General features: G+C 44.5%; 2 protein-coding genes across 3 annotated transcripts; one reads left to right on the top strand and one right to left on the bottom strand.

Moving 5' to 3' along the window:
* The first annotated feature begins 30,330 nt into the window (after positions 1-30,330).
* On the top strand, positions 30,331-33,868 carry LOC115907396 (trefoil factor 2-like). Its single transcript, XM_030955319.1, has 4 exons — positions 30,331-30,412; positions 31,325-31,471; positions 32,816-32,965; positions 33,864-33,868. The coding sequence occupies exons 1-4, from the start codon at positions 30,331-30,333 to the stop codon at positions 33,866-33,868; spliced, it is 384 nt and encodes a 127-aa protein (XP_030811179.1).
* An 8,956-nt stretch (positions 33,869-42,824) lies between these two features.
* On the bottom strand, positions 42,825-102,836 carry ABCG1 (ATP binding cassette subfamily G member 1). Of its 2 annotated transcripts, none has more exons than XM_030950328.1 (15): positions 102,744-102,836; positions 99,575-99,818; positions 65,732-65,849; positions 64,855-64,987; positions 63,399-63,449; positions 61,240-61,385; positions 60,379-60,502; positions 58,915-59,029; positions 57,632-57,780; positions 57,375-57,476; positions 56,101-56,269; positions 55,221-55,321; positions 53,566-53,724; positions 51,179-51,297; positions 42,825-49,842 (listed from the first exon to the last, which is right to left on the bottom strand). In XM_030950328.1, the coding sequence occupies exons 1-15, from the start codon at positions 102,783-102,785 to the stop codon at positions 49,614-49,616; spliced, it is 2,001 nt and encodes a 666-aa protein (XP_030806188.1). In that variant the 5' UTR covers positions 102,786-102,836; the 3' UTR covers positions 42,825-49,613. The 2 variants fall into 2 exon arrangements, with proteins under 2 accessions (XP_030806188.1, XP_030806199.1); XM_030950339.1 differs by lacking the exon at positions 102,744-102,836 and adding an exon at positions 102,171-102,361.
* Positions 102,837-122,757: the final 19,921 nt, after the last annotated feature.

The raw sequence follows: 122,757 nt of genomic DNA, 5'->3' as shown, positions 1-122,757 counted from the left end.
ATGGACTGCCAGCCTCCACCTTGATATCACAGGACACTGCTCTTCACCCTGACTGAAGAAACTACCGTGCAATGGAAACAGCACTTCCCAAGCCTGCATGTTGTTAAAAAGAAGAGGGAATCGTTATTGCAAAGCTGACACCAAAACTGGAATTAATTTCAATGGACAGAAGCATGACAGAACTACAACAAAGTATGTTGAACCCTTGTGCAGTTGAGACATTTTCAGAAGAGTTTTAATGTTTATTGCTTGTTATAATGACATTTTCACAGCCCAACATGGCTGATATTTTAGAATTATCAGCAGCCTGGAGACGAGGGTGCTGCTCTTGGAGCTGACAGAGTTGTTATTTCATATTTCTGAAAGGACCCCTGAAAATTCCTTTTGAACTCTTCTGTTTCTATAAAAAGGCTGTATGATATGCATCCATTGTGGTCTGCTTTTGTATAAAAGAGGAACCCAGTGTAAAATGTGGAAAGCTACTGAAATCTTCCCAACCAGAAGCCACACTGACCCCCAGATCAATGACAATCACTTATGGGTAGACCCAGCCCAGTAATCCTGCAAATCTTCCCTCATTCTTCCTTCTGATTTCTGCTAGACCCCTTGCAGTGCTGTCTTAATAATACACAGGCAGGATGTAGAATCACAGAATCATGGAATGGTTTGGTTTTTAAGGGACCTTACATCATCCAGCTCCAACCCCCTTGCCACATAAGAATCTCTCCCTACAGTTGGATTTTCCTCCCCCTCCATATGGCATTAACATTCATGCCAGAGGCTTTAAAATAAATATAATCACAATGCTGACATATTTCTTAATGTTAAGCTAAGTGAATATACCTGGGGGTTTAGGACATTTGCTGTGGGAGGTGTTTTGTATGGACATGGGCATTGTGTTCTATTCAGAGGTGTGGGACTGATGACCTGGTTATCAATATTACAGCTGAAATGAACTGGTGCACACAGAGTAACTTTTCAAAGAGTTTTTAAGGCAGGTTACCAAACTTTTCCTTTTCCTTGGGATTTCTTCTCTTCATTCACCAAAAACCATTTTCAACACTACATGTGCAGGTCCAGAGGGCTGCCAAAGCAGGTGGGGCTGAAGGCAGCTCTGGTTTAAGCAATCCTGATTAGGGATTTCATGGTAAACACCTTGGGAGTGTTTAAGACCTTTCTATTAGGGGAGTGTCTATTTGCTACCTTATTAAAGAGGCTGATGAAACAGGCTCTGCTTTGGGAACTCTGGTGTGACACTGGGTTAAATTACAACCACAGTATCCCTTAGGAATACCTGCCTGTGGGCACAGCCTTGCAGCAACATGCCTCAGACTGCAGGAAGTAAATCCAATGTTCTCCACATGCTGGACTTTGTGAGACATGTCCAACACGTGAAGAAAAATTCCTTTGCCATTCATCACCTGTTCCTGTCACTGTGGCAGTTTAGCCAGGAAACTAAGACAAATCTGGGAAGTTTGGATGAAGCACGTGTGATTTTTATTCAATATGAACTTTTCCCAGACATTCTGGGAAATATCACATGGATGAACTCTCCTTTGGCCAATCCAAATTTTTTTTTTCCCACTTGTGATGCAAAAATAAGAAGGAAATTTCTGTAAAGAGTCAGAGATAAGCGTAAAAATGAGAGCCTAAGTTTGGTGTCTGAGGAAGCCAAAGTGCCTTCTGAGGGGTGATGATGTATTTTTTGGGGTTCCTTGTGGCAGGAGGAAAGATGAATCTGACTCTATGTTTTTAGAAGGATATTATTATATTATATTATATTATATTATATTATATTATATTATATTATATTATATTATATTATATTATATTATATTATATTATATTATATTATATTATATTATATTATATTATATTATATTATATTATATTACTAAAACTATACTAAAGAATAGAGAAAGGGTACAAACAGAAGTTTTAATAAGATACTAATGTCAAACCTGTGACCTGATGTCACTCTATACTAATGTCAAACCTGTGCTGAGGCCAGAGCCTCAACACAGCTGGCTGTGATTGGTCATTAAGTCAAAACAATTCACATGAAACCAATCAAACAATAATCAGTAAGTAAACAATGTCTAAACTACATTCTAAAGCAGCAAAACACAGGAGAAGCAATCAGATAATTGTTGTTTTCATTTTTCTCTGAGGCTTCTCAGCTTCCCAAGAGAAGAAATCCTGGCAAAAGGATTTTTCCAAAAATATGACAGTGGCAGGGTGACATGCATTTAACTTGCATTTGAGATGCTTTTAACACATCTTGCACTGGCTACATCCCAGCACAGAGGTGGGGATCTGCCCAGCTCTGCTCTTAGGGCAACATTCAATTAAGGCTGTAAATGCAAATTTAAGAACTTCACATTAAGCTAAAAAAAAAAAAAAATTAGATCTGGCTCTTCACTTCTAGAATGCCTCCAATACCCAAACAAAGCAGGTTGAGAGCTTTCCCTCTAAATGCTGCACTGTGCATCGTGCTGGTGCAGTTCCCAGCCTGCCTGGATCCCTGAAAGCTGCACACACTCCAGCATCTCTGGGAGTGCAGCACTGGTTTAAGACCTGCAGGCCAAATTTCTTCCCTCCAACAAAAAGCCCTGTGAGAAGCAGTATCAGAGTTGTGAGCACCAAGAGCCCCAGATTACATAAAGCACAGTAAGAAAGGAGCTTACCTGGTGTGTTTGACTTTGGGGAAGGTACAAGGAAGTGTTTCTTATCTGGCCTGCAAGAGCACATTTGATCATTGCCTCTAATCTCTCTTTTGATGTGTTTAACACCAGCAGAGGCTTCCAAGTTTGTTTTGTTGCTTTTGTCACACTGTTTTCTTGCTGGTGGAGCTCCAACCCCAGCAGAGGACAGCAGGTTGTGGCCCCAGCATTGACACCAGGTGTATGAGTAAGTTTTTGAGTAGTTTGCATCATTTTGGCAAGGGAGAGGTAAAAAAGGCAACCAATCTTGTGGGTTGTCAAAATACAACCAGACCAGTATTTCCTGATCAAAAGAAAACTGACTCCATCACCAATTCATTTCCCTGAAGAGAGCTTTGATAGTCTGAGCAATGCAATTGTAAAAAGCAATGAGCAAGAGGAAAAAAGATTCTTGATTTCCCCACCTCCTAATGCTGGAGTGTATTTACTCAAGGTAGATGCAGGCACAGGGCTGGCAGCTGAGACAGGAGCCTGGCCTTGCCTCAGGCACCCACATCAGAGCTCTGCTCTGGGGCTGCCAACCTTAAATTGGTCCCCCTGGAGCTTTCAGGTGAGACAGGGAAGGCAGGGAGGGGGGAAAAAATTACAAGGGAAGAGAAAAGAATAAGAATGCCTTGAAGCACCACAGTATGAAGCACTTAGAGGAAATAATTTGCCCTTAAAAGCACCAGTAAATCATAATTCCTTCCTACAGGTTTCCTACTGTTTGAAGGATATTTTGCATAGGGGGTCAAGTGGAAAGGGAGTTTTAGATCCTTTTCGTACTACTCCATGTGTCATTTATTTGGTCACCTTTCCTCCAAGCAGCATTATCTCTGTCAGAAACAAATTTGAAATGCTCATAATCATGTGAAGCCCACAGCAGATGGCAGCATACAGCAAAACTTTGCCTCCATCCTCTGTTAAAAAAATAAATAAATAAACGCTGACCAGTTCATGCCCAGCCACCAGCACTGGAGAATGCAAATGCAGTCACAGCACTTGTCACATTTTTGGCTGTTTGAGGGGAGGTTACTGAGGAGATGGAGCTCCCCCAGCAGAGGAGGGGACCCTCAGGCACCTGGGAGTGTGGTCAGAGCATCCTCAGCCCTCCTCTGCTGGGTTCTGGCCTCAGATCCCCAAACTGTGTGAGTGCTGTGTGCTCGTGCTGCTGGCTTCTCATGCTGCGGGATGCCCTGGAAATCACAGCCTCAGGATTCCTCATGCTGGGATATATTGTTATTTTCAAAATATTAAAACAGTTCCAGTGGAATAGCAGTAAGATGTCACTGCAGAGCTGGCTCTGATCCAGAGAGATCTGTTGAGCAGTTTATTATCCACTTTTCCAAGCACCTGTCTATTCCCATTGGAGGCTGAATTTATAATTGGACATTACCAGTGAAAAAGAACCTTCTCCTTAGAAATTATTCTGTCACTCACCAATGACAGAAAGAAAATCGTTTCTTTAGAGGTTTAGCAACCTTCCCTTTTATTAGCACTTTTACTAGGACTGGGATAGGATCACAACTTACAGGCCTCAGAGTAAAACTAAGACCATCACATAAAAATATTTCTGCACAGGCTCCTGGTGCTAGACACTTACAGCCATGTACAGGTAATTTTAAGAAGCTCGTAGGGAAGTAGAAGTTAAACTTTAGAAACAAAATAATTCATTGCACCATGGCTGCAATAAAGAGGGAAGAGAAAGGTGACCCCTATTCAAGATTTCCTTCACCTCCTCCTGTCACATTCATACTTTCTGAAAAATCCTCCTTGCCCAGGATTCTTCTCCTGGGAAGCTGAGAAGCCTCAGAAAAAAAAAAAAAGAAAAACAATAAATTATCTCATTTGCTTCTCCTGTGTTTTGCTGCTTTGGAATATGGTCTGGAGATTGTTTGATTGGTTTCATGTAAATTGTTTTAACTTAATGACCAATCATGGTCCAGCTCTGTCAAGGCTCTGGAGAGAGTCACAGTTTTTAATTAGTATCTTGTTAAGCCTTCTGTCTGTATCCTTTCTGTATTCTTTAGTATAGTTTAGTATAACAGTCTTTAATATAATATAATATAATATAATATCATAAAATAATAAATTAGCCTTCTAAGAACATGGAGTCAGATTCATTCCTTCCTGCCATGGGGGACCCCAGAAAATTCGACCTCCTCCTCTCCTGCTTCTCCCTGCAGAAGGAGGAAAGGATGCCCATAGTGGCTGGAGCCTCTGTGTCCCTGTGTGGCTCTGCATCCCCACATCACCCACACCACCATAATCCCTGATTTTTATAACTCCTCCTCTGCAATACCCCAGATCCTCTCCACCTCTCAGAGACCTTCTTGCCTCACAAGCCCTTTGCTTTCTCCTCAGGTCTGTGTCCCTAAATGCCAACCTTCCCTCTGCTGGCTGTCCCTCCTGTCCCCTGCCCATGGGCAGGAGGCAGGGCAGCACCAGACCCCCAGCCCAGCAGCTGGTGCCAAGGCAAATCTGCCACATCCCTGCTTTTCCCTCAGTGGGAACTGTCACAAATGGGCACAAAACTTATCAGATGTTGGCATCACCATTTCAGGAGTTTCTCCTGCAGTTTCTGTCTCAAATTCTGTCCAACAGGTTCAGGAGTGTTGAGGTTTGACTCCAGTCCCATGCAGCTGCATCAGGATGAGGAGAATCAGAAGGAAAAGGTGAAAATGTGGGTTGAGATAAGAACAGCTTAATAACTGAAAATAATAATATTAATAAAAGCAACAACAGCACTGGAAAGGAGAGAGGGAGAGAAATAAAACCCAAGAGAACCAAGTGATGCTCAGTGCTCACCACCCACTGACCAACGCCCAGCCCAGCCCCAGCCCCTCACAGGCAGCTGCCCCCAGTTTCTGCATTGAGGATGAGGTTCCACAGTATGGAATATCCCTTTGGCTTCTTCACATCACCTGTCCTGTCCCTCGTGGCTCCTTGTGCAGCTCCTCACTGGCAGAGCATGGGAGACTGAGAAGTCCTTGTTTTAAAGTGATCACTAATTAGCAACAGCCAAAACATCCGTGTGTTATCGACATTATTCCCCTGCTAAATCCAAAACACAGCACTCTACCAGCTACTGAGGAGAAAATTAACTCTGTCCCAGCCAAATTAACTCTGTCCCAGCCAAAAGCAGGGCATGGAGTGACTGGGGGACTGGGCAGCCCAGAGGGAGGAGGGCAGATGTGTTCCCACTTGCAAGAAACAGGCAGAACCCCAAGGTATAAGAAAACTTCAAGCCTTTATTCCCTTCTTAAGGCAATGTCACTGTCATATTTTCTGGAAAAATCCCTTCACCAAGATTTCTTCTCCTGGGAAGCTGAGAAGCCTCAGAGAGAAATGAAAACAACAATTATCTAATTGCTTCTCCTGTGTTTGCTGCTTTAGGATGTGGTCTAGAGATTGTTTACTAACTGGTCATTGTTTGACTGGTTTCATGTGAATTGTTTTTACTTAATAACCAATCACCATCAGCTGTGTCAGACTCTGAGGAGTCAGTCACGAGTTTTTCATTATTCTTCCTTATAACCTTCTGTCTGTATCTTTTCTCTATTCTTTAGTATAGTTTTAATATAAATACATAAAATAATAAATTAGCCTTCTAAGAACATAAAGTCAAACTCATGTCTTCACCTCGTCTTGGGGACCCTACAAATACCACGAGGCAGCACCCTCTCCTCCCGAGCTCCTCGCCCCTCTGGGGTGGAGCCTCTCGTCACCGTGCCCGTCACTGTCCCAGGCAGCCCTTGAGCATCCCTGCGCTTGTCCTGCTGTCCCTGCACAGGTGTCACTCACAGCAGATCCTGTCCCCTGCTCCAGTGACATCTGGGCACCAAGCCCTGCTCCTTCCCAAGGGAACCTCAGCCCCACTGGCCACCTCACCCTTCACTCTTGAACTGAGCCTCCTGGGGCGGTGTTTGTAGAGAAAGGAGAGAAGCGGAGAAAGGAATGAAGCGTCAAACTGCAGATAGGATTGAAAATAAACAAAAGCCAGCAACCAAGAAGGGAAAAAATGCCTTGGAAAAGTTAAAGAGCTTTATGTTTGTGGTTTATATCCAGGACCTTCTGCTCCATCTTTCACAGTCCAGGAGCTGCCAAAAGGCTGTGTTTGGTGGAGATTGGGCTCCACAGAGAAGCTCAAGGCCAGGTCAGTGGCTGCAGAGGCAGAGCACACCTCACTGCCTCGGGGGCTGTGGGCACTCAGAGCTGCTCCCCTCCCTGCCAGCAGCAGATGGAGCAAACTGGGACCACCCCAGTTTGTGTGTTAACAAGTGCCAGGCCTGCCCTCTGGCAGCCCTGCCTGCTGTGCAGTGCCAGATGTGCTGCACCTCTGGATCAGCCCTTCCCAGCTTTCTCAGCTAAGGGCCACAGTCATTTGAAACAAAGTCAGCACCATCTTGGACCATGCAGCCAAATGATTTTTTATTGACAAGTAGAGATGCTTCTTTATTTCTGTGACTTCCCTTTTCCTGTTCACCCATGTATATGCATGGACATGTGTTCATATTTATAAAGCTTTCTTTTCCTTTTTCCCTTTTTCCTTTCCTTTCTCCTTTCCTTTCTCCTTTCCTTTCCTTTTCCTTTCCTTTCCCTTTCCTTTCCTTTCCTTTCCTTTCCTTTCCTTTCCTTTCCTTTCCTTTCCTTTCCTTTCCTTTCCTTTTCCTTTCCTTTCCTTTCCTTTCCTTTCCTTTTCCTTTCCTTTCCTTTCCTTTCCTTTCCTTTCCTTTCCTTTCCTTTCCTTTCCTTTCCTTTCCTTTCCTTTCCTTTCCTTTCCTTTCCTCTCCTCTCCTCTCCTCCCCCTCTCCCTCTCCCTCTCCCTCTCCCTCTCCCTCTCCCTCTCCCTCTCCCTCTCCCTCTCCCTCTCCCTCTCCCTCTCCCTCTCCTTGAAATTTCCTTTCCTTTCCTTGAAATTTCCTTTCCTTGAAATTTCCTTTCCTTTCCTCAAAATTTCCTTTCCTTGAAATTTCCTTTCCTTTCCTTTTCATTTTTGGCAGCTGCTGTGCTGGCCAGCAACAGCTGTGGTCACTGATAGATTTGGACTGGAAATTCAGAAATACTGCTTCAGGTGATTAATTAGTCCCCTTCCCATTGCAAATGCTGATTCTGGGACCTGAAAATCCTGGTCCCTGCCTTGTAGAGGGATTTTCTGGGGAGGAGGGTGATGGCTGCTGTTCCTGACAGCCCTCTGAGTGCTGCCAGCATCCCTTTGTGAGACACCAGGAGTGTCACTGGGACACCTGCCCTCACAGGGACCTGCATGACAGGGGGATTTGTCACTAATGAGAATCACACAAATACCACACACAGCTCAAGTGTGAGCCCTGCAGCAGAGCAGGGATGGAGCCAGAGCCATCCCAGGGACAGGGGAGCAACTGGGGAGAGCTCCCAGCCCACAGGGCATCCTTCCCCCCAGAAAGGGCTCCTGCAGTCCTGCAAGGGCTGCCCTTTCCCAAAGGCTGCCTCTCCCAAAGTCTCCCTGTTCCCAAACACTCCCTGTTTCCAAAATCTGCCTTTTCCCAAAGGCTCCCTGTTCCCAAAAGCTGCCTGTTCCCAAAAGCTGCCTTTTCCCAAAGGCTGCCTGTTCCCAAATGCCTTTTCCCAAAGGCTCCCTTTTCCCAAAATCTGCCTCTTCCCAAAGGCTCCCTGTTCCCAAAAGCTGCCTGTTCCCAAAGTCTGCCTGTTCCCAAAAGCTGCCTGTTCCCAAAATCTCCTTCTTCCCAAAAGCTGCCTTGTTCCCAAAATCTCCATCTTCCCAAAGGCTGCCCTTTCCCAAAAGCTCCCCGTTCCCAAAAGCTGCCTGTTCCCAAAAATCCTTTCCCGCTCCTGTTCCCCAAAGCTGCCTGTTCCCAAAATGCATTTTGCCACTTTTTCCCAAAAGCTCCTGTTCCAAGGGCCTGTTCCCAAAATCTCCTTCTTCCCAAAGGCTCCCCGTTCCCAAAAGCTGCCTGTTCCCAAAGGCTGCCCGTTCCCAAAATCTGCATGTTCCCAAAAGCTGCCTTTTCCCAAAGTTGCCTGTTCCCAAGGGCTGCCCGTTCCCAAAATCTGCCCGTTCCCAAAAGCTGCCCTTTCCCAAAAGCTGCCTATTCCCAAAAGCTGCCCTTTCCCAAAAGCTGCCTATTCCCAAAATCTGCCCGTTCCCAAAAGCTGCCCTTTCCCAAAAGCTGCCTATTCCCAAAAGCTGCCCTTTCCCAAAATCTCCCTTTTCCCCAGGGCTCCCTGTTCCCCAGGGCTGCCTGCCCCCAGCTGGTGCCTGCCTGGGGTGACCCCTCCAGCCCGAAGCTTGGCAGGCAGCAGTGTCACCTTTTGTACCCCACTGACGTCACCAGCCCTGCAATGTTGACCGAGCCCTAATCAGTCCCTATGGACAGCAATTACTGCAATGAGTGTGGCATTTAATGAGCTCTCTTCAGGTCCTGTGGAAGTTCCCAGGAAGCAACAGAAACCACAGGTACACACAGGAATGGGGCTTCTCCCAGGCTTTTTGGCCAATGATGGTTTTGCAGCAGAACTGCAGCTCCACCAGACCCATAATCCCAATTTCCCCAGTGCTGCAACCTCTGCAGATTATCCAGTGGAAGGACTGCACCACTGCTCTGCCTTTTACCTGAAAGCACAGGTACCAAATCCACCAAACACTGGTAAAAGAAAGGAGGAATAATAACAAGCCCCTCTGCAAATCCTGTCTCGTTTGGGGCTGCACATATTTGGCTCACAAAGAAAAAACCAATTTCTTCCTTTTTTCCCCCCATCACTTGCAGCTCCTGTTCATTTTGTCCCCTGGATCCCCATCACTTGCATAATTTAAGAAGCAAATAGAAAATATTGCTGCACACACATATAAAAGCATTGATCTGGTGATTCACTGTATTGGGTAACACTTAGCAGCTGGCAGAACACACACCCAGTGATAAATGAGAGCCAGGCTGGTGAAAATGCCCAGCTTGATGGTTGAACTTCTCTTTGCCCAGGATCAGCCACTAGCCTGCTTTAAATGTGCTAAAAACATGTTAATAAAAGTGACTAAAAAATTAAAACAATAAAAAGCCCTACTATTAAAATCAGTGTGTTTGAGTAAACACCGCCAGTGTAAAATAAAAGCCTTAAAAGGGATTTTTTCCTTTGGATACACATCCTGCCTAAAGCCTGCAGATGGACATTATCCTGAACCTCTGAAAACTCAGGAGTTTCTCTATCAGCATCCAGGAACTGCAAAATCCAGCATGTGAAATTAGCCTGGACTTCTGCATAACACTTCAAAGGGAGCTTGTTTCACTATCAAGAAATATTAAACATTAAGTGAATATTATGCTTTTGCTGTAAAGTTGTGTGCAGAGGTGAAATGTAGCTCAGTACAGGATCATGGTGAACATGATGGACCCAGCAAATGAAGACAATTTGAGCATTATTCCTCAGAAAAGGAGAGGAGGTAAAGGCTGGGACACCAATGATTTGTGTTTCTCTGAGCTGTGGTGGCACAGTCACACAGAGATCTGCTGTCCCAGCAGTGCTGCTTGTTGAGCAGATCAAAAAATCACATTTTTCTGAATCAGATCAGGAATTATTGGAGCTTCTTTCTTTCTTGAGTTGGTGAAAGCTGATTTAAACCATTCAGCAGCTCAAAGGGAGCAGCCCCATCCTACCAGCTGAGAATTAGGGAGTAAAGCTGTGTTGAGGCTTTCAAATTCTGTATGGGTGCCTCTCACTCTGTTGTGTACGTGCCACCAGGAAAAATAAAGTGGCATTGAGAACATACCCCAAGGACTGTGCTACAAAAGATCAAATCAATTTTCAATCTCCAAGATAAATGAACTCAAAAAACAAGCCAATATTCAGAAGGGAAAAGAGATTTCCTAAAGGTTTAGTTAATCTGCTAACAGTGTAAGGTTTATTTAAATAAGTTTCTGTGGCATCATCCTGTATAATCCCTGCTGTACACAGCTCAGAAGTGTTTCTTGTGGCCAAACCTTTAACTTTAAGGTTTCTTGTGGAGAAACCTTTAAGGCTGTGGTGGTGTTCACAGGGGTCCCAGGATGAGGGAAGAGACGAGGATCTGACTCCATGTTTCAGAAGGCTGATTTATTATTTTATGATATATATTACATTAAAAGTAAATGCTATATTAAAACTACACTAAAAGAGTAGAAGAAAAGATTTCATCAGAAAGCTTGAAAGGAAAGAAAGCATAGAATAATAACAATAAAATCTTGTGACTGACCAGACAGTCCGAGACAGCTGACTGTGATTGGCCATTAATTAGAAACAACCACATGAGACCAATCACAGATCCACCTGTTGCATTCCACAGCAGCAGACAATCATTGTTTACATTTTGTTCCTGAGGCCTCTCAGCTTCTCAGGAGAAAAAAATCCTAAGGAAAGGATTTTTCATAAAATGTGTCTGTGACAAAGGTTTCTTATGGAGGTGCCTTTAGCTGCCCTGGAAATGGAGCAGCAGGAGAGGCACAGGGACAGGCAGAGTCTCTCAGGCATTGTTTGGGCAATACTCTGTGAAACAGGATAAAAGGGTTTGTGCTGGGGGTGTTTGTGCAGGGTGGGACAGGCTGTGATGCCTCAGAGCTCCTGGCTGGACCTCTGGCCCCTGGGGCATCCTTGGCAAAGGTGGCTGGAGCAGAGCATTGCCAGGGGATGGAGGGAGAAGGGATGGTTTGCCTCAGAGAAGGACAAAAACAGCCGCTAAACCCATCATCAGTGCCACACTGGTGCTGAGGGGCTTTTCTTAGGCTTTTTGCTTGTCACATGGAACCTCCTTTGTCCCATGAACCACCCTTTGTCCCATGGACCATCCTCTATCCCATGGACCATCCCTGGCTGTTGGGAAGGATGAAAGTTTGACAAGAAAGTCTCACAGATATGGATGCTTGACAGAAAGATTTTTGAATGTAGAGTCTGATGAAGGAATAGAGATGGAAGCAAGTTTTGATATAGAAGAAAAGAATTGCTGAGCCAGTCTTACTGGATAACCAAGGAGGCAAAGGGTGTGAGTTAGAAGGGGTTTTATGACTTAGAACAAAGGATAAACCCACCCCAAACAAGATGATTTTACCAAGCAGAAAGCACAGGCAAACAAGTCAGCAAAGTTGCAAGAAAAAAAAAAGGTCTCAGAATTTTCCCCTGCAAGAAAACTGAAAACCAACTTCTAGCTTAAACTGTAATGTACTGACTTTTAGTGATTGGAAAACAGTAACATGAATATGGTAATTACAGTAGTTATGATAGACTATAGGTAAAAGTTAAGGTATAGATTGGTTCTACTGTATGAAGATGCTCAATAAAGCAAAGTACAGAATGCATTGTAACCAAAACCAAAGGGTCTCCAGGGCTGCCTGCAGCTGGAGCTGACAGCTGTAGGCACAGCTCTGTCACCCACCACCCTGGACTGCTGTAACCTCTTGGATGGAATAAACTGCATTTTGGAGAGCTGCCTGGAGTCCTGCACCCCTCATTTCAGCTCCTATACCTGGCACTGCCCACAGTCCCCTGGCATCACTCTCATCCCACCTGAGCCCACCCCCTGTGCTGGCACCTTTGCTCAGCTGATGTTTCCAGCTCCCAGCACTGCCTGTTCCCACAGGGAAGGGCAGTGGCATCTCATCAGGTGCTGCTCAGGGGCACCCCAGCCTGCACAGCAGAGTTTTGGCTGCGAGCACAGAGAGGGACTGGTATGAACAGAAAAAAACCTACCACAATAAGGTGTGAAGATTGATATATTCTACTTTTGACAGAAGGCCAGGACCATAACCTGTGGTGGTGTTCACAGGGGTCCCAGGATGAGGGAAGAGATGAGAATGTTGACTCCATGTTTCAGAAGGATGACTTATTATTTTATGATATATATTATATAAAAAGAAAATTATATATTATAACTATACTAAAAGAATAGAGAAAGGATTTCATCAGAAGGCTAGCAAGGAATAGAAAGGAATGGAATGTGACCGTGTTCGCAGGAGTCTTAGGTTGAGGGAAGAGACGAGGATCTGACTCCATGTTTCAGAAGGCTGATTTATTATTTTATGATATATATTACATTAAAACTATACTAGAAGAATAGAAGAAAGGATTTCATCAGAAGGCTAGCTAAGAATAGAAGAAGAAAGAATGATAACAAAGGTTTGTGTCTTGGACAGAGAGCCCAAGCCAGCTGACTGTGATTGGCCATTAATTAGAAACAACCACATGAGACCAATCCCAGATGCACCTGTTGCATTCCACAGCAGCAGATAATCATTGTTTACATTTAATTTCTGAGGCCTCTCAGCTTCTCAGGAGAAAAGATCCTAGCAAAAGGATTTTTCATAAAATATATCCATGACAATGACCCAGTTCACCGAGCAGCCCTTTGCTCAGAGGTTTGACCTGTGTGGTTCCATTCATAGTGACAGTGCAGCCCTGAGCCCGTGGCTGCTTTGGATCCAGGTTTGGCCACCCATCAGTGCAAGGGCAGGTGTGGCCCTGACAGGAGCAGAGGGACCAAGGAGAAGCTGGCAGCAGGACCCTGTGACATGGCAGGGGGCTGGAACCAGATGATCTTTAAGGTTCTTTCCAAGACAAACCAGTCTATGAATCTGTGATGTGAAGCCTTCAGGGAACAGCTATGGTGTGGTGTCCCTTCTTCCAGGGCTCTGGCATGGGAGGAGGCACTTGGGAATACTGGGGAGGCAAATGCCAGTGTGTGCCAACAGCAAAGACCTCCTGAGCATGGCTGGGGAGCAAGAACAAGGGCTAGGAGGAGCTCAGGGTAATCCTGGAAGGAAAACAACTCTATCTCCAGGTGATTAGGTACACAAATTAACCAGAAAAAAAAATCAATCCCTTTCTCCTGCAGCAAGCTCAGGCATGGATGTGCTCAGATGCTGGTGGAGGGAGGGAGGGAGGGGAAGGGGGAAACTTGACCTCTCAGAACCCCTGGATTATGGGAATCTTTTAAACCAGCAGCCTTGGCCCAGCTGTGCACAGGAACCAGGGCAGGGCAGAGAGGCTGGGCATGGATGGGGACGCTCACACTGGGGTGTTGTGCACATTCCCCAGGTCCTGTGGGTGCTGCCCAGCTCCCAGGAGTGCTGCAGATGCCATGGGCTATTGCAGCTGGCACCAAAGGTGCAGGCAACAAAACTGAGCCCTGAGGGACGGCACTCAGGGACTTGGGCATACCCAAGCATGCTCAGTTTGTCAGGAAAAAATAAAAATCTCTATGTCTGGTAATTAATTCCTTCATATTCCTGTCCCAGTGTTGCTGAAGAAGAGGAAAGCTGGAGGAAAAATGGAGTTTGCAATTACCAGCCCTTCCCATGCAGCCCTCAGGACTGGCTGCTCCAGGTCAGGGAAGGCCCCAGAGCAGGGACAGGCAGGGTCCAGCCATGGCTGGTGCAGGTTCTGCCCTCCTGGGCCCACTCAAAGCTGAATCCTGCTCCTTTAGCCCTGGGCACTTGTGGTTTCAGGGAAAGTGGGGCAAAAAGTGCTGGGCTGTGGCTTCATCCCTCCCCATCTCCTGCAGGGGTCTCACACTTCAGATGGGTTTTACTCCCATGACTTCAGCTCTGAATGATCAATCACACCCCACAGCACGTGGAGGAGAATTTTGTGGACTCCATGATCTCAGAGGTCTTTTCCAACCTAAGTAATTTGTGATTTCAAAACCTGTGAACCTTTTTCTGCTGTGTAGTGCATGGCTAGAAGGAGACCTGTGATGATTTGAGTGATTAAGCAAACTCCTAACAGGGATCCGAAGTTTCATCATGTTGAGATGTTTGAGGGTGTGGGAAGGTCAATTAGGGCGTTGTTGATGATTTTTAGGATTTGGTGGTTTTTACGAAGATTGAGGGCCATTGGTTGTTTCTATATGTGGATATGAGGATGATGAGAATGGATAGGGCGAATGAGCTTAAGTAGGCTTTAATTTGTCCGGAGTGGAGGAGGGTGGCAGTTTTGGTTGCTGTTAGCTGTAAGTGTGCTAGTCCTTCTGGTCCTATTATTTTATATCAGGAGAGATCGATTAGATGGGAGGCAATGTTTTGTCCTCCGTTGAGGAAGTTGGTTGTGCTTAGACGGTGGGTTAGGGGGTTAAAGTATCCTAGGGATGTAGAGAAGTTTGAGAGGGGGGTTTGTTTTGTGAGGATAAGTGTTTGGGCTATTTTTGAGATTTCTAGTGCTAGAGCGATTCCTAGGGCGGTTACGATTAGGGCAGTTATTTTGATGGAGAGAGGTATGGTTATGGGGGGTGTTTTTGTAGGGGTGATGAATGAGGTGATGAGGAATCCTGCTAGGATGCTTCCTAGTGCGAGTCGAGTAATGGGGGATGTTACTGCGGGGTTGTTTTCGTTTATTGGGGTTAGGGGTGGGATTCGGACGAAGCCGGCCTGTACTAGTACGGTTATGCGAATTGTGTATACTGCGGTGAATGATGTGGCTAGGAGGGTTAGGAGTAGTGCTCAGGTATTTAGGTAGGAGGTGTTTAGGCTTTCGATGATTTGGTCTTTTGAGTAGAATCCGGCTAGGAATGGTGTTCCCATTAGGGCAAGGTTGCCAATAGTGAGGCATGTTTTGCTAGCTTTTAGATTTGTTATGGAGGACTGGAGAGGAAAGACACCATCTGCGTTTAGCTGGATGGCAAGGGGGTGAAGCAGAGAACCTGCTGAAATCTGCTTTCATCCTGAGGGATGGCTGACTCTCTCCTGTGAGGAAAATGAGGTAGGAACAAAAGGCTGGCTCCCAAAACCAGGGAAAGAGGCTGATCCAGCAATTCCTGCAGGAACAAACACTGACCCAGCACGAATGGAGGGGCTCAGGACAGCCCTGCTCCCTCCTGGGGTGTGTAGGGAGATGGAAAAGGGTCTGACCACCCCAGTCTGGGGTTGTTGTAGCATTTTCCTGGAACCAGACTGAAATCCACCAGCCCAAGCAGGAGCATTAGGATGGGGCTGGGCTGTTTTCCCTGGGGACCATGAGCAGTCACACCAAGCCATCAGTGACCCACACTGAGCTTCAGGGGACTTTTACTGAGAAGGATAACCTGCACTGCAGGAACCCTGAAGCTGTTAAAGCAAATATTCGCTATGGCATGAGCAGTTTTTAAATTTTAAAATGTCTAGAAATGTAAAAGGGTGCTAAGAGAAAATTATTTCCTTCTCCTAAATCTCACCCTCCTTTGAGCTGTGGCATGAGAGAGGGATGAGTTCAGGACAGGAATGGCCCAAACTTCAGTAAAGGACAGGATTTGAGGCACATCTGCTTTGTAGGGGTCTCTATGCACAAGGCCTATTGGATTTAACCAACTAAAAAGAGGAAGAAAGAGAGGAAGAGATTATTTAAGGGTTCGTTTTCTCTCTATCAGTCCCACAGACAGATGACTCACATTTTTATACCCTAGAGGAACATAAAGATGACAGATGGAGCGCACAAAGCCCTTTGTCCCCATCCTGTCCCCATTCACCCCCTTGGCTGCCACCATGGCACAGGAATTGGTCTCTCCAAGGACACAAGCAAACTTGTTTTCTTTCTTTCTATTAAAAGGTGAAATGAATGAGGTCAGGAAAGTCCCAGAAAGTCCTGTTGGCACTAGGATGACCCACCTAATGGGAAGGGGAGCCAAATGTTCATGCCAGGCTGACCCCTGACCCTGGTGACATCTAAAGCAAATTAATTTCACCTTCCCATATCCAGACAGGCTCGTTCAAAAAGGGAGAAAGCCTCGTTGCCAAGGTTGCCATTTAAAAACCTTCTCGGCTGTCCTCTCACCTGAAATCTGTTTGGGAGCAATTTTCCAGGGGCATTTCAGCTGAGGGTGTCTCATCCTTTCACACCCTCTGCAGGTCTGTGCTTTCCAAGGCCAGCAATGGGCATCACCTGCTTTGAACATTGCAAATCTCCGAGAGCATTGCAACACCAAGAAATTCACCAAATTAGGCCTTGCAGTAGTGATTATTTTGTTACATCATGCACCTACAATGGCCAAGTTGAGCTCCAGCACGGGAAGAAAACCTCTGACTAAAAATTCCTGACCAGTGTGTTCACTGCCATAACTGGTAGGGAACGTTCTAATCAAAGTTTGTCTAAAACTACCCTTAGGAATAGCAAACAAAGCATTTACTAAATAACAGTTACCCTGAACAGATCCCAGCACAAACAGCAGGGCTTGCAGAGGTGGCAACAGATAATTGAAATCATTGGCAGCACTTTTTTTCTTACTGCTAATGCAATTTTATTAAGTAAAAATATCTGAGGCAGGGATTTACCTCCAGTCCAGGCTAGAGGAGAGAATGAGAGGAAAATCCCCAATCCTGAAACCATCAGAGACTGAGAGCAGCAGGCTGGGGCTCCCAACTTCCAAGGCTTCACTCTGGCTCACACAATTCCCCTCTCAGCTTCTCCCCTTCTTAATGCAAACAATTAAATGGGCATTAGGTGAAAGCTGCCCCATGAGGAGGACATTGAGCAGGCAGGGAAGGGTTCCTCAGAAATCAGTCCCCTATTCTTACAGGGGCCTCATGTTCTGCACATTTCCAAACCTCTCCTTTGTTATCGAGGAGGTGAATTAAGAGGTTTTGAACCACTCCAAACAAAGTCCAGCCAGGCTGGGACTAAAACCCAGAAAGAGCATTTGTACAACACAGGAAGAGGGGGTTCCAACAAGCAGAACTCACAGTTCAGCTTTATTCAATTAAACCCCACTGGCCTCAGTGGGTGCTGCCAGTGCAAAGCCCTTCACAGGATGGGTCAGGCTCATCTGGTCCCTCCTCCCTGCCCAAGCAGGCATCCCAGAGCACAGAATTGTGTCCAGATGGCTCTGGAATATCTCCAGTGAGAGACCCTTGGCTGCAATGTGCTGTGTGCCTGTGCTCTGCCCTGGTGCCAGCTCAGAATTTAACACAGTGGCTCTCCAAAGCTGCAGGAGGGGGACATTTGCCACCAGTTCAGCATTTTCAGTGGGGCAGGGCTGGTGAAAGAGCTGGGCTGCTTTCCTTTGTTTACCTGCCTGGCATGAGCATGCCTGTAATGCTGGGCCAGAGCCTGTTCCAGCTTTGGGCAAACTTTGGGAGAAAAGCAGTGTTTGTTCTGTGGCTGCTGAACTGGGAAATGCTGTGAACTGAATCCACCAGGTTTCCATGCAGCTCATCAATAGCAAAGCCTGCTCCCAGCACATCTGTTTTTCCTCACAGATGCTGCTGCTGCCCTTCCAGAAGCCTCAGTGGCTTTTCCCAGAGCCACTGGATGTCACCAGCACGTTTTAGGGCAGACACCAGCACGTCCCCAGCTGTGAGAGATGAGTAATGCAATGATTGACTCTCACAATTACCAGACAAATATCAGGTATATAGGTTAAGAAAAGTGGTTTTTTCACCCCCTGTGTTGTTATCAAGGGACAGCTGGGGTTGGGATATTTGGGAGGGTTGGCTTGTCACTATGGTGACACCTGACGTCCAATCAGGATTTGAGGAAGCAAACTCCACCACTGGACAGTGAAGAAGGAATCAAAGGACAGAATTTTGGGAGGGGTTAAAGGGTTAAAAGGCAAAACCTCCTTTGTGTGGGTGAGCACATGGAAAATCCTTTGCTCCCAGCACCATAACATTTTCTCTATTCAGTCTTCTGTTGTAATTTTGATAAGGTTGAATAAACCTTTTTAAATTAAATTAAAGTGAGTAGCTATTTCTCACACCAGCCCTGTCCCTTCCCCAGCCTCCCTGCACACCACCACAGCTGTCTGACACCATGCCCAGCCTGCTGCCCAGCTATTTTTGCTCTCCCAGTTCCTTTTCCTCTCCCTTCTGACTTGCAGCCCTTCCTCATCAGCTCGCACAGAACTATCAGTAGCATCTCTGTCTGACACAGGCAGTTCCACTGCTACAAATTCTCCACAGCCCATTGAATAGAGACCTTTGAATTAGGTTTTAAGAATTTTCTCATTAGTGAAGAGACATTGAGAATTCAGGTCTCACTTATGAAAAGCAAAATATGTTAGAGAGGGAAGCTGCTTGGTTTACTGCAGTGTTAGCATTTCCCTCCTGTATTTATGGGCATGGATTAATTGCTGTTTTGCTGCTGTGGACAGAAATATGTTTGAATTCATATTGAATACGTTTAATTTCATTTTATTGTGCTACAAATGACAGGTTTTACCCAGTGATCCAACATGAGAGCCCTCTTGGACTACTGCTTTGTCTGCTTAACATATAGAGAAAATGTGAACAAAATCTCTGATCATCAACATTTGATTGCTCTGCTGTTTGCACCAAACTAGCTTTGTGTTCTCACTAACAAAGAGGTTTTCTGGCTTGCACTTTGCCCTGAAGATCTGAGATAGGACTTCACATGAGAGTGGGGAAGGTTGAGGCAGTGCCAGATCCTTGGCAAGTTGTTGGGAAGGATGAAAGTTTGACAAGAAAGTCTCACAGATATGGATGCTTAGCAGAAAGATTTTTTGAATGTAGAATCTGATGAAGGAATAGAAATGGAAGCAAGTTTTGATATAGAGGAAAAGAATCGCTGAGCCAGTCTTACTGGATAACCAAGGAGGCAAAGGGTGTGAGTTAGAAGGGGTTTTATGACTTAGAGTAAAGGATAAACCCACCCCAAACAAGAAGATGTTTTTACCAAGCAGAAAGAGAGCACAGGCAAACAAGTCAGCAAATGTGGCAAGTAGAAAAAAGGTCTCAGAATTTTCCACTGCAAGAAAACTGAAAAACAACTCCTAGCTTAAACTGTAATGTACTGACTTTTAGTGATTGGAAAACAGTAACATGAATATGGTAATTCCAGTAGCTATGATAGGCTATAGATAAAAGTTAAGGTATAGATTGGTTCTACTGTATGAAGATGCTCAGCAAAGTACAGAATGCATTGTAACCAAAACCAAAGGGTCTCCAGGGCTGCCTGCAGCTGGAGCTGACAGCTGTAGGCACAACTCTGTCACCCACCACCCTGGGCTGCTGTAACTCTTGGATGGAATAAACTGCATTTTGGAGAGTGCCTGGAGTCCTGCATCCTTCATTTCAGCTCTTACAGCAAGTGTGGAAGGGCAAAGCTGTGCTGCCTTGGGCCCTGGACACACTTTTGGCCACAGCAAGAGGGGCAGTGTCCCCCTCATGTGTTCTCCCCTTCACGTGCCCTCCCAGCTGCTGGCTGCTCCAGAGTCAGGGAATTCATGAACCAGCTGTGATGTTTTTGGTGTCTCTAAAAGCCCAGATGGATTTTCCCTCCCAGGAACTGTTGCAAATGGCTTTTTGTTGAGGTGACAAAGACCTCTCTTGTTTGCCCTATCCCAAAACACCTGCAGGTGGGGAAGGGCTGTCACAGCTCTGTTCTGCCAACGCAATCCTTGCAGGCGTCAATTTCTGCTTCAATCCACTCATCCTGACAAAATTTTGTGTTGGAGAGATCCCAGCCAGCTCTAGCAGATGAATTTTGATCCTGCTGGGTGCATTTGATCCAGCCCTTGCTCCTCAGCTGCGGATGAGAGTGGCCGCAGCACTTTTCCTTTCCTGGGGTTACTCCAGGTAAGCAGGACGCAGCAAGGGCAGCCTCAGGTGCCCTTTCCTGTGCTGGGGCATCCTTCATCCCAGCTGGAAACCTCCAGAGTGCTCCTCTAGGCTGAGCTCTGGCTGCTGCAATGCTCTCACCTGCTGTAACTTTCTGTGAAAAAACCACAGTAAAATAAGACGTTCTTGTTAAGATTTTCCTGTCTTGAGAGAATTTTTTTTCTTTTTATGATTCTTGCCAGAATTTTACAGTTCATTTTGTATGCCCAGTCTCTTTAAAATCTTTAAAGTGAGGATTTCAAAGGAATTTCATAGCTAGCCTTTCTTTTTTCTGTTGAAATTTCTACTTCTTTTCTTTCTACTTTCTACTTTTCTCTATCATTATTTGTTAAATCCTTTGAAGAATTGCACTGAATAGAGACCCAGTTTTCCCCTAAAGTAGCTCTCCCACTAATCATCATATATCAGCTCTTGCTAACACTGGAGCTTAATATTTCTCCCTCTATTTTTAGCCACATTTAATTGATGCAGAAAAACACTTCCTAGCCAATATTTCCTCCCTTCACAGTCATCAATGAAAAGAGCAGTAAGTGAAACTTGCTAAAAACAGCAATAATCTCCACTCCACTCTGCCAGCTCTGTAGGTAATTTTTGCTATCAGCTCAGTTGAGCCAGCCCAGGTCACTTCCTGACCCCAATTCTTTCACAGACCCTGTCACACTGCACATCCCTCTCAGCCTTTCCAGTCCTCACCATCAGCAGTTCAAGCAATATCTTTTTGCTGCCCACTTTTGAAACCACTAGGGCAAAACTTCTCTGAAATGACCTTTTCCCTCCCACACAGGGTCTTGGCTCACTTATTATTTCCTAAGTCTCCTGCTTCTCCTATTTCAGGCATTTCTCATTTGTATTTATCTCTTTGGCTATTTGTGTCAGAAATAACCTTGCAGCCCTTTGCCTGCATTGCCTGGTTTTCAAAGTTTTGATCATTGTTCCCGTAGTAGCAAATGAGAGCCATGGATTTTTTTTTTTTTTTTTTTAATATCTCATGTGTCCCAAATAATATTCAGTCCTTGACATGTGAGGTGAAACCCAGAGCTCTCAATCTGCTCTAAGAAACTGCCAGAAAATGAAAGGGGTAACATTTCCTTTAAGCTTGCAGGGTGAATGGCTGCTGACCCCTGCCTGCTCCTGTTTACACTGCCTATTGCTCTGACATTAATGAATGAATTATGCTAAAGTGATGTGTGAAAAATGCCAATCACTTGTTTTTAAAAATTTTAGAAGTTTAATAATAATAAAATGGTTATAAAAATAGCAATAAATTTGAGTAATAATAATTTAGACAATTTGGATTAGGACAATATGAGACAATAAAAACAAAGAGTTACAGACAGTCCGGGTACCACTTTCTGGGCAAAATAAGCCCAAAGAAAGACACCCGTTAACAGAGGATTAACCCTTAAAAGCAATAACCTGTTGCATATTCATACACCTTATACATGATGCATAAATTCCATTCAAACATAGGATTCTGTCTGGGCAGTGTCAGCTTCTTCCACTGAATCCTGACGGCATCTCCAGGGCTGAGTGAGACAGAAAGAAGTTCCTTTCTTCTGATAATGGAGCAATAAATTCTTTTTCTCTGAAAGATCCAGGTGTCCTGTGGCTGCTATCTCGGTGCGAGTCCTTTCTTTAAAAAAAGTATCTTACATAGCATAATTTCTATTTTAACAATTTTTATAACCTAAAACTATATTTAACACACTACTTAAGAGAATTAATACAGCATCACTTTCTAACCCAACACGTATAATATTCATTTTAATATTTGTGAAAAGCCAATCATAAAGCACATGCATTTTTCACACATGCAATATGGGCAACGTGTATCAGCTGTTTGATGCCATTGCCCTCAGAACACCAGAGTTTGGGGCTGCTGGGTGATCTCAGTGACCCCCTGTCCCTGTCCCTGTGTGCAGTGACAGGGGTTGGCTCAGCCCCTTGCAGGTGCTGCTCTTTCCCTGCACTGCAAGAATGAATCCCTCCCTCCATCCCTCCCACCGGTCACTGTGGAAATGAACAGACCCAAAAACCCTCTCCACATCACAAGTGGTGCTGAATTTGGGTCCTTCTTCTGGGAATCACAGGCAATCCACAGGCATGGGTTTGCTTCAGGTTTTGGTGAGTTTCTGAATGATCTGTGAAGTTTCACCCGTCAGCATTTCCCATTCTCCAAGCCAGGACATTTTACCAGATTCAGTATTAAACCCAAACTAGATTATCTTACCTTTGAGCTTGAAACTTTCACTAGATGGTTTGAAAAGATGTCCCTGAGAAATGGTGAAAATCAAAAGAGGCAATGATAAAATCATGGGATTGGCCAAACTAGTTAATCCCTCCCTAGCCCAGTTTCCTGAGCCAGTTACAGGTGCTCACAGGAAAACTTCAACAAGGAGCAAAGATAATCCAGTCATACAACACATTATTCTCATTTCCCAATCCTGCTCCATTTTATTAAATGCTTTCTGGTTGTTTTATTCTGAGAAATGATGAGTAGTTTTTGCTCAAGTCCAGCCAGCCACAGGCAATGATACTTTCCCAAAAATACCCTTCCAACCCCCAAGGATTTGCAGCTTAGACATTTCCTGAGGTAGATTGTGATGGTGTTCACAGGGTCTTAGGATGAGGGAAGAGACGAGGATCTGACTTCATATTTCAGAAGGTTTGATTTATTATCTTATGATATATATTACATTAAAACTATACTAAAAGAATAGCAGAAAGGATTTCATCAGAAGTCTAGCTAAGAATAGAAAAAGGAAGAATGATAACAAAGGTTTGTGTATCGGACAGAGAGTCCGAGCCAGCTGGACTGTGATTGGCCATTAATTAGAAACAACCACACGAGACCAATCCCAGATGCACCTGTTGCATCCCACAGCAGCAGATAATCAATGTTTACATTTTGTTCCTGAGGCCTCTCAGCTTCTCAGGAGGAAAAACCCAAAGGAAAGGATTTTTCATAAAAGATGTCTGTGACAATAGATGTGCAGTTTGGGGATTTAACAGCCCCAAACAATATTTGTTCAATGAATTCACCCAGGTGCTTTTCAGACTTGTGGGAATTTTTAGCATCCACAGCTGAATTGCATCATATCCCTGTGCTAGGTGATGACCCATCTTCCTTCATGTGCTTCTAACTTACCACTGAGACTTTTATATTTGATGGGACCATGAGCTGAGCCTCCTGTGACCTGTGTGGATCTGGAGAGACCTGGTGTACACAAATATTCCTGATGGGGATGCTGTCCCACACTGCTGTCCCCTTTTACAGGAACCTTTTACAGGCTGGAGATTAAGAGCACAGCATGAAAAACTAGACAGAGAGTGGGTTTATAAAATGGAAAAACTTTGTAAATCTGTGATTCTCAGTTCCTTGCCTGAGGATTGTTAATCTGTCATTTGCTTTTGTCACGGTTGCTAAGCACTGAGCTGCTGTTTTCTCCAAACTCTCTGTTATCCTCCATCCTCTGTGCTCCTGCCATCCTCACCCTGCACCCACAGGAACCTGAGGGATCACAGCCAGCTCAGGGTCCTTTGCTGGAGCTGAAAAGGTGGGATTGCTCCTTTCCCAGGTGTGCACCACTCCACATTTCCAGATGTGATGCATCACATGCCATCTGTTACAGATGGATAATGAGATGATTGGCTCTTGCAATTAAGGGATAACTATTGTGTGAATATTAATAAAAGCTTTAGTGATGTATGGTTATGTTATTGTGGTTTAGATGCCCTCTGTTCTCCCCACAGTTCCCTTTCCCCCTGTATTGTTGCCATCACACAGCCTGGGCTGTCCAGCACAGGTACAAAGGAGCTGCACAGGTGTCCCTTGCATGGGGCAGCTGGGAATGGAAAAGCTTGGGGGTGCTTAGGGGGTGAGGCAGGGCAACACCTGAGCTCCAATCCAGTGACAAGAAAGCAGTTTGCACTGATAAATGGCAAAGAAGAGCTGACTGACAGACTTTGGGAGGGGCCAGGGCTGGCTGATGCAGCCCCCAGGGGTATAACAGACTGAGCATCCAGCCTGAAGATGAACTGGCCATGTGGTGTGCATGAGGGGCAGTTCCCAGTGCTGTGAATTTTTCCTTATATAGTCCTTTTGTTGTATTTTTGTCAAGGTTTAATAAACCTTTTTAAATTTTCAAAGTGAGCAGTTGTTTCACACACATCCAACCCTGCAGTTATTCCATTCTGCACAATCCATCAGAGCAGCTGCCCCATATTTTCACTGCCACTGAAATTCTGTGTCACCAACAGATTTTACCCTCTCACCTCCTCTTTCAGGTGGTTTTGAGCCTGTTAGGCTGCAAAGGTCCCAGTGTAACTCTCTGCAGGAGCCCCCTCATGACCTCTCCCTGCAGTGAAAACCATCCTGTCCTCTGCTTGTTTTAATCCAGGAGAAAATTTCCCCATCTGGCCTGGGATGATTTAGTTTCTAAGATCCCCTACTCTTTTCAAAATATTTTTCCATAGCTCACTGCTCTCATGAGCCAGAGGGTTTTTCTCAGCATCTCTTCTAATTACACTTTCTCCTTATTAACCCAGGGCAGCCAGAATGTCACAGAGGGACTGGGACAGAACCAGAATTGTGTTTGCTCCTTTGTACTCCTTCCCTAATAACTGCTGAAAGCAATTTGCCTTTTTTTTCACTTTGAATATTCAGCTGGCACAGTGATGGGGAGCTGTGTGAGTGGCAGCAGCTAATTTGCAGCCCATCTTGGTGATTATATCTTAGGTTACTCTTCCTCTGTGCACTTTACTTTTCATTTCTTCTACCATTTATCACCCAGTCGATCTTGTAAAATATTTCCACCACTGTTCAGCTAGCTGCACTTTTAAAAAAATATGAAAAATAATTCTGAATCATCAGCATATTCATCATTTCATTATTCACCAAGCTTTCCTGATCATTTATGAGTATGTTGAGCAAAAATCCTCTCCTCTCCCCTGTGATTGCTGACCTTTGTCTCCTCTCTGAAGTTATTTGTTTACCTCTTTCTGAATTTACTTCCCTGCAGTATTTTTTTTCCTATTCTCTTTATTTTACTTAGAAAAAATTGGGTCTTTTTTCTTCTAGTATCTTCCTTTACTCTCTCATTTAATTATGCTGGGTCTATATGTGTGCCTGAGGACATCATTCTCATGTTTTTTGTTCAATGGTAAATATTTACTGAGTTTTTCAGATTGTGTCTTTCAATAGCACCCTGCTGTTTACCAGCATCTCACACATTTTACTCTTCCTTTAAGCCCAATTTAATAAGTCTTCTTGATTTATTTTTCCCTTTTTCGATGGCAGCAGGTCAGGATTTGGGCTCCCGCATTGCTTGTGGCATGGTAAACTGGAATGCCTCACAACCATTATCATAACAAGACCTTTCAGTGGCCACATTTTGAACCAGATCTGCATTTCTCAGGGGTTTCTTGCTTTCATTACAAATCTCATGGGGTCTAGAAAAGAAACAAATACATATTTCCATGCTCTGCTGGCTCCAGCCAGTGTGTCCTCTTCTCCACAGGCTGGTCCCCACCTCATTTCAGGAATGATAAGGATTTTCTGGGGTTACTTTGGTGCTCACAGAAAATGATGGCAATGCTGAGATCATGGACTGCTTGGAGATCCCAGAAGCATTAAGGAAAATTACTGGCTCAGATCAGTATTTCTGACCTGGCACTGGGCTTTGCAGTCCCAACCAGACCTTTTTGTAGTGTATTGGATGCTGGAATTCAGGCTTTTAGATCTGACTCAGCTCTGAGTTACACACTCGGTTCACTTCAGTAATTAAATCTTCCTTTTCACCTTGGGCAGGGATGTTTGCCACAGAAATGTGACAAAAGTCCTCTTCCAGCACCCTCTGTGGTTTGCAGGAATGACATATTCCTTGAAAAAATTCCCCTGAAGGAGTTTGAACTCACAAAGTCCAAGCTGATTTTGCCAACTGTGTGAATAAATCTTTGGCAGGGATCTTTATCAAAGCCAGGGGTCTCAGGGGTTATTTTGAACTCTCCATTTTCAAAATGAACATGTAGGGTTTTCTCTGCTTGTTTTTTGACCCCTCAGTGTTATCTGATATAGATATTGTCCTGGTTTGAGGAATTTCACGTGCCAACTCAATATTTTCTGTGCCTCACACAGCTGGAAGGAGCAAATTGCAGACACCCCTCTCCTTTGCCACAGATCTTTTTCTCTGTTATGATGATTGATTTTAGAGAGCACTAAAAACTTGGGATTTACTTCGTGGGCTCATAAGCAGTGATGTTGGCCCAGTGACAGATTTCTTCATGTCAGCATCCAAACTAAGAGTTACCACAAAAGGAAATTCCCTTCAGGGCAAAACACTCCCTTCAGGATGAAAATCAAAGTTGTCCTGTTTGCTTGTTATTTTAAGTGAAAGAGATAGGAAAAAAAACCACCCTTATCCTTCAAAAATTCTGGATTAGGAGATTAAAGGGTTGCAGGCTGCCTCCAATCCACAGCAAGACCCAGCTGTGGTTTCTCCTTGCTGGGAAGGAAATGAGAGCACCCCAGTGCAGCTGGAAGGGACCAGGGGAGGATGATGAGGGAGGATCTCGTGTTTGGTGTTGCTGGAATGGCTTTCATGGTATTAAAGAGTCTTTTTTCTCAGCTCTGTGACTGAACAAGAAGTCGAGATTCTTCAGCTTTGGTTTTTAATGTTGTTCATTTTTTCACCTAATACATTTATTTTTGACTTTCTGAGATCTGTCCAGCAGGTTGGGTTGAGGCACACTGACTGCCCTTGGGGTGGTGTTAGCTTTTTATACTAGAAAATATGTGTATTTTATTTACAATAATTTTTTACTTATTATTATTCATTTTTATTTTTAATTTTTTTATTTTAAATATTTTTATTATTAAAATTTTTGTTTATTATTACTTATAAGTAATACTTATTACTTATGTTAGGCAGTTTCTCTCTGCTTTAAACTAATCTAAAAGTGCCACCATCACAGCAGAAGATGGAGGACAAGAGGAAGAAGAAAGACAGGACAAGCTTAGATTCTTTTAATTTTGCTTCTTGAACCCCTGTTCAAAAACTCCAAAATTCTACATTTTTACTTTGTGATAAATTCACTAACATTCTATTCAAACTTTTGTGGTTTGTAACTCTTCACACAAAGTTGGTAATTGTTTCTATGGGTTAAAATCAAAGGCACAGGTGTCTTTGACTTTGTGCTAAGGTCTTTGAGCTTCCTGCCAGGGTCTCGAGTCCTCCAGGGCAGCCAGAGGAATGTTTTGGGTTTTGGCAGGAGGACAACGGAGCCTGGAGAGGAGGAAGGAGCCTGGAGAGGAGGAAGGAGCCCTCCAAACCCCTCCTGGCACCTGCAGAGCCCGAGCTCCATCACAGAGTTACCGAAAGCTTTAGGCAGGCGCCGGCCTCTCAGAAGGAAACACATTTACAGGGAAACCCCAGATAATTTTCAAGGCTTTGCTATATAAACATATTAAAGATCTTTAAGTAATCCCCTGGCAGAAAGCAGGCAGCCCATTCCCTGTGCTGTGTTTGCTCTGAGATGCCAATCAAACGCTCTTTCCGCAGCGAGAGCTCGGGGCCAGATTTGCCTTTGTGCCCGCAGCTGGGATCGGGCCCAAGGGCTGACAGCCAGCAGATAAGGGCTTAATTAATGTCCAGAAAGGAGCAGGAGCAACAAACTTATCTGCAGTTTCAGCTGACTCACACGATGGGCTGATAATCTACTGAGAATGCCATGGTCCTCCTCAGCATCGCTGCTTTCCTCCTGCAGCCACCCTCAGTGCCCATCTCCCAGGCTCTGGAAAAGCTCCCCATGATTTCTCTGCTCAAGGCATCATGGTGGACTTCTGCACATCAGGGGAAAACTGGATTTTAAAGTTTTCACTCCGTTTTCTCCGAGTGATGGAGGTGAAAATGTGATCCGAGCTGCTGAGTGATGGAGCTGCAGCAGCTCCAGCTGCCTCTTCTGCCCCTTCTGCTCCATCTCCTTCTTCTGCCCCTTCTGCTCCATCTCCTTCTTCTGCCCCTTCTGCTCCATCTCCCTCTTCTGCCCCTTTTGCTCCATCTCCTTCTTCTGCCCCTTCTGCTCCATCTCCCTCTTCTGCCCCTTCTGCTCCATCTCCTTCTTCTGCCCCTTCTGCTCCATCTCCTTCTTCTGTCCCTTCTGCTCTATCTCCCTCTTCTGCCTTCTGCTCATCTCCTCTTTGCCCCTTCTGCTCCATCTCCTTCTTCTGCCCCTTCTGCTCCATCTCCCTCTTCTGCCCCTTCTGCTCCATCTCCTTCTTCTGTCCCTTCTGCTCCATCTCCCTCTTCTGCCCCTTCTGCTCCATCTCCCTCTTCTGCCCCTTCTGCTCCATCTCCTTCTTCTGCTCCTTCTGCTCCATCTCCCTCTTCTGCCTGCAGCCTGAGCTCTTGTGACATGGAGGATACTAAAATATCTAATTTACAATTACTACAAAATATCTAATTTATCAATTCTGGCTGTCAATGAGAAATGCCTCCCATGTCTTAAATAGGGATGGATAAATAAAGTTCATAAAATATTGAATAAATTCACCTTTAGGAAAAAGAACCCTATTGTTTTTTTCCCTTGTAGGACAAAATGCCTCCCACTTTGTTGGAAATACTTCTCAACAAATAAACTTCCTCCAAAACACAGCCATAAGAAGCTGAAAGTTCTCACTTTGAGCTTTGTAATGGAAAGATGCACAAAACGAATTCATATATAATATTCAAAAGCAAGAAGACACAATTCTGTCAAAGATGCAAAAATTGCATTGAATCTCTTTATTTTGGTGATGAACAGGAAGGGTCACCTGGTGGTTTTCCCATAGGAAAAGTGATGCTGCCCTGCCTGCTCTGCAGGTGCCTCCTGTGGAAGATGGTTCCACCATCCCACTGCTTCTCCTCCCTCCCTGGCCCTGCTCTGATGGTTTTTAAGAGCTGACAAGTAGCTAGAAGTTAAGAAATGTTACAGTAAATGGTAGGAAATTGTCCAAAAGGAAGATAAAAGCCTTCAGCAGTCCAAGTCCCAAGGCCTGCTGTGCCAAAACAACCCGAAGGCTGCCTGGGAGGCCACCTTTGAAACCAGGAGAAAAGCAATCAGGAAATTATTAGGTCAAACATGGTGCTTCAGAAGTTTGGTTTTGGCAAAACCCATGCAGGTGGTGTTGGATGGGTTGGGAAGTGCTGCTCTGCTCTGGGGATCAGGCAGAGGGGCTGGGGACAGCCCCTGAGGTGGCACCTCTGGAGCAGGACCTTGCACAGGGCAGCAGCTCCAAAATGAAGCTGGGACACTCAGGACTGATCCCTGGGTGGGCACAGCATCTGTGGGGCAGGTTGAGATCATGCATTTCTTCTCTTCTGTCCCTTGTTGTTGAACCTCTTGGGCTTTTGGGGTTTAGTTTTTTCCCCTGCTCTTACCTTCTTTTCCTGAATCCCCTTGTGTGGAAACCAACAGTGCCCTTACGTGCTCAGTATTTCTCAGCCACACCTTCCATTTTCTGTGTTTATGTATTTTTCAGGTGCACAATGCTCTCCTGAAGCTTGGAAGTATCACAGCTCCAGCCCCCTCCCTCACTTGATTCAGAGTAAGCATAACCAAAACCTTAAGGGCAGGGGAAAAATCAAGGCAGAAAAAGATACACTGAGTAGAAAATATCTGTACATGTTTTTCAGTAGTGACTGGAAAATAAAGCTGCCTAGAAGTCTAAAATGCTCTTAAGGCAGTGAAATCAGAGCACAATGAAGTTTGGCACTCAGAGCCAGAGCCTCTGGCACCCAGAGGCACCCAGCAGCATCCCATGATTATGGGAACACATAATAGATCTGGATCTATAGGTACGTAATAGGTATATGATCAACAGCTCATGGGAGCCCAGAAATTTATCTCTGGGATATCACAATATGCATGGCAACACTTCCTAAGCAAACAGAAGAAAACCCAACCTTCTGGGTGAAGCTTCAGAGGGAACAATGTTATCAGAGCTCGCTGGGCAAACACGGGGAGCGCATAAAACCGCGGCTCCCAGGGAAGGCAGCACCTCTCCTCCACTCTCTCCTCCTGCAAGAGCCATGGATCTCAAGGTGGTCTGTGCCCTCTCCATCACCCTCATCATAGCCCTCAGCACCCTGGCAGAGGGAAGTGCACCTCCAAGTAAGTACCTGCGTGTGCCGCTGCCCTCCAGGAACATGTGGGACCCTCATCCCACCGAGGGCAGCCAGAGCCTGCCAGCTGTGGCAGCCCAGGCAGAAAATGGCTTTCTGTGCTCCTGCTCATCCCCAAAGTGGAGCCTGCTTTTTAGTTTTTATGGATAGCAAAGAAAGACTGCAGCTGGACTCTTGTGTCGTTGGAATAACCAGGAGCCCGCTGCAAAGGCAGAGGGGGTCACTAGGACAGGACCAGGGCTGGAACAGCACCCAGCTTTGCCAAAATTTTCTTCTGATGTTTGGTTTGTGCTGCTTTGCCACGTGAATACAGTTTTGAAGGAGTCTATCTGCCTCCTCATTAAAGGCAAGTCATGCAGACAGCTCCAGAAGTGGAAAGCAAGTCACTCAATGACAGCTGGAGGACAGCTCCAGGATTTCTGGGTTGTGGCTGACTGTGCAAATGACTTAAAATGTTAAAAGCATTGCTGCAGCTATTTGCGCATCATCCTATATTTTATAATATTGCAAAGATTTTGTACCTTTACATCTACTGAATATCCACTGGACCTTTAAGTCTTTTCCTCTTCACATGAGATGGGCAAAGCAGCAAAGATTTAATAGCCTAATATTTGAAGCTTTTGGGATTTCCCATTTGGTGTGGTTGATTTGAAGCCCACAAACCCCACTTGCTTGGCTGCAAGTGAGAGCACAGACTCAAAATGTGATGTACAGCCCTGACCAAAGTTGGTAGTGGTGTAAAAGCAACTTTTAAAGCACTCAGGTTGTGGTCTTAGCAGGGGACCAAAAAGATGGAAAGCATCTAGGGAAAGAGCATTGCTCCCATGAGCATTTGATGAACACCCCTCCATGGCAAGCATGCAAACTGACACCTCTAACTTGCTCCTTCTGTCCTGAACAGCAAGATGCCAGTGTAAAGTGGTTCCCAGGGAGAGGACAAACTGTGGCTACCCAGGGATCTCAGCAGCAGAGTGCAAGAAAATTGGGTGCTGCTTCAACGCCTCAGTCCCCAGCGTGCCCTGGTGCTACAACCCCAAACCAAAGAAAGGTAACATCTCTGCCAGAAACACTGATTTACCTCGTGTTTGATTATCCAGAAATGTGTACAGCCAGGGAGCAGTTCTGCTTTTCTCCTTAGGCAAGAAAAGTGGGCACAAACCTCTGTTAGGGGACCAGTGGCAGCAAAATGCAAAGTCGAGCCTTGCTTACCTGTCAGACTCCTGCCTCATCCTCTTCACACAATTTATTTCCTCTTCCTTCACATTTCTAGTTATGAAACAGCCTGTGCTGATCAATTAGAGACATTTCAGTGCCATTTGTGGTCTTGTCCACGGGTAGAGCAAAGTATACTCAGCACTTATTTGAGTGGGTTTGCTGTGTGGTTACACCTGTCAGCATCCTGCTTCTCTTTTTTACCATTATTTTCTCAGAGAGGATAACAGCTGCTCTCCTAGTCTTTCTAGGATTAGCTGGATATTTTACATAACTGTGTTAAGTAATGGAGTGTAATTAGCAGTGTTAATTAACTCAGTGTAAGCTACATTTGCTGGGCTGACAGCACAACTCCTTCTTAGGAGAACTTCAGGGCAGTCTCAGCAGCATGAAAGGAAATGAGGATGCAAAGGCAATGTTATCCAACAGAAGAACCTGATATAAAATTGAGTTAGTCAACAGGGATCAGAATTACAGTAGGAAAAAATAGTTTGGCTTTTGAGCACTGCTTGAAATTCTTGTAAACCTTGAAAAACAAGCATCAGCAACTTAGGGTGGCATTCTCATAGGATTGCTTTTCTGAGCAGAACTGCTCCATGAGAGGAAAACTGAAGTATTCAAGCTGGGTGGTATAATCTCTTTACTTGGGATTTTAGTTTTAAGTGCCTGGAAGAGCTGTGGTTTCCTCCTAAAACACTTATTTCCTTTCTGTGTCTGAAGCTGGCATGCAGAGAGGGCTGGGTGGTCCTTTCCCTGTGTCAGCCAGGCTGCTCTGGGGTTACCATGGGCTCAGGTCATGGGCATACCTGCTCTGAGGCCAGTGTGTGTGTTACCACTGCAGGAGACACGGGACTTTTCACCCCTTTGCTGCATTGAGGATGGGCTGCTGCCAGACGCTTCCAGGGGTGAATTTTGCCTCCTCTTATCCCTGGGGCACAGCAGCAACTAATCACCCTTTGGAGTTTAATCTGCTTAGGAGGCTGGGTGAGGATTTGGGTGAACCTGGTGGTTGAAATTCTATCAGAGAAGGTCATCGTGGCCATCCCATCTGCCCAGTGCCCTCACTTTTGTGTCCTGCCTTTTATTCTGAATTATGGCACCAGGCAGACAGAGCACGGAGTAACACATTCTCCTTCCTTCCTTTGGTTTTTTTTGTTTTTTTTTTTTTTGCTTTACACAGTGAAGAAAGTGTGTCCCAACGACCCCTACACCAGGATAAACTGTGGCTACCCTGGCATCAAGCCCAGGGAGTGCATAAGGAAGGGCTGCTGCTTCAGGGCACACCCCGCCGGTGTCCCCTGGTGCTTCTACCACCGCGTCGTGGAGGAAGGTAATGTCCCGCTGGAGATGCCCCCTGTGTCCCTCTGGGTGCTCCTGGCAGTGTCCCTGCCCTGCCCAGGCCTGCTGTGCTGTGCCAGCCAGAGAATCCTAAGGTGTGAGCACAAAAAGGTGGCTAAACCCAAAAAAACATCTCATACAGAGAGCGGCAGTGTCCCTGCTCTGCCCAGGTTTGGTGTGCTGTGCCAGCCAGAGAATCCTAAGGTTTGAGCACAAAAAGGTGGCTAAACCCCAAAAAACCAGCTTTTTGTACAGAGAGTGGGGTGCTGCTGATGCCTCTGAGCCAGGGGTTTGTGGGCAATGTGAGCTTAAGACCCCAGCTAACACCAGAATAGAGGTGCAGCCACCCAGCTCACACCCACCTTACCATGAGAGATAAAAGGCTTTGCTTTGGAAATCTGGAGTGAAACTTACAGAAATTTCAGATCTCCAGCTAACTTTGTTTTAGTTGGGATTGACCTTTCAGCATATTTAATAACCAATAGCCTCAGCCACATTGGGTTCTGTACAACATACAAGTCACCATAATTTGGTTTTACTGGTCTGGATCGTAATTGGCAAACACATCTACATATGGGGGTCGGTTGAGATGGCTAGAAAATTGCCTTTTGGATGTCCTACATTGAGGCAAAACTCTTCCTAGCATCTTGTGTGATTTATGGAGAAAACATGTCCCTTAATCTGCTTCTCCTCTTTACCTCCCCAGCTTGTTAAAGGAGAAACTTCCATCGAGAACTTTGCGACTTTGGATCTACTCCAACGGAACGACAGGCGGAGGTCCCAGCTCAGACTTTGTATTTTGCAGCAGCCATGATTTCTAGGCTGGTTTTTTATCTGGGATTGACTCCTTTCTGATGAAAAGTTACTGGTAGCTTTTATTCTCTCTGTAGGCTAGCACTGCACAGGTTTTCACTGTAATAAAACAAGTACAACACAACTTGTGAGGGTTGTTGTTTTTTTGCTGTCTTTATTTAAAAGCTGTGTATTTCTCCGTTTCCCAGGAAATTTGGCATGTCAGCAACCTGCTGATGAGGGAGCAGGCACCAGTGCTTCCAAAAGGAACACAGCACTCAGCTTTTTGTGTTAGTTACTCTTCACACTTGCAAGCGACCGCTTGAATTTGTCAACTGGCATCACACGGTCACCCGTCCTTCTGAATGCTGGAAATATTCAGAGTTTGCCTTTATATAGATTTAGCTGTGGGTTTGGGCTTTTATTTCCCCTTGAGATATAGGGAAGGGTGCCTTTGAGAGCTGGTCTGACTCAAACACCTCCTGCTCTCTCATCTCCCTGTCCCTGGTGCTCACCACAAGCAGGTCCCATGGGTCACACTCAGGAAATGTCACTGCAGCAATAAAAGCAGCACAGAGGCTGCGTTAAAAAAAATTTTAAAAATAAAAAAAATAAAAAATAAAGAATAGAAAATAAAATAAAATAATTAAAAATTAAAAAATTAAAAATTAACAAAAATTTAAGAAATAAAAAATAAAAATAAAATAAAATAAAATATAAAATAAATCAAAGTAAAATGAAATCAAGTAAAATGAAATAAAATAAAATGAAATAAAATAAAATAAAAAATCAAAAATAAAACATTAAAAAATAAAAAATAAAGAATAAAAAATAAAATAAAATAAAATAAAATAATTAAAAATTAAAAAATTAAAAATAAAAATATAAAAATAAAAAATTAAAATAAAAAATAAAATAAAATTAAAAATTAAAGATTAAAAAATTAAGAATTAAAAATCAATAAAAAATAAAATAAATAAAATAAAAAATAAAATAAAAATATTTAGTAAAATAAAATAAAATAAAATAAAATAAAAATAAAATAAAATAAAATAAAATAAAATAAAATAAAATAAAATAAAATAAAATAAAATAATAAAAACTAAAAGCACCCAGGCCTGGCCTAAACCTGAAGTGGAGCTGCTGTGTCTCACCAGACACAGGAGAAGCTCCTGGTGTTGAGTGGGGCTGCTTTCTCCTGGGAGTGTTTAATGCTCAGCACAGCAGCTCGAGTGCTTCCCTGCTTCAGCTGAGTGAGAGCTCAATAAAGAGCCTCTGAGAGCTGTGCTGGGAGCAAAGTGGGGACCCTGAGTGTGCTGCAGCAGCAAACTCTGCTCAGGGCTCAGCAGGGGAGAGCAGCTGTACAGGGCTGTGCTGCAAGGAGGGAGAAAATGATGGAGACACAGAATCACAGAGCCATTGAATGGTTTATTTGGAGGGACCATAAAAGGTCCTCTAATCCAACCCCCCTGCAGTGAGCAAGGACATCTTCAACTGGATCACATTTCTCCTAGCCCCATCCAATCTGTCCTTGAACTTTTCCAGGGATTTTTCATTTCTCTGAGCAGCCTGTTGCAGCCTTTCACCACCCCCACTGCACAAATCTTTTTCTTTTCCATGCCTCCTTGAAGGTTTGATTTACCCCTGCACACTTTAGTGGTGAGTAACTTTATCCAGGCAGGTAAAAAATTTGTCATTCATAAACCATGCCTAACAGACTCAATAATATGATTTGAATATGGTCCATGTTCATGTTGTCCATATTACCCAATATTACCCACTGTAATGTGAGCCATGAACTGAGCAGCGTGCTGAAGGTCTTTGGAGGTGTTTCAAAGAATCACAGAAAATGCTGAGCTGGGAGGGACCCACAGAAATCAAGTCCAGCTCCTGGCCCTGCACAGCCCCAAGAATCCCTGTGCCTGAGAGTGTTCAAACATTCCTTGAGCTCTGCCAGGATGCTGCTGTGGTCAGAACCTGGGGAGCCAGCTCAGTGCCCAGCCATCCTCTGGGGGAAGAATTTTTTCCTATATCCAACCTAAACCTCCTCTGACACAGCTTCAGGCCATTGCCTTGGGTCCTGTCAGGGTCCGCACAGAGCACAGATCAGTGCCTGCCCCTCACAAGAAGCTGTGACTGCAGTGAGGTCTCCCCTCAGTCTCTTCTTCAGGCTGAACAGACCAACTGCCCCCAGCACCATCCCTGGGCATGATGGCACCTGCAGAAACAGAATCACAGAATCACAGATTTTCTAGGTTGGAAGAGACCTTTAAGATCATCGAGTCCAACCCATCTTCTAACACCTCCACTAGATCATGGCACCAAGTGCCAGATCGAGTCTTTTTTTAAAACCATGAACCAGAATTCCCCAGAGCTGAGCCAGCGCTGGGGTGGGGTTATAAATCAGAGTTAGCTGCTCACAGCACCAATAATCATTACCTAAGGATGTGCCATCATCACTAAATCCAAAGGGATGATGTCAATTCTGGGAATTTACATTCGGGAATGTGATAGATGAGTAATGCCATGATTGACTCTCACAATTAGTGGACAAATATCATGTATATAGGCTAATAAAAGTTTTATAGATTTATAGTTATGCTGTACCCCCTCACGTGGGTATCAAGGGACGGCTGGAGTTGGGACATCTGGGAGGGCTGGCTTGTCACCATGGAGCATCTGACCTCCAATCAGGATTTGAAGAGGAGATCTCCACCACTGGACAGCAAAGGGGTGGATGGACAGAACTTTGGGAGAGGTTAAGGAGTTAAAAAAGGGAATAAACCTCCATTGTGAGGGGGCTGAGCACATGGCGGGGAAAATCTTTTGCTCCCGGCGCAGTAACCTTTTTCTTTATTTAGTCTTCTGTTGTATTTTTGATAAGGTTTAATAGAACTTCCTAGAGTCCATTATTACTCTGCAGGCTTTTTTCCCTCATCTGAGCCTTCTTCTGAAACATTTGAAAGCTGCCACTGCTGGTGTATGAATATGAGCTGCCCAACTCCCATCCTGGATGATCCCTGTCCCAGCACATTCACCTGGTACACAATGGGACTACAAATGTGTCCTCAGCACTAGAAAAGTGAGTAGCTATTTCTCACAGGAAGAGCTCGAGGTCTCTCTAGGTAGACTGTTATCAACACCCACACAAATGAACCTGGAAAACACTGCCTAGAATTCTAAAAAAAAGGAGCATTTTTGGTGAGAAAATAAAGCTGGCAGAAACAGAGTGGAAGCTGCAGCCGCTGAGGGTTTGAAGATGAGAGGCAGAGCCAAGGCAGAGCGAGGTGAGATCCCAAAGCAGGAGCGAGCACCAAAGAGGAGTGTGCAGGACCTGCAGAGATGTGGCTACAAAAGGAGGGACCTTCCTCTCCTGAGGGCTTCCCTCACCTGAGTCAGTGTCCATGGGCCTCAATTACAGCCTCAGGGAGAAAAAGCCTTGAATGAAAAGTCACCCTTTGTACCTGCAGCTGTGCACAGCCACATTGCCAGGCAGGGAGTGCTGAATAAGTGTGAAAAATGTGTATTTTATGATTGGCTTTTTGCAAATATTCAAATGAATATTATGTGTGTTATGTTAGGAAGTTATGCTGTATTAATTTTATTAAGTAGAGTGTTAAATATAGTTTTAGGTTATAACATAGTGTTAAGATAGAAACTATGCTATGTAAGATACTTTTTTTAAAGAAAGGACTTGCACCAAGATAGCAGCCACAGGACACCTGAATCTTTCAGAGAAAGAGAATTTATTGCCCCATTATCAGAAGAAATTAACTTCTTCCTGTCTCGAACAGCCCTGAAGATGCCATCAGAATTCAGAGGAAGAAGTTGACACTGACCAGACAGAATCCTTTGTTTGAATGGAATTTATGCATCATGTATGAGGTGTATGAATATGCAACAGACTGTTGCTTTTAAGGGTTAATCCTCTGTTACCGTGTGTCCTTTTTCAGGCTTATGCTGCCCAGAAAAAAGTACCCAGACTGTCCATAACTCTTTGTTTCTATTGTCTCATATTGTCCTAATCCCAATTGTCCAAATTATTATTACTCTAATTAGATTACTATTTTTATAGCCAATTTATTACTATTAAACTTTTAAACTTTTAAAAACAAGTGATTGGCGCTTTTCACTATAAGTAAACAAAATTCTGAATATTTTTCTGAAGGGGCAAAAAGTAGGTCAGCGTTGTGATTTTCGTCAGCAAAGGTGCTGCAGGAACCCATTTGTGTCAATTTGTGGCACAGAGGCTTTGTGCTGATGGGGCCATTATGCAGTGAATGACGTTGAAAATCCCAAATACCCAATAGTCCCAAACTGCAGCCATGGCAGCTGAGTGCCACCGCAGCTCCAGCTTCTAATAAAGGCTGAACAGAGCATGTTTGACGTGAAAAACGCCAATCACTTGTTTTTAAAATTTTAAAAGTTTAATAGTAATCAAATGGTTATAAAAATAGTAATACAAATAATAATTTAGACAATTTGGATTAGGACAATATGAGACAATAAAAAACAAAGAGTTACAGATGTCCAGGTACCTTTTTCTGGGCAGCACAAGCCCGAAAAAGGACACCCGTTAACAGAGGATTAACCCTTAAAAACAATAGCCTGTTGCATGTTCATACACCTCATACATGATGCATAAATTCCATTCAAATACAGGATTCTGTCTGGTCATCATCAGCTTCTTCCTCTGAATCCTGACAGCACCTTTGAGGCGGGAAGAAGTTCATTTCTTCTGATAATGGAGCAATAAATTCTTTTTCTCTGAAAGATTCAGGTGTCCTGTGGCTGCTATCTCAGTGCGAGTCCTTTCTTTAAAGAAAAGTATCCTACATAGCATAGTTTCTATTTTAACATTTTTTATAACCTAAAACCATATTTAACACAGTACTTAAGAGAATTAATACAGCATTACTTTCTAACACAACGCATATAATATTCATCCCAATATTTACAAAAAAGCCAATCACAAAATAAATGCATCTTTCACATTTGTCATTGCAGATTGATTGCAATGGTGCTGCAGTGAGTGGAGGTGTTCTGCTGGCTTTTAAAGCAATTGTCACCAGGGGAAATGTCTGGGAAATTGTTCATTTTGAGGTAATCAGGAAAAGCTGTGCTTGGCTGTCAGGGAGATCTAACAGGGGAGAAAACTAGGACAGACAAGGAGCTCAGAGCAGGTGAGTGCCAGCAACAAAGAACAAACCTGTAGCCATGTGAACAGGGGATTTAACTGCAAGCACCTCAAAAAAATTTGGTTTTTTTAATGTACCACTTCCTTCAGATGCTATTCCCAAATGACTCCAGGGCATGGATCCTGCTACAGTGTCACACAGCTCCTCTGGCAAAGAAAAAAGATTTCAGACAAGGTGCTAAACTGAAGTGAAAAAGGATATGGGAACTGAAATCTTCCTCTGTTGATCGCAGCTAAGTCACACACGGTGCTGCCCCAGCTCTCTGTGTGAGTCACTGGCTTTGTTAAAGAGTGAAAACTCAACCACGATGCCATTAAACAGCTTGGAGAACAGAAAATAAAACACAAGAACCAGGCCTGGCTCCCTGTGTTAAACCCACACAGAATGATGATCTCCAGACCCAGATTCAGTTTCCAAGGTTGCCCTCACTGCCAGACTGAGCCCAAAAATGAAAATTCACTGCTCTGGGGTGATGGCTGCTAAACCTTCCTTAGGAAAAAAGTCCAGGTGAGAGTTTCAGAAGCTCTCAGGTGATTTTTCCAAGCAGCTCTCTGCCAGAAACAACAGCCCTCTCTGGGCAGGATAGTCCATTGTTACTCTGCAGGCTTTTTTCCCTCATCTGAGCCTTCTTCTGAAGCATTTCAGAGCTGCCAGCGCTGGTGTATGAACATGAGCTGCCCAACTCCCATCCGTGGATGATTCCTGTCCCAGCACATTCACCTGGTACACCATGGGCCTAAAAATGTGTCCTCAGTACTAGGAAAAACCAGCCAGACAAACAGACTTTGCTGTAAAATATTTGTGATACAGCACAGAATGCATTCAGGCTCCAGAAGCAGCTGGGCTGTAGAAGAGGATGCTCCTTTTTTCCAGTGTTTGCCATCCTTGGGTGCTCCTTCCCCTGCCAGTGAATGGTGAAATTTTCCCATTTTCCACTTCATAAAACTTCATTTCATGAAATTTCCATGTGCCAGAGGTGGGCAGGGTAAGAAAACAAAGTGCTTTTCTGCTGGAGAGCAGAGTTTCTGTTCACCTAGCTGGGATAACTCCTTGTGTTTGTGATCTCCCTTTGCACACCCAGAAATCCCCCTCAAAAAAACCCACCAGACAAAGACAAGCCCTTGTAGGGTCCTTGTAAGGTCCTCAGGCTTCCTCCAACATGTGCTCCTGTCTCAGAGAATAACAGGAGGTTGTTTTGGTAAACAGCAGTTTTGAGGGGTTCAGCACTGGAACACCACAATTGAAATGAGAATCTGGAAGACTTGAATGGAAATATCTCACTGCAGCTGAGTCAAATATCTGAATTGCAGAAAGATGTTTCTGCAGTAGCTGTTGCAGAAATTCTTGGAAATTCCCAGGGGTCTGACTTGCCACCAGTGCGGACTGACACTCCAGTCTGTGGTGTTTTCAGAAAGCTTCATGAGAAGTACATTTGGTAAGTAAAATCCAGCTCCTTCCTGCCACAAAATGAGATTTTCCCTTGCTTCTTTACCTTTTTTGAGACTTGGCATCAAGCCCCATCCGAGGAATGCTGCACCAAGACTCAGAATATGAGTTTCAATGAGCAGAAGGAGCAAAATCAAAAGGTTTACTTTCACTTTTGTTTCTTCTCTAAGTACTTTGGGGTTACTGTCTGATTTTTACACAGCAGAAAGTCAAAAAGCACCTGCAAGACTCTTGATGAAGCCATAAAAATCTGCTTGATATTTGATTCTACAGATGCCATGGGGATAAGAAAAAAGGTCCTAGGAATAGGGGGAACTCTATTCTGTCTGTCCAGCAGAGCTAAACAGGCAGTGGGACAAGAAAATGACCCTGCTAGAAAGATTTGGGGGAAACAATGCAAACTCTGAGGGGTGTTTGAGCTGTCAGAAGCTGACAATGGATTGGCTTCATGTCTTGGTAATGTTTTCTGTCTGTGGAAGAGGGAGCATTGACTTTTTTTCTCAGCCTTCCCATGTGTGTGCAGGCACAGGCTTGGGCAGGAATGTCAGGAATCCAGAAAAGCCATCGCACAGAGTTAATTTAACAGTGCATAATAAAACTCACAGGTCTTGAAAAAAAGTCTACAAGGCACAGAAAAAAAAAAAAAAAAGAAAAAAGACACAGAACCAAACGAGGCTATGAAATTTAAAATGCATTGAACAACAGAAATGGATGTAATTAGTGTCAGTTTGACTAATCCAGCCCTTGACAGCTTTTCTGCCCCTAAATGAAGCTGGCAAGCCCTTCCTGAAGGTGTCCCATGGGCAGATGTCAGTGCTGGTGCCTGACAGCACCTGCTCCCTGCTCACCTGGGCAGGTCCCTGCTCCCTGCCCTGCTCCATCTCTCACTCCACTCCCCTCCTTGGCTTCCCAAGCCCTCCAGCCTGCATCCCAAAGCAGGATTTCAATGGGCAGCTGTTGGAAAATAAAGTTCCCTTTGGTTTCAAGCACTCTTTATTTTATGTGTCCATTTGGAGAGCACAGTGGATGGGAATTGCATGTGAGGTGTATTAATTTTTGCAGTGCTGCTAATGAGAAGTTTATGATTGGGTTGTTTAATAGCATTAACTGCCATATGAAATGCTAAAAGTAATTTATGTTGCCACTCAGGCTATGAAGGACTCCTACTCCCCCTCTTCCCTTCCTAATCTGTGGACAAAAATTGGCACTGGGAGGCATCAAGTTTTTGGGAACATAATTCCTTCCATTTAATATTATTTCCAGGGCTATAATATATAAAACAAAGTATGATCTCTGTCATAATGAGAAAACTGTGCTAAAAATGTAATCCTATTAGGGCAATCCATGCTTTAAGCATCACTGTTCATGTCATTTTTGGGTGGGTACTTGTAAAAGGGCAGAATTCTTTGAGCTGTGGTGAGCAAGGCAGGTCATTTGGTTGCTGGGGTGGTCTGGATGGGTGGCACAAAGACAGTGATGTTGTCTAGGCCTGGCGTCAAGTCCAACACACAAACACCATGAAACAGCCTTGAAATGCATGAAAAACCAGCCAGGCAAAGTGAGTGTTTGCCAAAGCACAGGACACCAACCCTGAACCCTCCCACTGGCCCTGGCACTGCTCCTGGGGTCAGCATTTCTGCCCAAGGGTTTCCTGCCAGTGCAGCAGAAACAGTGATGTCACTTCTTGGCCAATGTCACTTCATGGCCAATGTGGTCCTGGGAGAAACACAAGAAATGAAAATACTGCCTTTCTAAACCAGCTGAAGACCTTCCTGGTGCCAAAAATGCCCTGAGAGCTGCAGAACATCCCACAGGTGCTGTGGCAGGATGAGGGAGAGCAGTGTTTGCTAGAATGGGAAATGGACAGGTGGGACTGGAAGGATAAAACAGAGGTTTTGTTCATCTGGGAAGATGGGAGGAAGAAATCCACCCATTCCAGAGTGCCAAGCAGAAGGCAAACAGGGAATGATCCTTTCCTGCTTCTTGCAATGAAGCAGCACAGGGAACATCTGCCTCTTGCAGGTAGCAAGGGCAAGATGAACAGATAAGGCTGTGGAAGAAAAAGTCGTCAAAATTGGATGAAAATACAAAGGTAATTAATAATCCACTGGTTCAGGAAGTCCTTCAGTTGTGCAGGGTTTCTCAGAGAAGCACCCCCTGATTTGGGGGTGTCAAAAGCCTTGTTTGGGTTGGAAGGGACCTTAAATATGATCTAATTCCAACCCCCAGTGTGACTGCAGTTCATGGATTTTTACTGGATATTTCTGTAACCCACCTGTATTGGGGGTTAGCTGAAACCACCACAATTGGAACCAGGTAATTCCATGGCTGCCAGGATCAAGGAGCAGGCAGTGAAAATGTACCACTGCCAACACATCTCCCCTCAGAGTGAGAACAGGAACAAAGGCATCTGTCTGAAAATAATAACACTTTATTTGATTTTTTTCTCTCTCTGTGTGTGTGTGTTACATTATCATAAATGTTCTCTAGTCTCAGAAAACAAAGCCCTAAGTCTGGAAAATAATGCACATACAAATCTCTTCTTACAGGTATTAAGTATACAGAAATATACAAAGATTTCTCTATTACTGTAATATATCATCAGAATGCCCCACATCCCACATTTTTACTCAGGTCCACTGTACCAGGAAGCATCAACTACAAAGGTAACAAGCAACCTGAAAAAGACATGGTTTGTATAATATAATTACAATATATGTATTTATATATATCTACAACAGTGCAAATATATCACAGCGTGCAGGCAGCAATAGTCTCTAGAGAAGCAGAATAAAATTGATTCATAGTAATGCAAATGCATTACAGAAACAAGAGACAACAATGACATATTAGATATTCAGAATATGCACACTTTAGCACGCTGATTTAAAGTCATACCTTGCATTGACTCTTGCTTTGAAAAACAAAAGAACCAAATGTTAAATAATTCAGTAACAGGTTCAAGGGCAGAATCTCACAATAAGGTCAACTGACTCAGAAAAGGTATTTGATAAATCTTTACTGACACAGGTGAAGGCTTGGCCCCACTGCAGGACTTGTTATCTTCTTCTTTTAAGATAAATCAGTGTAATCGTCTCAAATTTAATTTTCTTTTGCCATAAATTAAGAGATTTTCTTTCGATATTTTTTAAAAATAGTGTTCAGTAACTAATTCACATTTGGAAAGGTTGGTATAATTATCACTGAGGCCAGGAAAGTTTCTTTCTGGAAGTAACAGAAAGAGTTTGCATAATGATTACCTTAAATGGGCCACTAAAATAAGCTACAACAGGGTCAGAAAAAGAGACATCACAGATGCCACTGAAGTAGAAAACCCCGTCAACCTTTAAAAGTAGAAGCTTCCATGTTGCCTTGCAATCTGCTGAAAAAGACATTTTTGGATATTTTTTTTTTGAGTAAAGCACACCCAGAGATCCAGCACATTGGGGTTTTGGTGGCTCAGAGAAGCCTCAAAGTCATCCCTCCACCTTGACCCATCCTGCACTCTCCCCAGGCAGCTCATTCTCACACCCCACTGGACAGCAGCCATGAACAGCCAGAAAAAAAGGGACACAAGCCATGGACAGGCATGGGCTGAGCTGCATGGGAGCCCCCAAGGGGGAAGATAAAAAAGAACCAGCAAAAGCTGGATGTGTCCTGAAGGCACAACCAGTGCAGAGAACGCAGGCTGAGCCATGGCTGCATTTTGTGCCACAGGAGACACATCCTGGATGGTCACCCTTTGTTTCACAGGTCTCAACAGAAATCTAAATCTCTTAAAGAAAGGTTCTACAGCTGACAGCTGCACAAAATGATCATTCTTCGTAAGATTTCGAAATAACAAAAAGACTGCAGCTAAATTTTGTGCCCTGCAGTACAATTACTCCTTCAGAAACTCTATGTGAAATATGTACAGAAACAGAAATAAAGCATTCAACAGAATTAAAATGAAACTTGCCATGTTTGCAGGCTCGAACCTGAAACTTTTAGACATGTAGCATGAAGAGTGCTGTGTGGGCTGACAGAAATCACTCAGTGGGATACCCCACACCAACCCCTCTGTGCATTATGGGAACAGGAATTTGAGAGGAGGGCAGCAGGAGTCCATCCCTGAAAATGCCACTGCCCCTGTTGACAAATGGCAGAGCTCCTGATGAGCTCCAGTGGCACTCAGCAGTTGATGAATGCACTCCCCAGTGCTGTGTGGCACTGCAGTGATCAGCCTGTCACAAGCTGTCACAGAGGACATGACACAGGTGTCATTTTCTGCCTACTTCCAGTTCCCAACAGCTTTTCACACGATCATACATTGCAAATGGATGTGCACACAGAAATTCCTGAGCAGTTGCACCCTACGGGGCTGTTCTGGGAGGAACTAAAGGAAATCCAAGGGAGGATGGATACACTCCTTAGTGCTGTATTCACAGAAATATTTTTTATTGTCTTCTGCAGCAGTAGCCAGATTAAGTTCTAGTTGGGCTTTGGCCCTTCTAATTTCTCTTTGAATAACCTCACAGTGTCCCTGTAGCCCTGCTGGGCTGCCTGCCCTTTCTTCCAAAGGTCATACACCCTGTTTTGTTCCCTGAGTTCCAGCCAGAGCTCTCTGCTCAGCCAGGCCAGTCCTTCTGCCCCTCTGGATGTCCTTTGGCACATGGGGATGGATGGCCTGCTCCTGCTGTGCCTTTGGGATTTCCTTCTTAAGAATCTCTGTGTCTTCCTGGACCTCTCTGACCTTCAGGGACTCAAGGGACTCTGCCAGCCCAGCTCTCAAGCACAGTCTGCCCTGCAGAAGTTCTGCTGCCACCCCTCCATCTCCCCAAGAACCAGAACCTCTCACTTCAAAACCTCTCCCCAAGAACCAGAACCTTTCACTTCAAAACCTCTCCCCAAGAACCAGAACCTCTCACTTCATGTTCACTGTGCCCAAGAGGATCTCCAACAACCCCATCACCCACCAGCCCTTCTCTGCTCCCAAACAGGACCAGTGGGGCATCACCAGGGCCTGGTTCCCTCACCAGCTGGGTCAGGAATTACCTCCCACACACTCCAGGAATCTCCTGGGTTTTTCCCTCTCTGCTGTGCTGTGTTTCCAGCAGACATTTGGCAAGTTAAAGTCTCCCACAGGAAAAGGGGCATTGGTCACAAGAGCTCCCATGGAACATTTCACCTGCCTCTCCATCCTGGCTGGCTGGTCTGTAACAGATTCCCACCAGGATATCTGCTTTGCTGGCCTTCCCCAGTGCTTAGAACCCCAAAATCCACCCAGCACTGTGTAAATAGGTCACCTCTGTGAGGACCACTGGGGTGGCACAGGTCAGGATGTACCACACTTCCTCACAGAAACAAGTGTTTAATAAAACATTCCCTTCTGCTGAGAACACAGAGTTTGACACAGAAGTGTGGACAGAACTGCCAATCACCTGAGACATCCAGTTCCTGGACTCAGGTTCATTATCTCCCACTTACATAACCAGCTCTCCCTGTTACATGCGCACATATTCCTCTCTTTTAATTAAAATAGGTACTTTGTGCTCCAAATTCTGAGAGCTGAAGGATTTCAGCACCAGTGCCCTTCCACTCCCTTTGACCAGACAAAGTTTTGCATTTTCTACATCCAGTTCTTTCAGGGTGGCCTCTGATTTTGACCTGTAACAATGGAACCTTCTCAATTTCTTTAGAGTAGAATCTGCTTTCCAAATCTTTTATTTAATTGTAAATAATAATGCTTCAAGTTATTTTTGAAAACCTTCAGGGTTTTTCAGATCATATGCAAGTTTCCATGAAGAAAAACAACAAAAGAAGCGTGGAGGACCTTAAGTCTTCACTAATGCACACAGTAACCAAAGCAACATCTTAAAACAAGTCAAGATAGAATAAGGAGGCCAACAGGACACTAAAATTTCCCTGCAATCCCAACAAAAATCATACATTCAGTTTTCAAGTGAAACCTTTAGCCTCTTACACAACTTTTAGCCAGGCTGTGGCTGGTTCAAATGGTAATAGTGGCATTGATTTCAGAGAGTTTATGGCTCTTTATATATGGCTATAAAACTGAGGATTTGAAAATTGAGCATTTGAAGCCTTCAGAATCTTGCTGGCCTTGTTATTCCTCCAAGTGAAGCCTCCAGAGCTTCACAAAGTGCTGCTCAACACAAGAGCACCTGCTCAGCCCATTAACCTGGGGGTGTGTTTTGTACCAGCCTGTCAGAATTTATCTCCACATGAAGAGAAAAAAAGCCAACCTGAGACTACATTAAAAATCTTTGCAGTAGACGAAGATATAATTGGGATGGATTTTAAATGCTTCTGTCCCAAAGCAGTGACAAAAGAGAGATCATTAGTTAATTTGTGAGCTAGGGAGAGAAAATTCATTATCTCATCTATGTGCATCACTGAGTCTCCAGAGAATTACTTCTTTACTGGGATACTACAGCCTGAAAGCATTCCTAAGAATAGTAACTTCCAGCTAAATACTGCCAGCAGAAGGCTGGAAAAAGCATATCTAACAAAAAAAGGAGTGACAAAAATATTCCCAGAGCAGGATTTTTTTTTCAGGAACACCCGTGAAGGACCAGATTTTTGGCTGCCATAACACAACACAAATTCACAGTACAGGAGGACATGCTGGAGGCTAAAAACATAAAATGAGACAGCTTAAAACCAGAGGAACAGGCACAGACAACAAGACAGCATCCAAGGAATTCATACAGCTAAACTGGTCTAGATGGGAGAGAACATCATCCTGCAAGATGCCAATGTGGGAATGGCAGCAAAGTCACCCCATCTGGAGCACTGCAGGGATTGCCAGGGGGTATTTGGTAAATGGAGGTGGTAAACACAAAAAACACCAACCCTGACGGTACTCAGTGCCAGGGATGTCACACTCTTTGACCTCAGCCTGGACCAGAAGTCTGCAACCCAAGAGGAATTTGGCAAATGTAGTCCTTTATCTGCTTGCAAAAAGTGTTTGAACTGCCTGTAATAGTCACAAATATGTTGAGAGTCTTGAAATAACCAAGGCACGTTTTGCTAGAGGGATTTCAGCTTGTGCCTTGTTTAAAAACTGCCCACAGCTATGAGTATTATTCAGAATAGCTCAAATTCTTTATTTCTCAAATCTGACAGCCATATAGGTTTGTACCTGCTCGTGATTATGCCTGGAAAAGCTGCAGAGCTGTACAAAAGCTTTTTGAGAAAGAACAGCAGCAAAAATTATGCAAAGAGGCCGTGCAAGGAATTTGGTTTTTCTTCTACAGTAAAGATTGATTTTGCTTTCACAGGTAAACCTTATTTTCAGGGAAAGTTCAGTAGCTTTCCTAAAACATGTGACTTGATTTAAAGCCTTCCAGACCCCAGGCTTAGTTCAGATGTCCTGAGTTTAACAAATACATGCAGTCTGTGTCTGTATTGGTAAATCAAACAGAGCCTGGGCATGGGCCAGGAAAGCTGGGAAACAATTTTCTTCCCTGCTAAATGGCAGAGCTGCAGCCCAGCAGAGCCAGAGCTTTTGCAGACAGTGTTTGGGCTGTGTAAAACTCAGTGCAGGGGCCATTCCTGTTAGCCCCAGCTGTTTGAGGACTAACAGAGCTGGGCCTGGCACTATTTATTCCACTAGGACAGACACAGCCACAGAGTCTTGGAAAAGTTTGTGGATTTTCGAATGCTGAGGGCCAGAAGATGCATCTTATCTACCCTGCTGCCGTGAGCTGCTGGGCTCCTCGAGGGTTTGCTGACATTGAGCTGCCTCCAGCCTGCAAGAGTTCAGCATCCTGATGGGAATAATGCATTTACAGAACATTCAGGCCTCACTCAGGGGTCTGGGACACCCAGATAAATTCACAGTCATGGCAGAAAACCCTGAAATCTGCACCAAAGCTCACCAAGGTGTCCAATGTGAGGATGGTGGGTTCATTTTGGGTGGAAAATCCAAACCCATGAAAATTCACATCAGCTTGGAACCAGAATTCCCCCTGCCAAATTTACAGAGGTGAGATACCCAAAAAAACAGTTCCATTGGTGTTCACAGCAATTGATTCTCATGTTGTGCATGGAGACCTAGGGATGAGAACAAAACTGCCTGGCACAATGAGAGCTGCAGCGTTTCAAGGTCATTTGTGTGGTTTTGGAAAGGTCCCACACAGAGGGTGTTGCAGATGCAATGAACACCTCTGGATGAGGCAGTCACAGGTGTTTTAACACAGCAGCCCAAGCTTTGATCCGTGGACAGCTCTTGCACTCCTTTAACAACCACTTTAGGGACAGATCCCGCTTGCACAATTTAATTAAAATAAGCCTTGGAGTGCTTTGATTTTTTTCAGTGGCAGGAGGTAGATCAAACAGATAATGAACAGAGCTAGTATCCCAAAATATCACAAATACTAAGGATTTAAAGACACTGCAAAAGAATATTTTTTTCAACCATTCAGTGACAGCTTGACCATGTCTAACTGCATGTGCTATCCAGTGCTGCTTCCAAATGGGACCACAGGTTCAGTGCAGATTCAGAATCTGCCTTTTCCTCCTATCATTACAGTTTTCAGATATGAGACCAGCTCGACAAGTAAAGCACCAGAATTCTAAAGTCAGACAGAAACAAAAATAATTACTTGAATCACTTTAGGTTTCTTTTAAAAAAGTATCCATATTAAAAAGATATCTTTACCTTATTAATACATTTACAGACTTTTAGCCAGAAGGGGGTAATTCTGTGGAAAAGAATTGCAAAATAATACATAGAAAACTGCAAAGATGAAATTTAAAAAGATGAGAGAATCCTATTTTCTTTGCATTCCTCATTTTGCATCTCACTACCTTGTCAACTAGAGATGACATTACACTACTCTGGCCACCAAGATCCTGGTGACCTTATCCCAAAATTGGTTTCATAAGGAAATCTCCTGCAGCCAGGTATCTTGTGACAGTTACACTGCCTCTGTATTGATATCCTGTGGTGTAAAATTCCCTTCTATAGATCTTCTTCCTAGTTAAAGCTAGAAAGTATAATGAAAACATGACCCAACCCAACTGGACTGATTGGCTTAACACTGGATGTCCACTATCCCATTGTGGCTCTCCATGGGCTCGGTCAGGACAGCATCTGGCTGTCCCCAGCCTGGGGACCAGCCTGCCACAGTGAGACAATGTCAAGTGCCCTCTATTTGATGTCTAAAGTTCTCCTACTGCCTTGGTTCAGCTGCTTCTCCTTTACCTCTCCGCTCGGATTTTGTATCTGAGGACAAAATAGGCAATCAGGCGCAGAGAGAAGAAGAAAATCCCAAGAACAATGAAGTCCAGGTAAAGTTTGGCATTTTCTACATCCAGTTCTTTCAGGATGGCCTCTGATTTTTGGAAGTGGCAGGTGTCATCTTTGTCACAGTGCAGATCTTCTCGATCCAGTCCGTAGATGGAGAGGATGACGCCTTCGAACCCATATCTGGAGAGAGGAAGGAGGGATTACAAGGAAAATCCTGGTGATCTGGTTGGGAGTGCAACACAATCCCTGTGAGAGCTCAGCTGAAACACTGAGGGGTTCAATATTGCTCTGACACATCTGTCTTGGGGCAAGTTCTATCCCTGCTGCAATCAGGCACATCACGCGTCACGGGCATTTTATGTAAGAGGCAACAAGGGCAGGAGTTTTGCCTTTAATGCTTCCAGTTAGTGCATAGAGCAATTTCTCCAAAAGAAAAATGTTAAATCAGAAAGCAGCTGCATAATTTCAGCTCATATTTAGAATTTCTCCATTTAAAAGTGACATCATTATTTTGCCTTTTTTTTATTTTTTAACAAGCAACAGGGATACAATTATGGCTTGAAGTCAGAAAAATGTTAAAACCAGCATCAATCTTCTCCTTCCCTCTGTACATTTATAGTTTCACTGGTAATGTTCCCAGTATTTGCTTTTGCAAGGAGATAAACCATCATGGATCTCATGCCTATGAAAGCTCCCTCTGGCTTCAGGAGACCCCACCTGAGCCAGGCAATGATTTAAGGCCTCACTTTGAATTCTAAGTGGTAATTCAGGGGGAGCAGTCTTATTATCTTTGATAGGAATCTGTGTAAGACCTCACTTAGCAACAAAGAGGATTTTTTTTGCCTGGGATTTCTCAGTAATAGTGCAGCTTGGGCAGGGTGGGGAAATGGGGAATGGGAAAATTCCCCTCTCCTCATTTCAGCTAAAAACATTTCAGTCTCTAGTCTAAACTACCCCTCCAGAGGTTTCCTGGTGGGAATTGCCCCATCCTAAGACAGCTCAGTCAGACCCAGGCACAGGCACTATAAGGTGCCTATGGATCTTAAAGCAGCAGTTTAAATTAGAGGTGACACAAATCCTGTGCCTCTTGTGGCAGTGCTACTGCAAAACTTAAAGCCAGGCCTTTATCCAACAAACCTATCTGGGATACAGCAGTGAATTATGCATTTTCTTCCCAAATGAGGTGCTGGCATCAATTTCTCAGTTGGTGATGTCCCTGTTATTTCATACATCCACTGTTGCAAAGTCCAGGAAGATTTTCATGCTGTGCAATCCCACTGAATTCAAATGGACTGACATGGAATTGTGGCCAGCAACCTGTTCCTATTTATTTCACAACATCAACAACTTAAAATGCAGAGAGATAATGTGGTTTACATCACATGTATGAGTGTGTTTATACTCTAAGAGATCATGCTGTGAACAGTCCCTTTGGCACCCAAAATAACCAACCAAGCAAGCCAAGGCAAACAAGCAGCATGTCCAGATGGGAGGGTGAAGGCCTCCCCAGCAGTACCTGACATAGGAAATGTAGGACATCCACTGGAGGTATGTTGGGATGGTATCAAAGCTGACAAAAAACCCAGAGAACAGCAGGACAGGGATGGCAGTAACTGGGCCCACAAAAGTTGCCACCTGTGAAGAGAAGGAACAGTGTCTCTTGTCAGAAAAAGAGAGAAGAACTAAAAATTAACTTGCTCTTCTGTGACTCCTAGGAATAATTCTACTGCCCCAAATTATCACAATTTGAAATACTAAAAATTGATGATTTTTTTTCTCTTGTGAAGGGAAGAGCAGAAGCACAGGGATCATGCAGTAAGGCTATGCTGGTCCCCACAGGGTGGCACAGAGAGGGAATCAAGTGCTCTACTGCAGAAATCTTGACAGCCTCGATGCATATTGAGGTCAGAATCATCTGTTCTGCTGTGGAATGGTCACCCCAGCACATCTCCTGCCAGGAGTTACATGGCCAGCTTCCAGCCATGCCAACAGCTGCCACTCTCCCTTCCTTTCTAAAATTTGGGGTTTGGGCAAGCCTTTTCCTACCTTTCTTTCTACAGCTTTTCTGGATGTGCAAGGAAGAACCTCCTCCTGAGCTACTGTGGAAAGTTTCCAGTTTGTGGGGATGCAGAAACACATCAGTCCTGCAGTTCCTAGGACCTACCCAGCCTGGGATGGACAGCAAGTGAGAATCCACCCAAGCAGGGGCAGGAACAGCCCCTTCAGGTGGGGCAGGACCCTCAGAGCCTCCCATCCAGGGCATGTCTGTGCTCTGGGCTGAGGGGGAGCAGCAAGAACTCTGCTACAGCAAGAAACTTTCTGCCTGTCACCTCAACAAACATCTTGGGGACACAGCAGCTGCGACAGGGAGCAGAGTTAGGGCACAGCAGAGCTCCTGAGAGACCACAAAACACCATCAGTACTGTCTTGGGTTATAAGGTGTGGCTGGGGCTGTGTGTTCTATCCCCATCTGTCAGAGCTGGGGCAGCTCTCTGCTGTTCATGGGGCAGTTTTTTCTTTATCTCTCCCACAGCCAACCCTCCCTCCAGGAGATCTCTGCTGTCCATGGCCACTGAGTGTCCCTGCAGGGCTGATCCAATTCCAGCATCCCATGGGGAGATGCTGCGCCCAGGGGAGGAGCCAAGCATTCCTACCTGGATCCAATCTGAGCCTGGCACAGCACAGCAGCCTTTGCCCCCTGCATTGCCAGAGGAGCAGCTTTCTGCTGCCCTGCATTGCCAGAGGGAGCCCAGGCCCATCTGCAGCAGCCCTGGAGCTGCAGAGGAAAACTCCCCCTTGTGCAGGATCCCTGCTGCAGCAGCAGCACAGCTGGCACTGCAGGAGGGCTGAGCCCCCATGGGATGGGGCTGTGCCACCCCTGACACACAGGGGGCAGGGCATGGTCTCACTCTGGCAGTATTTTTTTTGTTTGTACTGTTGCATTTGTATTTTTAAATTTTCCTAGTAAAGAACTGTTATTCCTACTCCCATATTTTTGCCTGAGAGCCTCTTAATTTCAAAATTATAATAATTCAGAGGGAGAGGGTTTGCATTCTCCATTTCAAGGCAGGCAGGAGGGCTGCAGCCACCATGGAATGGCACTGCTGCCACCACCCTGACACACAGGGTGTCAGATCCTGTTCTGACTCTGTCAGCATTTTCGGGTTTTTGGGGGTCTTTTTTGGGTTTTTTTTTTGTTGTTTTGTTTTGTTTTGTTTTTTTATTATTGCATTTGTATTTTTATTTTTTCCCTAATAAAGAACTGTTATTCCTACTGCCATATCTTTGCCCAAGAGCCCCTTAATTTCAAAATTATAATAATTCAGAGGGAGGGGGTTTGCATTCTCCATTTCAAGGGAGGCAGGAGGGCTGCAGCCACCATGGAATGGGACTGCTGCCACCACCCTGACACACAGGGTGTCAGGGCCTATTCTCACTCTGTCAGTGTTGGGTTTTTTTTTTTGTTTGTACTACTGCATTTGTATTTTTCTTTTTACCCTAATAAAGAACTGTTATTCCTACTGCCATATCTTTGCCCAAGAGCCCCTTAATTTCAAAATTATAATAATTTGGAGGGGAGGGAGTTTACGTTCTCCATTTCAAGGGAGGCAGGAGAGCTTCAGCCACCATGGAATGGCACTGGCTGCCACTACCCTGACCCATAGGATGTCAGCTCCTGTTCTGACTCTGTCAGTGTTGGGGGTATTTTTGTTTGTACTATTGCATTTGTATATTTCTTTTTACCCTAATAAAGACCTGTTATTCCTATTCCCATATTTTTGCGTGAGAGCCCCTTAATTCCAAAATCATAATAATTCGTAGGGATGAGGTTTACATTCTCCATTTCAAGGGAGGCTCCTGCCTTCCTCAGCAGACACCTGCCTTTCCAAACCAGGACAATACCTGTAGGGACGTGGAGGCTGCCCCTATGAGCAGGCCCAGGGACTGAGCCACCAGGGATGTCATGGTGCCCAGGGCGGCGAAGAGGACGAAGCGCAGCGCGTCCGAGGGCTGGGAGGTCATCCAGTACACGATGCTGCAGTAGGCCACGGGGAACATGATCTGCAAGGACAAGCACGGGCAGTGAGCCCCTGACAGCCAGACACTCACTGCCACTCTGAGTGGCGCAAAAACATGGTGGGGGGGGTCACAGACATCTTTTATGGAAAATCCTTTCCTTGGGATTTTTTCCTCCTGAGAAGCTGAGAGGCCTCAGGAACAAAATGTAAACAATGGTTATCTGCTGCTGTGGAATGCAACAGGTGCATCTGTGATTGGTCTCATGTTGGTTGTTTCTAATTAATGGCCAATCACAGTCCAGCTGGCTCAGGCCCTCTGTCCGAGACACAAGCCTTTGTTATCATTCTTTCTTTTTCTATTCTTGGCTAAGCCTTCTGATGAAATCCTTTCTTCTATTCTTTTAGTATAGTTTTAATAAAATATATATTATAAAACAATAAATCAGCCTTCTGAAATATGGAGTCAGATTCTCATCTCTTCCCTCATCCTGGGACCCCTGTGAACACGGTCACAGGGGGGTTCCCATTAATCCACAGCTCTCAGCCTTTCCATGACATGACAGGTGGAGGATACCTGTCTTTCTGACGGGCATTTAAAAAAAGGATTCCACTCCCAACCCTTCACCCTCCTGTGTCACGGACATATTTTATGAAAAATCCTTTTGCTAGGATTTTTTCTCCTGAGAAGCCTCAGAGGAAAAGAAAAACAATAACTATCTGGTGCTGTGGAATGCAACAGGTGCATCTTTGACTGGTCTCAAGTGGTTGTTTCTAATTAATGGCCAATCACAGTCCAGCTGTCTCAGACTCTCTGGTCAGTCATAAGATTTTATTATCATTCCATTCCTTTCTATTCCTTTCCAGCCTTCTGATGAAATCCTTTCTTCTATTTTTAGCAGAGTTTTAATATATCATTTTCTTTAATATAATACATATCATAAAATAATAAATCAGCCTTCTGAAACATGGAGTCAAGATTCTCATCTCTTCCCTTGTCCTGAGTCCCCTGCAAACACCACCACACTGCCTGGAATGAGGCTTGGAGTGACTCAGGGCTGCCCCCATCACTCTGCACAGCTCCTGAAAGGTGCCTGTGCTCACCTGGGGCTGGGCTCTTTCTCCAGCAGCACTGACACAACCAGAGCACACAGCCTCCAGCTGCACCAAGGGAAATACAGGTTGGATAGCAGGGAAAAGGTTTTTCCAGCAAGGGTGAGAAAGTTCTGGAATGGCTGCCCGGGGAGGTGGTGCAGTCCCCATCCCTGGGTGTGTTTAACAAAGCCTGGATGTGGCACTGGGGGCCAGGGTTCAGTTGAGCTGTTGGGGCTGGGTTGGACTTGATGGTCTTGAAATTCTCTTCCAACCCAGTGATTCTGGGAATTCTGTGAATTCTGATTCATCCCTGAAGCTTCACCAGACACATCTGCACACTTTCCCCACTATTGCAATGGATAAAATACCAGTACCAATCTTCTGGCAAGAGGGTTTGTCATTCATGAACTGAAATGGTTCTGTTTTATTGAAGAGTAGAGCATGTACCTGGAAAGGAACATCAGCCATGGTCTTGGCCAGGTAATAGGCTTTCAGGCTGTACCAGTAGTTCAGATGCTCTCTGAGGAATACTCCCATCTCAAGGGGAACTGCAGAGAACACAGATGATTCTGTCAGATTGGCAGGGGGCAATGCTGCTTCACATAAAAACAACACAAATGTTGTTGTTAAACACATAAAAACAAGATTTATCCATGTCTGATCCTGCACTGCTGCAGTGCCAGGGTGGGACTGGAACTCTCAGGTTTTTGACAGAGCAGCAAAAGTTTCAGTGATTTGTAATGAGATATAAAATGTCAGCCCCTAGAGCTGCTCACTGTTGGGACTATGGACCAGTCTACTCAGATGATGTGAACCCCCCTTAAAGAGGATTTTTCAATTAAAAGTGGTGTCAAAACATAAAGAACCTGGTTATTCTTTGTGGTCCAACAGGCAATCCAGAGTAACAGCACTCCCAGAGCAAGTATGAAACAGTCCATTCTGCAGGAGTTTGCTTCTGACACCACATGAATGAGCTGATTTTATGCAGGAATCATAACTTGGAAGCCCCAGAGAAATTATTCCATCCTCCCTAAGTCCAACCACGAGCTCAGGGCATGGCTGAGCTGCTCTGGGATAAGGAGAAATTCCAGTCCAGGGCTGTGACACTGAACTGTGCTGGGAAACACTGGGCAAACTGGGCAGGGAGCAGTGCCACTGGCCAAACCTGTTCCTGCTTGCACAGTAGTGCTTCTCTGGGTATAAAATTCACCCCCCCACCTGTCTTAGAGGCAGAATCCCAAGTCAGACGCTGTCTCACACCAACCCAGGAACATTCCAGCATTCCAGCCCCCCCTCCCCGTGCTGTGACACGGCACCCAGCACTCACAGGTGAGGACAGTGGGCATGAGAGCGGCGAACATGAGGAACAGCATGGAGAAAAAGAGGAACCCCGAGTTGCTGAGGACTTTCTTGGCCTCATTTCCAATGCCCAAGTAGAGCAATCCGATGAGCAGCCCAATGCCAATGTGTGAGGTGATCCTCAGGTGGGTCAGGACCTGTGGTAAGCAAAGAGTGGCACTTATCAGGAAGCCTGGGCTCAAAAGCAGTGACAGTGGGGCTGAAATTGGATAGACTGCAGGAAAGGAGCACTTATGTCCAGAAAATCTTATATGGAAACCATGGAGTGGTTTGGGTTGGAAGGTTAAAGATCACCAAGTTCCAATGCCCTGCCATGAGAAATGTTCATTTCCTTCTGGGTGACAAAAATTATGAGCTTCCCATGAAAATTTCTTCCAGGTAATAGAGGCAGAAACTGCAAATGCTGCAAGCTGAAATCTCCCTGTCTGACAATATCATGGAGCCACTGGCTCCTATTCATCAGGGGAAAGAGACTTTCTGACTAAAAGATGAATTTCCCCAGAGCAGAAGAGAAGCAGAAAAGGCATTTCAGGCTTGTGTAGACCCAAGTAACTTCATCAGGAATAAATTAGCTTTCTGTGCCTTCTCTGCAACACAGTATTCCCAAAAGCAGCTTGGAAGAGCAAAAGAAATAATAACATTGGGAACAACTGCAAGCCTTTAGAGTCAAGCAGGAAAAAAATATATTAAAAACAACACTGTCCTTCAATCTATGCATCAGCAAATCAGTTACAGTTTCTCCTGATTTTAATTCATTAACTTAATTAATCCCTGTTGACAAATGCACTTATAAAAATCAGGAAGGGAGAACAAGTTATGGCAAAGAAGCAGAAACTTTTTATCTACAGATTTTCTATTTCCAAAAAGGAAGATTTTAAGTGGTAACATTACAGCACACTGAAGTTATTATCTCTGCCATCCTGAATTTTCTGGAAAACCTAATTTTGTGACACAGCACTACAACTTCCCACTCACTTTTCAGTAGGATTGATAACTGTATAAGGGACCTGCCAGCACAAAGGGGATTTGAACTTTGGGTTTTTAGGCCAGGTGCTTCTGAGTGCTGTGTAGAAAGCTGTCATTGACAATGAAGATGATAAACAGCAAGACTGAGAGATCAGCCTCTTCCCTTTGGAATTCTGTGATAATTCATGGATGGGCTGCTGGACAGGACCTTTGAGGAGCCTCACACCCAGCTGGACAGACTTTTTGGCCACAAAAGTTACTATCACTTATTCTTACCGAGTCCCTCATGATGGTGAGGAAAGTCCTTTTGAAGAGGATGCAGAACTGGGTGAGGCAGCTGGCAGAGAAGCTGTGGCAGCCTTCTGTGGAGGAGGAGTCCTGCAGGAACAACACACAGAGAACAAACCCCTTCCTCTGCAGCCTTGCTTTTCATTCACAAAAGCCCACTCACATCAGCTGAGCGTGCCCAGAGACTCCTCCACCGAGGGGGGATTTAAATTCCCTCCCTCCCCCTGCAGAGATGCACCAAATACCTCCTCAGAGGGCCGGTGCCACAGGAAGGGGTTCAGCTCGTGCTCCCCGGGCACGTCTCTCTTGTAGTCGGAGTCACAAATCCTCTCCCTGACAGCCCGGACCAGGCGGCTGCTCTGGTCCCCGTACTCGCCCGAGGCCACTTCCATCACTGCAAAACACAATTTGGAGTTTCCGCTTTGCTGTCGCACACATCTTCTCATGAAAAATCCTTTCCTTGGGATTTTTCCTCCTGAGAAGCTGAGAGGCCTCAGGAACAAAATGTAAACAATGATTATCTGCTGTTGTGGAATGCAACAGGTGCATCTGTGATTGGCCCATGTTGGTTGTTACTAATTAATGGCCAATCACAGCCCAGCTGGTTCGGACTCACTGTCCAAGACACAAACTTTGTTATCATTCTTTCCTTGCAATTCTTAGCTAGCCTTCTGATGAAATGCTTTCTTCTATTCTTTTAGTATCATTTAATGTAATATATATCATAAAATAATAAATCAGCCTTCTGAAACATGGAGTCAGATCCTCGTCTCTTCCCTCACCCAAGAACCCCTGTGAACACTGTCACACTTTGCAAAGGTTGAAATTACTGCTTTACAAAGGTTGAAATTACAGCTGACCTGGTACAAGCCTTGTTGTTAAATCCCCTTGATGCACTGACAAGACCAGATTTTTAATTTTTAATATTTTTTTTTTTAGTACAGGCTTTAAAATACCTAAAATGCCACGTGCAAATTTATATCTGTACACAAACAACATTTAAGTTTTTGAATTTATCTTTCCATAAATCTTCAGAGAGATCTCTTCATCCTGGAAGTTAAATGAAGCAGTTCAGAGGAAAGGCAGTGGATACAGAAAATAGACAAAAATCTATTTTTGTGGCACTTTCCATTTTTTTTTAAGATACAACACTGAAAAAACCCTCAATGCTCTAAACTGTACTACTGCTCAAGATAAAACAAGCAGAACGCCGAAGCCACTTTAAAAAGTTACCAATATTAGTTACTATGAAACACTAAAGAATACACTTTATTTTTCATTTCCTGAACCTGGACTGCTAAGAGAGGAATAGTCACTAAATTATACCACTAGGTGGCATTCAAATTACTTTGGAAAAAAAAAATCTGATTACTTTTATTTTGAATTTTGGTTCATATACGGAAAAGCACATAGGTATATATGCACAGAAGTATAAATCACACCATGGTTCCCCTTACCCTGAAGGTGATAAAATTATAAAATGATAACATACAAAAGAAATGAAATAAACTATTCAAGCTGTCCTTACCAAAATCTGCTGGGTTGTGGTAGGTTGGACAATTCAGCCCCAAATCTCTCAAGTAAGGGACAAGGTTTGTCACCTTCCCACGGTAAATGCACTGACCTTGACTTAGAACATAGAGCTGGGAAACAAGAAGAAAAGAAGAGAAAAAAAATAGAAGAAAAAGAAATAAGAAAAAAATGTGAAATAGTCTCAACGGAGAATAACCAAGTTCTTTAGGTTTTGACACCGCTTTTAACTGAAAAATCCTCTTTAACAGAGGTTGAGATCATCTGAGTAGACTGGTTCATAGTCTCAACAGCGAAAAGAAAAAAAGAAAAAAAAAGAAAAGAAGTAAGAAAAAATGTGAGATAGCATCAAAATATTTGAACCTGTTGCCTGATAACATCTCCTTGTCCTTGTGGGAAGAACACCTTGGGAAGATCTGTCACCACTGGAAATTAACTTTGCATGGAATCACAACTAATGGAAAATTTAAAGCCTGGAGCTGGAATTCTGCACACATTGCCTGCAGGACTTCAAACACATTAACACAGAAACACACTCACTGCAGCCTTTGGCACAGGCTGAAAATAGGCAAGGAGCTGGAGAGCCAAGCCATCTAATTTCCACACATTGTGGATATTTTGGGCAGGGATGGAAGGAGAGCTGGGACAGCACAGCAACAGCAAACAGCTCCATCACTCTCACTTTTAGCCACGATTTGGACTTTAAATAAACTCCCTGCCAGACTGGCAATCTGCAAGAGTTTGTTCACCTGTGGTGGTGGAGGTTTTCTCTCAGCTCTCACAGGACTAATCTAAATCCTCTGACAAGACTAAAATACATTTTTTTATCTAATCTAAACACACATGGTCCACATGCCATTGTTGGCTTGGAGAAAAGTTCTCCAACTGACTTAATTTCAATTAATTTTCAATACTAAATTCAGTTGTTATTATTGTTTCATGTGAATTAACTCTGCTCAATCTACACCTGTGTATCTGGGATGCACAGATATATTGCAGACATTGACTCTGCAGCTCTCCTGCTTTTATATTGCTCTAATTTACTTCAGTGACAGCTCAGTGCAAGGAGCAGCTCTGGCTGAAGGCATCATAATCACCAGGGCAATAATGTTGATTTCACAAACCTAACAGCAACATTCTTCACAAACATTACACATAAATAAAGGAAGAAGGCAGAGAAGAAGGGAAAAAAATAATAAAAAAGTATATTTTGCTGTTATTTATTTAATTTCTTTATATGATTTGAAGCCATCAACTAGAATTATTCATGTTTTTTGATTAAAGAGGTGGTTATGCCTTTTTGATGGTTTTTTGGTTTTTTGATGGTTTTTGATGGTTTTTGGTGGTTTTTGATGGTTTTTTGATTAAAAGGTTATTATTAAAGATTAAAACCTTTCAAGGTGATGCCATGAAAGCATAAGCACCCTGAACCACACATGCAGAGAAAGTCTGAGAGCAATACCTGGTCAAAGAGCTCAAACAGCTTTGCACTGGGCTGGTGAATCGTGCAGATGATGGATCTGCCACCCTGGGCCAAAGCCTTCATCAGAGAGACCACCTGAAAACACGATGCACTGTCCAAGCCACTGGAAAAAAAAACCCAAACAAGTTTGTTATCCACAGGCACCACTCAAAACCAGCACATGCATTTGCTACGAGGTATCCCATTATTATCCTTTTACAAATCTTCTCTGCAGCAGTTTCAGTTTATCATATGCCAACCTTATGCTTGTGCTTCTCCATCAGGCTTTTAATTAAGTTGGAAGCATGCCTGAGAATGAAAAAGAGTATTCTCAAAGCTGTCTTAAGGGACTTCTGCATTTTAGAGCTGCAGATTTAAATGCTCCCAGCTTTAATGAACAGATACATATTCATAGCTTTGCCAGCCTCCTCCCAGGCTGATCACATTCATTACCAAAAGTCACATTTTAAAATGTTTATATTCAAGCAGTCTTTGCTGGAAAAATAAAATCCATGCCACAATATTTTCCTCTCTTTTCCTTCCTTTCTTTCCAGTTTGTGAACGCTTTAAATGTTACTTACAGCCCTACAGACCAGCAGTTTGTGTCTGCTTTAAATATTATTTACAAACCTACAACCCAGCAGTTTGTGTCTGCTTTGAATTTTACTCACAGCCCCACAGCCCAGCAGTGACCCAAGGCACCAAGAACCCAAAGCAAATTATTTCTTGGCCTAATTCAGTGCTTGCAGACAACACAAAATGAGCCTTTCCCAGGGATTTAGAGGGGAATAGCTTTTCTGTAGCTCTCTTCTACTATGCAAAACCATCTTTGCCTGTGTTTGATTTTTGGCCTTGAAGTACCTGGTGGGTTCATCAAAGAACATGACAGGGGGGTTGTTCACCAGCTCCAGAGCAATGGCCAGGCGTTTCCTCTGGCCCCCAGAGAGACTCCCAGTCCTCGTGTTGGCACAGGTCAGCAAACCAAGGGCTGTCAGAATTTCCTTCACCTGGAGGGAGCAGAACATTCCAGGCTGTTGGAACATGAAAAACCTCCAGCCCCTTCACTGATTTGCATGGAGGTTGCAGACCAGCTCACAACTTTGTTTCATCACCCACATAAAGCCTTTTCTCAAATAATGTGTTTATTAGTCATTTATTAGACTCAGTGTTAACAGTTTTTTCTGCCATTTACTGTTTTGACCCAAATTCTGCTTGTTTGTCCTGCATGACCTCACTCAGTGAAGAGGTGAAAAAGGAGTGGAAATCAGATCTTCTGTGGCTGTGTATTTATGGGTATGGCACTGACATCAAAAGGGCTTTGCAGCATGTGAGGGGTCCTTGCACAGTGAAACCAAGAAGATTCTTTCAACAGAACTCTGGGGCTGCCTCTACAAGGGATCTATGACAAAAACCAGTGGTTTCTGTAGAGCAGTGACCTGCTTTATCTCATCTCTTGTCCACAGTATCCTCTTTCAAGTGCAGCCATTGATTTCGGATGTTTTCATTCCACTCAGGGTCAATGCAGTTGTTACAGGGACTCTCAGATGTTTGGGATTCCCTCAAGGCACAGCCTCAGGAAGGGCACAGCTCATCTCAGGACTTTTAGAGCAAAAGGAGCACAATCCCAGGCTCTGGGATTTTTTCTCTTTCAGTGACTGTAGATCTGGGCTGGTAGCCCTATGTAAGGGAAATATCTCTTTGGCTTCAATAAAAGGATGGACACAAAAATGAGTGAATCCATGAGCTACATTGCTCATTCAATTAACAAACTCCACCACTTCAGAGGTAGAAAGCAGACATTTAATACTTCACTGAAGTTTAGGAAACAGACCCCACCAATTTTCAAAGCATCAACTGTTTGGATGGAGAGAGTTTTCCAGAAATAATGCCTGACTTGGTGAAAACTGGTGAGACCAGCCAGGGCCTGACCCTTTGCTTGTCCTGATTTTGATTTCCAGGAGTTCTCTCTCCCAGAAAGGGGGAGTAAAAAAATAACAAAACCCACTAAGCCTTGTTTCTCAGAGGAAAAAGCCCAGCTACCTCATTCCCTTTATGTCTGGGAAGGGTAAACAGGACTCAGGCAGCACAAGCAAGGGCAGCTAGGAACATAAACTGTGGTTCACCTGAGGATTTTCATCATCCCTGCTTTAAACAGGAGTCTGCAATCCTGCTGGCACAAGTGTATAAATTCATAACATTAATCTGTGATAAATGTTTACACTCCAATTTGCAACAATAAAATGAATTATCTTCTCCTGCACAGGCCAGTAACACCAACTAGAAAATTCTTCTAACATGTGTTGAATAAACACAGCCCAGATTTTAACTCAAAGAGCTGCTTGTAATTACAGTGACAGTGTGAACAAGTGAATTAACTTGCTTGGCCTAACTTCACTAAAGTGTAAATGAACTAAGGCTTAACAATTAAGTTAACAGGTGTTTCTATAGAAATTTGCTTTCCAATAAGAAAACAACCTGTGTTTCTTTTCTTCACAACAAGCTGATTCCTGTAAGTTTCCCTTTCTGATTTTCAAGGATTCTTTTGAGTCTGAAGAAATGCCCAATTGCTCCAATTTGGAAATAAACACAGAGAAAGGACAGTCACAAAACCAGCTGATCTACCCAGGGAGTTGCCATAGGTTTCATATTTCAGGAGAAGTTGTGCTTTTCCCCATGGATGGGTTAGAGGAGCACAGGTCCTCATGCAGGTCCAGCTGGGTGATTTATCTCACCCCACATGAGATGCACACTGGAGAACCCAAGGTGCATTAACAGGAATCCTGCAGAGCCTGGGGATTTGTTTCAGTAAACCTTTTACAATTTTCCAGTCTTGTACAGAAAGCAGCTTTCATGGAGACTGCAGTGAACATTCCCTCCCCATGACACATGTCAGCCTAGGGAATATGAATTATTCTGTCGCTGCAGGTCCAGTGCAGTTCAGTGTTAGATAAAAATGTCTGCTTCACAGAGCTCACTTCTTGGCATCCCCCAAATTCCAGTCTGATGGGCACTGTACATACCATTTCTCTCCTCCCTTCATCTTTCTCTTGAAGTTTCAGATGAGCAGACACCTGGAATGCAAAACAGTGGAATTTGATTTTTGAGCTGGCCTGAAGCACAACCACCACTTAGAGGAGATGTCTCAGGCACAGCACTCCAAGGTACCACTTAAACAACTCCTTTCAACCCAGTCAGAAAATCTGAACTGGAACTACAATGTTCCAGTCACAAGCATCACATTTTTCTGTGCAGTGAATAACTGAGTTTAATTTGACTCAGGCAAAGCACCTGAGAGAAAGTGTATTTAAAAAGAGGCCATTCTGCAAGTCAAAGAGCTTTACAGGAAGATGGGAAAGTGTCATATTTTGCACATCCAAAAACTTCCCAGATAATCCTAGAAACAGAGTTTATTTGTGCTTCATTCTCACTGTAAGGATAACTGAACTCTGCCATTCTCCAGCATGCAAACAAGTGAGCAGAGAAATAAATAATCTTATGAAAGGTGTCATCTGCTGTCCTGAAAGGCAGCTCCACAAAACATCATGATTAACCTTTATTAAAAGCAATTAAACTGTTAGGTAATTATTTTTTGTCAGAGACTTGATTGATTAATTTTAGACAGCAACTATAATCTGGGCCAAATTCTGCAGAAGTGGTCCCGTGGGATTCTGATGAAAACACTCAAGTAAACAAAAGAGACAAAAAACTTCTCCACAGAAAAGAGCCTTGCAGAAAATCAGCCATATAAAACCTGGAGTGATTTCTTCTGGCCTTAAAATTTGTGAATTGAGCTGGCACAGTGTGAGCAACCTGAGCCTTGTTTTGATAATAACTTCTGAGAAAAACTGGCTCCTTTCTCAAGCTGAGCTACAGACACTTCCAGACTAACTGGTCAAGTTGGCAATTCATAAACTTGCTGACGTGATGCAAAACAATGAGAAGAATTAACATTGCCTGTGCATCTTGGACTTACTCTGTTCCTGTTCTCTTCCCCATGAAAGAGATTTTATAAAATGAAAGAGATTTTATAAAATGCCTTTATTTTAAAAAAGGCACAAAAGAGTAGAAGTAGCAGAGAGATCACACTGAAGTGTAAATACCAATTTTCAGTCAGAACATGAAAGATGGGGAGAAAGAGAGAGAGATGAGGTTACTCATCCAGCACCCAAGCAAACAGATGGTCCCTACAAAGGCTCCTTCGTGAAGAACTTCAGGTTCTATTCTCTACATCTAAGGAGCAGACACTTAGACCTCCTTCCAAATCACAATGCTGGGCACAAACTGGAAATTATAAAGCCAAAGAAGGATGAGCCTGACACGGAATTCAAGGCATCACCAAATGCCAAGAACTCTCCCTGCGCGCGACCGACAGGGACGACATCTTGTGGCATTGCCAGGGGCAGGACCAAGGGCACAACACCAACCATTCTCCATTTTCTGCTGCTCAGATAAGTTAGAGCAAGGAACAAAGCTCACCATCATAGCTTCCTGGACAGTGAGGTGAGGAAGGAGCATGTCATCCTGCATGATGTAGCAGGAGACCTTGCGGAAGGAGCGCAGGTCGCGGGGCTGCCCGTTGATGAGGATTTCTCCTTTCATCCCCGTCTCTCTGAAACCAAACAACAACAGCCAGAGGTGAATCTCACCATCACTTGTGCTGCCAAATGACTGAGCACCTGGAAGTCTTAGGTAGTTGCTGCCCCTGTGAAATAAATTTGGTTGACTGGATAAAAACCAAATTATTTCCTGATTACGCTTTCTTTCATATAAAGCTTCATGCTATGATGCTGAAAATTTTACTCAAAATGTGTGCTGTTCTATATAAATCTGAAAATATATCAAGAAATCAAAGGTGGGGGTTTCTTTTAGATTTCTCTATCCTGTTCCTTATGCCCCAAATGACAAGACAGAGACACCTTGTATGGCCATACAAGAGGGGATTTAGAAAAATGAAGCACAGTCACTGCATTTTGGGGAAGAAGACATCAACATTATGAAGTGGTAACTAAAAAGAGTCGATTTTTCAAGTGTTTATGTGATTTTAAAAAACATCACAAACATAAGACACTGAGTCAGATTTGTTACGCAGCCAAAAAAGCAGATTTTCTTTATATGTGTGTTTTTTGGGTTTTTAAATTGCTTTTTATTTTTGGAACAGACCTGTTAAGAGATAAATCCCAAGTGACCAAAACAGGACACAGAGGAAAAAAGATAAGCAAAAAGGATCTAATTCAAAATCTTTGAAGTGCCTCTTTTTGACAAACTCTAGGCCAAAATTTCTTCTTCTGTTGTCTCCAAGGAGCCCTCAGGCTCAGTGATTTTATCCTAACTTGGGATTTTCATTGGTACTGACCTGTATCCTGCCAGAATATTCATAAGCGTTGACTTCCCAGCTCCTGAAGGTCCCATAATTGCAACGAGTTCTCCACTGCTGAACTTCCCTGAAATTCCTTTCAAAAGGGTCTTATAACCTGGAAAAAGGAAAGAAAAGTTCACTGAACCCTTAATCACATCCGGGGAGCAATGAAAGTTCATTTCCATTGAATATTGATGACAAGCAGGCATTAACAGCCACCTCCTGAGAGGCTGATGCCAACATCAGCACGCTGCAATAGCCAAAATAACTATCAAAATAACTATCAAAGTAACTATCAAAATCCAAATTGTGAGCAGGAGCAGCAGTTCCTGCCATGACACAAATGGGATTACAGGGTCTCACACTCTTGCCTCACTGCAGGATGGTTTTTAAACAGGGCTATGAAACTTTGCTGCCATTCTCTAAGTGGCAGCAATATAAAATACTAAACTGCTATAACACTATAAATACTCTGAGTCCTCTCAGAGGATTTTACCAGGATGCTGTTAAAATATCCAACACTCCAAGTTAACAGTCTTGGAGCAGGCTGCCCTCCAATCACTGCAGTTTCAGTGCCAAAATTCTGCCCTCTCACCAAAACAGCAACTTCTTAGGGAGAGCAACAGCCAAGATCTCAAAGACCTTTTTCCATAAAAGAAATGGAAAAAAATGTCCTGTATGATAAGAACTCAGCAAAAGGAGATACACAAACTTCCTCAATCTCTTGCCACAAGAACTCTCTTACCAGAGGAACTCCAAAGGCTTTTCTAGACAGGGAGACTGACCACAGGAACTGTAAAAACAATTTCTAGGGAAAATTTCTAGTTAAGAACATGCAGGGTGTTCTTCTCATTTAGATTAATCCATTCCAAAACTTCATGCCACCACAATTACATCCTCAGGCAAGGATGTTCTAGAGTGACAACACCACCTCCTTCAAACATTTCAACTTATTTCTGATTTAATTATCTTTGCCAGTAAACCTTTATTAGAAGTCTTTACTCCATGTTTATTCTAAGCATAAGCAAACTGTGCTCCAAGGAGAATTCCAGATTCGGACCAACTGTATCCACCTTGCCCTGAAGGATTTCCATGTAAAGGCATAAAAACTGTGTAAGAAAGGTGGGGAGAGCCCTGACCAGCATTTAAATTTTTCAGGCTCTCTTTCCCTTTTGTCTTTTTTTTTCTTTGCTCGCTTATTTATTTTAATTGCCAGTGCATCTAGCTAAATCTTTTAATAATAAAAAAATGCTAAGTAAGGTGTCAAAAGCCAGTCTCACATGTTGGCAATGTTTATGTGGTTCAATTAAAACTGAAACAGAAGGGTGGAAAATCCATTTAAATGCAGAGTCAGGGTTTGGCAATCCATTTTGCCACCCTGGTGGACAAAAAGGCAGGATGTAAATGCCACATGTAAACTACCCCAGAGCTCTGATGATCAGCACTGTAAAAAACCCCAAATTGTCTGCAAACTCCTAGAAGAAAAGAATTGTGGGTTATCTTCTGATTTCTCCTTCTTCCTAACTTCATTTTTTTGTTTTCATCTCCACTTATTCTCTTTCAATTTTCTTCTTGTCACCATTCTTGATTCACACTCCTCCTGTGCCACAAGAGAGCAAATTTTACACCAAAAACAATGTCATGCTGCTGTGGGGTCTCCCAAATCCACAGCAAATCCTCTTCCCCAGCCCACCCCAGCCCAGGGGCAATGCAGTAGCCACAAAACCTCTCTAGAAATATCTGATCCTTCAATTTTCATGGCAAATGTCCTAGAAAATGTAACTGACCAAATGGATCAAAACAACCATTTTCTTGAGTGCCTTTTTTTTTTTAAACAGGCCAGTAATTTTTCACTATAAATCTTGCCCTGGACCTAGAGGAAACAACTTGTTTGGAAGGCACCAGGGTCACAGGTACGAAAATAGCAGAGTATCCACACAGACTGGTTTATGGCACCAGTCCTGAAAAGGAAAGCAAGGACAATCTATCAAAAGCAACAGCAGCTCTGAGGAGAGAAATCCATGGCACTCCACAAGGTCAAGCAGCTTGTCCTTCACACCAAGGTCCTCATTTCCACAGCAGCATCTGAAGGCAAAGGAACAATCAGGCCTTTCAGGCATGGCAATATTTAATAAACTGGATCTGCAGGAACAAAGTCCTTCATTCTCCCTCTTCTGTGTAGTGAGAACCTGCTCCCTCCCAACTCTGTTAAACCTGTAAGAGACTTAAATATTAGAATGTGCCACCAATTATTTGCATTATGCACCAGGCAGTAAATATTGCACAAGCTCGTGAGGGAGGATTAAAAAATGTACACTGCCATCAACGAGGGGCATGCAAGCTAAAATACAAGCTCAGCAGCTGCAAACATGTGGAAACATAGATATCACTGCCTAAAACCGAAACCTTTCCTCTCCCTACATACGACTGTGAGATTTAACATTACACACATTAAAGTCACTTTTCCAGAGTTTCACAAGTGATGATTGGTTTATCTTTAACTGCAGTACCTTCCCCCTCATGACCTTCACGTGTTCCTGCCCCTCTGATACAGTTTTCCATTTTAAGTATCCTGCACACGATGTTAAATCAGAGCAGGACTCATCACAGAGACACAGAATCAGCTTGGAAAAGACCTCCAAGGTCATCAAGTCCAAGCTTTGACTGATCATCACCCTGTCAATTAGGACAGAGGGCCACATCCAGTCATTCCCTGGATACCTCCTCCCTGAGCAACCCCTTCCCATGCCTGACCACCCTTTTCCATGGAGAAATCCCTCCTGAAATTCTCAGCAAGTCATTTGCAATACAGTAGAAAAATATGCTTTAAGCAGAAATAGAAGAAAAGCCCCAAAACTATGAATATTAGATTAGGACCCTAATCACTGGCATTTTAAGTTGCTACAACCCCAAACTCGTCTCCTCCTTTGGCTGGAAGGGCATAATAAGCTTTTCCATTCCAAAGGTTAATTTAGCAAACCCACAAAAAGATTTGACACTGTGGCAGCAGTGTGGTGCCCCAGTATAATCCTTTATGAGGAATTAAAGTCCCCTGAACAACCACAGTCTCCCCTTTCAGCATATTGAGGCTAATCTTCAACTGAATCAGTTGACCTAAAACTTCTATACGGGGCCACATGTGCTTCACGAGAAACAGATTATGCATGTGGAGGGGATTGTGTTCTCACTGTGAGGGCCTGTTCCAGTGTATCCATCTGCCATACATCAGGAATTTCTCACTGCCTTCAACCCCAGCAGCCCTGTCACCCTGTTCTTCTGAAGTTCTTCCAAGCCTTCTGATGTTTACATTTTTGTGATGGAGTTTCTCACGCACTTTTCATGTCAATAATGATTGTTTTGAGTTCCTTTCTGGAGGAGGAGAGAATTGATGGACTGTTGGTTTGACCAGTGTGGTTGGAGAGGCGGCAATTTCATCCTCCAAGCCACGGTCACTTTTGGAATTCTATAAATATTGAGGTCCAGAAATAAATGTGGCTTTTTGGCCTTGGACATCTCAGCGTGTGAGTGTCGTTCATTTTGTGTTGTACTGAGACACAGCCCACTCATTTTCCTCAGTCCCTGGACCAAGGAGCTTGGATATGGCAGAGTTTGGATATGGCAGAGCTTGGATATGACAGAGTTTGGATATGGCAAGTTGAATAGCAATTTATTTAATGATATGACAAGTTTGGATATAGCAGTTTGATATGGCAGATGGATATAGCAAGTTGATAAGAGTTGATATAGCAGAGTTATATGGAGAATTTGGATATGGCAGAGCTTGGATATGACAGAGTTTGGATATGGCAAAGTTTGGATATAGCAGAATTTGGATTTGGCAGAGCTTGGATATGACAGAGTTTGGATATGGCAGAATTTGGATATAGCAGAGCTTGGATATGACAGAGTCTGGATATGGCAGAGCTTGGATATAGCAGAATTTGGATTTCGCAGAGCTTGGATATGACAGAGTTTGGATATGGCAGAGCTTGGATATAGCAGAGTTTGGATATAGCAGAGCAAGGATATGGCAGAGCTTGGATATAGCAGAGCTTGGATATGGCAGAGTTTGGATATGGCAGAGCTTGGATATGGCAGAGCTTGGATATGTTGGATATGGTAGAGTTTGGATATGGCAGAGCTTGGATATGGCAGAGCTTCAATATGGCAGAGTTTGGATATGGCAGAGCTTGGATATGGCAGAGCTTGGATATGGCAGAGCTTGGATTTAGCAGAGCTTCAATATGGCAGAGTTTGGATATGGCAGAGCTTGGATTTAGCAGAGCTTCAATATGGCAGAGTTTGGATATGGCAGAGTTTGGATATGGCAGAGTTTGGATATGGCAGAGCTGGGATATGGCAGAATTTGGATATGACAGAGATGGGATATGGCAGAATTTGGATATGGCAGAGCTGGGATATGGCAGAATTTGGATATGACAGAGTTTGGATATGGCACAGTTTGGATATGGCAGAGTTTGGATATGGCAGAGCCTGGATATGGCAGAGACTGGATAGAGTAGAGTTTGGATATGGCAGAGTTCAATGGGAGCTCAAAGCCAGCTCACTCCAGGGTGGGTGCACACCTTGGGCTGTTCAGTTCCAGCTCTCTCTCTGTGAAAAGTGCATATTACATGGCTCTACACAGATATTTACTATATGTATTAGTAAATTATGTATTAGTAGTGCTGTATTAACATTTTAATAGTATGGTAAATGTAGTTTTGTAGGTAAAAGGTAACTTTTGTAGTTAAAATAGGAACTATGTAAGTGGGATATTTTTTTAAGAAATGAGGTACTTGCACCAGGTAGTAGCCACAGGACACCAAAATCTTTCAGAGGAAAAGAATTTATTTTTCTCTTATCAGAAGAAATGAACTTCTTCCCGCCTCTCTCAGCCCTGAAGATGCCATCAGGATCAAGAGGAAGAAGCTGACACTGACCAGACAGAATCCTGTGTTTGAATGGAATTTATGCATCATGGATGAGGTGTATGAATATGCAATAGGCTATTGCTTTAAAGGGTTAATCCTCTGTTAACATGGGTCCTTTTTCAGGTTTATTTTGCCCAGAAAATGTACCCAGATTGCCTGTAACTCTTTGTTTTTTATTGTCTCCTATTGTCCTAAATCCCAATTGTCCAAATTTTTATTACTCTAATTGTATTACTACTTTTATAATCATTTGATTACTATTAAGCTTTTAAAATTTTAAAAACCAGTGATTGGCGTTTTTCACACTCCCTCTGGACTCAACTTACACCAAGAGCAAATGTAGAATTGTGACTTTCTCCTTTTTCACTTTTCCTAAAATTGTTTCAATTTCCAATGGAAATCATCCTGGATCTTTCAGTTTTCCTGTGTCCCCTCCTGAAGTTACTGTGACAGAACCTCACAGACTTCTAGTGAGGTTTACAGGATGATTACCAATATATATTTAAAAATATATATTTAGGGGCTGATACATGTGGGAATTTTAATATCAGTTTTCAAGAACTACTTAAAATACGGATTTGACATTAACATGCCATCACGAACCAGAGCAACCCCTCAGCAAATTTCTCAGCCCAACCCCCTAAAAATAGACCAGAGCAGAAACAAATCAAAACTGAAACAGAAAATTCTAGCGACACAAAACTTTCTTGGTCTTAATTTCACCTCGCATTACATTCTGGAGTTCAAATGCTTCTCCAGAGGAGCAGAATGTGTTTTGTTTTCCCATGTCAGGATTTCCCATGACATCAGACGTGAGGCACTGTGATATTTGAGCAGATTCTCAGCTGAACCACCTGCCTGGCCTGAGCAGACCTCACTTCCAGGGGTGGGATTCCCTCCCTGCCTGGCAGCAGCACAGAGCCCACAAAAATCCCTTTTTCAATGAATGCACAGAGGTGACCTCCTGTCTCTGATCAAGACACTTAAGGAGCTCTCCCTGCTCAAGTCAACAAATTTTTTTTACTACTGGGACCAGCGAGGGAGAAACGGTGATAGTTTTATCTTCCTCATGGATTTTACAGAGATTTATGTGGAGATCTGGTTTTGCCATTCCCACAGAAATTATGATTAATCTAGAAAGAAGCCATCCCCTCCTCATCCTCAGGGCAGGAATAATGCTTCAGGATGTGTCTCTGAGTCAGCACCAATTAAAACATAACCAAAACCCACTCCTACCTCACAGTGAATTTCCTCAGGTAAACACCACCTCTGGGTTTTTGACCGAAATGCTTCATTCATTTGCATTTCATTGTCACCAATCCTCATTTGTCACTCAGGGAAATGTCACACAGACTCGTGGAAGTTTCTAGGTGCTGTAACCTATTTCTGCCTCCATCAGTGGGCACCCAGATCCCATCTCAGGTCCCGGGTGAGCACAGCAGGCTTTCCCTGCCTGCTGCAATTAGAGCAGGATTTGCCCTCCCAGTGTATTTGAACTGCTTCTCTTTCATCACAAGCTCTTCTGGGGGCAGGAAATCACTGCTGGAGCCCTGCAAGAGCCACTGGCCTGAAACTGCTCAAATGTTTCTCAGAGCACTGACTGAAGCAAAAGGGAACAGGGGAAATTTCAACTCAAGCAGCGCGAGTTTGGCAAAGCCACAAACAACTGGAAATTGAGCCACAAAGAAATCAGCATTTGGCACTTAAAAATCAACACCAGAAATATCATAACCTGCTCTTTCCACATTCCCTGACAGGCAGAAATGAAGCATTCCTTTATTAAAAATGAAATAATTGTACAAGGACTATATTTCTGCATCTTTTTGTGGTACATTTTTTTAGATAGGATGTATTCCTGCTGAGAAATATCCAGCTGGAAAGACGTCTCTGGCAACTACTGTATTAGTTACCTACCTTCCTTTAATGCTTTCAACAAGAAACATGCTTTTTAAACAGCAGTTTAAATTTCAATCCACAAATTTGTTCTCCTACTGTACCATCAGCCAAATTGTTTCTTAAATCGTGACAAGAAACCACAGCAATTTCTTGGCGCTGTATATTGACCCATTAAAGAATCCCCATTGTATTTTTCTATTCTAAAGTTTGTCAGCTCAGCCCTCACCTCCTCTTACATCAATTAAAAAAATCCCCAAACTTATGCAGAAGTCCAGGGAATTCTCCAGCACCAAACTGAAACAAGGGGACCAAGCTGCCACATCTTTCCCCTTGAGGCAGGAGCAAGGAATGCTCCCATTAAGGAAAAAAACTCCTGGAAAATTCATGAGTTTGCTGCTGCCCCTGAGATCCACCAGAGTCCCACCTCGATGGCCAAAGGCCTTTCCCTGGATTGTGAACTGGACAGGAACTGCACAAGTAAGGGAGAAGCAGGATCACTTGGTGCCATGTCACACTGAAGGTGGAGTTGGTGACTTATGGCTGACAAAAGGACTTGCAGAAGTCCACCCCGACTCTGGAAACATCCTCAGGTGATCTGGCAGAATTTCATCGGTAGACTCTTCAGATTCCTATCAGAAAAGTGAACAGCTGGGAAATACTGGCAGAAAATCAATGGAGAAGCACAAGATGAGAAACACACACAGAGATAACAGCTCAAGGCCAGATTTACATTTGGAGGTGTAATGAAACATTAGTTAGGAAACATTTTTTCTTATCATTTTTACATCATCCTTTTCCAGGTGTGAATATGGCAGAAAGAAATTCCCTTGCCTGCTCCTTTTCCATTTATTACTCACTTTCTGCATCTCAGCCCTTTCCTCACTCCTGAGAAGCCACCCTCAGAAAACATCTTTGTGTTTACTAGAAGGGACCACACCAATCTGCTTCATCCAGTGATTTTCCACCTAAACCAACATTAGATCAAAGGCAGGGTGTTTCCCTAAGCTGGAATATAGTTTGCCATATATTTCTAATTCTGTTTTAACCAGCCAGGGCACTGTGTTCTCCACCCACTGCTTGAGTACAGAGCATTTTCCTCTCCCTGCTATCAACAGGGTTTGTGGATGCTTCAGTTTGTAAATTCTCACTTGAAAGGGATTATCCGTATCAGTTGATGATTATTTAAATAATTTGGATTTTAAAAACCCTCTTGATGTGGATTATTTAAATGGAGGTTCCTTTCCCAAGCTCCACACTGAGTTCAAACAAGCTTAAGTTAAAGTGAATTACAGGTAGAGATACTTGGGGAGAAAAAAAGCATCTTTTAATTCCCAGAAAATCTGGGGGACAGAAACAGCTTTCCTGACAAACAGAGTGAAAAAATATATTGCTTTAATAACAGGCACCTTCCTAATTTTACACTGGTTTGAACTGTGCCTCTACAAAGCCTGGAGGGGCAAACTCACACTAGAAATAATAAACATGTCTAAGCCTACCAACTAAAACCTATCTGTGAACCCATATGTCACTGGTTCATCATTTCTGCCATCCATGGTGTATCAAAAGTGAGCAAACCTTTTCCACCAATCATTTTCTCACTCTAAAACTTTAGAATCAACACATCCACACATTTCTGCTCTGTTCACACAGTCTCTCAGGGACATGGAACAATAGGATTCTCCATTGTCTAAGCCCTGAGCCCTGCTTTAGGACAATTAAGGGAATTTGCAATTGTAATGCATTCTTGTACCTTGCCTCAGAGAAACGACCTTCGTTATGTAAATGTCTATAAAACAGCAAGCCAGGCTCCAAAACATCAGGACAGAAAGGGCAGAGAAGCCAAGGGAGTGCTTGAAGTAACCAAATCAAGTTCCTCTGCCTCACAGCTCGTTCCAGCTCAGAAATGAGGAATTTATTCCTCCCAACCTAAACGAATAAGTCTTTCAAGCTTTAAAAAAAGAAAAGAAATCCCCCTGTGGGCAGCAAAGCTCTTTCTTTGTAGTGGACTAAACTGCATTTCTTAATATAGCCCACGGCCAGGCCTTGTCAAACATATTGCTCTTGATCCACAGCCGATTTCCCACTTAGTGGTCATGAGGTGGATTAGCCCTAACTCAGATGCAGGGCTAAGCCCCTGTCACAGCAAGGCTTGGGGTGCTCAACCTACCTAATTTGACACATCAAAATGTTTGATGCTTAACCCAAATTCATTTCTGGGGCCCATAAATTATCAGTGGATAGGAACCAGCGCAGCAAACTGGTGATTAATTCTACTTATTTTGCATTCCTGCTCTGGGAAGGGATAAATAACCCTGTTGAAATGCCACTCTCTTCCCTACAGTGAGAGTTCAGGACAATTAGCTTAGGTGAGCCTCTTGATGCTGTGAGAAATCCCATCCACTGCCAAGAAAATGGTGGCTGACTTTAGCATCTTTTTTGTGGGTTGAAGTGCCAGTTTGATTGTGGTCCCTCATTTCTTTGCACCATCACAGCAATTGCACACTCCCAAACTTCAGGCTGGACTGGAGCTCCACACCTTCAGATGCTCATCAAGAAGAGCAGCCTGGCCATGTCCAGGATGCACAAAGGTATCAGATGCAGTTTTCACTTTGATAACTGGGGACAGTTCACACATTTTTTTCTTCTTTATCCCCTAGCTCCAGCACACAGCCCTGTGCTGGCAGCACTGGGTTTAAACTTCACCAGAACATCTCAGAGCCTGAAAAGCCCAAACAGGCTTTGGAAGGTGTTAATCAAAAGCTAAACGTTTGAGGACAAACTTAAAAGCAGTTTTTGGGTTTGTGTGAATGTCTAACATTAGACACTACTTCCTCTGCGCTGAACAGTAACTTCCTTCTGTGGCAAGTCAGAAAAACACACCATAAATTGGAGCCTAAAGAGTGGTTGTGAGCCCCCAAGCCAAGATTTATGACATAAAATCCCCAGTAACTGTGGGTCATGTTGTATAATAGAAGAGAATGATGAGAAGAAGGCCAATCAGGCAAGAAACCAAGTTCCAGCAGAGGGAGAATCTTAAACCAAGCTGTAGATTAGAAAGAATCTGCAAAGTCCTTTAATTTCATTGTTCTCTCAGATCCATGGACTAGATATTAAACTTATGCAAGACACTGGATGTGACAGTTCACATTGTGCAGTCAAACAAAAAAAGCCCTGACTAAGTAAAGATTCCACTCCTTTGAAACTCTGAAATAGGAGTTATGAGCACCATGCTCCTTCTCTGTTATCCTGGCTGCTCATCACATTATTTTAGTATCTGAATGCTGCCCTTCCTCAGGATAACTCCTTAGTTAGGACTCTCTGTTGGGCTTGCAAGCCCCCTAATTTTGAGTTTGAAGGTTTAATACCTTCAACCCCTCTCCCCTTATTTGGAGAGCCCACACCTCCAAGGGACAAAAAACCAGAGGTGGATACAGAATTCTGGTTTTCTTGACAAACGTTCCAGCAACAGAAGAGAGGAACAAAGTGTCACCAACATTGTGGCAAACCTCCTTGCCCCTGTTACTACTGGTTACACCTCCCCACTGCGCTGGGAGATGGATGGGTTTGTGCCAACCCCCTTTAATTCCACGTTTTTTATGGTTAACACCAGAGCAGAAGCATCTAAGCAACTTGTGTTCCTTTGCATTCACCTTTTTTACCTCTTTTTTATTTGATTTTGCAGCCTTGTAGTGAGGTTTGCAGGATGATTACCGTTACATGTGAGTCCAGGGGTCTTATTCTTATTCTTATTCTTATTCTTATTCTTATTCTTATTCTTATTCTTATTCTTATTCTTATTCTTTTATTCTTATTCTTATTTTCTTATTCTTATTTTCATTTTTATTCTCATTCTCATTCTCATTCTCATTCTCATTCTCATTCTCATTCTCATTCTCATTCTTATTCTTATTCTTATTTTCATTTTTATTCTCATTCTCATTCTTATTCTCATTCTTATTCTTTTATTCTTATTCATATACTGCTATTATTTTTATTATTGCTACTATTGCTGTTATTTTTATTATTACCATGCCACATCCATGTTAAGATCCAGTTCTTGGTGTTTTTTTTCCTGGGGAATGTTTCTGCCTGAGAGAGTTAAAGCTGCTCCTCTTCCCTCCACAGGCACATGGAGCCATATGCCTGCAGCCAGGGATAGAGAATGACAATTAAATAGGTCAATGAACGAGAGTAACCTTCAAACATGAATGCAAATAAATCTCTACTTGCAGCACGACCTGATGGCTCCAGAAGCAGTTATTTACATGTTGAAGCATTTTGGAGATCTGGGGCATAGCTTGTACTTTGCCTGTACAGAAAATAGCTACCCTAATTTATCTTCAACCCTTAGGAAATATGAAAGGAGGGGAAAAAAAAAAAGTATGAATGACGCACAGCTTCATCTTTCCTCTGAATCTAGTAGAGTTGTCTTTTCCAAGCAATACCCACAGCCTAATCTTTGTCTGATAATTGCTTTTTGCTGCCTTTTTTTTTTTTTTTTTTTCTTTTTAATTGCCTTTGTTTCTATTACTTCAGCACACAGGAAAGGTCTTTCCTGACAAAAGCAAAGCCAAGCCAGTTTGAAATGAAAGGCTGACACATTCCCTGGGATGACAAACTGGAGTCACGAGCCTGATGCACTGTGAGATGAAAGCTGTTTATGTGTGACAATCAGGCAGAAAGCAGTTTCTCATAATTGCAGTACCTTCATACATCAAGGTACAAACAGTGTTATTCACAGTCTTACAAACAAATAAAACCAGAATCCTTCACAGCAGCCCCTTCTTTTTGGGAAAAAAAATAAAGCAAGAAGGAGGGAAGGGGAAAAAGCAAAACTTTGGCTCTTTCCTCCTGTCCAGCTGTGTAAGGGTTAGAGGGGAGCCCTGGGGCTTTCTAGGGTTACAGCAGAAGCAGCTGAAGTTGTTTAGCATCTCTTTCCTCCACACTCAGCCTCATGGCAATATCTGGTCCAAAGAGCTTGGTGCACGAAGGAAAGCCTTCTGTGACCTGCATCACACACTCCAGGCCAAACTGGAATGTGATGACATGTCGCCTGTAAACTACAGAGGGAAAAAACTCTTTTCTCAGACTATTAGAAACAGTTTTGCCTAAAACGTATATCTGCCACGGTTCACACACTCACAAGACAACACTTTGTCCCCAGCTTTCAGACATGAGGAGAGTCATTTCTTGGATTCTGAAGAGTGTTTTCATTCCTAGTCACTGCAATTTAAAAGCTGCCAGAGAGTCTGATATCAAGAAAAAATATCCCAGATCATTAGTCAGCTCTGGAAACTCAAAATGTTACATTTGACTCCAAACAAATTCCATTTTCTCCCATCAGTCTAGCTCAGCTGCACTAGTGATGACAGGAGCCTTCTCTGAAGTACAGGTGATCCGAGCCTCTGAACACCCCCTGCACATCCCTGCCCTGCCTCTCCCACCCTCCCAAACCAATTCTGCAAACTGCAAACTGCAAATGCATTTCCATCCCCTCACATTCCCACTGCTCCTGCCCCATCCTCTCCCACGAGAAGGTGAGGAGCACTCAGAGCCAGCAGGACCCTTTCAAACACACTCAGGGCAAGCATCAGAGCTGTTCTAAAAAGTAAATGTTAAGCTCATGCACCAAGTCTTTAACCCTACTGTGAAAAATGCGTATTTTATAATTGGCTTTTCGCAAATATTAAAATGAATATTACACGTGTTATGTTAGAAGGTTATGCTGTATTAATTCTCTTTAAATTAACAAGAAATTAAATATAGTTAAATAAATACATTAATAATTTATTAAATTATGAAATAAATTAAATCTAGTTAAATAAAATTAAATATAGGTAACTGTTAAATATAGTTTTGGGTTATAACAAAATGTTAAAATAGAAATTATGCTATGTAGGATACTTTTTTAAAGAAAGGACTCCCAGTGAGATAGCAGCCACAGGACACCTAAATCTTTCAGAGAAAGAGAATTTATTGCCCCATTATCAGAAGAAATGAACTTCTTCCTGCCTTGCTCAGCCCTGAAGATGCCATCAGAATTCAGAGGAAGAAGCTGACACTGACCAGACAGAATCCTGTGTTTGAATGGAATTTATGCATCAATGGAATTTTTGCATCATGGATGAGGTGTATGAATATGCAACAGGCTGTTGCTTTAAAGGGTTAATCCTCTGTTACCGTGGGTCCTTTTCCAGGTTTATTTTGCCCAGAAAAAGGTACCCAGACTGCCCTGTAACTCTTTGTTTTTTATTGTCTCCTATTGTCCTAAATCCTAATTGTCCAAATTTTTATTACTCTACTTACATTACTATTTTTATAACCATTTGATTACTATTAAACTTTTAACATTTTAAAACCAAGTGATTGGCGTTCTTCACACACCCAGGAGCAGAGACGTGGACAGGAACTCCTGATGGGCCTCCAAGCCTGGACCAGCTCTGTCAGAGGGAGCAGGGGTCGTGTTTGGGAGAGCAGCCCCGATGGCAGCAGGACATCCCTGCTCCCTGCCATGGGGACAGCTGCAGCACCTGTCCTGGGAGGCTTTTCCTTCCAGAAATACACTCAGTGCTTCTCATCTCTTCTCCTCCAAACACTCCAGACTTTAATGAGACAGAAACATGGGGTAATGTATTTATTTTATTCCCACACTCATCTGGTAAAAGATACAACCTATGATTCCGAATGTAAAAACAAAAGAAAACCTGAAGTGTGTGCAGAAATAAACCTGGATTAATTCCACTTCTCACATTTTACTTAGAACAACTGTGGTTTTACCTCCCTCTTCTAGAATATTTACGCTAATGAAGTCGCCCAAATTAAAATACTTTTTTGTTGTCAACAAAAATATAAATTTATATATATATATATATAAATATAATAACCTTTAAACACCTCAGAATTAATTATCATCTTCTGTGGCATGTCAGTGCTGAATATGTTACAAACAAAAGCCACTGCATGGGGCATTGCTGGTTCTGGAGTGGAAATGAGGTAGAATGAGCACCTTTCAGCACTCTGATTTCTGCTTTTTTTCTGCATTTGGAGAAGTTGGCAGCCTCATAGGGACATACATCCATTGCACTACCATAAACTCCTGAATTTCCATCTGTTTTTAAAAGCTCCAGCTGACCTACATTTTATGTTATGGATTAGTTGAAGCTTATAGAGTAGCATGAGCAAAGCAGGAGTCTTGCTGCTAACCACATATTATAAGCAATTAAATGTTTCATCAATAATATGTCCCATGGAAAAATCAAGAGTTTTTAGGAGAAAAATTCTTCACACACAAACCAGAAAAAAAAATTATATATGTGCTTTAATTGGAGTATAAATACCATCCATTCGATTAATTTTGATTTCACAGACTAAAAAAAAAATGAAATGTACACATTAAAATGATTTGAAGTTAAAAAAAAAAGGATGAGCTTTGACTCATATTTTCAGGAGTGTCCTGGTTTAATAAGGGAGTCCATACACTAAAGTGAGTCCATACTAGTCCACATACTAAAATAAGGCATCAGAGTCATTCAGCATTTTGGGAAGTCTTTTTGGAATTATCTACAGAATTATTACTGAAACAAGGTGGGAAGCAGTAACTCATATCACAAAGCCATGACTTCCACTCAAGGTTTTCCACCTTATTCTGAGGCAGAGAGAAAACTCAGCTCTGAGTTTTGGAGGTGGATTTTTTTTCGCTTGGTTATGTTCTTGGCAAACCAGCAAGAAGTCATTCCAGAGGGCAATGGAACTCAATGAGGTGAGGATGATCCAAGCCCAAATCCTTGAGTTGGATCAGAACTTCAGTTTGGGTCTCACAGATTTTCAAGTGCCCTGGTCACCACTCAGCTGGGCTTTCCCTCTTCCTAGCTATAAAAATCCTCCACCTAACAAATCTCCTGCATGAAAATGTAGCCAGAGGAAAATTCAGTGAACAAACAACAAGTTTCTACTCTGCTGCACTGTCATTTTCCAACAAAGAGAGGATATTGAGAATTTCCAGAGGGATTTTCATTACAGGCTCATCAGGAAGCCCTCTGTGTTAACAGCCTTTTTCCCCTTGTATTTTTTACTCTGCACTGGTTCATTTCCCAGTAACAACTGTAACTTCTTTTGACATTTTCTGTCCTTCTTTACAATTAGGTTATTCAGCTCTTCAGTGAAGAGGCAAAGGGTAAGCCATAGGCTGATTAAGGCTGACTGACTCAACAGGTCCAATTAGACAGGAGAAATTTGGTAGTAAAAGCAGCTGCTTCCTCCACAAACTGGAAGTCCATCAAAAGAAATGGGTTTTTTTAATGGCCTGAAGACTCATGTGTATCATTAGTAAGAGAGACACACTTTAAAAAGTGCTGGTCTTCTCAAACCCTTTTAATTAGATGTCTCTGTAACCCATATTCCAGTGCACATCTTTTCTCCCAAAGTCAAGGCAACATGCTTCCATTCTTTCCTGACCACCAACTAAACTGACAGGGACATTTCAGAAAAGTGTTGGTTGGATGCATTACCAGAAAATTCAGACATTTCAGAAAAGTGTTGGTTGGATGCATTACCAGAAAATTCAGCTTCTCACTTGAGGTTTCTTTATTCCCTTATTATAACTTTGTATCACTGGCCCACCTGTACTTTACTCCTTCTGTAAGTTGTTTATCTCTGCTACCTATTAACACATCAGCACACACAGGAAATAAACAGGAGACAAAGATTCCAGGGTGTTTACACAGTCTTCCCCACAAATACTGTCATTTTAAATGAAATAATGAAGAGACACAGCCAGAAGAATATCCATGTCACCTCAAAACTTGCTTTGATCCTAAAAATCACAGGCACTCCTCACTCAGCCCCTGCCAAACACCACTGGCATCAATACAGTGGCGCAGAGTTGTGCTGGTTCAGAAGCTGCCACAGGCTCAGGGATCAAAAGCAGGGACTCATGACAACCTAGAGAAAAGGCAATATTGCACCACTCAAAGGAGTGGAAGATGGAAACCTTCCATGTAGTAACACTGATCTATCAGGAACTCAGAATATCAGTGTGGGGTTAACTTTAACCACCTGCAAAGACCTGTGATGTAAACATTAAAAGTGAGCTGTTCTGCTGGGTCTGGCTGGGACAGAGAGAATTTCCTGCAGAAATTCAGCCCCCAAGGAGCAGTTCTGGAGCAGAACTGGTCACAGGCTGAGTTTTGGCTATTGCTAAGCAAGGCTTGCACCAACTCAAGGCTTTCTTTTCTTAGAGTGGCCTGGGGTGTGCCAGAAGCTGGGAGGGGACACAGACAGCTTGGATTCACTAAATAAATTGCCCTGATCTTCACAATTTTCAGCTTTTGCTCTCCCCTGTTCTGGGGGCATGGAGGGGTTGAGAGGATGCTCAGCCACAGGCCAGGGCCACCCCACCACAGCTATTTCCCCTAGGAAATGTGGAGGTTCACTTGTCCGGCATCTTTTGTATGAAATTCGTAGTGCCTTACAGTCTGCTGACCATCAATGAAATTTTTTGCCAATAAAAGGAGCCCAGGTTGCTGTATAATTTGTCCACGTGCTCTTACACAGCAGTAACCTGCATGCATTCAAAGGAGTGGCACCTCTGCTGTGAGGAAAGGTCTGGAGAACTGGGTTTATTCAGCCTGGAAAGGAGAAGCTTTTGGCCACCTAATCATGTCCTTCCAGTGCCTGAAGGGAGCCAACAAGAAAGATGGAGAGGGTCTAAATAGATAAAAGGGATGGAGTGACAGGACAAGGGGGAAATTGGCTTCAAGTTAAGATAGAGTAGATGGAGATTAGATATTAGACAGAAATTCTTCTCTGTGAGGGTGGGCAGGCCCTGGCACAGGGTGCCCAGAGCAGCTGTGGCTGCCCCTGGATCCCTGGCAGTGCCCAAGGCCAGGTTGGACACTGGGGCTTGGAGCAGCCTGGGACAGTGGAAGGTGTCCCTGCCATGGCAGGGGGATGGGATAAGATGATCTCTCATCTCCCTTCCAACCCAAACCATTCTGGGATTCCAGGAATTTGTTCCCTGTTTCTCACTGCTGTGAGAAATCTGAGGAAAAATTTGCTGTACTGCCTATAGATACAACAGCTCATGCAATGCATAGTTTTTTTTAAATACCTTAAAAATAAATAACACGTTAAAAAATTTTCCAATCTCATTGTCACATGAATTACACACAGTGGTAAAGCAATTGTGGTCTGCCAGGCTACAGACAATTCTCAGGGCAGCATGTTCAGTGCCATATGGGCAATGCACAAGTCCAGAGTTCTGAAGCAATTTTTTCCTAAGTGTATGTGACAGAACAAAGCACAGTAATAACAGCTGTAGCCTGCGTGCAAATGGAAAAATAAGCACCTCTAATATTGTTGGTTTTCATTTCAGCGCTGGCTAAATGCTTTTGATCACTGTGGGCAAGTGATGAATGCACCACCTGTGTCTTTTTTTGTCCCTGTGCCAACAGGTGAGATTACCTTATTCTGACAGGGGCTGCAGCAATCTGGGCAATGGCACAAGTACAGAACATTGCTCTCTTACCAGATCACAACATTTTCAAAACATTGCCATGTTTTTAGATCCCTGTGTGTATGTGTTAAAACTGAGTCACTGCTCCACTTCCAGTGAAGACCTGAGTGGAACCCAACACTCTGCTTTTAAGCTCTGCTATCTGCCCCAACAGATGAGCTTCTACCTCTGTACTTGTGATATCTGTAACAGTTCTTGTGCATTTCCAGCTGGTATTACTGCTAGCAGAGCAGCCTACACATGCCCTGGTCCCACATTCGTAGTCTACTGACATCAAATATTAAGCTCAAGATCTTGGAGCAGGGACAGGATCTTACCTACTCAATTCCTGTCTCCCACATTCTCCATTTATTTGTTGATGATAAATTGTCCTTATAAGCTGAAGGGTCTGCTGCAGTTCCCACAGCACTGCTCTTCAGTCCCTCATATGTCACCATGATATTTTCTGAAAAATCCCCTTTGCCCAGGATTTTCTCCTGGGAAGCTGAGAAGCCTCAGGGAGGAATGAAAACAACAATTATCTGATTGCTGCTCCTGTGTTTGCTGCTTTGGAATGTGTCTGGACATTGTTTACCAACAGGTGCATGTTTGATTGGTTCCATGTGAATTGTTTTTAATTAATGACCAATCACCATCAGCTGTGTTGGACTCGGAAGAGTCAGTCATGGTTTTTTTATTATTCATTCTTGTTAAGCTTTCTGTCTGTATCCTTCTCTTTCTTTAGTATAGTTTTAGTATAGCATAATATAATTAATATAATATAATATAATGTAATGTAATGTAATGTAATATAATGTAATATTATGTAATATTATGTAATATAATATAATATAATATAATATAATATAATATAATATAATATAATATAATATAATATAATATAATATAATATAATATAATATAATATAATATAATATAATATAATATAATATAATATAATATAATAATCAGCCTTCTGAGAACATGGAGTCAAATTCTCATCTCTCACCTCGTCCTGGGGACCTCAAAAACACCACACTCATATGTCAGTAAGGCAAAGGTTACACAGAGTGGTTTATTCAAAACAGAATAAAAATTAAAAATTGGCTTTGCCCACAAAAATCCCATCATCTGTTCTGTTAAAATAATGCTTGGGGAAACAGCCCAAGGCATGCTCTGGTGGAGGGGTGTTTGCTGAATTAAACCAGAAAGTACTGTCAGAAGTGATGCAGAATCAAGGGCAGAGAACAGGGCATGAGTCCCAAAGTACATAAACCCCAAAAATGGGACCTGGTCTGGTGGAAATGGCATGGATGGCTCCAAACCAGACCTTGTCCCCATGAATTCCAGCAGAGCTGTTCTGTTTCTGTCCCAGCAGAGCAGGGACAGCAGAGGCTGGGCTCACCCTGGAGATCACCCCTGATGGTGCAGGGGGGCAGAAGTGTCTGGACGCAATGCACATGAGGAGAACATGCAACTGCCTTTGGGGAGGTTTACAGCTGTCACTTTTTCCATCTTGCAGAGCTGCAAAGAAAATGGTGTAGGAGGATGGCTCAGGATTGCTCTTCTCAAAGGCTCCCTCCTGAAATGGGTGCCTACGCTCTAATACTGACTAAGCTGCTGGGCTTTGCTCCTGATCTCATTAGATAATGATACTGCAATACAAAAGGAGAGGTTAATCTTGACTATATCCCCAATCTCCTTTCCTTGTGTACAGCTGTAAACACCCTGGGAGCATTTGGAGCCACCTCCGTGGTTTTAGGGTCAGCACTTGCACAGAAGGGCTCCTACTGTGGCTGGGGGCAGGGACAGGTGGGACCGTGTTCTGAATGGGCAAGTCACACCAATCCCGGGGTGTGGGAGGGCCAGTGTGGCCAGCAAAAATGCCATTACAGCTCTTGTCACCCCCATCCCTCTCTGCTCAGTGCAGCGATGCAGTGACCACAGAGCGCTCCCGCTCACAGCTCTGAGATGTGCCAGGGGTACACAGCGTGGATCCTCCCCAGGCTGACCACAACCAGATAATTCCCTCCCCAGCCCATTTCTCACATCAGAGGTGCTCAGGGAAGGCAGAAGCAGCCACAGGGAATGTGGACACCCACCATGTGCACAGAGCTCTTCCTGGGAAGAACCTATAGCTTCCAGCTGTGCATCTGCAGTGCTGTTATTGGCCTTCCTGGTGCAGCTAAGGAATGTTTCTAGTCCCCAGAAGAATCAGCCAGAAGAACATCTCCACCATTTCCCTGTTCTCTGCACCACTCTCTTGGTGGCTCTTGCAAATCAAAACACATTATTCTACTTAAAACCTCAGTATTTACCTTCTGAAATACAAGATACACAACTCCCCCCAGTTTTCACCAGCAAACCACTGTTGAAACAAACACAAGTAGCAGCCATTTATCTGGCACATAAACATCCTCTCCTTTACACCCAGCAGGAAAGCAAGCTCCAGAGATGCTCAGCTAATGAGGAAATTCAGACAATGATGTTGTTTGCAGCTATAAGCAGGCAAAATAACCCAAACAGGTCTGAATTGGACCCACCACTGCTACACATGAGAGCTCCAACCAGCTCCTACAACTTCTAAAGGAAACAAGAACAAGGCACCAACAATCTGATTACCAGAGAAATGACTGGGAGCAGAAAATTACCCAACTTATGTAATGTAATACGTCCCTATTGAAAAGCATCTGCAAAATGCTGCCATTTCTTCATGCCATTCTTTTCACCACTTAGATAAAACAGCTTCCATTTTACATTCATTTTTCCTGCTATTTTAGCCTGTTATGCTGTTAATCCAGTAGCAACAGACCCGAACCACTTCTAAGCAACTGCTACTCTCTTGCTTTTCATTAAAAAAAAAAAAAGAAAAAAAATCAGGTTGCTGCTGCTTTTCCATAATTACATCATCTTGTCACTACAAAGGAGGAGGAGGAATATACACCTCGATTAAAATGTTATCTTCAAAGTGTTTGTTGCAGGGATATGCAGCCAGTTTTAGTACATAAATAAATATACCTGAGTGTATGTGCATACATATATTTAAATATGAGAACAGAAAACTTATAAATATCTATATATAGCCTATATATACACAGATATATATCTATATATATGGCCTGTGTATATATATACTCACTCATATTTACAGGTATCTATACAGGTAAATTAAATGTACATATGTTGAACATGTTTATATCTAGAAGGACAATGCACATACAATATACTTGTGATATATTACTTTTAGTGCTCTGAAAGGAGGTCCTCTGATGCTTTCAGACACATCTGTATGGGATGGTTTCTGCTGACACATTCCCCCACTATATAAACATGCCTTGAATGTTGGTGACATTCAACACTGACATTTAAAATGAATTTCATTGGCTCCTGTAATCTTTAGAATGTAGTTTCAGCAGTGAAACATACAAATAAGTGAAAAAGTTCCTTCTGGGTATTAGGCCATATCCTTCCTTCATCAAACTTTATCAATTTCTGTTAATTTGGTCCAAAATGTTCTACCACAAGACAACAGCCCTGGCAGAATGCTGATACCTGTTCCTTGGCTAAACTCTGTCCAATGTGTCATTGCAGTGATTCCAACATCCCTTTGAGCCTGTACTTTTAGAGCAGCACAGTTTGAGCATCCAAGAAGAATTGTAGGTTGGCTTTGAAGTTATTTTTATTTACTGTAAAACGTGTGCCACCCTTTGTCCCAATTCACTTTGCTGGAGGAGCTTACTTTTACTGCCTGTCAATAAGAATCAAAAGATGAGTGCTAAAATGTCACAGCCATGCCCTATATGGCAAGGCCTGCTTTATTTTTATTTGTTTGCTTGATTTTATAATGCAAAAAGGATGCATGGGATTCAGGAGACTGATGCACATATTTTTGCTTGGAGACTAAAGAGTAAATCTATTAAGTATTATCATGTAGATTCAGAAATTTCATCTTTCTTTTGGTGTCCCCAGATGTCAGACCACTGCAAAAGGCACAATCATCCTCCATGAACACCAAGTCTGACAGCGACCCCAGGGTTCAGGGACTGGTGAACACTTCAGGTTATTAATTTCTCCTTCAGGTTTAATGCATTTCTCCTTCAGGTTATGCATTTCTCCTTCAGGTTTACATCATCGTTCTCCCAGGCAAGAATTCCAGTATCAAATCCTCCTTCAGGGCTGTCTGTCAAGCTCCTCTGACTGTTTGTGATATAGCAGCTCACACATATTGTCATAACTCAGCCTGTAAGACAGCAGGAGCTGATTTATTATAATCACAAGTGCAGCAGCTCCATTCCCTATTTGCAGTCCCTCACAACTTTCCTGAAACTTTCACAGGAGAGGGTAAAAATGTGCCTAAAGTGAGTTCCACTTCAGTGATGATTTACACCGCAGGGAAACTTTCCATGGGCTTAAACAAACGACTGGCCAGCCATATTATTTCATTTATTTTTAAATTCAAAGCTCAGAAAAATTACATCAGCCAAGAAGGCCTAACAATGGTGTTTGCTCAGTTATGTGATAAAAGGCCAAGCAGAGTGAGCACAGAGACTGAGTTGAGGCTCAGAGGACCCAACCCATTAAATTGGGCACTCTGAAGATGCTAAAGTGGAAAGGACAGGGCTGCTGCTCCTGGAGGAAAATCCACCAAGATGTGTCCCCAGGGACATTGTCTCAGTGGAATGCCGAACTTTACCATGGCATGCAGGGGGAACAGGAGTTTGGGGTGGTGTAAAACCAGCCATGGGGTGGCCATGGGAATTACAGAGGGACAAGCATCCATCACAGCACACTCAGGGGACCTGCCAAAGGCAGGGAAAGGGATGGATCAAGGGCTGAGGAGGAACAGGCCTGAGAAAGCAGGTGGAAATGGGGATCAAAGGGGCCAGAGCCATGTCAGGAGGCAGCTACCCCTGTCTGGCAGAGCTCCTCATCCCTGCAGTCCAGCCTGCACTCCTGCTAAACACTGCTCCCACATCTCTCTGTGGGAACGTGTCACCACATTTCTCTCCACAGAGAAAAGCAAGGCACAACTCTTCCCAAGAATATTTCTGAGATTCACATTCTCTGAACCTCAGAGAAAGGAAAAACAATCCTGATCCCATTTACTGCTCCTGTGTTGTTCACAAGTGGAATGCATCATGGAAGATTGTTTACCTGAAGGGAGCTGATAATTGGATTCTGGTGTGAGTGTTTTGATTCACTGACCAATTGAATCCAGGTGTGTGTGGGGCTGAGCGTCATGAGATTCTGTGCAGTTGGGTGCTTGGCAGATTCAGTTTAGATGTAATGTAATATAGTGTAATATTATATAGAATAATATGGTATAATAAAGTAATTAATTAGTCTTCTGATAAGATGGAGTCAGATGCATCATTCCTCCCCTTCATGAGGGGCAAAAATCTCTATGGTAGGAATGCCCTCACCTCTGTGAGCTCATGAGCAGGGCACACCACCATGGACCCAGTGGTCAGCTGCAGAAATTTTTCCACATCAGTTGCTGGAGCAAGAGGTTGCAAATCTGAGGGGTTATTGGAGGTCCAGGTGCCAACAGCTGAAGGAGACCAAAGTCTGAGGGACTGATGGGATGGACAGCATGTCCAAAACCCACTGATGGGATGGACAGCATGTCCAAAACCCACTGGTGGTGAGATCTTCTGTGTGTGTTTGTGTGTGCAACCCACAGCCAGCCAGAGAGGAGGGATGCCACTGAGGCACTGGGGCTGCTCAGCTTTGCCCAGGTGTCATCTGAGTTTAGGAGGGTGCTGGAGAAGCCCTCTGTCCTCCTGCTGGTCCATCCAGCTGCCTGGGTGCCCTGCCTCACCACCAGCTGGACTTGCAATTCCAGAACTGCTGCCACACACCAGGGCAGGAGGAATCTCCTCGTGTCTCAAAGCCCCACCAGCTCCAGCTGCTCCTAACAGTCTCATTTGCATTACTGTCTAATTACTGTCATTATCATTGGACACTCCTTGTGAAGAACTCAGCAGTTCTGGTTACAAATCAGACTGACCCAACTCCCTTTCCAAAAGCTCTCCCATCAGTCATCTCTGTATTTATCTACTGTCAGTTTGTTCCTCCGGGGAAAATTCTTCTTCAAGAAATTCTGCAAGACTCAGGGTCAAAATGAAAACCCATGGGAGTAACTTTTCACTGCCAGCTGTGCACAGATGTGCCCCCCTGCACTGTCCTTGGCTTTCTGGCTCACATTTCTCTGATGGCAGCATCAGAGCTTCACCTCTGCAAGTGGAGAAGGAAATGGAATTCCATCCCAGACAGCCACCCACAGGCTTCAGCTTTATGAGCCTCAAAGAGCATTTTAGACATCAGCCCCTGATATTCATATGCAATAAGCTGGCTGCAGTTTGTGGCTTTTTGACCCAGAAAAAGAAAATGCTCTTCCTCTAATAGCAAATATTTAGCTCCAATCCCCTTTCTTTTAATTGGGTACTCATTTACCCATTCCAGCCCTGCCATGCTGGTGTTATTAGAGTGCTTAATTTTCAAAGCACTTGAGGTAATAACTGCATCATGACTAAAAAAAAAATTATACTGGCCAGGCTTTGCTGGTGTAGCCCCATCCACTTGACTGCTTCAAAAGCACAAAGCAGATGCAACAGGGCAGAATTTATCTCCATTGCTTAACAAGAGTATTAAAAGCTTCAGTTCGTGGTGGTTTTTTTTCCTTTAAATTTCATATTAACCAGGTGCATGGCTTCATTTGAAACTTCTTTCTTCTGTCTAGCATAAAAGCCTACCCTCTAAAGCTCAGCAGGAGACAGAGCACAGGTCCATTCTCATTTACCCAGGAACCTGACCACTGCATATTCAATCTCCTCCTCTCTTTTGTAGCAGATGCTCTGCAATTATAAACAACATTTGTCATTACTCTAAACATGTGAAGCCGGAAGAAATATGATTCTTACACAAAAGATGCAGGCTGTACATACTAGATGAGAGGCAGATGGTAAATTAGCTTGTAAAGCCAAGGTCTCTGCCATTTATTTTTATTTGGAACAGATACATAACCAAAAAAACCCTGAACAAACAAGCGGTTATCTCTATGGCTATTATGTAATTCCATGTAGCTCTGCCTGGTAAGAATCTGGATGGATTTATCCCTGTACCTTCTGAAGAAAATTAAGTCTGCAGAGTGCATCTGTTCCCCCCACAAATCAGCAGAGCCTAAATGAGCTGTAAATGGGAACAGAAGCCCAGCAGTGACAAGAAGGTCCAATGAGGACCTGCAGGGTGACTCGAGCCACATTGCAGCACATGTCTCCACCACACCATTTCCATCTCCTAGAACTTTGCTTTGTCCTCCTTCCAGAGACACTTACACAGGACCAGTCCTGCTGTATTTTATGCCACCCCTCACATTCAGATCAAATATTCTCTCTGAAATCTTCTCTTCTAAGCGACAGAGTGTCCACAGGCCAAATTAAACTCAAACATCTGCACCAAAGCACAGAATTCACAAGGGAGCTGCTTTCAAAATAATCATTAATGGGATATTTCAGCAGGCCTCCTTGCAGTTACTTGTAGGGAGTTACTGAGCTTCAGAGAGTTACTGAAAACAACCAGAACTGTTTGGCCTCCTCTGCCTGTGCTGTCACCCTTCTCCATCATACCTGGGGATGAGCAACTTAAAGAATTGGTTGCAAAGGGCAGTAATTCTTCCATACATGGTGTATTATGCATTCCTCTGGTGAAGTTGGTGAAAAAGTGAGTACATTTGGACAATCTGGGGACCCTCAGTTTTTCCATTTCCTAATAGACTTTGATATCAAGAAGAAGATGTCTGTTAAAGACCTGGGCTTAATAAGGAACACTCTGCCAGTCCCAGGCACTAGAGCTCTGCTTGTAAATTATTTTCACAGTAGAAAACTAAAATTTCCACATGGTAAGAGCTTGTGGATTTGTTGTCCTTCTGTACCAGTGGTGCTAACCAAAAATTGCTGGGTCCATAGCTGGCACAGTGGGCAGGCAATCTGAACCACCACCACCTCAGCTTCTTACTGTCCCAAGGCTTTTGATAAGAGATAAAAGGCCTTGTGCAGATGTTTCCGATACAAGATTTGGCAATATTCATTGCATGTGATTTCCTTTAGAAGGAAAAAAAAGGGGCATTTTGTCATCTGACATGGATGACACGTTTCAACAAGGTATTTTATTAAAGCTCTTAAATAAATTAATCCCACGAGAAGGTAGATGGTCAGTTCTCTCAGATGCCTGTAGCAAGGAAGGGACTCTGAGCACAATAAGCCAAACTCCCAATTTATTTTTGACAAAAACTCAGCCTTATGTAAGATACACTTCCTTCTGCACCTCTCCAGATGCAAGTCACAGAGGCTGTGGGGCTAAAGCATCACTGGCTGATTTAGGTTTTGCCTCAAGGGCTTTCATTTTGAGAATGAACACCCACCTTTCAGTTTGCAATGCTTTAATTATAAATCCAAATCAGCTCATTCCCACGTGCTAACCATTTAAATTTTGCTGGGGATCTCCTTGCATGTTGTTTCTTGTAAGTCTTGACTTGTTATTTTAATAAGAAGACCAAACACTGCTTTCTAATAGAAGACAAAGTTTAAAGGGTGCAGATGTGAATGATAAAGCAGCTGAGTTGAGTGAGGGCCTGCCACATTCTCACTAGTGTCATGTTCTGACTGGCCCCACAGTTTGCCTACAAGAAAAATGCTAGAGAAAAGTGTGAGAAGCAAATAATAATAATAATTTCTCAGAAGATACAGAGCTGAACTCTGAGATATTAAATCCCTATAGAACAAAAATCTGCCCTAAAGAGCTGGTAAGCTCAGACCCCAAGGACTTCCAGAAGGCACTTTCCAAAATGACATGAAAGTGCACAACAAAAAATGAACTTTAACAGCACTGTTACTCAAGCTAGCTTCTGCTTTTGTCTGCTTTTGTGATTTCTCTTTCCTTTCAGTGAGATTGTGGAAAAACCTGGTCAACCATGTGATGTCTGAAGTCTCCAATTGCAAAATGCCTCTTGCTTCATCTTTCCTCAGCCTTCAGATGGATCTGCAGACTACAGAAACCAAAGTCTACTTTGAAATGTGACAAAAGTACACCCAGATGCTGGTGCATGTTGCCTCTACCTCCTCAACACCTGGAGCAGGGCATGGCCACCTATGGGCAGAGGATAAATCAAATCATCAAACCCCAGTCAGCATAGAGCAAGTTGTAGTGGAAGGGTGTCAGGGTGAGCTACAGCCAGCCCCCAACACTTTTTCTGAGAGATGGAAACAGCCAAGACCAGAGCTCAGACTCCCAACAGCTCACTGTGACCACCTCCTGGCATATGAATTCCAGAATGCTTTAGCTGGTAACTCTTTAAAAACCTCCTTCTTCAGCCACAAGTTTTCACAGCAGCAGTTAATAAAGTTTATTGTATCAAAACATTAGCTAAAATGAAAAATAGTGAGGTCATTGGAATGTTTAGGTTTAACAAACAATACAGTGGAGAGAAAGAAAATGTTGTGCTTTAAGACTCAGTGACCAAAATGCACTGAGTCAAACTCAAGGCACATTTCTATAAAAGCTCCAGGTCAAAAAAACCTCCAAGCAAACAAAAAAAAACCCAAACCCCAACAAAAACAAACCCACAATAACAATGGATTCTGCTTGAAGGAGGAAAACAAGTAATGCTGAAGTAAGGGCATACTCAGCTGGGAAACAGTAGAAGGCTCAGACAAAGGGCCTGACCAAGATTTGTTCCCAATAACCTCTATTTTACAGAACACATGCAAGAAGACACTGGGAAGAGTTATTTATCACTTAATAAAACACTGTGAACTATTCCAGCAACAGCAACTACTCAATGTATTTTTACCATCTTGACACAGCTTAAGTGTTAAAAGAAAAACGACACAGATTTTATCAAGGTTAAAACATGTGCTTAGAAACCCTCTGCTAAATCATGCCTAATTTGAATTAATTTTGCCAACACTTCAAGCCACTGAAAAGGAATCTACACAATATTTGCTTGAAAACAGTCTTTTACCAGTATTGCAGTTGGATTCAGCTGGCCTAACTTGTTTATTCTTCCTAACATATGGATCTTAATTTGCACAAGAGATGAAAACACTCTCTCAGACAAAGCAGGCAAAAAATGGTAGAGAACAATACAACCCATCTGGCAGAGAGAGATGAGGGGGGAAAAAAGAGGGGAAAAAAAGAAGGAAAGGAAATTTCAAGGAGAGGAGAGAAGGAAGGAAGGAAGGAAGGAAGGAAGGAAGGAAGGAAGGAAGGAAGGAAGGAAGGAAGGAAGGAAGGAAGGAAGGAAGGAAGGAAGGAAGGAAGGAAGGAAGGAAGGAAGGAAGGAAGGAAGGAAGGAAGGAAGGAAGGAAGGAAGGAAGGAAGGAAGGAAGGAAGGAAGGAAGGAAGGAAGGAAGGAAGGAAGGAAGGAAGGAAGGAAGGAAGGAAGGAAGGAAGGAAGGAAGGAAGGAAGGGAGGGAGGAAGGGAGGAAGGAAGGAAGGAAGGAAGGAAGGGAGGAAGGAAGGAAGGAAGGAAGGAAGGAAGGAAGGAAGGAAGGAAGGAAGGAAGGAAGGAAGGAAGGAAAACAAAGAGAAAGAAAGAGAAAGGGAGGAGGAAAGAGAGAAAGAGAGAAAGAGAGAAAGAGAGAAAGAAAGAAGGAAAGAGGAAAAAAAGAAAGGAAAAGAAAGGGAGAAAGAAAGGGAGGAAGGAGGAAGGAGGGAAAGAGAGAGAAAGGGAGAAAGAGAGAAAGAGAGAAAGAGAGATCAAGAAAAAAGAGAAAAATCTCTCTCGGAAAGTGGGTTTTTGCTCGTTCCCGTTCTGCATCTCTCCCTCCCTCCTTCCCATCTTAGCAACAGCGGCGGAGCAGCCGGCAGCGCAGCCGGGTTACTGCAGTGCATTGCCCGGCAGTAACCGCGCCGGGCGGGCATGCGGCACCTCCACCGCACTGCACCTGCCCCAGCCACGCCGGCCGGCTTTTCCCGACTCCCCCAGCACGGATTAGCACTTCATTTAGGCCAAATCCTCCCCTGCCGGCCCCCCCGCCTCTCCTGCGTTTCGTTTGGGTATCTCCGGAGGGGATGGGAGAGGGGGGTGTGGGAGATCTTTGCAGTGAAGTCATAGAGAGGATGCTGCAAAAAAATTAAATAAATAAAGAGGCCGGCTAAATAAAAATAAAGGGGTTTGTCCGAGTGTGTGTACCAGAGCTAATTCCTAAGACAGCACCGAAGCAAATCGGCAAAGCCCAGGCTGTTTAAATCTCTGCTGATGGTTTGACAGCGATGAAGTTTCCATCTTATGCAGAGAACGGCATTAACATCACACGCGGCGCTCGGAGCCGGCAGGCAGGGATCGCGCTGTTCTGATGACACTGTCTCGGGCTGTGACGGCCACTTCTGGCCTTCCATGAATGCCAAACAACCTGCCAAGGGCTCCGTGTTCCCCCTCGGACACCTCGGAGCCGTCCGAGTGCTTCATTCCCCTCCTGCCGCCCAAAGCTGCGCAACAGCAACCCTGACAGCAAGGACGGCACCAGCACCGCTCTGCTTTGCTTCCACGGGGTTGGAGCCATCAGAACAAACCCAAAATAACAAGAAATGGGGCGTTTTCTGCTAAGCACAAATTTCTGCAGCGAAAATCCCTGGTTTGCATTGTGCCCGGCCGGAGCCCGTTCTCTCAGAGGTTACTCCAGACCAAATCCTAGCAGAGCTCGAACGCAGCACAAGTGACTCATTACAGCCCTAAAAATAACAACGGAGAAATTTCCAACTAAAACGTTTGCCTAATTAACCATGAATACTGAGAAGTGTGAGAGGGGAGGGAGGGAAAAAAAAAAAAAAAAAAAAAAAAGCAATCCTTGAGTTGTTGTGGTGTTTTGCAAGCAAATTTATTACTATTTTCTTGCTGGATGCACTCAATTAAATAGGCAGAATATTTCCATCTCCGTCCTATATTATAGCAAATCCACCTAGAAGCAATAGAACAGATGTCCTTTCATGGCTATATAGAATGTATATATCTTTTCCAAGTAATGCTGAATGACTTTGACCCAGACAGAAAGCTCCAAAGTACTTTTCATGCCCCCTTTGTATAGGGGACTATACATAATTCATCCCCAAACCACAATTCAGATTATTTCATGGTGCTTTTAACAAAAATGACAGAAACCCGAGGCACTGACTTTTCTAGCAAATCCTCTTGCAAACAGTTTTCAGGAGTCCTAGTATGAAAACCTACATGTCTGTAATTTTTCTATGAACTGGTAAAACCAATCTCTGTGTTCCTGTGATTTACATTTCAAACTGCAGTTTAAACATACAGCTCAGAAGCCAAGACCCACTTCTATCTCTTCCTCAGCCCTTAGATAAATGGCTTTGTGACAAGACAGTGAAACTTTGGCCGTGTTTTGTTCCAAAGCTCTGCAGATCTTGCTTTTCACATTTAAGGATCCACACTGGATCTAACACAGGGCTCTTTCTTTTCCCCTCCAAGCCAGCTGGGTCCCTCATCCTAAAAGAAAGAAGTATCCTGACTAAGCAGCCCATTATTTCTACCAAATGTGCTGAAGTTCCCTTTTCCTGGCTTTGCCAGCCCATCTTAACCTCACAGCAGTTCCTCCAGGAGCCCCAGGGCTTTCTGAAATCATGAACCTCACTGACCCACAGGAAACCCCCAGGACAACCTTGAACATAGTCTGGATTCAAAGACTGAGACACATTTTCAGTTCTGGAAGATCTTTAATCCCACAAGTCACTCAAAAATCCTTTCCCTTCAAACCTGAAGGAATAGTTGTTTCTACCTGTTGACCAATTCCCTAGAAGCTTTATGGGGAAAATGCCAAAGGTCTCAACTGAGACCTTCTGAAACTTTTACCTCTTTAACTTCTCCCAAATTCCCATATTGGCAACAGCTCCTACTGAATGGATGGGTCAGATAGAGCAGCTTTAATCAAGGACTCACCTACCATATTCCTTCCCTGTTAATCCCACTGACCTCAGGGGAAATTACAGCAGGAATTAATCAGCTCCAGAGTCACACCAATCTCTGCCATGAATCTGATAAAACCTCAGAAGGAGTGCAGCATTTATCATATAAACCAAAATGCCCCTCCTTATATTTAAAGAGAAAATGATATTTAATAGTTTAATTAAGCAGTTTAAGGCTGAGAAAAAAATAAATTAAAAATTCCAATTTGAAGTCTACTATGGCTTATTTAGCTTCTTTGTTGTTGACAACCCATGCAAATTCACCTTTCTTTGGGCTTTTAATGAAAAGTAAAAGACATGACATACCATGAGTTGCATTGTCTGAACAATCAAGCTGAGTACAGAACACAATGGCAGCACTACTAATTATTCCTCCTTCTGCTCATTTAGAGCCTAACCTTAACATTACTTTGCAATGCCATTTTTACTGAAGGGAATTGCTCTTCAGCTGAATTCCTGTCCAACATGCTGGCACAAATTGTCTTTGCAAGGAAACTTGCACTTCTGCCTTTGTGATCCAACACTCCTGAAAGGTTTTAACTAATTCATTACAGTCATAGAGAATGATGTAGAAATAGTAGATTTTCTTTTTCAAGCTCCATTTAAGAATAGAAACACCATTAATTAAAAGACATTTTTGAAACAGCATTTCTTATCTCTTCTTACCACAACCAGCACCCAAGAACAATGTGAACTGAGAGAAATCTTCTTTTTTTTTCCCAGCATGTTTTCTGCTACTCTTCTCATAAAAAGTGAATTCAAATATTTCAAATTACAGCAATGAGTGAGACTTTTAGCACAGGGAATCCACAAGGAGTGCTAAACTTCAGCACAATGTTTGGAGGTACAATATTGCCCTTCCCCTGGGCACTGCAAAGTCCCAGTTTCCCACTGGAACAGAACCAGTATGAGGTATTCAGAATAGTTTTATATATAATCCACCAGGTTTGAACAGAGATATCCCAAATTACACACAAAAAATCTACTACTTGCAGAACCACTAAAACAATTCAGAGAATTTGAACTGTTTGGTTCCTACCTTCACTGGGGACTATTTAGGCAATTTGGTTTTCTATTTCTCTAATGGAAAATCTTTTCTCTTAAAACCAATATATTGAGCCAGTCCCTGGAGGAGGGAATGTGTCTGGGAGGAAAGTTTGGTTCTAGAAGGTTTCTATAATCTGACCAGCAAGTGACTGAAACACTGGAGGGAGACCTTTGGAGGTCACCTGGCCCAGATTTCTATCAAAGCAAGACAACCACCAGCTCCAGATCAGATCAGCAGCTCAGCCACACGTCCCCACGTGTTCCCCACATGTCCCTGGGTGACACATCCCAGTGCTACAGCTGGGAACAGGAATTTATTTCCTGGTGTCCACCCTGAACCACCCAAACTGCAATGTGTGGCCATGAGCTCTTGTTATTTATCATCTAGCACTATTGGCAGGAGCAGCCCAGACTCCCCAGCTGCTCTTTGTAGGTCCCCTGAACCATTGTTTTACCCCTTTGACAGACCCTTTCCAGCTTCAATCTCTGTTGATATGAAGAACCCAAACTGATAGAACACTCCAGCTGTGCTCTCAGTGATGAGGAAGGAGAAGGGTATGGGCTTGTCTCCAGCTGGGAACGGCCTCAGCCACACAATGTGATTCACCCTCCTGGCTGTCAGAGCCCTCTTTGGCTCACTTGGCACTGGGTGCAGACCTCCCAAGTCTGTGTCAGCTCCTTGGCAAGCAGAGCAGAGGCAGGCCCTGCTGGCAGGCAGCAGCTCAGCCACTCTGAGCCTGTCCTTGGTGGTCCCAGGGGTGACACGAGGTGTGAGAGCAGCTGGGGAACACCGAACCCCTCCACACACCCAGCCAGGAAAGTTCAATCTCCTCTTTCAATCCCAAATGTGGTGACACAGTCAGAACCATAGCCCAGAGCTAAATACCTCCACAGGTCATTTTCAGCAGCAGGGTGTTTTGCCAGGACATTGTTTTGTTCAAGCCAAGTCACCCAGGCATGTCGGAAAATCTGAACAGAGGTTTTGGGTATAGAATCCCTCAATCAATTCTGGCCAGTGAGAAAGAGATTCAGTTAGAAATCTCAAGCTTTTAAATCTTAAATGAGACATTTTGGCATAGCTCCATTTCTTGGAGGACAAAACCCTTCAGTGTTTTGTGTTCATTCTGATAAGATAAAGAATAATTTTGAATGTACCAAAGCTGCTGCCAAACCAAGCTGTTCTCCTATGGACAATGTGGCTCCATGCAATTTTAGCAAGTAATTAAAAGAAGGCCAGTGGGTCTACATACAGTTTTGATGTGGAAAAACCCATTAAAGCATGAAATCTGCAGATCTTTCAACAAATGAATAATTGTATGCACAGCCTGTCCGCATACAGTAGCACTTTCATGGCAACAGCTCCAGAGCTTTTCATACCACACATTTTTAGACTGTTGAAGCCTTGGTGTTGTGATAATGATACAATTTACAGACAGCAGCCAAGTACTTGGTGAAACAATTTCAAGTGGAACCTTTAGGCCAGTGGATCTGTAGTTTCAGGGCCAGTGCAGGTATCAAGTATTGCCTCAGGTGAGGGCTGCACTGGCAGGGCCTTATCTCTAAAAAGAACTAAAGCACACAACCATGCCGATTTACATCACTGGGAGAGAGTTCCTCAAGGAAGGGCAATTATGGCATTTAGTACACAAAATTCTCCTGAAGATTTCAATAGTTTTCTCTTGGACATACTTCTTTTTGCTGGCAGGAATTTACTGCATGACCTAGTTTTCTTTTCAGAAAGGACCAGCCACACACACCAAAAAAACCCCCAAAAACCCAAAAACTCTCTAGGAAACACATGGTTACACAAAGCAAATGAAGGCATGAAAGGAATTGATGCCAAGCAGAGGAGAAAGGACAGAATCACCTTTTAGAGCTGGAATCAACCAAGAACCTCTAGAGAAGAGAGCTGAATAATCCCTTCTTACTCCAAACTTCTCTTCTTTGAGAAGTGCCCAATATCTATCATTTTGGTGTGAACTCTTTGCAGTGTGTATCAGCAAAGGAGAACCCAAAGAGCATCCTGGTCCTTGACTGAACCTCAGGATTAAGGCCTAGTGGATTCATCACAGAAACTGAAAGTTTTGAGAGACCCATCTAAGCTGTAGAGAAACCGAGAGCTCACAGCATTTCTTTCCAAACACAGCCTTTAAAGAAAACAGTTTTTATCCTGGTGTCTAATGCCTTCTGAAATTCTGAGATACTCACTGTTCTGAAAGAGTACTGAAAAAAACAACCATCTCACAAAACAGCCAATTGCAGGAGTAAAAAAACAAAGCCTCCTCACTTCCCCCACCCCCATCTTTAAACTCCTGCATGCTCTACCCACCCTCAACAATAAATTGTAGACAAGGCAAGATCACAGGACAGATATTTGGCAGCACAGCAATACTATATTTACTTCAGATCCTTAAGAATTGGGAGGCAGCAATGAGCAGTTGCATGAACTGCTGCCTCTACAGCCTCCTGTGGATGAAACCTTGTTTTCCTCACCTTTCTTTCTCCACCACGGCCCTTCCTGGATAGAGTAGGACAGTTCTTTAAACTCAATGTTCACAGCTGGCCTGCGGGGCAGGTAGGAGAACCTGTGAGCTTCTGTCAGAGCATTGTCCACTTTTTTTAAGTGTCCATTGATGAGGTGGATGTCCTGGGTGTCTGTGCCATTGGAGACCACCTCGTCCACTGAAACACACACAGACTTGGGCTCGGCCATGGTGCAACCAGAACTGCTGCCACCCTGCAGGGAAAGTGGAGAAAGTTCACAGACTTTTGTTTAGGAACACGTTTCAAAACCTTCTGCACCAGAATTGTTCTTTAAATAGCACAAAAATCCAGCTGTAATGTGCTGAAAGGTGAAAGAGGAGTAAAATAAAGCAAGCTTTTGTTGGTTCTTTTGCCTGAGCCTTGACAGAAGAGGTAAAGGAGCTCTTGCAGCACATACAGTTCCTTTAGCACTAGTTTTTCTTTCAGATCTTGCACCAGATTAATACATTTATAAGTTCAGTCCCCATTGTATTTGGTTTCTCATGCACTCAAGGAATTTGGTTCTAGTTACTCTGATTCCAGGGCTTGGGACAGAGCTGAAGGAGGAAGGGAGCTGGCTGAAGAATTATTTGTGCAGACTTTTCAAAAGACAGCCACTCAAAATACCTAAGAGCTCTTGCTTCTCTGGATCAGCCTACCCTTCTGTCAAGGTGAAATTATATTTCTGAGAATTTTCAAATGAACTATTTCATACCTTATTTTCTCCTGTACTGCTAGTTCTGGAGACTTTGCAACCTGGGACGACAGTACAAGTTCTTTTCTGGAGGTCTTTTAGGAAAGCACAATGCTTTGCACCCAAAATCCTTGAGTGCTTTCCATGCTTGATAGTGATAACTAATGGAAATCTTATCAGCTACATGAGCACACAAACCCTGCTCCAGTTCTTGCACCACTGACACTGTAAGGTCAATGTCCTGTGCTCACAGCCATCCCTCTTGCCACACTTTGCCTATCACAGCACTCTGTGCAATTCCACTTGGCACTTTTTGGACTAAACCTCCTTCCCCTCCCCTCCTGGCCATGACAATGGCCTTCCACCCATCTTTCTCTTCTTTTTTTTTTTTTTTTATTATGCCTACAAAATTCGGATTTTTTTGGATTCCTTTTACCACCAGGGGTGCCTTGCACCAATATGAGCAGGATGTGTGTAAACTCAAGAGAAAAACAGTCATGAATTTTCTTCAGCTAAACAGAATTTTGAACAGTTCTGCTTAAAGCTGTTCACTGTCATCTGTTGTTTTGTGGATGTCACAAGCAGAGCCAAACATCTGCACAGTTGCCTATTAGGAAATTTAGTATTTTTGATGCAGATTTGTATTGGAAAGGACTTCTGTAGATGGCTGATGTGCCAGGCCTTCCATGCTGACACATAATACAAAGTTATCTCCTGGAAAGCAGATGTGCTGCGCTACTTTTCAATGCTTGAACACAGAGCTGCAGATCTTGCCACTGTTTCCCTCTATTTGTCTAATTCAGCTAAGAAGTGACACTGCCTCCTCTTGCCTGTGCCACTTCCATTTCCCTCTCATGGTTCCTGGTATTCCCATCTTTGCTGTAACAGCAGCCCAGCTCAGATCAGTCACTTGTCATGACTGCTGACAAAAACATTTAAAAAACCCCAAGTCCTACATAATCACTGATGAAAAAGAAGTACTTCTGCTTAACCACTCCATAGCTGGCATCTTCACATTCTTCACGCACAAGCCCCAAGTTCTGGATGAAAATAATCAGCTCTGCTCACCACATTTTCTCAAGAAAGAGATTTTAATCATGCTCTCACCTTACTTAGAGGTCAGGTGTCCACTAACACTTACTGTCAAATTCTTAAATAGTTCACTGCCATGGTATGTAATTTGAACATAACAAGAGTAATGTGAAACATCTTAGAGCTCAACAATCAAAGCAGGGGAACTTCCCTAGAAACTAAGAGAAGGCGAGTTAACAATATTCTTCCCTGAATGTTTTCAGGGCTGACTCTGGCACTCATAACCTCTTTTGTTCTGAGGAACCACTGGGCACTTTCACACAATCACAGGGAATATCCAAAAATGAACTCTGAATGAGCAGGTCACCTTGATTATCTAGGTAACAGTCAGAGCTTCTCCAGTTTAGATCGATTCCAAAAGAAACATCCTTTGGACAAGATTTGCCTCTGACTACTCAATCACCCGAGAGTATGAAGTCAAAGATTTTTGTTACTGGGACAATAAACAATTCCAGTCACTGTGTGGACCGAACTCCCTGTTCACGCACCTTCCTCCTCCAGGGACCACCCGCTATGGGTGAGGATCCCCCCGAGCACCCGGGATGATCCAAACGGCTCCCGGTCTCACCTTCGCTTGGAAAAAGCTGGGCAAACCCGTGGCTACGACAGGCACAGACTTACCCGAGCCGTGTGTAAGGCACAGACACACCTGAGCCCCCTCTGTACGCCCCGACACCCGCAGCGCTCTCTCCTCTCCGCTGCCACCCCGCAGCGAAGCCCCAGCCCCGCATCCCGAGCCCTGCGCTCGCAGGACCGGCGGCTCCGCAGCAGCGCGCTCACCTCTCAGCTGCTTTTGGACACTTTGGGCAATTTCCCATGTAGTTTGATGGAGCCGGAGAGGAGCAGGGCCGCTCCCGGAGCCCGGCGGGGACGGCAGCGCCCGGCCGGTGGCAGCGGCAGGACGGTCCCGCGGGCTCTGCCCGCTCCGTCCCCCGCCGGCCCCGGGTGTTATGCAAAGGTTACGGTCCCTCCGCAAATCCGCCGGGAAGCCGGCGGGGCGCAGCGGCGCAGGGAGCATGCTCGGCGATAATCCCCCCGCCTTAGCTACAGACAGAGGTAACCAGCGGTCAAGTCCCGCCGTGCGCCGCCAGCCGCTCGCACACTCGCATCCTTCATCCCGCATCCTTCACCCCGCATCCTTCACCCCGCATCCTTCATCCCGCATCCCTCATCCTGCGCATCCCTCAGCCCCCATTCTGCACCCCGCAGCCCCGGGCGTACTCTCCGACCCTGTTTTTCCCTCGGGAAGCGTCTCGGGAGCTCCCCGCCGAGCCCCGGCTCCATCTCCGCCCCCCAGCCCCGCACCTCGCCCCCCGCCCGGCGCTGGCAGAGGGAAGGCAGGGCTCGCCTTACCAAAGCGCTGCCCAGGGAGAAAGCCGCCATCAGACATGCCATGTGCACCGCTGCCCGCCCGGCTGCCGGCGGAGGAGCCCTCCAGTGCCGCCTCTCCGCCCCGACTGGCTGCGGGAGGCGGGCGGGCCGCGGTGGAGCTGGGGCCGCCCCCGGCCCGGCCCGCCCCCGCCGGGGATGGGGAGAGCGGAGGGCTCGGGGCGCCCCTCGGCACTGGGGAAGGTGGGCAGCGTGTCCCCAAGCCGCTGGTGGCCGTGGCTGTCGCTCTGCCCAAACACGCGGCAGACGCTTGTCCCCATGACTGGGGCACCGAAGGTCGCTCGCCGGGATAAAGTGAGGAGGGCAGCCAGAATTGTCCCCACGCTCCAGGCATGGACAGGCTTCCTAAAGAGCTCTCCGAGGCATTCCCTAAAGAAATGGGGAGTAGAAGCGCCATCCAATATCGCCTTGTGCATCCCATCTTCACGAGGACGAGGCAATTCTGGCCTTGAGACTCCTACCCACTGATTTGTGAGCGAGCCATTGTAGTTCAGGAATGGAGAGGAAGGAAAATTGTCACTGAGTTACATTCTCCATTCATTTACTCCTCACACCAAAGACCTGCATTTCAGCGAGGTCAGACAATCACAGAATCACAGAATGGTCAGGCTGGAAGGGACCACAGTGGGTCACCAGGTCCAACCCCCCTGCTCCAGTAGGGTCATCCCAGAGCACACAGCACAGGGTTGTGTCCAGATGGTTATGGAATATCTCCAATGAAGGACACTCCACACCCTCTCTGGACAAACTGTCCAGTGCTCAGTCACTGCTGAGGAACGTTTTTCCTCATGTTCAGGTGGAGCTTCCTGGGCATTGGCTTCTGCCCATTCCTCTTGTCCCACTGCTGGGCACCACTGAGCAGAGTGTGGTTCATCCTCTGAGATCTCCCTTTGGACACTGAGGTCCTGCAGAGGAGGGGCAGTGAGTGGTGTCCACATGGCACCAGGGCTGTGCTGGCTCTGCTGGCTTGGATCTGGATCCATGACTAGGCTTGGGAGTGGATTCATTGGCTCTGCCATATGGGGACAAAAAGCTCTGCCCCAAGAAGCCAGATCCTGAAAAACTCACCAGCCATCTGAGTGTTCCCATTCCTGCTGGGACTGTTTCAGGTGTGTGCTGAGGCTCCCACTCAATTCCTCTGGAAGCACAGAAAGTGGGGATAAAATACAGCAGCGGTCTGAGAACTGCTTTCAGAGCAACGACCAAACATGACATACAGGAGTCCATAATCTGAGAGGAATCTTCTAATCGGGGAGCTTCCCAGAGTGACTGGAACTCGTGTAGCACTGTACAGACATGGGATAAGCCTCACAAAGCCCTGGGAGGCAGGTAAGTATTTTATTCCTGTGTTTACCACAGGCAGCACAGCGCTGCAGGGAGGGAACTGCTGCCCAGAACATCTGTGCCAGGTCAGATGTGGTCCCTGCCCTGCAGTATCCTCCCTCCTGACAGCAGCTGCGAGGTGGATGCAAAAAATAGTGCTTCAGCGCAGGGTTGGCTTCTGTCAAAAGTCTCCCTGATGCTCTCCCAGCCCACAGCTGTTCCTGGCTCAAGGATTTCCTGATGTGATTGTCTCTCCAGAATGTGCTGATAACCCTCAGTGGGAATCTGTTCCATGAGGGAAGACTCCCCCTTGGAAACATGCAAAATTCACCATCCACTGCAACCCTTGGCAAGGAATAGTGAGGAGACTCTAAGCTCAGCCTTGGATTCTGTCCTTTGGTGTTGTAGAAAGTTATTTACTTATAACTCATTTATTGGGGAAGAAATATCTACCTGCTGTGGAATACCACTCAAACATGGATGGACCCATCCAGAAGTCCTCACTGAAGGCCTAAACTGTGCTTGAGTAGACATTTTAAAGACAAATATCACCTAATATTAGGAACAAAGAGAATTTATGATGCATTCTTCCAGTGAGGATCCCAGGTTTTTAGTTAGCTTGATTTGGGGCATGTGTTTGTAGCACCCACAATTTATTCAAGCTTGTCTCTTGTAGTTTCCCTTAGAACATTGAAAAAGCTGCATTATCTCCATACAGGAGCTGAAAGCGCTATGAAATACTGATGTGTGTGTTTAAGGCATTTACAGGGTAAAAAAATTACTTAAAGATATCATTATTTTAACTTTGAGGTGGAACTAGAGGCAGAGGAAGCCATACCCTGATCCTAGTGAATGTGTGATGCAGATGTTTGCTATCCTGTTTTAATTCCTAAAGGCTGAGAGAGAAGCAAGGAAAGCAGCATAAAAGCTGTAGCAGAACTGAAATGTTCAGTCCTGAAATCTGCTGCACAAACCAAGTTTAAGCTCTGTCCATGAGAAGTTTGTGGCACCAAGGTGCTGCCTTCCACAAGAGTTTTTCCTGGGCAAGTGTAAATGTCCGGATCCCCGGGATTTATTTTTACCATAGTGGCTGCAGTATCAGTATCTGCAGGGGTTTCTTGTAAAACACTGAGACATAAAACAGGTTTATCAGAAACCAAGTTCTATTTGGTATTTTGGTATCTATTTTGATATCACAGAGGGAAAAAAAAAATCATTACATAAGAAGAAGCATGCTAAGAATAGCAGTCTCCTGCATTCCTACATTCCCTCATTAACTCTTCCATTAACTTTACAGGTGCTCCCCTGGTCCCTGCAGACAAAAAATATCAAGAATACAACTCTGTGTGAAGGGGGAAAAAAAAGAAAGGGAAAAAAAAGGAGAGAGTTAAAACTGTGTCAAAAAAATTCAGGACAAAAAAAAAAAAAAAAGGGGAAGTTACAAATGAAGGTGAGGATAGGCAGGCAGGGACAAAACCCGGACTCCTAAAATAGATGAGGAAATAGTAGTAGCTTCCAGGCTTTGCAGCAGGATAAGCATTACAGACACTAGACTGCTGCAGCCCACAGGAAAGAAAAAGAACATTGCAAGCAGAAATGCACTGGGAAGGGCAGGGAAACGTGGAAATGCACCGATGGCAAGAGAGGGCAGATGTTCAGCGGAGCCACGGGAGGCATTTTAGTGCAGCACTGCTGGCTCGGGAGTCTCTGCAAGAACTGGTTCATGTGTAGCAGTGCTGCAGCCTCAGGAAATGCAAAGGCCACTGTGGACTTCAGTGCTGGGATACAACACATGGGAAAAGTACAGAGAGAGTGTGGAGGAGGCAGATGGGAAAAAGAAACTTAGAACTGTAAAAGGCAAAACATTTTAGATGGCATTTTCACTCAAACTGTACCCCAGCTTGACCAATTTGCTACTTGCTGTTAATGTAAGCTGCTGTGGGCAGAGTTGAAGGAGTTTTCTGGAAAAGATTTCAGGAGAAATCTTCCTAAAGAGTCAAGCTGAGAGAAAAAATGAATTGCCAACTGTGAAATGCTTATGCAATGATTTGCCAGAACAAAACTGCAACAACAGTTTGTGGTGGACAGAGGATGATTTTGGCATTTGAAACCACAAAGTGGTTTGGATGGCTTGTGGAGTATGTTTGCTGTCTTCTGATGCCCTGTGACCTTTATTTCTGTAGATTTATTTATCATCTGGGAAAATAAAATGGGGGGGGGGTGAATCACCAGCAAAAAGTCTTGTGGCTCTTGTCAATTCTTATTCTAGGGAAATAAAAGTGGAAGGAAGACAGGCTTGAAGAGGAATAAGATGAGGTTAAGGAAAAACTGATTGTTTGTTTGTAAGCCCCTGAATTTGTGTCATGGGGTAGGTGTGAGTGCACAGTGGAGAATAAGAGAGAAGAGGAAAGGAAATTTCAAGGGAAGGTAAGGGAAGGGAAGGGGAGGGGAGGGAAGGGATTTTGAGGAGAGAGGAGAGGACGGGGGGGTGTAAGAAGTAAATGGGTGAGTGTAAGAGAAGAATGACTTGAAGAAAAAGGGAGGTTTTGTCTCCCATGATGTGAGACGGGAAGCGCCCGTCCTCCGCAGGAGCCGTACAGGTTCTGTTCGTGCGTTCAGCTCCCGCTTGGACAGAGCACCCTGATCCTTTGCAGTGTTGCGTTGCTGAGATTGGCAGTAACTCGTCAGTAGCGCCACCCCTCGCCCTTGCTGGATTGTCAAGCCCGGCCGCGATGGAAGAACTGTTCCCCCCGAGGTGTTTCACGCCCTCTTTACAGGAAACAAAGCACAATGGGTGCCGGTGCCGCGGGGCGTTGCATGGACTGCTTCAAAGCTCCGAAACCCCCGGTACAACACGCAGAACGCTAGAAGCACGCTGTTGCCGCCGAATCCGACGGGAGACTCGAACCAGCGACAACGAACCTCGACCTGCAGTGCCCGAAAGCACTGAGCCAATCGTTCAGTCCGCTCCACCTACCTCAGCCGGCCTGCTCATGCCTGCCCTCACGCCGAGCCCCCAGCACCCGCCCTCGCTGCCATCTTCCTTACTCTCCTCTCACACGCTCCGTTCTCACCTCTCCACCACAAACACACTACGCCCAACACACCCACAACTCCCTCCCAAAAACAACACCACACCCAACAAACAACCCACACACACACACCCCGCAACCAACACCCACAACAACATCCTCTACCCACACCCCCCAACACACCAAAACACCCACCCCCACAACACACACATCCCACACCCGCCTCAACACACCCACCAAAACCCCACTGCACACCCATACAACCTCCACACACTCACCACAACTCACAACACACCCCTGCACTCACGCTACAACCATTCCCCAACAACTCGCCCCACACACAACACAACCCACACCCGTGGCCCCCAACACGGCCCCGCTCCACCGCCACAACCACTGCCCTCCCTCAGCACGCCGCCCACAGCGCCTCATGCACTCAGCACAGCCCCGCTCCCGCCTCCCGGCCGCACGCCGGGACGAGCCACCGCTGCCGCCAGCCAGGGCCTTTCCACTCTGCTTGTACTTCTCCTGCTCTCATTTCCTTGCCAATTAATTCAATTAATTAATTCCAGTCAGTTGATATCCCCAAGTGAGTCTGTTTTACCCATGATTGTGTTTAGTGCGTGGTCTCTGCCCTTAACTCATGGGCATTGTATTTTCTGTCCCCTGTGAGGGGACAGTGACAGAGTGGCTTTGGTGGGTGCCTGGCATCCAGACAGGGCCATCTCAGCAGGTGACCCCAGCAAGAGCAGGGCCTGTGCACTATCTGATCAGAACCCCCTGGATCCTGTTAAACTTCAGCTGCTAGACCTGAAATTATCTTGGGTTTTGTGGGGAAAGGATCTCCAGGGCAAAATCATATTGGAGACCACAGTGTAAGGAGAGGCATAATTCCCCCCCCCGCCCCATATTTCATACCCATCATTTGAGTAACTGTCTGTGCTGTTGTGAGAAATGTGGGGCTTCTTATTGGCTTTTCACAAATATTAAAATTAATATTATATGTGTTGTGTTAGAAAGTCATGCTGTGTTAATTCTCTTAAGTAGTAAATATAGTTTTCCGTTAAAACAAAATGTTAAAATAGAAACTATACTATGTAGGGTAGATTTTTCTAAAGAAAGGACTCGCGCTGAGATAGCAGTCACAGGACACCTAAATATTTCACAGAAAGAGAATTTATTGCTCCATTATCAGGAGAAACGAACTTCTTCCCACCTTGCTCAGCCAGGACGATGTTGTCAGGATTATGAGGAAGAAATTGACGATGACCAGGCAGAATCCTGTATTTGAATGGAATTTATGCATCATGGATGAGATGTATGAATATGCAACAGGCTATTGTTTTTAAGGGTTAATCCTCTGTAAACAGATGTCCATTTTCAGGCTTATGCTGATCAGAAAAATGTACCCGGATTTCTAAAGCTCTTAGTTTCTATTGTTGTGTATTGTCCTAATTCAAATTGTCCAAATTATTTTTACTCTAATTGTATTACTATTTTTATAACTATTTTATTACTATTAAACTTTTCAAAAATATTAAAACAAGTGATTGCCGTTTTCACAATTTAATTTGGGATAAGGGCCTTGTGGCTCTTGTTAAACCTAGGGCAGTTTGGCCAAATTACAATTTTATAGCCTATTTAAAAAAGGGAGTGGAATGTATAATTGCAAATATTTTTAATAAAGTCTTGTAATGGGTAAAAGATACGGAATACCCTGAGGATACTTTGGTTCTGGCTTCAAAGTTACCCTCCCCTGAAGGTTTGATTTCACAGCTCTGGTCATCCCTGCTGTTCCCGTTCCCTGCTTGTTGGAACAACAGTCCAATAAAAATTCCCCTCTAAATTTTGTCATGTCTTTCTGTCCATGACATTAATGCTTCCCTATGCATACTGGAAATACTCCCATCATGCTATTTGAGAAGAATGGGATCAGTCAGTTGAAACACATCTGCCTTCAGATCTATTTCATCCTGAAGAACATCATCAGTCATTCCTTTCAGGTTAGGTATACTCTGTGTCATGGGTGGGATCCATCTCTAATTTTAGCTGCCTGGAAAATTGCTAGCTGAGCTGGACATGTGGATTCTCTTTCAAAAGTGTGATGATCTTGGAGAGATTGGAAAGAAATGGGCATCCCCAAAAGAACATTCAGACCTTCCTTCTTAAATATTGACCTTGGTTTGGGGTGGATTCTGGATCCAGCTTGGCTTCCCTGTCCCCAGGCGAGGGCTCCAGACACCTGACGTGGAACAGCCATGGCCAGAGCTCCAGACATGGATGCCACCTGAGCTGAGTCTTCCACACATTTGTCTTCAGCTGACACTTCCAGCAATAACACAGGAGGATTCCCATGCTCATTTTTCACCGGATTTTATCTGCATTTTTTCATCTGGCTGCTGGAAAAGCCCTCTCCAGAGATGCCCAGGCAAGAAACTGAAGGGCAGAACAGCAACCTGTGTGTGAGCAGTTCAGCTGCAGTTCATTGCTGTGGCTGCTGCCTGTGGCACTGCTGGCAATCAGCAGGGGGACAGCCTTGCCTGTGATGATGCAAGGGTTTGGTTTTTCTGGATTTTTCTGGACTTTTTTTGGTTTTTTGGATCAAGCAAACTGGAGGTAGCAGTGGGAAGAAGAAACCACGGGGGCTTAGCTGAGCTCTGCAAGAGCTGCTGGTTCATTAGTCTGTACCTAAGCAGCCCTCAGTTGCCAGCTGATCCCAAGATGTGCTAGGAGAGAGCAAGAAAACACACTGCCAGCCTTCCTGCTTGGACACATAGAGTTATTTGGTCAGAGATTGGGCAGCATTTCTATGAACTCACCGCTTCCAGTTGATGGAAACAGAGCAGGCTCACAGCCTTTCCCTCAGCTCTCATGAAGGAAGAAGCAGCAGATTTTGCTTGCTGCTGGAAGCAGACAAGGGCTCTAGGGAAAAGGCCCCCAGCACAGAGGCTGTTGTGGACATCTTTCTGCATGCCTGCAGTGCAGTGCCCCTCCAATCATGCTGCCCTGCTTAGAAGCAGAAATGTGCAGCCATGGCTGAGGCTCAGCATGGGAAATCCCAGCTGCCTTTCAGGCATCCCATCTGCCTGGACTGCACGTGCCCAGAGCGGAGCCTCAGGCTCTGGGCACAGGGCAGCAAGTGAGAGCACTCACTCAGGGACAGCCAAGGGAAACCTTCAGCAGAGCTGTTGGGAGCAGATCAGGGGAAGGAAATATTCTCACAGGCTGATGACAAGGCTGCAGCCTCCATTTGCAGGCCAACATGGAAATCAGCCATGGCACCAACCTCCTCAAATCCTTTAGCTCAGCCTCCCTGTGCACTGCCAAGGGATGGACTCAAGCACCTGGCAAAGGGGGACAGACACACATCACCAGGAAAGGTTAGGCAGAAGGAAATGCCTGAAAGGGAAAGATTGATGCCTGGAGGATTGGACTTGCACTTAGTACCTGAGAGCTGTTTGCAAAGGCAATTCTCAGCCATGACCCAAACTCACCGTTTTCTCACCGAAAGCTGCAAGCAGCACCTCTCCCACAGCACCCTGCCCCTGAGCACTCAGGCTGCAGATGGGAAAAAGAAAGAAGTGTAAAAGGCAAAATATTTTAGATGGAATTTTCACTCAAACTGTACTTCAGCTTGACCAATTTGCAACTTGCTGTTAATGTAAGCTGCTGTGGGCAGAGCTGAAGGAGTTTTCCGGAAAATCTTTCAGAAGAAATCTTCCTAAAGAGTCAAGCTGAGAGCAAAAAGGAATTGCCCACTGTGAAAGGCTCATGCAACTATTTGCCAGAACAAAACTGCAACAACAAGACTTTGTTTTGGACAGAGGATGATTTTGGTGTTTGAAAACACAAAGTGGTTTGGATGGCTTGTGGAGTATGTTTGCTGTCTTCTGATGCCCTGGCCCAGTTATTTCTTGAGATTTATTTATGATCTAGGGAAATAAAAGTGGGAGAAAAAAAAAGGTAAGGTGTCTCGTGGCTCTTGGCAATTCTTGTAGGGAGAAAAGTGGAAGGAAGACAGGTTTGAAGAGCAGAAAGATGACAGTGAGAAAAAACCAAGATGTTTTGATTGTGAGCCACTGAGTTTGTGTCAGGTGGTAGGTGTTGAATGCAGAGTGGAGAAAAAGGTCCAAGAGTGAAGGAGAGAAGAGGGAGGGGGTAAGAAAAGAGTAGATGAGTGGAAGACAAGAATGAATTGGAAAAAAATGGGAGATGGTTACTCCGTGTATGCCGAATTAGAGAAATTGCAAATTTGGAATGAGAGATTTTGCACAGTGCCGATACAATTGAGGCACTGTCAAGGTTCAGTCAAAGTGAGTGTTTGTTGCACTGCCCCCACAGCAGGCAATGTTCAGGGTAACATCAGCCTTAGCAAACACTGTGGTGGTTCTGCCACGAGTGTCTCCCGTGGCACTGCCACAAGCTGCTGCTGCTGCAGCTCGCCCCATAGCACGGGCCAAGCGCTGCAGAGCTTGCGACGTCCCCGGGAGCAGCTGATGCCCTCTGCTGCTGCCTGTGGCTGCTCAGAGCCGAGCTCAGGTGCAACCAGACTGCGGGGTTGGCAACTGGGGGGGTTCGAACCCGCACCCTCGGTGCTGCTAGCACAGTGCTCCATCCCTCTGAGCCACACCAACTCCTGACACTGTACTTCCCTCTGTTGGGGTGCTGATTCCTGCGCTCACGCCTCTCCCCACCTCCCTGCCCTACTGGGGCGTTCCCCAGGCTCCTGTCTCTCCCAGGAATCAGACATGCACAAGGCAACATGCAAATCAGCCATGGCACCAATTTCCTCAAATCCTTTAGCTCAGCCTCCCTGTGCACTGCCAAGGGATGGACTCAAGCACCTGGCAAAGGGGGACAGACACACATCACCAGGAAAGGTTAGGCAGAAGGAAATGCCTGAAAGGGAAAGATTGATGCCTGGAGGATTGGACTTGCACTTAGTACCTGAAATCAGTTTGCAAAGGCAATTCTCAGCCATGACCCAAACTCATGTTTTTCCACTGAAAGCTGCAAGCAGCACCTCTCCCACAGCACCCTGCCCCTGAGCGCTCACCCTGGAGATGAAAAAAAATAAGTATCAAATTCAGTCACTCCTCTGTTGCTGGAACATGCCTGACGGGACAGGACAAGGCCTGAGTCACTGCTGTTAAATATTCTGTGGGGAAATCTTTATGTGTCTTTCCCCTCACAGTTTTTTTTTTTTTTTTTTGCTTTGAAAACCAAACTAAATGCCAGCTGGGGAAAGGATGTGAATACCACCTTCCTCTTTTTTCCTGTGTGAAGTGGAACAGCTTCATGAAATCCACAGTTTCACCACAGGCTGTGCAGATCTTCTGCAAAGGGCAGGGGACTCTGAGTGACCCCACCTGCTGCAGGTTGGCTGGAGCAGTGGTTGTGCCTGGCTCATGGACACTTCTGACCCTCCACACCAGGAGAAAAAGGAGTTCTTTTCCCAGCCTGTCTGCCTCGGGTGTTTTTGGAGATGACTGGCAGCAGAAGCACAGAAGATGTGGGATTTTCCAGTGGGATGCCCTCTGCACAAGGTGCCTGCTCAGCAGGGAGGTTGCAAGGAGGCAGAGCTGTCATTGCCCAGGAGGGAGCCAAAGTGCGGGCCCTGCACCACACTCAGATTTGTCCTGGTTATTGCAGTGACAGTCTGTCACTGTCACTGTGGCTTGGAGGCAGGGAGTGAGGGGTGTGTTGGGCGTTGTGGCATTGTGTGTGGTGTGAAAAAATGCCAATCACTTGTTTTTAAAATGTTAACAGTTTAATAGTAATGAAATGGTTATCAAAATAGTAATACAGTTAGAGTAATAATAATTTGGACAATTTGAATTAGGGCAATATGAGACAATAGAGACAAAGAGTTAGAGATGTCCAGGTACATTTTTCTGGGCAGCAAAAGCCCAGAAAAGGACACCCGTTAACAAAGGATTAACCCTTAAAAACAATAGCCTGTTGCATATTCATACACCTCATCCATGATGCATAAATTCCATTCCAACACAGGATTCTGTCTGGTCATCATCAACTTCTTCCTCTGGATCTTAACAGCGCTTTCGAGGCAGGAAGTGCGTTTCTTCTGATAATGGAGCAATAAATTCTTTTTCTCTGAAAGATTCAGGTGTCCTGTGGCTGCTATCTCACTGCAAGTCCTTTCTTTAAAAAAGTATCCTACATGGCATAGTTTCTATTTAAACATTTTTTATAACCTAAACCTATATTTAACACAGTACTTAAGAGAATTAATACAGCATTACTTTCTAACACAACACATATAATATTCATTAGAATACTTGCGAAAAGCCAATCATAAAATACGCATTTTTCACAAGCGGGGAGCATGGAAGAGTTGTGGGAATAGCGGGAGAGACGGGAGTGGGGAAGATGGCAGCGGGGCTGGGCGTTGGGGCTCGGGCTTGGGGCAGGAATGAGCAGGCCGGCTGAGGGAGGCGGAGCGCACTCAACCAGTGGCTCAGCACCTTGGGCCGCTGCCTGGCAAGTTCCACCGCCATTGGTTCCAATCGGCCCAGCGAACCCAGCCCGTGTCGGCTGCACATCGCGCTTCCAGCGGCTCGCGCCTTCTGCCGCGGCAATCTTGGAGCAGCCGCGCAGCGTCCCGCGCCACCCATGTGCTTTGTGTCCTCCTCAAGAGCGACTCCGGGCTGTGGCTGCATTGGCCCCCATGGCAGGACCAAATCTGCAGTCGGCACCGTTGAGATCCAGCAGGGCGAGGAAGCCGCACTTCCAAGGGCTCCACTTCAAATCACCAAGCTCCTGCCAATCTCAGCAATGCAACACTGCAAACCATCTCAGTGCTCTGCCCAAGCGGGAGCCAACACACAAAGACACATACACGGCTCCTGCCGAGGATGTACACTTCCAATCTGTCAGCATGAGAGACAAAACCTCCCTTTTCCTTCAGTTCATTCTTCTCTTACACTCATACACTTACTTCTTATTCTCTCCCCTCCTCTTCCTCTCTCTCCTCTCTCCCTCTCCCTCTCCTCTTTTTCTCCATTCTGCATTCACACCTACCACCTGCCACAAACTCAGCAGCTCACAATCAAACCATCTTTTTTTTTTCAACCTCATCTTTCTGCTCTTCAAACCTGTGTTATTTCCACTCTCATTTCCCTAGAATAATAAAAATTGACAAGAGCAACGAGACCTCTTGCTGATTTTTTCCCCCCAATTTTATTTCCCTAGTTGATAAATAAACCTCAAGAAATATGATTTATTTCTGGGCCAGGGCATCAGAAGACAGCAAACATCCTCCACAAGCCATCCAAACCACTTTGCGTTTTCAAACGCCAAAATCATCCTCTGTCCAAAACAAAGTCTTGTTGTTGCAGTTTTGTTCTGGCAAATAGTTGCATGAGCCTTTCACAGTGGGCACTTCCTTTTTGCTCTCAGCTTGACTCTTTAGGAAGATTTCTTCTGAAAGATTTTCCGGAAAACTCCTTCAGCTCTACCCACAGCAGCTTACATTAACAGCAAGTTGCAAATTGGTCAAGCTGAAGTACAGTTTGAGTGAAAATTCCATCTAAAATGTTTTGCCTTTTACACTTCTTTCTTTTTCCCATCTGCAGCCTGAGTGCTCAGGGGCAGGGTGCTGTGGGAGAGGTGCTGCTTGCAGCTTTCGGTGAGAAAACGGTGAGTTTGGGTCATGGCTGAGAATTGCCTTTGCAAACAGCTCTCAGGTACTAAGTGCAAGTCCAATCCTCCAGGCATCAATCTTTCCCTTTCAGGCATTTCCTTCTGCCTAACCTTTCCTGGTGATGTGTGTCTGTCCCCCTTTGCCAGGTGCTTGAGTCCATCCCTTGGCAGTGCACAAGGAGGCTGAGCTAAAGGATTTGAGGAGGTTGGTGCCATGGCTGATTTGCGTGTTGGCCTGCAAATGGAGGCTGCAGCCTTGTCATCAGCCTGTGAGAATATTTCCTTCCCCTGATCTGCTCCCAACAGCTTTGCTGAAGGTTTCCCTTGGCTGTCCTGGAGTGAGTGCTCTCACTTGCTGCCCTGTGCCCAGAGCATGAGGCTCCGCTCTGGGCACGTGCAGTGCAGGCAGATGGGATGCCTGAAAGGCAGCTGGGATTTCCCATGCTGAGCCTCAGCCATGGCTGCACATTTCTGCTGCTAAGCAGGGCAGCATGATTGGAGGGGCACTGCACTGCAGGCATGCAGAAAGATGTCCACAACAGCCTCTGTGCTGGGGGCCTTTTCCCTAGAGCCCTTGTCTGCTTCCAGCAGCAAGCAAAATCTGCTGCTTCTTCCTTCATGAGAGCTGAGGGAAAGGCTGCGAGCCTGCTCTGTTTCCATCAACTGGAAGCGGTGAGTTCATAGAAATGCTGCCCAATCTCTGACCAAATAACTCTATGTGTCCAAGCAGGAAGGCTGGCAGTGTGTTTTCTTGCTCTCTCCTAGCACATCTTGGGATCAGCTGGCAACTGAGGGCTGCTTAGGTACAGACTAATGAACCAGCAGCTCTTGCAGAGCTCAGCTAAGCCCCTGTGGTTTCTTCTTCCCACTGCTACCCCCATTCAGTTTGCTTGATCCAAAATCAAAACAAAACCAAAACAAAACAAACCAACAAAAAAAAACCAAAGAGACACAAAAAAAGAAAAAAATCCAGAAAAACCAAACCCTTGCATCATCACAGGCAAGGCTGTGTCCCCTGCTGATTGCCAGCAGTGCCACAGGCAGCAGCCACAGCAATGAACTGCAGCTGAACTGCTCACACACAGGTCGCTGTTCTGCCCTTCAGTTTCTTGCCTGGGCATCTCTGGACAGGGATTTTCCAGCAGCCAGATGAAAAAATGCAGATAAAATCCGGTGTGAAATGAGCATGGGAATCCTCTTGTGTTATTGCTGGAAGTGTCAGCTGAAGACAAATGTGTGGAAGACTCAGCTCAGGTGGCATCCATGTCTGGAGCTCTGGCCATGGCTGTTCCACGTCAGGTGTCTGGAGCCCTCGCCTGGGGACAGGGAAGCCAAGCTGGATCCAGAATCCACCCCAAACCAAGGTCAATATTTAAGAAGGAAAGTCTGAATGTTCTTTTGGGGATGCCCATTTCTTTCCAATCTCTCCAAGATTTCTTTGAAAGAGAATCCACATGATTAGCTCAGCTAGCAATTTTCCAGGCAGCTAAAATTAGAGATGGATCCCACCCATGACACAGAGTATACCTAACCTGAAAGGAATGACTGATGATGTTCTTCAGGATGAAATAGATCTGAAGGCAGATCTCTGAACTGACTGATCCCATTCTTCTCAAATAGCATGATGGGAGTATTTCCAGTATGCATAGGGAAGCATTAATGTCATGGACAGAAAGACATGACAAAATTTAGAGAGGAATTTTTATTGGACTGTTGTTCCTATAAACAGGGAGGGGGAACAACAGGGATGACCAGAGCTGTGAAATCAAACCTTCAGGGGAGGGTAACTTTGAAGCCAGAACCAAAGCATCCTCAGGGTATTCAGTATCTTTTACCCATTACAAGACTTTATTAAAAATATGTGCAATTATACATTCCACTCCCTTTTTTAAATAACCTATAAAGTTGTAATTTGGCCAAAAATTAGCAAAAGCCACAAGAGCCATATCCCAAGTTAAATTGTGAAAAACGCCAATCACCTGTGTTTAAAATTTTTGAAAAGTTTAATAGCAATAAAATGGTTATAAAAATAGTAATACAAATAGAATAAAAATAATTTGGACAATTTGAATTAGGACAGGATAAGACAATAGAAACAAAGAGTTTCAGACATCCGGTACCTCTTTCTGGGCAGCATAAGCCTGAAAATGGACGCCCGTTAACAAAGGATTAACTCTTAAAATAATAGCCTGTTGCATATTCATACATATCCATGATGCATAAATTCCATTCAAATACAGGATTCTGCCTGGTCATTGTCAATTTCTTCCTCATAATCCTGACAGCATCATCCTGGCTGAGCAAGGTGGGAAGAAGTTCGTTTCTCCTGATAATGGAGCAATAAATTCTCTTTCTCTGAAATATTTAAGTGTCCTGTGACTGCTATCTCAGTGCGAGTCCTTTCTTTAGGAAAAAAATATCCTATATAGCATAAAGTCTATTTTAACATTCTATTATAACCTAAAACTATATTTAACACACTACTTAAGAGAACTAATACAGCATTACTTTATAACATAACACATATAATATTAATTTTAATATTTGTGAATAGCAGATAATAAAATACGCATTTTTCACAACACCACAGTTACTCAAATGATGGGTACGAAATATGGGATGAAAAAACTATTCCTCTCCGTATATTTTGGTCTCCAATATGATTTTGTCCTCTGTGCAGATTTGTTCCCCACAAAACCCAAGATAATTTCAGGTCTAGTGGCTGAAGTTTAATAGGATCCAGGGGGTTCTGATCAGATCCTGCACAGGCCTTGCTCTTGCTGGGGTCACCTGCTGAGATGGCCCTGTCTGGATGCCAGGCACCCACCAAAGCCACTCTGTCACTGTCCCCTCACAGGGGACAGAAAATACAATGCCCATGAGTTAAGGGCAGAGAGAGACCACAGAGTAAACACAATTGTTATGAACAGAATTTGGGTAAATTTTATTTCTGTAGAAAAACTAAGTTACAAAATTTTTAGACCTGGAGTTGCTGCGGCCGTGTTACCTGTTATGTTAATTACAAGTCGTTAGAGTTAATAGTTCTCTTTGTATCGGTGAAACCCTGCCCTAAGGCAAAGGTACCGCTCCCAGTCAGGGAGAGAAAAGGACATCAGAATATGCAGATTTTGAGAACCAGTGTACCATGGGACGTACTGAACTTATAAAAAACCCCAAAAACAACGAGCCAAATATAAGATTGAGAAACTAGAGTGATTCTGGGATGTGAGGAACAGCGTGCTGGACCTGCAGAGATGTCGGGAGACCTTGGTGCCCCTCACCCTGATTACAGAAGCTGCCTGAGACCAGGACCTGAAGCCGGGAAGCAGGGAAAAAGCGGAAAACATCGGGATCTCACCCAGGCGTCCCTGTGAGGACCGGACCCTCCCCGGCTTTGCCCCTCGTGGACAAAGCTGCATATCCTCCTCCTCCTCTGAGCCACGCTGGAAAGAAGACGGAGACTGCAGACCCGTCGAGCTTCCCAATCTTGAGCTGATCACTTTTAATAAAGGCATTGAAAGGAGAAAAGTCTCCTGCCCTGAGTGTTTATTTCAACAATCATGGGTAAAACAGACTCACTTGGGGATATTAATTGATTTAATTGGCAAGGAAATGAGAGCAGGAGAAGTACAAGCAGAGTTGAAAGGCCCTGGCTGGTGGCAGCGGTGGCTCGTCCCGGCGTGCGGCCCGGAGGCGGGAGCGGGGCTGTGCTGAGTGCATGAGGCGCTGTGGGCGGCGTGCTGAGGGAGGGCAGTGGTTGTGGCGGTGGAGCGGGGCCGTGTTGGGGGCCACGGGTGTGGGTTGTGTTGTGTGTGGGGCGAGTTGTTGGGGAATGGTTGTAGCGTGAGTGCAGGGGTGTGTTGTGAGTTGTGGTGAGTGTGTGGAGGTTGTGTGGGTGTGCAGTGGGGTTTTGGTGGGTGTGTTGAGGCGGGTGTGGGGTGTGTGTGTTGTGGGGGTGTGTGTGTGTTGTGGGGGTGGGTGTTTCGGTGTGTTGGGGGTGTGGGTCCAGGGTGTTGGTGTGGGTGTTGGGTGCGGGGTGTGTGTATGGGGTGGTTGTTTGTTGCGTGTGGTAGTGTTTTTGGGAGGGAGCTGGGGACGTGGTGGGCGTACTGTGGTTGCGTGAGTGAGGAGCATGGGAGCGTAGTGGGAAACGTCGGTGTAGCCGGGAGAGAGGGGCTGATCTCTTTTGCGTGGGAACGGCAGGAGGGAGAGGCCAATGGGGAAGAGGCCATCAAGGGCGGGCCTTGGGGCCTCGGCCTGAGGGCAGCCTTGAGCAGCCCTCCTGTGAGAGGCGGAGCGGTGCCAATGCTCGGCGCAGAGCCTTGGGACGCTGCACCGATAGCTCGAAGGCCCCAGGGTCGTGGGACGCTGCTCCGATAGCTCCAAGGCCCCAGGGTCGAGCCCAGCCTCCGGCAGTTTCTAAGACTCCTCCATCCGTTGATGCAATGGCTGCTCATCTTGGCCCAGCTGCACGGCACAGCCTCCCCAGCGCCTGTGGGGGCCTTGTGCAGTGTCGGATCGGTCTTGTGCAGAGCCCGCTGCGTGTGAGGGGAGAGGGAGCGAAGCAGAGAGAAACCGCGCTTCAAACGCCTCCAGCTGGCATCACCGCCCCAGCCACACTCTCAGCAACGCTACACTGCAAACCAGCTGTCTACTCTGCCCAAGCAGGAGCCCAACAAAACTAAATTCACTTGCCTTCTGCAAAAGACAGGCACTTCCAATCTAACACCATGGGAGACTAATATCTCCCTTTTCCTTACCTACCATTCATTATTCTCTTGCACTAACCTACTCACTTCTTACCCCCCTCCCCATGCTTGCCTTTCCTCTTCTCCCTTTTTCTCCACTGAACATTCACACCTACCCCATCACACAAACCCACAGCCTCACAATCAACACAACAATCAAAACAGCATTGTTTTTCTCTCAACACCTTCTTCAAACCTCTGTCCTTTCCACTTTCATTTCCTTAGAATAAGTATTCACAAGAGCCACAAGACTTTTTGCTCCTGATTCCCCCCCATTTTTATTTCCCTAGATGATAAATAAACCTACCAAAAAATGGGGCTGGGCATAAAATAACAGCAAACATACTCCACAAGCCATCCAAACACCTTGTGGTTTCAAATGCCAAAATCATCCTCTGTCCACCACAAACTGTTGTTGCAGTTTTGTTCCAGCAAATCATTGCATGAGCATTTCACAGTCGGCAATTGTTCCTCTTAGCTTGACTCTTTAGGAAGATTTCTCCTGAAATTTTTTCCAGAAAACTCCTTCAACTCTGCCCACAGCAGCTTACATTAACAGCAAGTTGCAAATTGGTCAAGCTGGGGTACAGTTTGAGTGAAAATGCCATCTAAAATGTTTTGCCTTTTACAGTTCTAAGTTTCTTTTTCCCATCTGCCTCCTCCACACTCTCTCTGTACTTTTCCCATGTGTTGTATCCCAGCACTGAAGTCCACAGTGGCCTTTGCATTTCCTGAGGCTGCAGCACTGCTACACATGAACCAGTTCTTGCAGAGACTCCCGAGCCAGCAGTGCTGCACTAAAATGCACTTCAAATAAAGCCAGGACAGGGCAGAGAGCTGAGCATTGCTGACTCCCACAGGGAGGCACTGCATGGCTGAAGGACTGCCGGGATTCCAGGGATCACAGTAGCAGATGTGACCAGCTGTGGCAGGTTAGTGACACGTGCCAGTCCACTGGTGGCCAAATGTGCAGGAATTAGGAGCCAGTCATTGTGAAAGGCTTTCATGTCACTCCTGTGCACTGACCAAAGGAGTCAGGCACCGACTGAATTCCGGCTGAGATGTTTGTGACAGTGCCAAAGAATTTGCAGGGTTCCAAGCTCAGCACTCTCCAGCCTTTCTTAGCTGTGCCAGGGACTCCGACTAGCTCCTCTCTCCAGACTGACAGACTGCCGCTGCAATAACAAGGACAAATCTGAGTGTGTTGCAGGACCTGCACTTTGGCTCCCTCCTGGGCAATGACAGCTCTGCCTCCTTGGGAACCTCCCTGCTGAGCAGGCACCTTGTGCAGAGGGCATCCCACTGGAAAATCCCACATCTTCTGTGCTTCTGCTGCCGCAGAACTCTCCCAGGATAGGCACTCCCCACACACAACACAACCCACACCCGTGGCCCCCAACACGGCCCCGCTCCACCACCACAACCACTGCCCTCCCTCAGCACGCCGCCCACAGCGCCTCGCCGGGACGAGCCACCGCTGCCACCAGCCAGGGCCTTTCCACTCTGCTTGTACTTCTCCTGCTCTCATTTCCTTGGCAGTTAATTCAATTAATTAATTCCATTCAGTTGATATTCCCAAGTGAGTCTGTTTTACCCATGATTGTGTTTACTGAGTGGTCTCTCTCTGCCCTTAACTCATGGGCATTGTATTTTCTGTCCCCTGTGAGGGGACAGTGACAGAGTGGCTTTGGTGGGTGCCTGGCATCCAGACAGGGCCATCTCAGCAGGTGACCCCAGCAAGAGCAGGGCCTGTGCTCTATCTGATCAGAACCCCCTGGATCCTGTTAAACTTCAGCTGCTAGACCTGAAATTATCTTGGGTTTTGTGGGGAACAAATCTGCACACAGGGCAAAATCACACTGGAGAACAAAATATCAGGAGAGGCCTAATTCCCCCCCCCCCCCCCATATTTCATACCCATCATTTGAGAACTGTCTGTGGTGTAATTTGGGATATGGCTCTTCCTAAACCTAAGGCACGTTGCTCAAATTGCAATTTATTAGGGTGTAAAAAAAAGGGGAGGGGAAGTTGTAATTTCAAATATTTTTAATGAAGTCTTGTAACAGTTAAATGATACTGAATACCCTGAGGATACTTTGGTTCTGACTTCAAAGTTACCCTCCCCTGAAGGTTTGATTTCACAGCTGTGGTCCTTCCTGTTTTTCCCCTTCCCTGCTTGTTGGAACAACAGTCCAATAAAAGTTCCCCTCTAAATTTTGTCATGTCTTTCTGTCCATGACATTAATGCTTCCCTATGCATACTGGAAATACTCCCATCATGCTATTTGAGAAGAATGGGATCAGTCAGTTGAAACACATCTGCCTTCAGATCTATTTCATCCTGAAGAACATCATCAGTCATTCCTTTCAGGTTAGGTATACTCTGTGTCATGGGTGGGATCCATCTCCAATTTTAGCTGCCTGGAAAATTGCTAGCTGAGCTAATCATGTGGATTCTCTTTCAAAAGTGTGATGATCTTGGAGAGATTGGAAAGAAATGGGCATCCCCAAAAGAACATTCAGACCTTCCTTCTTAAATATTGACCTTGGTTTGGGGTGGATTCTGGATCCAGCTTGGCTTCCCTGTCCCCAGGCGAGGGCTCCAGACACCTGACGTGGAACAGCCATGGCCAGAGCTCCAGACATGGATGCCACCTGAGCTGTGTCTTCCACACATTTGTCTTCAGCTGACACTTCCAGCAATAACACAGGAGGATTCCCATGCTCATTTCACACCGGATTTTATCTGCATTTTTACATCTGGCTACTGGAAAATCCCTCTCCAGAGATGCCCAGGCAAGAAACTGAAGGGCAGAACAGCGACCTGTGTGTGAGCAGTTCAGCTGCAGTTCATTGCTGTGGCTGCTGCCTGTGGCACTGCTGGCAAACAGCAGGGGGACAGCCTTGTCTGTGATGATGCAAGGGTTTGGTTTTTCTGGATTTTTGGGTTGCCCTTTTTTTTTTTTTTTTTTTGATCAAGCAAACTGAATGGGGGTAGCAGTGGGAAGAAGAAACCACGGGGGCTTAGCTGAGCTCTGCAAGAGCTGCTGGTTCATTAGTCTGTACCTAAGCAGCCCTCAGTTGCCAGCTGATCCCAAGATGTGCTAGGAGAGAGCAAGAAAACACACTGCCAGCCTTCCTGCTTGGACACATAGAGTTATTTGGTCAGAGATTGGGCAGCATTTCTATGAACTCACCGCTTCCAGTTGATGG

This window comes from Camarhynchus parvulus, chromosome 1 (genome assembly GCF_901933205.1).
Source record: "Camarhynchus parvulus chromosome 1, STF_HiC, whole genome shotgun sequence".
NCBI lineage: Eukaryota > Metazoa > Chordata > Aves > Passeriformes > Thraupidae > Camarhynchus > Camarhynchus parvulus.
This window is presented reverse-complemented; position numbering and strand designations above follow the sequence as displayed.

Excerpts from the sequence above, each read along its gene's own strand:
- LOC115907396 (XM_030955319.1), top strand. The coding sequence starts at position 30,331 with ATGGATCTCAAGGTGGTCTGTGCCCTCTCCATCACCCTCATCATAGCC. Across the intron at positions 30,413-31,324 it reads AGAGGGAAGTGCACCTCCAA|CAAGATGCCAGTGTAAAGTG; the intron begins GTAAGTACCTGC and ends TGTCCTGAACAG. Across the intron at positions 31,472-32,815 it reads CAACCCCAAACCAAAGAAAG|TGAAGAAAGTGTGTCCCAAC; the intron begins GTAACATCTCTG and ends TGCTTTACACAG.
- ABCG1 (XM_030950328.1), bottom strand. The coding sequence starts at position 102,785 with ATGGCATGTCTGATGGCGGCTTTCTCCCTGGGCAGCGCTTTG. Across the intron at positions 53,725-55,220 it reads TGGCTGATGTTCCTTTCCAG|ATCATGTTCCCCGTGGCCTA; the intron begins GTACATGCTCTA and ends TTGTCCTTGCAG. Across the intron at positions 49,843-51,178 it reads TCCTACATTTCCTATGTCAG|ATATGGGTTCGAAGGCGTCA; the intron begins GTACTGCTGGGG and ends TCCTCTCTCCAG.